At 45.2% G+C, this 115,214-nt stretch overlaps 1 protein-coding gene across 5 annotated transcripts; it reads left to right on the top strand.

Annotated features, from left to right (window-relative positions):
• Positions 1 to 28,162: 28,162 nt before the first annotated feature.
• Positions 28,163 to 114,930, top strand: mcm9 (minichromosome maintenance 9 homologous recombination repair factor). Of its 5 annotated transcripts, none has more exons than XM_038799683.1 (15): positions 28,163 to 28,448; positions 35,887 to 36,027; positions 69,978 to 70,101; positions 71,375 to 71,689; positions 75,048 to 75,364; positions 78,026 to 78,107; positions 82,335 to 82,535; positions 90,902 to 91,027; positions 98,877 to 98,996; positions 101,078 to 101,252; positions 104,730 to 104,932; positions 105,711 to 105,914; positions 108,963 to 109,045; positions 109,524 to 109,669; positions 112,907 to 114,930. In XM_038799683.1, the coding sequence occupies exons 4-15, from the start codon at positions 71,380 to 71,382 to the stop codon at positions 114,411 to 114,413; spliced, it is 3,474 nt and encodes a 1,157-aa protein (XP_038655611.1). In that variant the 5' UTR covers positions 28,163 to 28,448; positions 35,887 to 36,027; positions 69,978 to 70,101; positions 71,375 to 71,379; the 3' UTR covers positions 114,414 to 114,930. The 5 variants fall into 5 exon arrangements, with proteins under 5 accessions (XP_038655611.1, XP_038655613.1, XP_038655610.1 ...); XM_038799684.1 differs by lacking the exons at positions 28,163 to 28,448; positions 35,887 to 36,027 and adding exons at positions 65,491 to 65,729; positions 69,375 to 69,451; XM_038799685.1 differs by lacking the exons at positions 28,163 to 28,448; positions 35,887 to 36,027 and adding an exon at positions 64,560 to 64,578.
• The last annotated feature ends 284 nt before the right edge of the window (positions 114,931 to 115,214 follow it).

Raw genomic sequence — 115,214 nt, 5'->3', positions numbered from 1 at the left:
CTCCAGGGTCCCAGGTTCGATTCCCGGCTGGGTCACTGTCTGTGCGGAGTCTGCACGTCCTCCCCCTGTGTGCGTGGGTTTCCTCCGGGTGCTCCGGTTTCCTCCCACAGTCCAAAGATGTGCGGGTTAGGTGGATTGGCCATGCTAAATTGCCCGTAGTGTAAGGTTAATGGGGGGATTGTTGGGTTACGGGTATACGGGTTACGTGGGTTTAAGTAGGGTGATCATTGCTCGGCACAACATCGAGGGCCGAAGGGCCTGTTCTGTGCTGTACTGTTCTATGTTCTATGACTGATGAATTTAACACAGCACATTAAACAGTTGTAGGATCATACCACTAGCAGTAATTTCTAGCCTTCAAGGAAGGTAGTTAAAGAACTAATTGTTTTTTAATTTCCATCAATGTCAATTGTACTTTTAATGATAACTTGAATATAAGGCATGAGAAACAGGAGCAGACGTAGGCCCTTCAGCTCCGGAATCCGCTCCACCTTTCAATAGGATGCTGGATGACCACCATAAATTTGCTCACTGTTATTCCTTTGGTTTTCCTTGGTATTCAAAGATCTGTTGATCTCTGTCTTGAATACATACTGAGCATCCAAAATCCTCTGGCGTAGAGAATGCCAACGGTTTACAAACCTCCGAGTGAAGAAGTTTAGTCTCGTCTCAGCGCTAAATGGTTTACCCCTTAATCTAAGACTGACCCCTAGTTCTAGACATCACAGCATCCACCCTGTTAAAGTCCATAAGAATTTTACAATGTTTCAGCGACATCACCTCTCATTCTTTCAAGATCGATGGAATGTTGGCCTCAATTACACAATTTCTCCTCACAGGACAGTCTCCTCATCCCAGGAATTAGTCTAGTAAAATGCGCTGAGATCAAGGTCTCTACACATTCCTCGAGGTGCGGTCTCGTCAAGCCCCTGTACAATTGCAGCAACATTTATTTACTCATATACTCTATAAATTGGCTGACAGCTAGTTTGTGATGCATAGCAAGGCCAACAGTCTGGCTACTAAATCCCTTACCAGCTGAGGTTATTCATGAAGGCCTGCTCTCTCAACCTTGCCCCTCACCTGAGGGGTGGTGATCCTCAGGGTAAATCAGCACCAGTCAGCTCTCCCCTCTCAAAGGGGAAAGCAGCAAATGGTCATCTTGGACTTTGATTACTTTACTTTACCTTTTATTCTGATTTTCTCACAAATCGATTCTAGCATTTTCCCTACCAATAGTGTCAGATTTACCACCTTATGGTTACCTATTTTCTCACCTTCCGTTCTTGAAAACAGGGGTTGTTTGTTACCTTAAAATCCACAAGGACCATTCAGGAGTCTAGGGAATTCTGGAAGATCAAAACCTATGCATTTAACATCTCTGTAACCACCATTTTTAAAACCCTAGGACGGGATTCTCTAATCCTGCAGCAGAGTGTCCACGCCGTCGTAAATGCAGTCGCATTTTACGAAGGTGTGAACAGGCCGAGCTGAGGACTAATTCTGGCCCCTACAGGGGGCCAGCACGGCAGAGTGGTTCAAGTCACTCCAGCTGCCGATCCCAGCGCAAACTGGGCGCCGTGGGATCCGCACATGCGCAGTGGCGCCGGTGCCAACACGTACATGCGCTGTGGCCTCCTTCAGTGCGCCGGCCCTAATGCAACATGGAGCAGGGGTACAGGGGCCGGCGCGTAGGGAAGGAGGCCTCAGCCAGAGAGACCGGCCTGCCAATCGGTGGGCACGATCGCGGGCCAGGCCACATTGGAGGCCCCCCCAGGTGTCGGACCCCCCTCCCCCGCCACAGGCCACCCCTGACCCTTCAACGCCGAGTTCATCCACACCTGTTCTCAGCCGGCGGGACTCGGCGTTTTCACGATGGCCGCTCGGCCCATCCTGCGATTTGCGCCGGTTGCGGGGATTCTCCAGCCCGGCCCCAGGCTGAGAGAATCCCGCCCCTAGTGTGTTTCAGGTCCAGGGGATTTGTCTTTTTCCAGTGCCATTTCCCATCTATTCCCATTTGGAAGAAAATGGGCTTATCAGTGATAGGCAACATGGTTTTGTGCAGGGAAGGTCATGTCTTACCAACTTAATAGAGTACTTTGAGGAAGTGACAAAGTTGATTGATGAGGGAAGGGCTGTAGATGTTGTGGTAGTCTGTGTAGAGGTATTACAGTACCTAGTAATGCTGGAACACCATTGGTAGATAATGTATTGGTCGAGCCTGTATGGTAGCTCCGCCCTGCAAGGCAGGGTATAAGAACCCATTCCGCCCCAGCAGCTTCCTTTCTGTACCTGAGCTGCTGGGGGAAAATCTAGCTTATTAAAGCCTTCAGTTGTACTACAACCTCGCTTTAGTAGTCATTGATTGTGCATCAATTTAATAAGCTAGATTTAAAGAATGGAGCTCTGAATCAAGCCGGAGTGTCTACAACTCAGCTCCCATGCAGTAAACGCGGCGGTGACTTTCAAGCACTGGCTAACGTGCTTCAACGGCTACCTCGGAACGGCAGGAACCACACCCACAAGAGAATAGAAACTGCAGATCCTGCACTCGAGGGTGAGCCCAGAAGTCTACACCCTCATCGAGGACGCGGACGACTTCGATGCCATGATGGAGTTGCTGAAAGGACATTACATTCGCCCTGTGAATCAGGTCTACGCCCGGCATCTACTAGCAATGAGGTGACAAATTCCTGGTGAGTCACTAGAAGAATTCTACCGTGCGCTCCTAGTGTTGGGGAGAAACTGCAACTGCTCGCAAGTTTCAGCAAACGACCACACTGAACTGTTGATTCGGGACGCTTCCGTTGCGGGTATGCTGTCATCTCAAATCTGCCAGCGGTTGCTGGAGAAAGAAACTCTAGGCCTCAAGGAGGCACAGGCCCTTGCCGGCTCCCTGGACATGGCCTCCCGAAACACCCGCGCCAATGCCCCCGACTGTGCGGCAGCCCCCTGGGCAGCGTGGAATCCCTCTGCAGCCGACTCAGAAGCAATGCCCCATACTTCCCCACAAGCTTGCGCTGCAAGACGGCCCAGCAACCCCGGAGGGCCCCGCTGCTATTTTTGCGGGCAAGCCAAACACCCCCGACAGCGCTGCCCAGCCCATTCGTCCACCTGTAAAGGGTGCGGCAAAAAGGGCCATTTTGTGGCGGTATGCCAGGCCCGGGCGGTCGCTGCGGTCTCCGGAAGTGAATGCGGACCGCCACTACAACCCTCTCCACGGGCCCCATGCGGCCAGTGAACGCCGCCATCTTCCTCCTCCAGGGCCACGTGTGGCCTCCGGGCACCGCCATCTTGTTCCGCGGACGCCACGTCGATGGATGGGCGCCGCCATTTTGTGCACCCACAGCCACATGCGACCAGTGGGCACCGCCATCTTGGATGGACTCCAAGGACCTCAGTGCAGATGACCACACACTGCCCGAACACCCAGCTGTTGCCACGATTAGCCTCGGTGACCCTGGACCAGTCTCGGCCTCGATCACTCTCAATTGCTACTACAATGGTGCTAATCAACGGACACGAGACGTCCTGCTTAATCGACTCTGGGAGCACGGAAAGCTTCATACATCTCGACACGGTAAGGCGCTGTTCTCTCCCCGTCCACCCAGTTAATCAAAAAATCTCCCTGGCCTCCGGTTTCCACTCAGTAGAGATAAAGGGGTTCTGTTTAGCAAATCCCACGGTCCAGGGAAGGGAGTTCAAAAATTACCGGCTCTTTGTCCTTCCCCACCTCTGCGCAGCCACACTCCTAGGGTTAGACTTCCAGTGCAACCTCCAAAGTTTAACTTTCTAATTCGGCGGCCCTATACCCCCTCTCACTCTCTGCAGCCTCGCGACCCTCAAGGTCGATCCGCCTTCCCTGTTTGCGAACCTCACCCCGGATTGCTAACCTGTCGCCACCAGGAGCAGACAGTACAGTGTCCAGGACCGGATCTTTATTAGGTCAGAGGTCCAGCAGCTACTGAGGGAAGGAGTCATTGAAGCTAGCAACAGTCCCTGGAGAGCTCAAGTAGTGGTGGTAAAGACCGGGGAGAAGAATAGGATGGTCATCGACTACAGTCAGACCATCAACAGGTTTACGCAGCTGGACGCATACCCTCTCCGCCGCATATCCGACCTGGTAAACAGGATCGCGCAATACAAGGTCTTCTCCACGGTGGACTTTAAGTCCGCCTACCACCAGCTCCCCATCCGCATGAGTGACCGCACGTACACTGCCTTCGAGGCAGATGGGCGGCTCTACGACTTTTTAAGGGTTCCTTTTGGTGTCACTAACGGGGTCTCGGTCTTCCAGCAAGAGATGGACCGAATGGTTGATCGATATGGTTTAGGGGCAACATTCCCGTATCTCGATAATGTCACCATCTGCAGCCACGACCAGCAGGACCACGACACCAACCTCTGAAAATTCCTCCAGACCGCGAAAATCCTTAATCTTACGTATAACAAGGATAAATGCGTGTTTAGCACCGACCGCCTAGCCATCCTCGGCTACGTAGTGCGAAATGGAGTTATAGGCCCTGACCCTGAACGCATGCGCCCCCTGATGGAGCTCCCCTTCCCTCACTGCTCCAAGGTCCTGAAGCGCTGCCTAGGTTTTTTTTCATACTACGCCCAGTGGGTCCCCAAATATGCAGACAAGGCCCGTCCTCTGATCCAATTCACAGTCTTTCCCCTGTCGATAGAGGCCGGCCAGGCCTTCAGCCGCACCAAAGCAGATATTGCAAAGGCCACAATGCACTCCATTGACGAGTCCCTCCCCTTACAGGTCGAGAGTGACGCGTCCGACGTAGCTCTGGCGGCCACCCTCAACCAAGCGGGCAGACCCATGGCCTTCTTCTCATGTACCCTCCATGCTTCCGAAATCCGCCACTCCTCAGTCGAAAAGGAGGCCCAGGCCATAGTAGAAGCTGTGCGACATTGGAGGCATTACCTGGCCAGCAGGAGATTCACTCTCCTCACTGACTAACGGTCGGTCGCCTTCATGTTTGATAATGCACATCGGAGCAAGATAAAAATCGATAAGATCTTGCGGTGGAGGATTGAACTCTCTACCTATAACTACGAGATCTTGTATCGTCCCGGGAAGCTAAACGAGCCTCCTGATGCCCTGTCCCGCGGCACATGTGCCAAAGCACATGTGGACTGCCTCCGAGCCCTCCACGAGGACCTCTGCCAGCTGGAGGGTCACTCACTTATTCCATTTTGTCAAGACCCGCAACCTGCCCTACTCCATCGAGGAGGTCAGGACAGCCACCAGGAATTGCCAAATCTGTGCGGAGTGCAAGCCGCACTTCTACCGGCCAGAGAAAGTGCACCTGATAAAGGCTTCCCGTCCCTTTGAACGCCTCAGCATGGACTTCAAAGATCCCCTCCCCTCCACGTACTTCCTGAACGTGATTGATGAGTACTCCCAATTCCCATTCGCCATCCCCTGCCCCGACATGACCGCAACCACTGTCATCAAAGCCCTCCATAGCATCTTTACACTGTTCGGGTTCCCCGCTTACATACATAGTGATAGGGGGTCCTTCTTTATGAGCAACGAACTGCGTCAATTCCTGCTCAGAAAAGGCATTGCCTCGAGCAGGATGACCAGTTACAACCCCAGGGGTAACGGAGAGGTAGAGAGGGAGAACAGAAGGGTCTGGAAGACCGTCCTACTGGCCCTATGGTCCAGACATCTCCCAGTCTCCCGCTGGCAGGAAGTCCTCCCAGATGCCCTCCACTCCATCCAGTCCCTGCTCTGCACCACGACCAACCAAACACCTCACAAACGTTTCCTTGTTTTCCCCAGGAAGTCGTCCACTGGGACCTCGCTCCCGGCCTGGCTGGCAGCCCCCGGACCCATCCTGCTCCGAAAACACGTGGGGGCGCACAAGTCGGACCCGTTGGTCGAGAGGGTCCATCTTCTCCACGCTAACCCCCAGTACGCCTACGTGGCGTACCCCGACTGCCGACAAGACATGGTCTCCCTACGAGACCTGGCGCCCGCGGGATACCCGCGCACACCCTCGCCACCAGTCCCACCCACCATCCCACCGGTGCACCTTACAGCTGCCCCCTTCCCAGGAGCATCAGTACTTCCGCCGGCCCCGTCTATGCCCCCCCGCCCACCGACGCACCCCACAGATGCTCCCTTCCCAGGTCAATCAGCTCCCCCACCAGCACCGTCTAGGGGTGTTGAAGCTGCCACAGAGATCGAAACCACGCTCCCCGAGTCACAGACGCCCGAACCTCCACCGGCCTCACCACTGAAGCTTCGACGATCACAGAGGACGACCAGGGCCCCCGATCGACTGATTGCTTCATTTTAACGTGTATATAGTTAATTGTAAAATTGTAAAATTGTAAATAGTTACGATAATAAGGCAAAATGCTGTATGGAGGCATTACTGTGCCTCCATAACCATAAATTCTACCATGTTGTAATACCAAGCCACCACCTCCACCGGACTCTTTTTTTTAACAGGGGGTGAATGTGGTAATCTGTGTAGAGGTATTATGGTACCTAGTAATGCTGGAACACCATTGGTAAATAATGTATGCTTTCTATTGGTCGAGCCTGTATGGTAGCCCCGCCCTGCAAGGCGGGGTATAAGAACCTGTGCCGCCCCAGCAGCTTCCTTTCTGTACCTGAGAGGCTGGGGGAAACATCTAGCTTATTAAAGCCTTCAGTTGTACTACAACCTCGCTTTAGTAGTCATTGATTGTGCATCAGATGTCATATACATGGACTTCAGTAAGGCATTTGATAAGTTTCTCCATGGTAGGCTGATGGAGAAAGTGAAGTCTCATGGGGTCCAGGGTGTACTAGCTAGATGGATAAAGAACGGGCTGGGCAACAGGAGACAGAGAGGAGTAGTGGAAGTGAGTTTCTCAAAATGGAGAACTGTGACCAGTGGTGTTCCACAGGAATCCGTGCTGGGACCAATGTTGTTTGTGATATACATAAATGATCTGGAGGAAGGTATAGGTGGTCTGATTAGCAAGTTTCCAGATGACATTAAGATTGGTGACGTAGAAGATAGTGCAGGGGACTGTCAGAGAATACAGCAGAATATAGATAGGTGGAGAGTTGGGCGGAGAAATGGCAGATGGAGTTCAATCCGGGCAAATGTGACATGATGCATTTTGGAAGATCCACTCAAGAGCAAACTATACAGTAAATAAAAAAGCCCTGGGAAAAAATTATGTACAGAGAGATCTGGGTGTTCAGGTCCATTGTACCCTGAAGGTGGTTGCGCAGGTCGATAGAGTGGTCAAGAAAGCATACGGCATGCTTTCATTCATCGGAAGGGGTATTGGGAGTACAAGAGTTGGCCGGTCATGTTACAGTTGTATAAGACTTTAGTTTGGCCACATTTAGAATACTGTGTACAGTTCTAGTCGCCACATTATCAAAAGGATGTGGATGCTTTGGAGAGGGTGCAGAGGAGGTTCACCAGGATGTTGCCTGTTATGGAGGGTGCTAGCTATGAAGAGAGGTTGAGTAGATTAGGATTATTTTCATTAGAAAGACGGAGGTTGAGGGGGGACCTCATTGAGGTCTGCAAAATCATGAGAGGTATAGACAGGATGGATAGCAAGAAACTTTTTCCTAGAGTGGGGGACTCAATTACTAGGCGTCACGAGTTTAAAGTGAGAGGGGAAAAGTTTAAGAGAGATATGCGTGGAAAGTTCTTTACGCTGTGGGTGGTGGGTGCCTGGAACGCATTGCCGGCGGAGGTGGTAGAGGCGGGCACAATAGCGTCATTTAAGATGTATCTAGACAGATACATGAATGGGCAGGGAGCAGAGGGATACAGATCCTTAGAAAATAGACGCCAGTTTTAGATAGAGGATTCTGGATCGGCGCGGGGTTGGAGGCCGAAGATCCTGTTCCTGTGCTGTAATTTTTCTTTGTTCTTTGTTCTTTGTTCATTTCTTCACGAATAACAATACCCTCCCTTTTTTCACGAGACCCTTGGGCTTCATTTTCCTGCCCCTGTCTGAATCAGAATGGAATTGGGTGGGACCCTATTCTGGGATTCCCAACTCAATTCCCATCATGTGGCAGGTTTAAGGACATGGGATAAAGGTTACAGCAAGCCTGCATACAGCAATCCCATCCTTGCCTATTCCATTTACGGCAAGGGCTCTTTAGGGCCTCACTATTTTCATGGAGCCATGTCTATTTGATGGGTGATGTCGTTCACAGCACCTCAGAGGAATCGTGAATCATGGGGAAACCTAGTCTGGAGTTAGCTACAGTTCGACAAATAAATTCAAAATATATTGCCATGTCATAATTGTCACAATAATTAAAGGTTGTACAATAACTTATGTATATTTAAATACAATGATTGATGCTAGAACTTTCTTCTTTTGTGTAGGTGACCAATAAATTTACCAAAATTGTGAAAGGGGCTGGTTTAGCACACTGGTCTAAATAGCTGGCTTTTAAAGCAGGCCAGCAGCACAGTTCAATTCCCATACCAGCCTCCCTGAACAGGTGCCGGAATGTGGTGACTAGGGGCTTTTCACAGTAACTTCATTTGAAGCCTACTTGTGACAATAAGCGATTTTCATTTTTTTCACTTCATTTCAAGTGTACATTAGAGTACTTTGCCAGTAGATAAAATTATCTTCTACATTTAATAGAATTGAGGTTCAGATTTTAATGTGTCAATTGGACCCTGAACTTTTATTTTTATATTAATTGACACCCTAGACATTTGTTAGGCTTTTAAATAGCTGAACAGATGGCTGACTTCTTTGAGTAGCAGACAAGCCATCGTTAGGGTCTTTGAAGTAGTGAAAGATATCATAATCTGTTGAAATACCTCATAGATTTTATTCTATTCAACGTTTGGAGGATTATGTGATTGAGTTGTACAATGTAATTTATTATGACTGCTTGGCTGTGATCCAAGTCTTACTAATGGATTGAGCTCAGCAGGGCATGACAATACAGCTGTCAAGGGGACTATGAACTTTGTTTTGATTGATAGTTTTCCAACCATTTAATTTAAGGGTCAGTGCTTGAGCTTAAGCTATTTACAATCTGATAATACAAAGTTAGATGCGAATGTAAGCTGTGAGGTGAATGCAAAGAGGCTACAAAAAGGATTTAAGGAGTATGTTCTCTTTCAAGTGGAGTTTGAATGAGGGGGTGGTGAGCTGTAAGGGATATGGTGCCGAACATTCATTAAAACATTGTGCCACCAGACAAAGGTAGGCCTTCTGAACTGACCACCTCTGCATGCTGCTACCCCATTGGGCAGCAACCCAACTCCAGCCAGTCCCCACCATGAAAATAATATGGATGGGCACTGCAGTCAGCAAGCAGGATCACAATGTCAGGAAATTGCCTGGCTTGTGATTACCATCTAAAAGCTGAAAATGGGAGGCAATGGTGTAGTGGTAATGTCACTGGACTAGTAACCCAGATCTAGGGACCCGGGTTTGAATCCCACCATGACAGATGTTGAAATTTGAATTCAGTAAAAATATGAAATTACTGAAACTGTTATTTATGCCATAAAAACCCATCTGGTTCACTAATGCCCTTTCGGGAAGGAGATCTGCCATCCTTACCTGAGCTGGCTTATATGTGACTCCATACTAACAGCATTGTGGTTGTCTCTTAAATATAATCTGAAATGGCTTAGCAAGCCATCAGGATGGGCAATATAAGCTGGCTAAGCCAGCCATGCCACATTGCATGAACAAATTTTAAAAAAAAATCTAGGTCTTGGTTCCTCATTCCAGAAATCCAATTTGGGAATAAGTGCCTTAAATGGTTGAGCTTTCATTCAAGGATTTGTGGGTGGTGCTGGTGGTTGGGAGAGGTGGTAACTGGAGTCAGGCCCAACATCCCCAGAAAACGTTCAGAGGCAGACACAGGTGTTGCCAGGTACCAAGATAGACCGGTTAAAAGGCCTGTCTCGATAAAAAAAGTAAAATCAGAAACAGGCTTCATGCCTTCACCCCTCAAATCCCCTCGCCCCCATAAAATCTTCATATCACATTCTTGCCACCTCATGCTCACCACCCACTCCCATGGCCCCTCACACCCTCCATGCCAATCAAGTGCCAACTTATACCAACCCATGTCCCCATATTCACCCTGTGGTCTTTTATAGCTCATATACCATTTTCAGGCCAATTCATGCATCCCACCCACCATCCTTTGCCCTTACATGCTTCATGCCAACTCACCCGGTGTCCATGATGGGTAGACCTAGACCTCAGGAGTCACAGTATGATTTAATAAAATACAGTTCAAACTATCTGAACTGGACAGAACTTGGGCAGCACGGTTGCCCAAGTGATTAGCCCTGGGCTTCACAGTGCCAGGGTCCCAGGTTCGATTCCCTGCTGGGTCACTGTCTGTGCAGAGTCTGCATGTACTGCCCCTGTCTGCATGGGCTTCCTCCGGGTGCACCGGTTTCCTCCCACAGTCCAAAGACCTGCAGGTTAGGTGGATTGGTCATGATAAATTGCCCTTAGTGACCTAAAAAGGTCAGGAGCACATTTTCCTCGTGTTTGCGTGGGTTTCACCCCACAACCCAAAGATGTGTAAGGTAGGTGGATTGAACACACTAAATTGCCCCTTAATTGGAAAAAAATTAATTGGGTACAGTAAATTAATATAAAAGAAATAGGTCAGGAAGGGTTATTGGGTTACGGGGATAGGGTGGAGGTGAGGGCTTAAGTGGGTCGATGCAGACTCGATGGGCCTAATGGCCTCCTTCTGCACTGTATGTTCAATGTTTTATCTAATACAGATGTGACTATATTAGAAACAAAATCAATCTCATTGAATAAAGCCCATTCAATACATTTAAATCCCTTCAAGTACTTAATACATTATTAAAATAATAATTTCCTCCAAGTGCAAAAAGGTACTTGGTCTCTTGCAAAGGCATACCTTAACTCTCCAAAAGGGTAACCTGACTCTCTAAAAGGTTAATTTATTTCTCCAAGTAACTCTATTCGGGTCAGATATTTTCCTCCAATGCCTAAAGTCATGATTGAGAAGTTTGGGTGACCAAATTTCCTCTGTTTTAACTATGTGAACAGCCGGTGCGCAAATATTTCCTGCTCCAGTCCCCCCACCCCTTCCGGCAAAATAGTGGTTGGCGGATTTGGGGATGGGTCTTCTGGATTTCAGGATTTCGCGCCATTTTGGCTGAGCCAAAGGAACCCTCCGACGTTATGAAAATTCAAGTTAACGTATTTATTTAATATTTGCCTCATGTTCGTATCCCACATTGTAATTTATCCTGTCTTTGTCTTGAAGGGATCCATGTTAACTCTTGCAAGTTTCTTCCTTTTTACATTCCTACAGAATGTTTTTCAATATGTTTGTGTGTTCCTGGCTAGTTTACTCATATTTTTTCTATGTCTTTGTCAATTCCTATGTTATGGTTTGCTGAATTTGAAAGTTCTTCTCGCCCTCAGGCTTACAACTCTTTTTGTCAATGTTATTAGCCTCTTTCTTTAATAAAAATACTGGACTGGATTCTCCATTCCTGAGACTAAGTGTTGATGTTGGGGTAGAATTTGTGGACTTTCACGACAGCAAAACTGGCGCTAAACCTGAACCGATCCAGCGATTGTGGAGGGGGTAACACCAGTGCCATGTGGCATACATTTGATTCTAATGTGGGGGTCGTGCTGGTGGTTGGGAGAGGTGGTAACTGGAGTCAGTCCCAACATCCCCAGAAAATGTTCAGAGGATTTGCCGGCTCCGTGATTGACATTCGGGAGGCTGACAAGCTGCAGCCGCATATACATATTACAATCTCCACACACACTCATCCCAGCCAACATGAGCTGGGCGCCCACACAGCTGGAGAGTCAGCTTGGGCCAGAGGGCACCTGGGGGGGTGGCCAGGCGGACGCCTTACATCTCATGGCCTGAAGTTCACAGTGAGCTGTCAGCAGCATGCGTAGCTGCATGGCTGCCTTTCCAGCTGCGGCAATGGTGTTCCATGCCCGTCCACCCCAACCCCACAGCCCACCTCCTGGCCACCCCCCCACTATTCCCTCAGCCCTGGCAGAGACCCAAGGCCAGCGACACAAATGTCAGCAAACTATGGCGATGTTGGACATTTTCCGTACCCCCTCTCTCTCCCTCAGCAGCCACGACGTTTGTTTCACGATTTTAAAAAGCACAAGTGAACTGTGTGGACGGGAACTCGGTCCATCGGAGGCGGAGAATCGCGAAGGCATCAACACAGAGAATACCAGGTCAGGATTGTGTCAGGCCAACTAATGAAATGCAAACGATGTTTGCTGTAGTGCGTTCCAGACTGCATTGGCGCTACTGTCGAGGTGATGGAGAATTGAGATTTGGTGTCAAATCGGCGGCCGCTGCAATTTTGACGTTGAAACCTATTCTCCGCCCAATCACCTTTCCTGATTTTGGCATCAGCCAACGGAGATTCCCGCCCACTATCTTTAACTCCTCTTGAATGTCATGGTTAGACTTCTTTTCCAATTAGGTTATCTTTCATTATATGCATGCTGCCACATGTAGGTGAAGGTGTAAAGGAATCAGCAGGAGTCAGTAGTCAATGAATAGCACTTGTCAGCCAGAAGCAAATTCTGGTTTCTCATTAAAACATTATGACTGCCAGGATATCAGGCACTGATCCACATGATCTATTGAGAATGATCACACACCAGCTGGATGTTGAAGGAGTGGAATCCCTTCCAGTACATCTAGAATTCTCATGATACTCCTGAAAAGTGACATATCTGCAGTCAGTGGCATGCTGCACAAGTGGGAATCCTTTCAAAACTCAAGTACTCTCTGCCTGTTTGCCTCCGACGAGAGACAATGAATTATAGTCAGCTCTTTCGTATACAGAGCCTCACAGACCATCGTGTCCTCCCCACACCCCACCCTATTTACACAACGGTAGATAACCAACTGGAAAATGTTGCAAACATCTGCTCCAGCCTGGAAAAAACCTGACTCATAAAGGTTCATGGTCATGGTCATAAACTTTCTGGGGTCAGAGAAGTTTTCCAATATTTGTGCAAATAGCAGGATCCTGCCCCCAGGACACTTAGGAGGCATTTGTAACCCCAACTGAAAGGCGTTTTTACTATGGAAAGGAAATTCTTCCCTCAGCTGTGGCAAACCTTTTGAATTCTCTACCCCAGAGGGCTGTGGAAGCTCAGTTCTGGAGCACATTCAAAGCAAAAATGATAGATTTCTGGATACCAATGACAGTGTTATGGGACTCGTGGGAAAAATGGGGTGAAGGGTAAATGATCAGCCATGATCTGCTTTGAATGGCAGAGCAGGCTCAATGGGCCAAATGGTCAACACCTGTTCCTACTTCCTCTGTTTCGATGTTTCTATGACAGACATTAACAATGTCACAAGAGACTGTTTAATTTGAAAGAAAGAAATTTTCAAATCTTCAGATCAGATTTTCAGCTAGACCTCCGCTTTGGGTTGGCTGTTACACCAGGGGCGGGATTCTAAAGGAATCGGCGGGGCGGGTAACTCCGGCGGGAAGGAGTGGCGTGAACCACTCTGGCGTCAGGCCACCCCAAAGGTGCAAAATCCTCCGCACCTTCAGGGTAAGGCCAGCCCCGGAGTGGTTCACGCTGGCCGGCAGGGAAGGGGCTTGGCGCCACGCCAACCGGCGCCGAAGAGCCTCCACCGGCCGGCGCGAGTTGGCGCATGCGCAGGAGTGCCAGCGTGTGCACAGGGGGGGGGATTCATCTCCGCATCAGCCATCGCGGAGGAATAGCAGCCGATGCGGAGGAATAGAGTGCCCCCACGGCGCAGGCCCGCCCGAGGATCGGTGGGCCAAATCGCAGGCCAGGCCCAGCGGGGGGTCAGAGAATCCCGCCCGAGATCTCACTCAGTATTAGTGAAAGCTGAGGCTAAATGAAGACCAGGGTGGAAGGAGACTACATTGAGCTTTGACAAAGAGTCATGAGACATGAAACGTTAGCTCTTTTCTCTCCCTGCAGATGCTGCCAGACTTGCTGAGATTTTCCAGCATTTTATCTTTCGTTTCAGATTCCAGCATCCGCAGAAATGTGCTTTTATCCAGGAGACAACATTCCCTGGCATCTGTTCTATGCGCCGGATGGATAGAGCTATGGGCGGCATGCTTGGCCATCCACTTTTCCACTGGTGCAACAGGTTTCACTGGGTTTTCCAACTTTATACAAATGAGTCCTTACTTTGATATTTGAATCAGATGCCAGAATTGTCAGAACATGAAATGAACACATCAAGCTGAAGAGATAAATTAATCATAAGAAATTAAAATAATTGATAATATCTCATGGCTAAGTGGGATTTCTCAATAATTTCGCAAATCATTTAATCCTTCCATATCTTTACATTCACTGTTTTTAGCTGCCTCCTCCATCAGCTTTACTAATGAACATTCAAATATATGCATAGACTGCTAGTGAATTTGTTATTCAATTTTATAAACAATAATGTAACCAAGCCAAATTAATTGCTGCAAATTTTTGACATTTTGACATGCACTCTGCAGACAACAAACCAAGCCTCATTGGTCAGGGGTACAGACAAGCTTTGCCAACCAGGCAGATAGTTACTGCCCTTCACAATTCCACTACGGCCATGAGGATATTTTGAAAATTCATTTACAGGATGTGGGCATCACTGGTTAGGTCAGCATTTATTACCCATCCCAAATTGCCACTGAAGGGGGTGGTGAACTGCCTTCTTGAACCACTGTGGTTTATGTGGTACGGCTACACCCACAGTGCTATTAGGGAGGGAATTCTAGGATTTTGACCCAGTGACAGTGAAGGAACAGTGATACATTTCTAAGTCAGGATGGGTGGTGTTATGTTCTTGCACAGAGACAGTTACTGAGTCGGAGTACTAAAGAACATCTAGTTCAAGACTAGTTAATTTTATTATAGCATAATAAACTGTGTGTAGGAAACTAATGCTATAAAACTGGCCCAGGAGACTTGTCGACCCTCAGGTTTTTCAAAATTGCAAATACATCCTTTGGGGAGGCCCGATGCCGGAGTGGTTGGCGCCACTCCGCTATGCCGGAACCCCCCCCCCCCCCCCCCCCCCCCGCCCCGCCGGGTAGGGGAGAATACCGCCCATGTTCTGAGGAAGGATGTAATTGCAATTTTGAAAAAGCTGAGGGTCGACAAGTCCCCTGCGCCAGATGGGATATATCCAAGGATTCTTTGGGAGGCAAGGGATGAGATTGCAGAGCCTTTGGTTTTGATCTTTGGGTCCTCACTGTCCACAGGGATAGTGCCTGAGGACTGGAGAGTGGTGAATGAATTCTCTGCACCTTTAGGGGCTAGGCCCGCGCCGGAGTGGCTCCCGCTCCGCCGACTGGCGCCAACAACCTTTGGCACCATGCCGACCGGCGTCGCGGCTGGCCGAAAGACCTTCGCCAGTCGGCGTGAGTCCGCGCATTCGCCGGAGCGTCAGCGTCCGCTGACGTCACCACCGGTGCATGCGCGGTGGAGGGAGTCTCTTCCGCCTCCCCCATGGTGGAGGCTGTGGCGGCAGCGGAAGAAAAAGAGTGACCCCACGGCACAGGCCCGCCCACTGATCGGTGGGCCCTGATCGTGGGCCAGGCCACCGTAGGGGCACCCCCTGAGGCCCGATCGCCCTGCGCCCCTCCCCCGGAACCCCAGTGCCCGCTCGTGCCACCTGCTCCTGCCAGCACCAGAGGTGGTTTAAACCACGGGAGAGGCCTGACAGCGGCATGACTTCGGCCCATCGCGGGCCGGAGAATCGCCGCGGGGGGCCCGCCGACCGGGGTGGCCTGCCGACCAGCGGGTTGTGATTCCTGCCCCCGCCGAATCCCGGGTGGCGGAGAATTCCGGCCACGGCGGGGGTGGGATTTACGAAGGCCCCGGGCGATTCCCCGACACTGTGGGGGGTCGGAGAATTCTGCCCATCTGCCTTCTCCAGCTCATCCTTAAAACATGGCCGCTCTCCTTGGTGAACACTGAAGAAAAGTATTCATTCAACACCTCTCCTATTTCTTCTGACTCCATGCACAAGTTCCCATTACTGTCCTTGACTGGCCCTACCCTCACCCTGGTCATTCTTTTATTTGTCACATAAGAGTAAAAAGCCTTGGGGTTTTCCTTGATCCGACCCGCCAAGGATTTCTCATGCCCCCTCCTAGCTCTCCTAAGCCCTTTTTTTTAGATCATTCCTTGCTACCTGTAACCCTCAAGCGACCCAACTGAACGTTGTTTTCTCATTCTTACATACTCTTCCTTTTTCCTCTTGACAAGACATTCAACCTCTTTTGTGAACCATGGTTCCCCCACACGGCCATTTCCTCCCCGCCTGACAGGGACATACCTATCAAAGACACGCAGTACTTGTTCCTTGAACAAGCTCCACTTTTCATTTGTGCCTTTCCCTGACAATTTCTGTTCCCATCTTATGCTCCCTAATTCTTGCCTAATTGCATCATAATTACCCCTCCCCCAATTATAAACCTTGCCCTGCCGTATGGCCCTATCCCTCTCCATTGCAAAATGAAAGACACCGAATTGTGGTCACTATCTCCAAAGTGCTCTCCCACAAACAAATCTAACTCTTGGCCCGGTTCATTACCCAGTACCAAATGCAACGTGGCCCCCCCCTCTTGTCGGCCATCCACATATTGTGTCAGGAAACCCTCCTGCACACACTGTACAAAAACTGCCCCATCCGAACTGTTCGACCCATAGAGGTTCCAATCAATGTTTGGAAAGTTAAAGTCACCCATGACAACTACCCTGGGACCTCCACACCTATCCATAATCTGTTTTGCAATTTCTTCCACCGCATCTGTATTACTATTTGGGGGCCTATAGAAAACTCCTAACAGTGTGACCGCTCCTTTTCTTTTTCTAACTTCGGCCCATATTACCTCAGTAGGCAGATCCCCTTCGAACTGCCTTTCTGCAGCCGTTAAACTATCCTTGATTAACAATGCTACTCCTCCACCTCTTTTGCCACCTTCCCTACTCTTACTGAAACATCTATACCCCGGAACTTCCAACAACCATTCCTGTCCCTGTTCTAACTGTCTCCGTAATGGCCACAACATCGTAGTCCCAAGTATCAATCCACGCTCCAAGTTCACCTACCTTATTCCGGATGCTCCTTGCATTGAAGTAGACACACTTCAACCCACCTTTCTGTCTCCTGCGACTTTGATACCCTCCTCAGTACCTCACTACTCTCAACACTGGCTTTTGGACTACAGCTCGTTTTCCCAGCCCCCTGACAAATTAGTTTAAACCCCCCCCCCGAAGAGCCTTCAATATCCACGGTCGATTTTCCCTCCTTCTACCGTCCTTCCTTTTTGTTGGTAGAAACCTTTGCTGAGCACTGTGAAAAATCACTTGGAAGGTTCTCCACTGTTCCTCAACTGTTTCACCATAAAGTCTTTCCTCCCAGTCTACCTTAGCTAGCTATTCTCTCATCCCTTTGTAATCTCCTTTGTTTAAGCACAAAACACTAGAGTTTAATTTTACCTGCTTACCCTCCATCTGTATTTTAAATTCCACCATATTGTGATCGCTCCTTCTGAGAGGATCCCTAACTAAGGAACCTTGGTGAGTTTCTGCAGCGCATCTTCCAAATGGTACACATGCTTGCCAGTGTTCATTGGTGCAGGTCAGAGTGAATGTTTGTGGACGGGGTGCCAATCAAGCGTGTTGCTTTTTCCTAGATGGTGCCAAGCTTCTTGAGTATTGTTGGAGATGCACTCACCGAGGCAAGCAGAGTATTCCATCACACTCCTGACTTGTGTCTTGTCTATGATGGACAGGCTTTGGGGAGTCAGGGGAGTCAGGAAGTGAGTTACTTGCCGCAGAATTCCGAGCCTTTGACCTGCTTTAAAACTATTGTATTAATATGGCTAGTCCAGTTCCGTTTCTGGTCAATTGTCACCCCAGGATGTTGATCGTGGGGGATTTGGCGATGATAATGCCGTTGAATATCAAGGGAAGATGGCTAGATTCTCTCTTGTTGGAGATGGTCATTTTCTGACACTTGTGTAGTGTGAATGTGACTTTCCACTTGTCAGACTAAGCCCGAACGTTGTCCAGGTCTTGCTGCATTTTGACATGGGCGCTTGAACTCCCTCAACTCAGCAGGCAGTATGACATGGAGGGCAGGAGCAGATGTCACCGAGACCTATTAATGAACGATGTTGTTAATTCCCCACATTGCTATGCACTTGGAAATATATTGCCATTCCTTCACTATCTCTGGGACAACATCTTGGAATACCCACCCTAACAGCACAGTGAATGCACCTATACTGCAAGGACTGCAGCAGTTCAAGAAGGCAACTCAACACCATCTTCTGAAGGGCAACTAGTGATAGGCAATAAATGCTGACCTAACCAACGATGCCCACATCCCGTAAATGAATTTAAAAATAATTCACAGCAGACAGCCTCCACCGCTATCCCCTCTCATTCTCCCACTACCAGTAGCATAATTTCCCCAGATTCGATAGCTCAGGAACCTGAACACATGCTCAAAGTTACTACATTCAGCTGGCCCACCTAAAGGGGGCCTTTCTCACAGTGAGCAAGAGGTGCTTTGGTTCCATCAGCTTATCAATAACACTTGTCTGCTGTCCTTCTTGCATACTGCCACAGGATTTCTGCCAGAAATAAGCACAGGTTTAGCCAAATGAATACAACACAGGAACAGGAAGTACGATGTGAACAGGCACAATTGATTGGTTTAACATCCAGAAAAACCTCGACAACAATCAATCTTGGCTGAAGTAACATTCACATCACACAAACGCCAGGGAATTATGGTGTCCAATAAGAACAAGTTTAAATGTGTCACCACCTGACATCCAACAGCATTACCATCACTGTATCCCGAACCATCAATTTCCTGGGAGTCATCTCTGACTGGAAACTTAACTGCAGCAGGCAAATAAATGCAGCATGCATATAATATGCATAGTTATAAGAGCAAGCAAGAGGCCAATGATGAATAACTCACTCCCTGACTCCCCAAAACCTGTCCACCATCTACAAGCCACAGTTAAATCAGGAGCGCAATGGAATACTATCCACTTGCTTGGAAGCTTCAACAACATCACTTCCCCAGATTCGATAGCTCAGGAACCAGAACAAATGCGCAAGATCACTACATCAAGCTGGCCCACCTCATGGGGGCATAGCTAACACAGAACAAAAGGTCCTTTGAAGCTCCATGCCATCCAATACATATCCGCTTGAATAGCACCCAATACACTGTCGTAATTGTTCCTTCCACCACTGGCACACCATGGCTGCAGAAGATATATGTTGCAAGATACATTGCAGCACTTGGTAAGGCTTTTTCGGCAGCACCTCCCAAACCCATGACACCAACCTCTAGGATTAAGGCAACAGGCACATGGGAAGATAGTCATCTACGAATTCGCTTTCAGCAGAAAAGGGGCTGAGACAGGGCAAAATGTTAAGGAGTTGGAAATAGGCAGCGTTACAGATGGAATGGATATGCGGTCAGAATTTCATCTCAGTGTCAAATAAGGCACCAAGATTGCAAATGGTCTCATGTAGCAAATGGATCAAGACTTCTTTGCATTCATATTGCACTTTTCATGACCACCAGATATCTCAAAGCATATTCAAGCCAATAAAGTACTGTTGAAGCATAGTAACCGTTGTAATTTAGGAAATGTGGTGGCTAATTTGAACTGAGCGATCTCCGATGGAGATGTGAACAAGATAATTAGATTTTTTTGTGATGTTGATTTGGGGATAAATATTGGCCAAAATAGCTACTCTTTGAAATAGTGTCAAAGCATCTTTTACATCTATCTGATACCTCATAGAGCAGATAACATGAGCAAGGAAATGTCTTGCTGATTTCCCCCAGTACTCTTCCATGTTGAGTACCATTTGGAGGAAGCACTGAGAGTGGCAAGCACACAGAATATACTCTGTTTTGATGACTTCAATGTCCATCAGCAAGAGTGGCTCGGTAGTGCTACCACAGAACAAGCTGGCTGGATCCTAAAGGATATGTATGCTGGACTGGGACTGCAGCAGGTGGTAAGAGAACCAACAAGAAGAAAAAAACGTACTTGACCTCATCCTCACCAATCTGCCTGCTGCAGATGCATCTGTCCAGACAGTATCGGTAGGGGTGACCACCACAGAATCACTGTGGAGACAAAGTCCCGTCTTTATATTGAGGATACTCTCCACTGTATTGTGAGGTACTACCTAAATGGGATAGACTTTGATCAGATCTAGCAGCTCAAGACTGGACATCCAGGAAACAAACAACGGCAAGGGAGATTGGTAGAGTATGGGTCGAGAGGGTTAGGTGGTGATGGACATGAAGCGGTTGAATCGGGCATTTGACACGTTTATAGGAGGCTGGATGAGTCGAAGCCCAAAATGAAGGAGGAAGGGATGAGATGGTTCCTGGATGGGTTAGAGTTTCCTTGGGTGGAAGAGGGGTGGGTTCAGGGCCTGGATTCCCCGATTGGGATAGCCCGATATCGTGAATGAATGTTGGCGTCAAACTGTTGGCAAAGGTGCTTGCATCACGGATTAAGGACTGTGTGTCGGAGATTGAAGGGGAGGACCAGATGGGTTTTATGAAGGGAAGGCAGTTGTCGGCGATTGTCCGGAGGTTACTTAACGTGGTAAATAACCTCCATTTAGTTTTCCCATTTAGGAAAATATCAAGTTCGCACTGCCGGTCAAAAGAGGGGTTCGCCTGGACGTGGAAACCATTCATCGATTTTTTTCAAGGAGAATTGAGGGGTCAGCAAGGAGGAGGGGTGGTAAGGGGGTTAAAATGGGGAAGGGGGGACATGGCAGGGTGTTGGTGTCAGGGGTGTTGGAGTGTTGTGGTTGTTTATTGGGTTGATGTTTGTTCTTCTGATATTCTGTATTCTGTGTATATATGTTAAATCTCTTGAATAAAAATATTTAAAAACTAAAGTAAAATCCCATGGGATACAGGTTAATGTGACGAATTAGATCCAAAGTTGGCTTAGTAACAGAAACAAAGGGTAATGGTCGATGGTTGCCCTTGCGAATGGAAAGCTGTTTCAAGTGGTGTTCCGTAGGGCTCAGTGTTGGAACTCCTGCTGTTTGTTTTATATATTTATAGATTTGGACTTGAATCTGAGGGGCACAATTAGGAAATTTGCAGACGACACAATTGGCCAAGTAGTGGATAGCGGAGAGGATAGCTGTGAGCTCCAAAATTAAATAGATGAATTGGCGGAGTGGACAGGAAAGTGACATACGGAGTTCAACTCTGAAAAGTGTGAGGTAATGCATTTAGGGAGGTTAAACAATAAAAGGGAATACACAATAAATGGGAATATGCTGAGAGGGACAAATGAAATGAAGGATCTTGGCGTGCAAGTGCATAGGTCCCTAAAGGTAACAGTACAGGTAGAGAAGGTTGTAAAGAAGGCATACGGAATGCTCTTCTTCATTGGCAGAGGTATAGAATACAAAAGTAGGGATATAATGTTGGAGTTGTATAAAACACTGGCGAGGCCACAACTGGAGTATTGCGTGCAGTTCTCATCACCACATTACAGGAAGGATGTAATTGCTGTGGAGAGAGTCAGAGAAGATTAAATTAAATGTTGTCAAGGCAGGAGAATTATAGCAAGGAGGAGAGATTGAAGAGGCTGGGGTTGTTTTCCTTGGAACAGGTAAAGCTGAGAGACAACATCATTGAGGAATACAAAACTGTGAGGGTAGAGATAGATTAGACAGGAGGAATCTGTTTCCCTTGAAATGAAAAAAAATGAAATGAAAATTGCTTATTTTCACGATTAGGCTTCAATGAAGTTACTGTGAAAAACCCCTAGTCGCCACATTCCGGCGCCTGTTCGGCGAGGCTGGTACGGGAATTGAACTGTGCTGCTGGCCTGCTTGGTCTGCTTTAAAAGCCAACGATTTAGCCCAGTGAGCTAAACCAGCCCCTTGAGCTAAACCAGCCCCTTAAAAGCCCCTAGTCGCCACATTCCGGTGCCTGTTCGGGGAGGCTGGTGCGGGAATTGAACCGTGCTGCTGGCCTGCCTTGGTCTGCTTTCAAAGCCAGTGATTTAGCTGTGTGCTAAACCAGACCCTTGCCAGAGAGTTCAAAAACCAGGGGTGCGATTCTCCGCTCCCACGTTGGGTGGGAGAATCGCGGGAGGGCCGCTCTGGCACCCCCGCGATTCTCCCACCCCCTCCAAAATGGCGTGTCGCGTTTTGCGACACGCCGCTCGGAGAATCGCGGGCCGCCGTTTTTCATGTCGGCCCGCGATTTTCTGACCCGGCTGGGCCGAGCAGCCTGCCGTTCCTGACCGGTTCACGCCGGCGGCAACCACACCTGGTCGCTGCTGGCGTGAACATGGCACCAATACCTGGTTTGTGGCTTGTGGGGGGCGGAGAGGGGAGTGAGCACCACGACCGTGCTCGGGAGGGGACTGGCCCGCGATCGGTGCCCACCGAACGTCGGGCCGGCGTCTCAAAGGGGCGCACTCTTTCCCCTCCGCCGCCCCGCAAGATCAAGCCGCCACATCTCGCGGGGCAGCGGAGGGGAAGACGGCAACCGCGCATGCGCGGATTTGAGTCGTCATCCGTCAGCTGGGGCATTCGCGGGTTGGAGCCGACCAAACTGCGCATGCGCGGCTGACGTCATTAAGTGCGCCGGCCGTGTCATTCTCGGCGCGCCGGGCCTTGACGCCAGCAACAAGGCCCCGTGGCCGTGATTTACGGCACGCCCCTCCTAGCCCCCCGGGGGGGGGGGGTAGAATAGGAGGCAAGGAGAGGCCTCCGACCCCGTCGTGAACCTCTCCGGGTTTCACGACGGCGTCGGGCCTTGCGGAGAATTCCGCCCCAGGGGTCATAGATTCAAGCTAAGTCGCAGAAGGATTAGATGGGTCATGAGGAAAAACTTATTTATACAGAGGATGGTAGGTGTTTGAAATGTGTTGCCTGATTTGGTTGTAGTGGCAGAGACCCTAAACTATTTTAAAAAGTACTTGCATCTACACCTTAGGTGCTGTAAGCTGCAGTGCTATGGGCCGTGTGCAGGAAGGACATCTGGGTGTTTTTGGATCAGCATGGACAAGATGGGCTGAATGGCCCCCTTCTGTGCTGTATCATTGCTATGTTCTATGTTTTAATGAAGAGTGCAGGAAGGCATGTCAGGAGCAACCCAGGCATACAAATATGAGGTGTCAACCTGGTGAAGCTACAACACAGGACCACTTGTGTGTCAAACAACATAAGCAGCAAGTAGTAGACTAGCTAAGCAATTCCACAACAGATGGATCAGCTTTGCCACATCCAGCCATGAATGGTGGTAGACAATTGAATAACTCATTTGAGGAGGAGGCTCTGCAAATATCCCTATCCTCAATGATGGAAGAGCCCAGCACATCTGTGCAAAAGACAAGGCTGAAGCATTCACAATAATATTCAGCCAGAAGTGTTGAGCTGATGATCCATCTCAGCCTACTCTGGAGGTCCCCAACATCACAGATGTTAGCCTTCACCCAATTAAATTGACTCCATCTGATATCAAGGAATGGCTGAAGGCAACTATGGTCTCTGACAATATTTCACAATAGTCCTGAAGACATGTATTCCAGAACTTGTTGCGCCCCTAGCCAAGCTGTTCCAGTACAGCTACAACACTGGTATCTACCCAGTGTTATGTTTTGGAGGTGTGTTACTAGGGAGCATGGAGGTTTAAAACAATGAAGCTTATTTACAGTGATCTCTTACATGGCTGTTCATCTCTCTCTGCTTCCTTCATTAGGATTTATTTGTTTTATTTAATTTTTTTAATTTTATAGTGTCCAATTCAGTTTTTCCAATTAAGGGGCAATTTAGCGTGGCCAATCCACCTACCCTGCACACCTTTTTGGTTGTGGGGGTGAAACCAATGCAAAGACGGGGAGAATGTGCAAACTCCACATGGACAGTGACTCAGAGCCGGGATCGAACCTGGGACCTTGGTGCCTTGAGGCAGCAGTGCTAATCACTGTGCCACCATGCTGCCCCTTCAGTAGGATTTATGATGTTAATTCCGGCGAATATATTGAAACAACAGAGCTTCGCTAGAGTTAATATGAATTAATGTAAATACATAACATTTCCTCCCCTCTTAAAGTGACTCTTCCCAACAAGTTCAAAACAAGTTTAACATGAACAATAGTCAATAAGTCAGATAGTCTGGAAGTCCCCGCTTTTGGAATGTTTGATGACGAACCCCTGGCATCTTCTTCACACTGGTGGTAACCTTTGCCATTTTGATCTTTGCACTAATGTCACCGGTGTCTGGTTTAATGTGGGGTGTTCCTATGACCGATCAGAAGGTGAGGCATTGCTTTCCTCAGCAGTGTCTGTTAGTGTTGGTGTTCTGGAAGGGTCAAGCCATGACATTTCAGGGTTGAGCCTGGATTTTCAGCAGGCTCAATTCCATTCTTCCAGCCAACAACTGATCATGTCTCCTCCAGATAACACCATCTCTGGTCTGGAATAGTATAAGTATAAGAGACAGGTCCAGTCTGTGCAAGGATTGCGGCAGAAACTAATTTCTCCCCTGTGGCAGAGTTCCTAGCCAAAGCTCCTTATCCTTGGTGGAATACCTTAAGCCTTGCCTTGCTTTCTCCTATGTCATTTGTACTTGCTGTTGTGCAATCTCTTTAGTTTTGGAGATTTAACATATTGAACATGGAACAAAGTTGTCTTTTCATCATTAATAGTGCAGGACAGGTTTTGGTCGTGGAACTTGTTAAGATGTTTGATTAGCAAATCTTGTTCCCTGGTTTCTCTCAAGGTAGGTTTCATTGTTTGGACGAAACGTTCTGCTAGTTCATTACTAGCAGGGTGGTACAGTGCAGACTTTATGGGCGCGATTCTCCGCACTCACGACGGGGCGGAGAATAGCGGGCGGCGCAAATTTTTACGGCGACGCTGGTCCGACGCCCTCCCACTATTCTCCCCCCCCCCCCCCCACGCCCGCCCCCCGACACGAATCGCTGCTCGTCATTTTTTTACGGCAAGCAGCGATTCTCCCCTGGCCGATGGGCCGATTTCCAAGGCCTTTACGGCCGTTTTCACGAATTTTAATACACCTGCTATACAAGTTCGTGAAAACGGCGGCAAAGTGCTGTTCTGCACAACCATGCCACTGATTGGCACGGCCGCACCATGGCCGTGCCAAGGGTGGCATGGGCCCGCGATCGGTGCCCACCGATAGCGGGCAGCGGGTCCGATTCCCGCGCACTCTTTCTCCCTCCGCCGCCCCGCAGGATAAGTCCACGGGGCGGCTGAGGGGCATTACGGACCGCGCATGCGAGGGTCTGATGCATATGCGCGGATTACGTCATCTGATCCGCGCATGCGCGGCTGACGTCATCATATGCGTCAGCCGTCGCTAACTTTGGCGTGCGGGCTTTGCGAAATTCGTTAAGCCCGCGATGCCGTAGTTCACGGGGCCGCGATGCTAGCCCCGACCGGGGAGCAGAATCGGGTCCCGGGAGGGGGCGCGGAGGCTGCCATGAAACACGGCCGTTTTCGCGGCAGCCTTCACGACTCTCCGCCTTTGCGGAGAATCGCGCCCATATATGTCAAATACCATTCTCTTGGAAGAAACTTACAAATTCTTCTGAGACAAATTGAGGTCTGTTGTCGCTTACCAGTTGTTCAGGGAATCCAAAATGACTGAACACTTCTAGCTTCTCAATAGTCTTCTCCAATGAGGTAGTTTTTATCACAGCGCCCTCTGATCACTTCGTGTGAGCATCGACTGTTACCAAGAATATATGACCTTCAAAAGATCCTGCAAAATCCACATCTAGACACTGTCAAACTTCTCCAGACTATTCCCATGGATGCAGCGGTGCTAAGGGTGGCAGGCATCTTACCTTCGCACAGGAGGAACAATTTCTAGATTTCTCTTCATTTTCAACGTCCAGTCCGGGCCACCAGAAATAACTTCTTGATATTTTCTTTGTGCGTACGATTCTGTAATGGTTCTCATGTAATTTCTCTAATACCCATTTCCTCAATGATGGCAGAATGATCACTCTAAGCCCCCATAGAAGACATCCTGACTGTACTGACAGCTCCAGTCTGCTGGAGTATTAGGGTTTCAGGTTAGGTGTAATTTTGAAGTCTTCCCTCGTAATACTACATTCATCACTTCTGAGAGTACTGTATTGCTCCGAATGTTTCTTCACTTGTGTTGTCTATTGTTCAAAGTAGAAGATATTCCCATTTGAGCAGTCTGGCAAACTATCTGGCAGTTGTTATCTTGAAAGTCCATCTGCATTACCGTGTAGATTTGACACCGTGTGGACTCGGTACTTAATGGTATAAGTATGTGCAGACAAAAGCAATGCCCATCTTTGCATTCTACTTGCAGCAAGTGATGGAATTTCCATGTGTAATCCAAAACTGATAGTTAATGGATGATGGTTCACCAACAATGTGAACTTTCTCCCGTTCAAGAATTGATTGAATTTTGTTACTAAAATTTATCCCGAATGCTTCCCTTTCAATCTGGGCAGAGCTACTTTCAGCTTTACTCAAAGTTTGAGAAGCAAAAGCAATGGTTCTTCCTTCACCTGATGGCATGATGTGAGAGAGCACTGATCCTACACCATAAGGAGATCATCTGTAAGGGTAACGTAGGATCAAAGTATGTAAGAACTTCAGATTTATGTAACCATTCTTTGGCTTTCATGAAAGTGTTACTGCATTGATCCAGCCATTTCCACTTCTTGTTCTGGCATAAGAGGTTATGCAATAGTTTCAGAATTATTGCAAAGTTTGGGACAAATCTTCTATAGTAGTTCAACAATCTCAGGAAGGATTAATATTCTGAAGTGCTGGCGCCTGTCATGGGCTGAAATATTGGGCTTCTGCCAATCCTGTAATCAAGCCATCGATGTGAGGTAGTGGGTACTGTTCAACACATAACACTGGATTTATGGTGACCTTGAAGTCCCCACAAATCCTTATGGATCTATATTTCTTGATGACTGGAACTATTGGTGTGGTCCATTCACTGACGCTGACAGGTTCCAAAACTCTGGACTTCACAAATCACTTTGGTCTAATAGCATGTGGATCAGACCTTGCCTTTAAGCATTTTGCTTGGATTCCTTATTTTATTTTCAGTCTAATTCTAATATTTTTCATGCTCCCTGCTTCACCATCGATCAAAACAGTGTGATTCTTTAAAATTTTCACGAGGCCGGATTCTCCATTGGTCATCATGTTGACTTTGTTCATCGAACCATCTCCAGTCAGGTTCGACCCATCAACGCTGGATAGTTCCCCTTTACTACATGTAGAGACAAATCTGCTGTTTTCCCATTCAGTTGCATAGCGGCCCTTCAGTGAAATCACTTCTCCTGTATATCTAGTTTTTTTTTACTAATTATGGCTTTGAATCTAGCAATTCAGCATCTTGGGCACAATAGAACAAAACATTGTAACAATAGTCACAGTTGTTTTTAATAGAGCACTTCTGAAGTAGTTATAAAGTGTTTATGTTCATCTATATGTTGCATTATTCATAAACAGCATTTACATTTCTTTCTAAAAATACAGGCCTGAATATGCTAATATTCTGGCCAGATTTGACTTTACAATGGTTTTAAATAGTGTATGGAACATATTTTAATTAGTGTGTAGATTAACACATGATTTATTATTCTCGGTTTACCAAAGAAATTGATCTAATCAGTGACATAATTAATGTCATTGCAAGTGCCTCTAGTTTTGAAAATAAATCCAATTCAGCAACAGAATGATTTACTCAATTGTCTAGCTACAATCTGTTTACAAATGATGCACTTGCATGTCTACATCACGTAGTATTTCTTTTTTAATTGGTAGATAAAACATAGCATACATCATTTCCAAATTAATTTTTCAAATAAAGCACTACATCAAGTTAGTAGAAAATTAAACGAGAATGTGCAGAGGCTGTTATGGAAAAGAGTAAAATAGAGAATTGCTTGCATCCTGTGTGTCATTGGCTGGTATCATAGCAACAGCAGTATCAGGATAACATTAGACACATCAAGCTGCCTTCAGCATCAAGTAACCTTATTGAGTCAACAAATAGAGATCACGCAATGCTAAAATAACAAGATGCGCTCGAATCCTCCTGACAACAGTTCAAAATCTCATGACTAGGGAAATTTGTCTAGCACCTATTGTACTTCTGAATTATTTATTTTTGCCCACCTAACATAGGAAACCTGCCGTACTTGATCAATCTCTGACTCAGCTCTCCGAGGCAAAGGACTCTGACACACACGGGCAATGCTGAAAGGGTTACATCTTATTTTATGCAGCTTTAACAGATATTTTTCTCAATTTCACTAACCTGGTCCATGGTCTGTGAGCCCCAGGGTCAACCCAAGCTTTTCTAGGTAAGTGGAAATGATTCTATTTTTGTCTACAAGTGCTCCCATTTTGGGCAATCATTTGAGTGACACCATTCTCTTCAAAGTTCAATCAACATTCTTTTGTTTTATTCTGGATGAAGTGATTTGGATGCACATATCAAAGGTTAAACCTTTACAGTGGACTGCATAGAATGAGATCCAAAGGCTTTTATAATAGGATACTCTATTTATTTGCACCAAAGATTACATGTATTAAAATTTGGCATTCTGACATTTACAATCCTCAAATAAATGTATCTGTCTTCAGCAAGATTATTTATAAAAATATTATAACATTTCATTATAAGGGAATTATTGATTACAGGGAGGATTACCTCGGCACTGTGTAACAATATCATAAATCCATTATTTATAAACAGGATTCTGATTTTGTTGTGCACAGAGAAAGCCAACAATGTCTCTGAAACCATGTTGAATAACCTGCCATTCAATATGTGTTGTAAAAATTTACCATAATGTAATTGATAGCAATAGGAGTATATTTATATTTGGGTATCTCACAGTCAATAGAATCATAGAATCCCTACGGTGCAAAAGGAGACCATTTAGCCCATCGAGTCTGCACCAACCCTCTGAAAGAGTACCCTACCCATTCCCCACCCCCACCCCGCCCCCATCCCATCCCCGTAACCCCATCTAAGCTCTGGACATGAAGGAAAAATTTAGCATGGCCAGTCAGCATAAGGGACAGGCTATTTCGGACGGGAGAGGAGAAACGTCTTCACTCAGAGGGTGGTGAACCTGGAAGTCTCTGAATATGTTTAAGAAGGAAATAGATTGATTTCTAGACTTTAAAGGCATGGGAGCTGGCGGCGCGGGCGGGCTCCGGGGATCTTGGGGGGGTCATGGGGGGGATCTGGCACCAGAAGGTGCCCCCATGGTGGCCTGGCCAGCGGTCGGGCCCACTGATCCGTGGGTGGGCCTGAGCCGTGGGGGCACTCTATTCCTACGCGCAGGCCGTGTAAGCCTCCGCGAAGGTGAAACCCCCCTGCGCATGCGTGGGGGTGACGTCAGCAGACGCTGATGCTCCCGCGCATGCGTGGACCCTCGCCATTTCTGCCCGCCCCGCCGATTCCCGGAGAATCCCGCCCCCCCATATCCAATGGTCTCATGCCATTCAGCTACCTCCCCAGAAAGTGCTCACGCTGGTGCTGATTAGTACTCCTTTTGAAAAATGTGAACCTGGTGGAAGGGCTTCATGAGGGGAGCCAAGATTGTGAGCAGCCATCTTTGCTCACAAGCAAATAGCCGGTGGTGCTGGGCTTGCCACCTCAGTGCTTGATGGGGAGTGTAGGACCCTCAGCTGGGGGTGGGGGACCCTCTGCAGGGATGGGCCGCCATCGGGGAGGGTGGGGGATGCACTGGGAGGGACAAGTGCCCGTGGGTACACCTTGCCTACCCCTGGATTGTTTACCCATTCTGGGGGCAACTGTTGTCCCTACGCTTGTGCCCCAATGACCAGCCATAACCGTGACCGATTGCCGAGGCCTCTGGCTGCACGGCTGAAGGCTATTGCTAATAGGGACTAGGCAATCATGGTTAAGTGAGCACTTCACAGATGCCAGGTAGATTTCCATGGGTGGGAGTCATTGTCTAGCATCCAAATCACATCTTGATGCCTGGACACTATGCTTGAACACTGCAGGAGGCAACACCACACACGCAACATGTGAACACCCGGGGGATTGGACACAGCTCCAGGGACCTGTCCATGGCCGGAGGGTGGGTGAGCGCCGCGGGGAGGGGCGTGGATGCTTGGAGAGATATGCAAAGGGTCCAGGGGAACAGGACATCCCTCTTGGCCTCCACTGTATCCAGGATATTCCCCAGGTCAGCATCTTCAAATCTTGGGGCCGGTCTCCTCGGCTCTATTGTTGCGAGCTGGCTGGGATTGGATGAGCAAGTACAACCGACGTGCTGCTTGATCTTGTTAGCGAGAGCTGGCAAGAACTGGGCCTTTTGAAAAACTTGAGGATAGACAAGTCCCCCGGGCCTGACGGAATATATCCAAGGATTCTATGGGAAGCAAGAGATGAAATTGCAGAGCCATTGGCAATAATCTTTTCGTCCTCACTGTCAACAGGGGTGGTACCAGGAGATTGGAGAGTGGCAAATGTCGTGCCCCTGTTCAAAAAAGGGAATAGGGATAACCCTGGGAATTACAGGCCAGTTAGTCTTACTTCGGTGGTAGGCAAAGTAATGGAAAGGGTACTGAGGGATAGGATTTCTGAGCATCTGGAAAGACACTGCTTGATTAGGGATAGTCAGCACGGATTTGTGAGGGGTAGGTCTTGCCTTACAAGTCTTATTGAATTCATTGAGGAGGTGACCAAGCATATGGATGAAGGTAAAGCAGTGGATGTAGTGTACATGGATTTTAGTAAGGCATTTGATCAGGCTCCCCATGGTAGGCTTATGCAGAAAGTAAGGAGGCATGGGATAGTGGGACATTTGGCCAGTTGGATAACGAACTGGCTAACTAATAGAAGTCAGAGAGTGGTGGTGGGTGGCAAATATTCAGCCTGGAGCCCAGTTATCAGTGGCGTACTGCAGGGATCAGTTCTGGGTTCTCTGCTGTTTGTGATTTTCATTAATGACTTGGATGAGGGAGTTGAAGGGTGGGTCAGTAAATTTGCAGACGATACGAAGATTGGTGGAGTTGTCGATTGTGAGGAGGGCTGTTGTCGGCTGCAAAGAGACATAGATAGGATGTAGAGCTGGGTTGAGAAGTGGCAGATGGAGTTTAACCCTGAAAAGTGTGAGGTTGTCCATTTTGGAAGGACAAATATGAATGCGAATACAGGGTTAACGGTAGGGTTCTTGGCAATGTGGAGGAGCAGAGAGATCTTGGGGTCTATGTTCATAGATCTTTGAAAGTTGCCACTCAAGTGGATAGAGCTGTGAATAAGGCCTATGGCGTGCTAGCGTTCATTAGCAGAGGGATTGAATTTAAGAGCTGTGAGGTGATGTGCAGCTGTACAAAACCTAGGTAAGGTCACATTTGGAGTACTGTGTGCAGATCTGGTCACCTTATTTTAGGAAAGATGTGGAAGCTTTGGAAAAGGTGCAAAGATTTACCAGGATGTTGCCTGGAATGGAGAGTAGGTCTGACGAGGAAAGGTTGAGGGTGCTAGGCCTTTTCTCATTAGAACGGAGAAGGATGAGGGGCGATTTGATAGAGGTTTATAAGATGATTAGGGGAATAGATAGAGTAGACAGTCAGAGACTTTTTCCCCGGGTGCAACAAACCATTACAAGGGGACATAAATTTAAGGTGAATGCTGGAAGATATAGGGGGGATATCAGAAGTAGGTCTTTTACCCAGAGAGTAGTGGGGCATGGAATGCACTGCCTGTGGAAGTAGTTGGGTCGGAAACATTAGGGACCTTCAAGCGGCTATTGGATAGGTACATGGATTACGGTAGAATAATGGAGTGTAGATTAATTTGTTCTTAAGGGCAGCACGGTAGCATTGTGGATAGCACAATTGCTTCACAGCTCCAGGGTCCCAGGCTCGATTCCGGCTTGGGTCACTCTCTGTGCGGAGTCTGCACATCCTCCCCGTGTGTGCGTGGGTTTCCTCCGGGTGCTCCGGTTTCCTCCCACAGCCCAAAGATGTGCAGGTTAGGTGGATTGGCCATGATAAATTGCCCTTTGTGTCCAAAATTGCCCTTAGTGTTGGGTGGGGTTACTGGGTTATGGGGATAGGGTGGAGGTGTTGACCTTGGGTAGGGTGCTCTTTCCAAGAACCGGTGCAGACTCGATGGACCGAGTGGCCTCCTTCTGCACTGTAAATTCTATGATAATCTATGATTAATCTAGGACAAAGGTTCGGCACAATGTCGTGGGCCGAAAGGCCTGTTCTGTGCTGTATTTTTCTATGTTCTATGTTCTAAGCATGGTCCCGGCCAATCAGCTGGCGAGCCTTCATTGCGGTCAGTGGCCCGTGAGGCCTCATTAATTGGACCAATTAACATTGAATTGAGTTGCCGGACTCGCAGTGCTGAGCGTTGGGAAACTCGCGACAATTCCCACTCGCTGCCGCACTCAGAAATGTTTCTGGAGAATTGGGCCCCTGGACTGTTTATCAGTGACACTTAAGAACAGGAGGCAAAGTCCATCAGTAATGCTTCCACTGAATCCTGCTGATTCAATGGGAGTACCGTCAAATAGACTCTAATGTCCTTCTTGAAGCCAGATCCATTAGCATTCAGGCAAAGCTCCTGCAAAATCAACTTTGATAGACTAAACATTGTATCTGGATGGCAAAAAGCATCTTCCCCATCAGGTCCTGTTTTCTAAAATTTCAAATGGCCAACGTTCCAGTGGAAGGCAAAGAAAATGCTTCAAAGACACTCTGGATCTCTTCTTAAAGTGTGACAGTATTGACTTTAATGACTGAGAGGAGCTTCAATCAATTGTTCAGAATGATGGCAACATGATGGCAGAGTCACAGCATCTTAATGGCAGAGCAGAAGAGGTGGAAAGAAAAGAAAGCCAATCTTGAACCCACTACCTTGAGAGACATTCTGGCATTTGAGGGATGACAATTGGCCAGCTTAGCCAATCGCAGAAATTCACAAACCTTAATTGATGTCATCCTTGCATGGAGGGTCATTCAAAAATTATTGATGTCTGCTTATCCTGTTAAAGCCACCACTTGCAAAGATTTTCTTGTTAATCAAATACATTAATGTCCATTTTCTTTGACAAGCCAGTCGCAACTAGTAAACAACTAAAAATAGTCAAATACGATGTCAGAGCTACCAATTAACCACTGAAAAGACACATGATGTCTTTAACAGAAATCATAGAATCATAGAATACTTATCGCACAGAAGAAAGCCATTCAGTTAATTGTGTCTGTGCTGGCTCACTGCAAGTGCAACTCACGTGGTGCCGTTCCTCTGTTATTTCTCCATTGACATGCAATTTCTTACTCTTCAGATAATTGTCCATTTTTTTTTTAAAAGTCTTAATTGAATCTTCCTCCGCCATGCTCCAGATCCTAACCACTTGCTACACATTCTTCCTCATGTCACCATTGCTTCTCCTGCCAATCACTTTATATCTGCTCCCTCTGATTTTTGATCCTTCTGTCAATGGGAACAGTTTCTCCCGATCTACTCTGTCCAGATATCATGACCGGGATTCTCGGAGCCTCCACGCCAAAATGGCGCTCGGCATGGGGGCGGAGAATGGGGCCTCAGACCCCATTCAGAACCTCCGGCGACCAGAGAATCAGTGCCAGTCGCACGGCTGCGGTCGACGCGGTGTTGGTCGGGGGCCGTTGAAAGTGGCTCCCGTGGCGATTCTCCGTGACCGACTGGCCGAGTTCCTGTCGCCGTGGTTCACATATAGTTCCATCCGGCGGTAGCTCGGCGTAGCGGCTGCGATGGCCGTCCAGTTGGGAGACAAGGGGGATCAGTCTCCGGTGGGGGGGCGGGGGGGAGACAAGGGCGATCGGGGGGTAGGCCTATCTTCTTCTATGCCAGCCCACTGTGTGGCTCCACCATGTTTGCAGCGCTGGCACACAAGCGCCGTACGGCAGCTGGTGCAGCGCGAAGCACTCCAGCGCCGTGCCGGCTCCCTGTGGGCTACAGAATCGCTGGGCCAAAGGGCCTGTTGACGCCGGCGTGAAACACTCCGGTGTTTAAGACGGCATCAACACTTAGCCACGTTTTTAGATAATCCCGACCCATGATTTCAAATATCTCCATCAAATATTGTCTTCTCCCAAGAGAACAGCTCCAGCTTCTCCAATCCATCCAGGTACCTGATGTTCATCATCTCAGTGAACTTTTTTTAAAACTCTTTTTAATGTCTTCACATCCTTCCTAAAGTAGGATGCCCAGAACTGACACAATACTAGTGTTGAGGCTGGACAAGTGTTTTATAGTTTTATCATAGCTTCCTTAATTTTATACTCTGTGTTTTATAACTATTACTTATAAAGTCCAGGATTCTGTCGACCTTAATAACTACATTCTCAACCTGCCCTGCCGCCTTCAATGATTTGTGCCTGTATACCCCAGGTTCCTCTGCTCCTACACCATCTTTAGAATTGTAACCTATATATATTGTACTTATTTATGTCTTTTGTCATTATTGCTACCAAAACAAATAACTTCACACTTCCCTGCATTAAATTTTTATTGGTATTTTCCAGTTTTTACAGAGTAACGTCTCAAGTGTGTCAGATATTTACAAATAAAGTCATTTCTTATTTACACAGCTTTTTACATGTGGTTTGCCCCGGCTCCCTCCTCCAACCTCCCCCCTTCCTTTGTTGGTGACTTAGTAGCCCTCTTAGTTATGCCTTTTGCCTTTGGCACGGCACACTGTATTCTGTTTCTTTCTGCTGAGGTCATTAGTTTTTTGTCATTGGTGGTGGTGGTGGGGGGGGGGGGGGGGGGAGAGGGGGAAAGAGAGCTGCGTGGCCCCTCCCCTCCTCTCCTTTTACCCCCTGTTTTCCACACTGTGGCCCCCTTGTGTTCCCTTCTCCCCTTCCCATCCTCTGCCTCTTTCTCTTGTCTTCCTCCCTTCCTTCCCCCTCCTCTTTCCCAAGTTGCTGTTGGCCTCGAAAAGGTCTTGGAACAGGCTGATGAATGGGCCCCACGCTTTGAGGAAGCCCGCCCATTCCACTTGCCTGTTTATGTTCTCTGCAAGTATTTCACTGTTCTCCTCACCATTCACCATACTTCAAAGTTTTGTGCTATACCAAAGGAATCTAGAAGAAACAACCAGACTATATAAGGGCTCTTCTGAACAAATAATTGTTTTTTTTTTACAAAATGTCATGGCTATTTTACTACTCCTCAATGTGTATTCTACTATACAATTAAAGGAAGAAAGACTTGCCTCTATATATACCTTTAATAACCTCAGGACATCTCAAAGTTCTTAATGGCCAATTAAGTACTTTTTGGAGTATATTCAATGTCAGAAATGTGGTAGCTCGATTGCACACAAACAGCTTCCATAAACAGTGATTTGACAGTGTTTAGATAATCTGTTTTAATAACGTTGGCTAACAAATTTTAAAATGACCATGACACCAGAGGAAAAACATTGTCATGCAATCTTTAATACCTACCTGCCGTGGAAAAATAGGGCCTTGCTTTGATATCTCAGCTGAAAGGCAGTATTCCCTTCTTATTGTGCTGCAGGGTGAGCTTTATTTTGCATTCAAGTCTCTGGAGTGGGACCTGGTGATTCAGAGACGAGGGTTCTATCCACTGAACTACAGTCGAGCAAAAATATAATCAAAGCTTTTTTACATGTCGAAATGTGATGATTAGGAGAGCAGAGGTCTCTTATTATGTCTTGTGCAACTGTCTTTCCGATCCTTTTACAGCCTGTGCATTATTAATACATTAATTACCATTTTCTTTTCTTTCAGATCAAGCTGTTAAGTGGATCGATCATGATTGCAACAGGAGGTCTCCTGGGTATTTCGGCCAGGACAAATGATTCCTTCCAACCTAGTGAGCGGCCAAATAAACACAGAAGGAAAGTGTTCAACAAAAGGAAGAATGACTTGGTAATGGTGAAAGCCAAATTGGAGTTGTGTTCTATTTCAGGATTGATTACCGCCTTTGGTATCTTGGTGATGTTAGGAGGGATTGCCATGGTAGTAATAGGCTACTGGCCCATGACCTACAAGGGTCCTGAAACAAATGTAGTGTCTCGCAACACCACCAGCAATTGTACAACAGCAGCAGACACCACATCTTTGGAGATTGTGTCTGAATTTGTAGCCAGCTATATACATTCTGATAAGCTGAAGATCTTAGGACCACTGGTGCTGGGAATTGGTATATTTCTCTTTATCTGTGCGAATGCAGTTCTTCATGAAAACAGAGACAAGAAAACTAAGGTGATTAATATGCAAGATATTTATTCCACAGTGATAGATATTCACAGAATAAAGAAAAAGGAATCTGGTCCTTTTAATGGATTTGTGAATTATGTACAGTGCAAAAGCATTGACAGTCTCAAGTTTCCAGCAGTAATATTTGCTAAAAGTTCCTCTCAGACACCGGCTGCGGATGGCATTAAAAAAGTTTGATCCAATAAAAAGCCCAAGAGGAAAGTAACAATTATTTTGTAAACCAGCAGAAACTTGACCCAAAGAACAAAACCTAATCTGTTCAGTATCTCCAGAGACAGCATCAGTGCCACTGAAAGAAAATAATGTGTGGACTAAATGGCACCAAATCACCTGCTGCTTCTTGCGTTGATGCACTCATACTCCCCATAATTGAAACAAATAATTGCATTCACACTGAGGGAGATGTCAGATCAGCCAAAGATGATAATGAAACACAGATGTAAAAAAAAATGAGCAAATTCAACAAGAATTGCACTATAATGTATCTTATCTGTATTTCCCTGAGTGCTGTGGTCTCCTTCATTTGGATCTGCAACTTCACCTCCTCCACTTCCTCTCCACCACATCCAGCCTCTTCTCTTCCGCTCCTCCACCTCCACCTCCTCAGCAACACCAAGATTGGCCATGCAGGCATCTTGTGGATCCAGGCACCTGTGGTCTCAGCCAAATCCCTCCCTAGTTCGTGGGTTTTTGTGTACGGTTCAACATGTGGAAATTTTCTATATATTGTCATGTTACCTTTGCTGTAATTTCACTGTGCGCAAAAGAAAATCAGAGAAAAAAATTAATGAACATGCATATAATGGATTTTCATAGTATTTTTCTCAGATTGCAGATTAAACACCAGCCGCATTTTCAAAGAAGTGAGGCTGATGAATGTTCAGCTGCCCAAAACTCACATTTAAATCAGACGGATAGGGACACATTGGAAACCCAGTGTGGCCCAACCGGGGCACGGAGCATGCTCGACTTCAGCCCGTCTCCAGTTGTAAACCAAACCGGACATAGCTTAAGTTCGGCTGACAAACTTTGAGCCAAAATGCTTTCTGACTGGTTTCTGGCTGGCTTCTGGTTGCTCCGGTTGACCTCAGGTACACATCAGTTATTCCAGCTGCGATATACTACAATTACAGCTGTTTTCTTCCATGTGCAATACCCTGGTTCAGCCTCAACTGGAGTATTGTGTCTTCAGAGAAAAGATGCAGAAAAGATTTGGTGGAATGATTCCAGGGAGGAAGGATTTCAGTTATGAGAATAGATTGGTGAAGCTGTGGCTGCTTTCTTTAGAGAAGAAAAGGCTGAGAGGAGATTGAGTGAGGCTTTCTAACAAGACAATTAAAAAAAAAATCCAAATAAAAGGCAATTTAGCATGGCCAATTCACCTACCCAGCACATCTTTGGGTTGTGTGGGCGAGACACACGCAGACACGGGGAGAATATGCAAATTTCACATGGACAGTGACGGGGTCAGGATCGAACCTGGGTCCTCGAACCATGAGGCAACAGTGCTAACCACTGCACCACCGAGCCATCCCTAAGCTTTTCAAATCATGAGATGTCTGGACAGAGTGGAGAGGAAGAGATTGCTCCCATTGGCAGAAGGATTGAGAAACAGCAAGAACCAATTTAAGGTGATGAGTGAACCAGAGACAATGCAGCAAAAGGTTTTTTATGGCGCTAAATAGTGAGGGTCAGGAATGCACTACTATGTGAGTGTGCTGGAGGTAGATTCAAACCTGGCTATCAAAAGAAAATTGGATAATTATCTGAAGAGAAAAAAATGCAGGGTCATTGTGAAAGGGCACGAGAGTGGGACTGACTGAGTCGCTCTTATACAGAGCTGGCATGGACTTGACAGGCCAAATGGCCTCTTTCTGATTTCTTACTCTTCTATGATTCAATGGTTCTAGTTCAAAAGAATAACATTGTGGATTCTGAAACTATGAAATAAAAATAATAAATTCTGAAAATAGTCAGCAGGTAGATCTGTAGAGAGAGAAACAGAGTTAATAACATTGAAGTCAATGACATTTCATCAGAACCGGGAAAAATTAAGAACGTAATTGATTTAAACCAGTAAAAGGTGGAGTGTAGGAAAAAGAACAAAAGGGAAAGTATATGATAGGATAAAAGGCAGGAGCGATTAAATGACAAAAGGGTTAATGGTGCAAGGTCAAAGAGACTAGTAATGGAACAAGTAATGAAACAAAAGATGTGTTGTGAGGAAGAGCAAATGGCAGAATCATAAACTGCTGTCAGAAAGCAAAATCAAGGGAAAAACAAGACAGTAAAACTAAAACTGGCATAGGAAAGGAAAACAAAGTGGGGATATAATTATGGCCTGAAATTGTTGAACTCGGTGCATCCAGAAGGCTGGGAAGTGCCTAATCAAAAGATGAGGTGTTGTTACTCGAATTTGTATTGAGCTTCACTGGAACACTGCAGGAGGCCAAGGTCAGAGAGGTGAGAATGGGAGCAATGTGGAGAATTAAAATGACAGGCCACCAAAAGCTCAGGGTCTTCCTTGTGGACTTAAAAGGGGTGTTCTGCAATGCAGTTGTCCAATCTGCGTTTGATATTCTCAGTGTAGAGCAGACCACACTGTGAGTAGTGAAAACAGTAAAACACATGTAAATATATAAATCACTGGAAGGAATGTTTAAGATCTTTGGATGGTGAAGAGGTGCTAAAATGGAAGATGTTCCATGCTTGCATGAAAAGGTGCTGTGGAAAATTAAGGGGTTTCGGGAATGATTAATAATTGGACCGGGGTGTTATGGAGGGAATGGTCCATTTGAAATGAGGAAAGGGAATGGTGAGGAAGATGGGTTTGGTGGAGGTGTCATGCTGGAGTTGACAGAAATGGCAGAGGATGATTCATTGAATATGGAAGCTGGTGGGGTGGAAAGTCAGGGCAAGGGAAACTGTATAACAGTTCTGGGAGGAACGTGTGAAGGGGTGAGAAGAGAAATACGTGAAATAATAGAACGGACATGGTGAAGGGACTTGGCCAATCACAGTGGGGGCTGGAAGGGTATATGCTTGGTTGAGGACAATGGGAGACATATCAGAAGGGTGGCAATGTGGCACAGTGGTTAGCACTGCTGCCTCACAGCACCAGGGATCCGGGTTCGATCCTGGCCTTGGTTGACTGTCTGTCTTGAGTTTGCACATTCTTCCCAAGCCTGCGTGGGTTTCCTCCGGCTGCTCCGGTTTTAACTCACAAGTCCCGAAAGACGTGCTGTTAGGTAATTTGACATTCTTAAATTTCCCCTTAGTGTACAGAAGGTTAGCGGGGGTGACTGGGTTATGGGGAAAGGGTGAGGATGTGCTCTTTCTGAGGGTTGGTGCAGACTTGATGAACTGAATGGCCTCCATCTGCACTGTAGTAATTCTATAATTAGATGTGCTTGGCTGGAAGTTTTTAAGCTTCTTTAAAAGCAAAATACCGTGGATGCTGGAAATGCCAGTTTGTTAGTGCTGTTGGGAGGGGTTTAAACTAATTCAGCAGGGGGAGAGACACAGACTGTTGGCAGAATAGGGACAGAGCATAATACAGTAAAGCTATCAAGTCAGAGGGAGTACAGCTGTGTTAAGAGGCTGGATGGCCTCTACTTTAATGCCAGGGGTATTACAGGTGAAACGGAATTGACATGTGGAATTGTGATAGCGTAGCCATCATATAGACGTGATTGAGGGAGGGGGGAGGGGCAGGACTGGAGGCTCAACATTCCGAGATATGGGGCTGTATTATTCAGCCGCACCTGCCGCAAGATCGCCACGGACGGGACGGGGACCGTGTAAAGGTCCGCTGACCTCGGGTGGGAATTTCCGATCGCTGGGCAGGCTCAGCCAAAAAACCTGCCCCCCAGAATCTTCAGGTGAGACAGGGGATAGGGTAAAAGAGGAGAAGCATTGCATTATTAGTTAAGGAGGTAATTACTCCAGGAAGGAGAGATGATGGACGCGAATCAGCTGAAAACATTCCACGTCCAGTTTCAGGCTTGTTTGGCAGAGAGTTTCTCGGTGGCCGCAGTGCCAAGATTAGCACCGCTATTTATCCACTTTTCCCAGGGTAGAGGGGTCAATTACTAGGGGGAATAGGTTTAAGGTGCGAGGGGCAAGGTTTAGAGGAGATGTACGAGGCACGTTTTTTTACACAGAGGGTAGTGGGTGTCTGGAACTCGCTGCTGGAGGAGGTGGTGGAAGCAGGGACGACAGTGACATTTAAGGGGCATCTTGACAAGTACATGAATAGGATGGGAATAGAGGGATACGGTGCCTGGAAGTGGAGAAGATTTTAGTTTGGACGGGCAGCATGGTCGGCGCTGGCTTGGAGGGCGGTAGGGCCTGTTCCTGTGCTGTACTTTTCTTTCTTCTTTGTACTGCCCTGCTCTGTCCCGACCACCCAGGGAGGGGGGCTCTAATGGCCTGCGAGAACCCACCCTCCCCTCCCCTAATTTGGGGCTCCCCCTGATTCACCCATTATGCCCGGTTCCGCACTGGGCGAAATGCAGTGGCTGAATCTTGCCCGATATCTTGGAGGGGGCATCGAATGAATCTTTGTGGGTAGAGCTTAGGAATAAAAAGGGGGCAGCTACATTGCTTGGCATCTTTTATAGACTCACAGATTCAGGAGCAAATATGTGCACAATATATGGTACAATTTAAGCTTGTTATAGACAAAGAAATAAACAATTTGCTAAATAATGTTTTGGATTGGGAGAAAGCAGATTTTAGTACAATAAAACAGGATCTGGTCACGGTAGACTGGGAACAGTTACTTGTGGGGAAATCGACAGAAGAGCAGTGGGGGTGGGGCATTCAGATAGGAAATGTGGAGGGCACGGGGCCAATATGTTCCCCGTAGGTGAACGGAAGGCGTAACAAGCCCAGAGAACCATGGATTACCAGTGACATTAAAGATATGATGAGAAGGACAAGAGCAGCAAATCAGTAGAGGCATTAGTGGAGTATAGAAAGTGCACTGAGGAGCTTAAGAAAGCAATTAGGAGAAAAGAAGCAATTTGAGAAAGTTCTGGCTGGCAAAAATAGGGAAAATCCCAAGATATTCTCTAAGTATATCAAGGGGAAGAGGATAACCAGGAAACAATTGGACCTGTTCGGGCCCAATCTGTGGGTGGAGCCAGAAGACATCCACCTTCACCCAAGAGAATGAGGATATAGGTGTGGAACTCGGGGAGAGAAACTGTGAGGTTCTTGAGCAAATTGACATAGGAAATGATAAAAGATTTGAGGTGCTGGCAGATTTAAAAGTCAGCAAGTTTCCAGTTCCAAATGAATTATGTCCCAGGCTGCTGTGGGAAGTGAGGGAGGAGATTACAGGGGCTCTGACCCAAATTTCTAATTCCTTTCCGGCCGTGGGGAGCTGCCAGAGAATTGGAAAACAGCTAATGTGGTCCCACTATTTAAGAAAAGCCAGGGAACTACAGACCAGTGAGTCTCACATCAGTGGCAGGGAAACTACTGGAGAAAATTCTGAAGGAGAGAATCTATCTCCACTTGGAGAGGCAAGGTTTGATCAGGAATAGTCAGCATGGCTTTGTCAGAGGGAGGTCGTTGCCTAACAAATTTGATTGAATTTTTTGAGAAGGTGACAATGGCCGGGATTCTCCCCTACCCAGCGGGGGGGGGGGTCCCGGCATTGTGGAGTGGCGAGAACCACTCCGGCGTCGGGCCTCCCCAAAGGTGCGGAGAATTCCGCACTTTAGGGGCTAGGCCCGCGCCGGAGTGGTTTCCGCTCCGTCGGCTGGCGCAAATGGCCTTTGACGCCCCGCCAGCCGGAGACGAAAGGCCTTCGCCGGCTGGCGGAAGTGCGCGCATGCGCTGGAGTCAGCGGCTGCTGACATCATCCCGGCGCATGCGCGGGGGAGGGGGTCTCTTCCACCTCCGCCATGGTGGAGACCATGGCGGAGGCGGAAGAAAAAGAGTGCCCCCACGGCACAGGCCCGCCCGCCGATCGGTGGGCCCCGATCGCAGGCCAGGCCACCGTGGGGGCACTCCCCGGGGGCCAGATCGCCCCGCGCCCCCCCAGGACCCTGTTGCCCACCCGCACTGCCAATCACGCCGGCACCAGATGTGCTTTGATTCCCGCTGGCGGGAAAGGCCTGTCAGCGGCGGGACTTCGGCCCATCGTGGGTCGGAGAATCGCCGCGGGGGGCCCGCCGTCCTGCGCGGCGTGATTCCCGCCCCCGCCGATTCTTGGGTGGCGGAGAATTCAGGCCACGGCGGGGGCGGGATTGACACCGGCCCCGGGCGATTCTCCGACCCTGCGGGGATCGGAGAATTCCACCCCAGGTGTGTAAATGAGAGCAGTGCAGTTGATGTAGTTTACATGGATTTCAGCAAAGCTTTGACAAGGTCCCACATGAGAGACTTATGGAATAGAGGATAACTTGATAAGGGGGATTCAAAATTGGCTTAGTTACAGGAGACAGAAGGTGAGGTGGAGAGGATGTTTTCACTTGTAGGAAAAACTAGAAGCAGTGGACACAATAAAGGGACGACCTTTTAAAACAGAAGAAAGGGAATTTCTTCAGCCAGAGGGTGGTGATACTGTGGAACTCTTTACTGCAGAAGGCTGTGGAGGACAAGTCACCAAGTGTCTTTAAGACAGAGGTAGATAGGCTTTTGATCAATAAGGGGATCAGGGGTTATGGGGAGAAGGCAGGAGAATGGGGATGAGAAAAATATCAGCCATGATTGAATGGCGGAGCAGACCGATGGGCCTAGTGGCCTAACTTTGCTCCAATGTCTTATGGTCGTATGTCAGAAGGTTGCTTTAGTGACTGGACGCCAATGTCTCGTACCACAGGGATCTGTGTTGGGTTCCCTATGATTTGTCAGATGACTATGTGGGGGTAGGATCAATAAATTTGCAGATGACTCAAAGATTTGCCGGGTGGTTAACAGTGAGGTTGACTGTCTTGGGTTATAGGGAGAGAAAGACGGGATGGTCAAATGGGTAGATAAGTGGCAGATGGAATTTAACTCTGAAATGTGGGAGGTGATGCACTTTGGAAGGAGTAATTTGACAAGGAAGTTTTCAATGAACTGCATGACACTATGTAGTTCTGAGGAACAAAGGGACCTTAGCGTGTTTGTCCATAGATCTCTGAAGGGAGAAAGTTAATAGGGCGTAAAAGGCTTATGGGACACTTGCTTTTATCAATCGAGGCATAGATTACAAAAGCAGGGAGGTTATGCTGTAGTTATACAGATGTTTGGTGAGGCCACAGCTGGAGTACTGTGTGCAATGCTGATCGCCACATTAGAGGAAGGATGTGATTGCACTGAAGGGGGTTGCACAGGCGATTCATCTGGATGTTGCCTGGGATGGAACATTTAAGTTATGAAGCGAGGTTGAATAGATTTGGGTTGTTTTTGTTGGAGCAGAGAAGATTGAGACGCGACCTGATTGAGGTGCACAAGATTATGAGGGGGCATGGACAGCTGTTCTCCTTCTTTGAAGCGTCACTCTCGAGGGGACACAAGTTCAAAGTGAGAGGCAGGAAGTTTTGGAGGGGATGTGAGGGAAACTTTTTTTGCCCAGAGGGTGGTAACAGTCTGGAATGCACTGCCCGGGAGGGTGGCAGAAGCAGCTTTCCTCTCAAGTCCTTTAAAAAGTACTCGGGTGAGCACTTGGCACATCATAACATTCAAGGCAGCGGGCCAAGTGCTGGGACATGGGATTAGATGGGCAGGTCAGGTGGTTTTCACGTGTCGGGGCAGGGTTGGTGAGCCGAAGGGCCTCTTCTGCACTGCGAGATTCTGGAAATCTGAAATTAAAAACAGAAAATTCTGGAAAAGCTCAGCAGATCTGGCAGCTTCTGTGGAGAGAGAAAGAGAGTTAGTATTCCAGCTCTGAAGAAGGGCTTGAAACGTTAACTCTGTTACATGGGAACATAGGAGCAGGAGTAGGCCACTCAGCCCCTGCTGCCAGCTCTGCCATTCAATGAGATCATGGCTAATCTGTGGCCTAACTCCACATACCTGCCTTTTCCCTACATCTCCTAATACCTATGCTTAACAAAAATGTTTCTATCTCAGATTTAAAATGAACAACTGATTTAGCATCAATTGCCATTTATGGGAGTGAGTTCCAAACCGCGACCACCCTTTGTGTGTAGAAGTGCTTCCTAACATCTCTCCTGAATAGTCTGGCCATAATTTTTAGACTTTGCCCCCTGGTTTTAGAATCTCCAGTGGAAACAGCTGATCTTATTATTATTTATTTACCTTATCACCTCCTGTTCATTTCCTCTCTTCGCAGATGCTACCAAACCTGCTGAGGTTTTCCAGCATTTTCTGTATTTATTTAAACTTCCTCAGTAGCTGTCAAGTGCGAAAATAGGGTTGACATTGTTCATTCAGGAAATCAGTAGGAAAGGGCTCAATTTAATTTGGTCAGTCGGAGTGGGAAGCATGGTGGCTGGGCCCACTTCATTGCGGAGAGGCCTATTGTCTGGACAACCTCCCCTGATTAAGCTGGAGGTGGAAGGGGCTGAAGCAGGATTCCCAACTGCATGTGGCAGTGTCAGTGTCAATTAGGCGCATTATTGAGCCAATTGACATCTGTTACCCCTGAACCTTCTGCAATGCAGTGGTATGGGAGGGATTTAACGGGAGCTGTGTGGCTTTGCTGTGCCCTCACAAGGCTGCCCAGCAAACCTTATTGGGACTGTCAATAACCACCTGGGTAGATTCCTCATTACCAGGCACCCTGTGCCTGATCAATGGACACAGTATCAGAAATGTGTGGGCAGCTGAAAACCACCTCTCTGCCTTTGCACCCAACACCTCTTCCACTCCATCTTGTGAGCGCTATTCCACGAGCCCCATACCACCCTCACACACCGTTGGCGTGGTGTCGCTCCTCAATTGCGGGGCAGGTCCAGCAGCTGCCACCTAACTGCCTGCAGGGTATTTGACCCCTTCAGGCTTCCCCCATGGGACTGATGGGGGTTATCCGCCAGTTCGCCAACACGTGGGTGAGTCCCCTGTCAGACGGGCTAATTCCAGCCCAAAAAGTTTGAATATCTCTAATTAGGATCATTAGCTGTTCTAAGTTTGTGAACTTTCCCAATTTGGCTGTACACATCCTGTTGTAATATCAGGCCCTACAAATGGGAAGAAGGAACAAACAGAGGAACGTTTAAACTTCCTACAAAATTCTGGCAGTTCTTCCTCAGTCACTAAGTTCTAAAATCATTGCTAGAAGTTTAATTTTAAAATTTTAAATACGTAAGATGGTACAAAATATACTTTGTGCTGTGATGTAACCAATTTTGAACTGCAATATTATTTAGCCCACTGTTTTATTTTGACCTTTTAATTCGGTGTATTAATTTTAAAACATATTGAATACAATGATAGCTTTCCAAATGTTTTAAATTGCTGCTTATTCTCGCGTTTTGTTCATTGTTAGTTTCTGGAAGATACAAATTAATGATCAAATATTTATCTTTGATAAAGTAGGCTTCCAGTTACAGGGATGTGCTGGAAAGTTGCACATCAGGTGTCTCTCCTCCCACAAACCTTAAAAATAGGCTCTTTTTGCCCGAAAAATGTCTGCTAACACTGAAAACATCCCCACACCACGACCACAACAAAACTATTCGGGAAAAATGCCCGACAGCAGCCACTCCAGAGGACATGTGGAAACGAGGAGCGGAAAAAGTCTGGAGAAGCGAACAACCGAGCTGGCCAACAAACGAGGCAACAAAATCCGGGCCTTGCCAGAGCGAGAGTGACTGGCCTGCCGCACAAGAAGCTCCCCCACACCAGGGGATGGGGATGTTTCTCTCAAGAGAATAGAAGGAACATTGAGAAGAGACAAAGTCGGACATCCAAGCTGCGGTGAAGGGTTGCCGAAGCTATGGCGACCATGCAGGTGGCCCTGGACAAGGCGGAAAGGCGACTGGAAGCCCAGAAGGAAACGATCAAGGAGCTGGAAAAGGCTGCATCAGACCAAGGCGACTGGATCATCAATGTGGAGAAGGAGGTTGCAAGGCTGTTCGCGACTCAGGGGAATTTGATAGAGAAAATCAAGGACTAGGAGAACCGGCCGAGGCATCAAAACCTGCAAATCAATGGCTTACCAGAGGGTATCAAAGGCAGGAACCCCACGGACTATGTGGTCCAAATGCTAGGCAACCTGATGGGAAGGGATAGCTTCCCCAACCCACCAGAAATCGACAGAGCGCACTAGTCACTTTTCCCAAAGTCCAAAACTGGGAAACAGCCGAGGGTGATAGTTGCCACGATGCACCGGTACCAGGACCGGGAACGAATCCTGCGCTGGGCCAGTAAATCCAAAAAACTGTAACTGGGAAGGTCACTGGTTAGATTAATCAGGACATTGGAGCTGACCTGGCCAAGTGGCGGGGTGAATTTAATAGGGTGAAGGCCGCGCTGTACAGAAACGGCGTAAGGTTTGAGGATTCTGTACCCAGCCAAGCTCTGGGTCACGTTCCAAGGCAAGGAGCACTTCTTCACGGCCCCTGCGGACACTGAGAAGTTTGTCTCGAAGGATGGTCGAGAGAAGCAACAACAGGCACAGTGGTGAAGAGCCCACAGGAAGAGACTCTTCATGCTTAATGTTTACTTTTCACATTATGTACTTCCAACTGTGAACCATCACCATTTCGGCCACTTTGCATGATTGCACTGCCTCATTCTGGGGATGAGAGAGGAAAGAGAGGGAGGTAGGAATGAGTGCAGCAAAATGTAGGAGAAGGTGAGGGGAATGGCGAACAAGAAGTCCAGGGATTGAGCAATGGGAGAACACACAACGAGCCCTGGGAGGGGGGGCCACCACACTAGTGAAGTAGCTAGCACTGGGAAGCATGCAAGAGAGAGAATCCATGGCGCATCTCCCACAAGGGGAAAGCTCCTGGTGAGGGTGGGGGGCAGACAGCGGGAATAGATGGACAACTAAGGGAAGAAACAGCAGGAGGGAGAAGAGGGGCAGCTACAGGGTAGGGGTGGCAAGAAGACTGCAGGGTGGAGGGGGGGTGAAGAAAACACCAGAAGGAGGAGACAGGTAAAGAAAGGCTGAGGGAATTAGGCTGGCTACAACAGGCCACACGTGGCGACTTGGAATAAAATGGCGCTGCAAACAATCACTTTGTAGGGTCCCTGAACAAGGGGAAACCCTGAGTGCAGGGGCACACAGTTGACGGTCATATTGTGTGCTCCCTGGACAAAGGAGCCTGACCTCATAGGGAGAACAGTGACCGTGGCCATTTTGGAACCCCCAAACAAAGGGTAACCCTGGAGTGCAGAGGCGCGACCACCAGGTAAGTATTGTTGATCCTACAGGAGCGTGGGGACAAAACACCCCATCAGGATAGTCACCTAGAACTTCAGGGGACTTAATGGCCCAGTGAAGAGATTCAGAGTCTTCGCCCATCTGAAAAGTTTCAAAGCTTACATAGTCTTCCTGCAAGAGACGCACCTGAGAGAGAAGAACGGTGCCAAGGCGGCCCGGCCAACCACGCCCACATTGCTGATCTTGCCCCAGACTTATTGGGTTTCGGACAGCCTTCTTCGAGGCCAATCCGAAGTGGTGGGGCTGAAGATGTAGCCTTTGCCCAAGAGTGACAGTCTTCTGGGTATCAGAACAGCCAGATCTCTTCATGGGGATGGGGGCCGACGCCCTTGCCTTTGCCCACCGGAGAATCCTGCTAGGCTGGTGACAGCAGCACCACCCAAAGCTGCAGACTGGCTTTCTGGCCTATCGGAATTTCTCCAAATGGAGAAAATTAAATTCGCTATCCGAGGGTCGGAGGAGGGCTTCCACAAAACGTGGGAGCCATTCACTCGGTTGTTCTGAGACCTGTTTGTAGCCAACAACGGAGAAGCCAAGGAACAGGAGTGTGTAGCCATGATCCAGCAAGGAAGGGGAGGGGGGGGGGAGTGGGAGGGGTGGCAGGGAGGCATGGAACCCAACCAAAGAAGCATGAGAAGCAATATCACACCAACACAACAGGAGCAGATGAGTGAAGAAGGCAAAATAAATGACCAAATGGACAGGGTTGGGGGGATGGGGGTCAGGGGAAACAGCCAGAACCAAAAAGCTAATGGGGATCGAAAAACAGGAAATCGTAACCATCACTGTAAATAATACAAAAAAAAGGACAATGTATGTATGTAAATAATTAAAACCGACCAATATGCAAATGTGTTTCTTTATCCTCTGTCTCCTACTGTTTACCTCTGCTTATCCTTGTTTTGTATACTACAAAACCTCAATAAAAACATTAAAAAAAGAGAGAAAGTAATTTTATTGTAATGCACTTGCCTCCATGTGCAGTCAATGATAACCATTCATAACAATAAAGATTTGGGGGAAATAATTTCCAGTAAATTTCCAAGTGATGAAAAGGGCCTTTGTTTCCTGCCTCCCTGTCCTGATCAGATTATTGTGATGTCTTGAGGTACGATGGTGGTGGGGAAGTTTCTTCAGGCAAAGGTCAAGGCTGGCGTATGTAGTGATCTCTATATGTGCATGTACACACGGGGTTAATGTGTAATCAGTAGCACCACATGATCACTAGAGGGCCGGACCAACAGGGGTATAAAAGGCAACTACATTGGGTCTCTCTCTCTCTTGGGTGCACTGTGACCAGGGCAATAGCAGACTAGTTCAGATGGCTAGTGGAGTTACGTATAGTTTCTGTAGTTAGATCTTATTAACCTTATCACTCATAGCAAAGTTAACGTAAAGAACTTATGCAATTATTGTTATAGTTACTCAATAAACCTTTTGTTACTACTGGACGAGTTTGAATCTTCTTCATCGAGATTCAGAAGATCTCAACAATAACCAAGGTTGGAGTCATACATGTTACCTACCACACAGGTAACAAGACATGGTACCAAGCGAGTGGCTTTAACAGAACTAGTTAGATTAGGTTAGACAAAAAGAGAAGAAAATTCAGACTGGACATTCGATTGTGGAAGACTTCGCAACAAATGGATCCTCGTGACTAACTATGGGCCTCATTGGACCTCTAGGGCAGCTGGAAACAACCAGTAATTTAAGTTATAACTAGAAAAGATTTGAACAGATATTCCAAATATTTATCGCAGCTAATGATTTAAGCACGGTCTCTGACGCAACAAAAATAGCACTACTACTCTCAATAGGAGGACACGAAGCTAGAGAAATCTATAATTGCTTTAATTACTTAGAAGATGAAGACAACACCAAAAGAGAAGTAATACTCAAATAATTTGATGAACACTGTAAGAGTCACTCTGGTGAGCTACTGGAAAGATTTAACTTTTGTCATAAATGCCAGAGGAACGGAGGGCCCATCACTGATTTTATTACAAATCTCAAGTTAATACCACAAGGCTGTAATTATGCTGATTTCAGAGACACTGTGATAATGAATCAATTAATTTTTGGACTATTTGATAAAAATTTGAGTGAAGAACTATCATAAGATAAGTATTTAACTCTAAAAATCGCTGTACAAAAATTCCTTGCTTATGAACAAAAACAAAATCAATACTTTGAGTCTCTACAAACACATAATCATTATCTAGAAAACAAAATTGGTAAAAATGGCACGAACACTTACCATGAGGCAGAGGCAGGATCTCAGTCCATGCAACAGCACTTTTTGATTGGCAGCCATCTTGAGCGTGTGCGTTCCGGCCAGTACGCACCTGCGCACTTCTCAAAAAGAAGGAAAATGGCAAACTACACTTGCGTGCATGCGCGACAAGCCGCGCATGTGCAGTTGCGAAAAGAGCGCACATTAAAGGAAACTCGAGTTGCGCATGCGCATTCAATTCCTACACATGATGTCATGACGCCATGCCGTCAGAGAACCCGGACCACGTCCACTTAAAAGGGACATGCACGAAAATGAACAAAAAGAAATTTAAAGCTGCAAAACCCAATTTTCTTACCTCAAAAGACAGAGCAATGCCCGAACTTACACCAGCAGTTGAAAATAACTTTCATAACACCCTGGAACAAGCAGTCTGCACCACCCAAAGTGAAGAGCACAATGACAAATCCGAAACCAAAGAAGATGATTTGTTCATTGAACATGAAGAGAACGATAACAACTCCGAAACAAAAAGCGATGATTTGTCTATCAAACAATACACACAATACTGCGACATGGCTGAGTTATTCGGATATGCTGATCACAGCATCAGCAACACGGTTGAAAAGCTCAAAACGACTCTTCTCATGATGAATCCAATACCATGGTGCCATGGCAGATCGTCGATACATTGGATGACAGCAATACCCAAGAAAAGACGACGCTACACTGAGAGCACAGAATGACTCAGTTGAGAGAGCACAGATTGACTCTGCAGCGAGAACACTGCATGACTCCACAAAGAGAGCGATGAAAGACTCAACAGAGAGAGCGATGAAGGACTCCACAGAGCGAGCGATGAAGGACTCCACAGAGCGAGCGATGAAGGACTCCACAGAGCAAGCGATGAAAGACTCCACAGAAAGAGCGACGCAAGCCACCACAGATAGCTCAGTGACAGACTCAAAAATGGAAGCAAGCAAACACTCCATAGCGAAGGCCATGCATGAACAAGACTATGAAAGTCTACCAAGCTCACGTGAACAACAAAAAGACTATGACAGTCTACCCAGTTTATTTGAGCCACCAGAACCCAGCTCATTTAACCTACAAGAAGACAGTCTTCCCAGCTTATTTGAGCCACCAGAAGAAGACTATGAAAGTCTACCCAGCTCAGTTAACCAACAAGAAGACACTGAATGTCTACACACTGTATATGAGACAAGTGACCAAGAAATCACAATTCCCATACAGGATGTGCAGGATCACAGCGAGACTGACAGATCTCAGCTTGTCTGTACAGAATCACTCAACAATCAGAGAGAGGAGGGCTACTCATCAGTCCAGAGAGACCACGTCAAATGAAATCATGAAGATTTTGACTCCAGAAGAGGAGCACCAAGAGCCACAAGAGAATGAAATCATGAAGATTTTGACTCCAGCAGAGGAGCACCAAGACCCACAAGAGAATGAAATCGTGCAGATTTTGACTCCAGAAGAGGAGCACTAAGTCCAACAAGAAAATGAAATTGTGAAGATTTTGACTCCAGAAGAGGAGCACCAAGAAACCAAAGCTAATTCAAATGAACTAGAAATAACTTCAGAAGAGGAGCACAAAGAAATTAATGATAATTCAAGTGAACCAGAAATGACTCGAGAAGAGGATTACCAAGTAAGCAAAGAAGAGGAATCAAATCCACCACAAATGACTGATGTCACCAACATCAATGCAACATCAGATAATTCTCACAAATCTCAAGAAGAAATGCTCAATGTAACAGATACCACAAAGGACACTGACACCAATAACTGTGACAATTACTCAAATCATCCACACGGAACACTCATTGAGCGCAACAAGAACACCAAAAACCGCAAGAAGCACAGCAGAAACAAGAAAAATAATAGCAACAACAAAAACAACATGCAGCGCAACCAGAACAATAAAAACAACAAGAAGCATAACAGAAACAACAAGCATGACAAGAAAAACAACAAGAACAGCAAAAACAACAAAAATAGAAACAACAAGCATGACAAAAACAACAAAAAGAACTACAACAACAAGAACGACAATGAAAACAGCCACGACAGAAATGACAATGAAACAACGACCTGCACAACATGGTACAACTCTGCACATGAAGGATAGTGCCACAGCGCACTGCAAAACAATGGCAAGAGTACAAACATGTCATGGCATGGCAATAAATCTCACGAATTCACATTTGCTCCACAACAAACAAAGAAACCAGCTTTCAAGAAAGATGACATACAGAATCAATACCACAACACAGGAAAAGGTCCAGGTCAGACAACAAAGATGTAACACAGAACCGCTACCGCAAGCAGAGAAAAAAAAGCATAAATCAGACAACAAAGTGATTCGACCATTCAAATACCTCATTGATAACTTCTTGGTTACTTAAACACAGGAACACTGATGACATTCACAAAGAAATAACAACCTCAACATCACCACTTCAACAACAGAAGAAGAAAGCAAATCGACCGCACAAACTCATAAAGTATGGACTCACAATTTTTTTTTAAATTAAGAACTGACTCATAAATATTAATTGGCTTTGTATGATTATCAAGATCATCACAACTTGTACATAACATCATTTGTCCACCTATTTCACGCAAGCGAAAAAACCTAAGAGGCTAAATGTATTAACATTTGACGGACTAACTCATTGATTTTATGTAATGCATTTGCAAACTGCATCCATTATGTTTGTTCAATTTTCTTTCCAACAAACAGAAAATATGTAACATGAAAAAAGGGGGATGTAGTGATCTCTATATATGCATGTACACAAGGGGTTAATGTGTAATCAGTAGCACCACATGAGGGCCGGACCAACAGGGGTATAAAAGGCAACCACATTAGGTCTCTCTCTCTTGGGTGCACTGTGACCAGGGCAATAGCAGACTAGTTCAGATGGCTAGTGGAGTTACATATAGTTACCGTAGTTAGATCTTATTAACCTTATCAATAGCATCGAAGTTAAAGTAAATAACTCATGCAATTATTGTTATAGTTACTCAATAAACCTTTTGTTACTACTGGATGAGTTTGTGTCTTCTTCATCGAGATTTGGAAGACCTCATCACTAACCAAGGTTTGAGTAGCACATGTTATCTACCACACAGGTAACAAGACAGCGTACAGGTATGTTATGGGTAGAGTTCTGACAACAGCTGTTGTTATTCTGACTGATTTGCAAATAGGTTTGCAAATATTGATCTTTTCACACAATGTGGCAAGTTAACAATGATGCTGACCAGGAACTAAAAAGGAGTCCTGCATCAACTGATTTCTTTCAGATATTTGCTGCCACTAATCGTGATTCTCCGGCCTCCTTGCACTCTCGCTTGAGCAAACCAAGGCTGGAGAACAGCCGGAGATGCCGAAAACCAGAACCGCGCCGGACGCCAAACAGTTTGCGATGCAACCGGCCCACTCCTGTAGACAAAATCGGGATCTCCATGGCGAGAAACCAATTACCACCATGTCCATTTCCATACAATTAACGAGAGCCACCTCATATCCAAAATCAATCAGCGGCCTCCCCAGGAAGTGCTCACACTGGCATCCATTAGTACTCTTTTTGAAAAACGTGAACCTTGGGGAAGGGCTTCTGTGGTGGGCCGAGGAGGGGAGTAGCCATCTTTGCTCACAGGCAAAGAGCCAGGGGTGCTGAGCTTGCTGCCCCTGTGTTCAGCATGGGGTGGAGGACCCGAGGCTGGAGGGGTTATCCTCCACAGGAATGGCACCCATGTGTGGGGCAGACGGAGGGAGGTGCACAGTGGGTAACCGCACGCGGCTCCACCATGCCAACTGTGTGCAACTGTTCCGGGGTCAACCCTTGTCTTTACCCGTGAACCCCACCGACCACGTTTAACCCCAACTAAGTGCTGAGTCCTCTGCCAAAGACTATTGATAATAGGGAATTGGCAATCGTGAGCACTTCACACAACCCCATAGGATTCCCATGAGTGGGCAGGCCATGCAGCATGTGGGAGGCATTGCCTAGTATCCCAATCAAACTATAATGCCTGGACATTGCACCTGAGAACTGCTGGAGGGTGGGTTTGTGCAATGGGGAGGGGACCAATGCCTGGTCCAGGTGAAGTTATGTGCGGGTACCTGGGATACAGGGTCTGGGATTCGTTGAGGGAGGCCCGCTGCAGCTGGGAAGGCATGTGCAGGGCGCTCTGCGATGGCGGAGGCGGAGGGGAGGAGGTGGGTGATCAGTGGGGGAATGGAGGGTCCTGGAGTGGGAGCCACCACTGATTGTCAGTCTAACACCCTCCCCCGGATCAGCAGAGGCAGGAATACGAGCCCGGGATGAACCGAAGGTTCAGCCAGAGGCTGCATGACAGGCGGCATCGATGAGGGTCCGGCAAGCCAAGAGGGCGAGGGAGGCCCTTATACTTGCCCACTTCACATGCCCATTTAGCATAGTCCATAGTCGCTACCTTACCCACCACCACCCCCATTTCCCACCCTCCGAGGGGATGGGTCACATCATTCCAGGTTCTGGGATTGTGTCGGCACCATCGGAGGGTCACGGTTGAGGGCCGGGGGGGGGGGTGATAATAATCTGGAGAGTGCAGAGCGCCAGTGTTCCTCATTCTATATCATAGTCTGACCCCTGCCTGTCTGCTGAGTGCTCGCTCACACCCATCACCTGAACATGGTGTGTCCGGGGAGTGGAGGATGCCTGGAGAAATGGGCCACGGGTTCGGAGGTCAGCCGGCATTGAGGAAGAAAGTCACAGAGGCGTCATACTGCTTGTGGGCAAGGGTTTTGAATGCGTCACAGACGACTAACAATGCCCCACTCTCCCGATGGTGCCATCCCACTCTCCCCACCACCCCCTTCTGCCCTCTCCCACCCCTTCTCCTCCCTCAGTGATCCTCAACATGCTTAGCCTTCCTTGCTCTTCTGCTCCGTCTAGGTGTGCCTAGGATACACAATCGGAGGTGCAGGCAGCCAGCTGCTTACCACGTCCTGTGGCCTGCGATGCCCCTGGTAGGTGTCCTCTGGGGCCGGAGAACTTCAGTGTACTTGTCAACGGCACATGCATGTCGGCATGTGTACTGTCCTGTGTACTGACCTCGAGGAGCGGCCTCATCAAAGGGATGGAACCTGCGGGAGCTGGTGGCCACCATCTACACTCCGTGGGAAGGGTTCGGGTTGACACCCAGCGCCCTCTTCTCCCGCTCTGTGCCAGTAGGATCCTGGGGTTCACTTTGGGACGGAGGGGCATCTGATTTGAACCCCGCCTGCCGCTGCGTCATCTGGCTCTGGCAGCCATGGCGGCTCTCCGATGTCTGCACCATGGTGTCAAGGCCCTCGGCGATGCCCCCTAGTGACTGGGCCATGCTCTGCAGCGTGTACGCAATGCCTACCTGTGGCTGGGACAAGCTTCGCAGCGCCTCGGCCATTCCCATCTGAGAGTGGGACATATCCCACAGAAACTCATCGGCGAATTGGCTGGTGAGCCTTCATTTGTGGTGTAAAGCTCGTGGAGCCTTGTAAAGTGGACCAATTAACATTGAATAGCGCTGCCGGCCTCACCAGGCCAAGCACTGGGAAGCGCGCGGCAGTTCCGCTCGCTACCACACTTAGAAATCTTTCCGGAGAACCGCACCCTAAATTTAGTATGAAATTGCGAAAAGGTTCCACAAGAGAGACAGAGAATTCTGTTAAAACTTATTTTGTTCAAAAATCTGAACATTAAAATGCGATTGCATAAGAGGAGGGGAGTGGACTGGTGAGGCAGTTGCTTTTTTGGTTGAGTTTAGGAAAGGATGGAGGGTTCGGCCATTTTGGACGGGCCCAGGTTAGCGAGGGGATGGCTGGTTGGCGGGGCCAGGCTTCGGTGAGGATGGCAGACTTTAGCAGAGGGGCAGGTCAGAAACCCTTGGTGAGGATTGTAATGTGGAACATGTGCGGGTTAAATGGTCCAACTACACGGTCTTGGGTATTTGAGGGCAGATGTGGTTTTCCAGCGGGAGACACACATGCGAGTGAAGGATCAGATGCGGTTAAGGAAGGGATGGATGGAGCAGACATTTCATGCTAGGTTTGACTCTTAGTTGAGGGGGGTTGCGATCCTGTTCAGTAAAAAGATGGCATTTGTGGGATTCAGGGAGGTGCAAGGCCAGGAGATAGGTTTGTGATGGTGCGTGGGGTTTTAGTGCGGCATCGATGGTTTTAGTGAATATATATACATACACCCAACTCGGACAGTGCAGATTTTATTAAGAAGCTGTTAATGCCCATCCCGGACTTGGATTCCCATCAGTTGATCTTGGTGGCAATTTTAATTGTATATTGGACCTAAGGGTGGATAGATCAAGTCCCAAGTCAATGGCTAGGTTGGGGATGGCAAAGGAGATTGGAATATAGAATCATAGAATTTACATTGCAGAAGGAGGCCATTTGGGCCATCGAGTCTGCACTGGCCCTTGGAAAGAGTACCCTACTTAAGCCCATGCCTCCACCCTATCCCCGTAACCCAGTAACCTCACCTAACCTTTTAGACACTAACCTTTTGGACACTAAGGGGCACTTTAGCGTGGCCAATCCACCTATTCTTCACATCGGGGAAAGCATTGGGGTCGAATTGTTTCCCAGTTGAATTTTATAACTAGTTTTTGGCGGAGTTGGCACCTCATCTATTGTAAGTTTAATGAATCCTTGGTGAAGGGGGAGTTGCCAGCCATGCTGGCACAGGCTTCTATCTCTTTGATGCCAAAGAAGGATAAGGATCTGACGGAGTGTGGGGCTTATAGACCCAGCTTGTTATTGAATATGGGCGTGAAGATATTGGCCAAGTTGTTGGTGAGGCGGTTGGAGGGGTGTGTGCCACATGTGGTCTCGGAGGATCAGATAGTTTGTTCAGGGGCAACAGTTGTCGAGTAATATCAGATTACTCAATGTGGTTTTACCCTGTTGAGGAGTAGGGTGCCGGAGGTGATCGTGTCAATGCATGCGGAGAAGGCTTTTGATCGGGTTGAATGACAATACTTTGGGGATTGTTAAGACGTTTGGGTTTTGGGCCGACGTTTATTGTTTGAGTATGGTTATTATATGCATCTTCCACAGCGAGTGAGAGGACTAACGCAATGAACTTGGGGTATTTCAGGTTGCATCAGTGGACAAGGCCGTTGTCTCCACTGTTTGTCGCATTAGATATTGAGCATTCGGAGATAGGGCTCAGAGCTTCATACATGTGGCAGGGGATTGTGAAGGGGCTAGAGAGCATAGGGTGTCGTATGCTGATCCCTTGTTGTCCGTTGTGAATCCACTGGAGAGTATGGGGAGAATTATGGACTTGTTGCCAAATTCGGGGCATTTTCTGGGTATAAATTGAATGTGAGAAAAAGTGAGGTCTTCCTCGGTGAATACCCAGGGGAGAAGTGTGAACCTTGCTGCCTTGCCAGTCAAGGTCGTTAGGATAAGGTTTCAGTATTTGTGGATTCGGGTGACTCATTACTGGGCAACTATGCATAAATGAAATCTGACTGGTCTGGTAGAGGGGGTCAAAGGAGTTTGAAGATGTGGAATGCCCTGCCGCTATCATTGTCAGGGAGGATACAGACCGTGAAAATGAACATGTTGTCAAGATTTTTATTTATCTTTCAATCTCTTCCAATATTTCTACTGGCGGCGTTTTTCCGCACGGATAAATTGACTTCTGAATTTGTTTGGGCAGGCAAGATGCCAAGGATGAGTCGGGCCCTTCTGCAGAGGGGAAGGCGGGTGGGGGTTTGGCACGGGAGGGTCAGAATGGGTGCAGGTGGAGGAGGCATCTTGCAGGGGGATGGGTTTGAGGGCCCTGGCAATGGCTCTGCTTTCGTTTTCTCTGGGAAGATACACTAGCATTCCCTTTGTAGTGTCATCGATCAAAATTTGGAACCAGTTGAGGAAGCATTTTAAGCCAGGAAAATAGTGCCAATATTGGCCCAATATGTGGGAACCACAGGTTCATAGCTGGATGGATGGATACGATGTATGAGAGGTGGTGTGGTAAAGGGATAGTGCGGGTAAGTTTGTGGGGTAGGAAGAATTGTGGGAGAAATTAGAATTGCCGAGGGGAAGTGAGTTTAGATATTTGCAGGTGTGCGACTTCGCACGGAAGGAGTTACCCTTGATTCCTCAGTTACCGGAGGATACGTTGTTGGAAAAGTCATTGGGTCTGGATGGGTGTGGGGAGGGGGGATCGGGGATATTTATGGGTGGTTGTCAGGGAAGGGGAAGGCGCTAGCAGAAAGGATTAAGCAGAAGTGGGAGGAACAGCTGGGGCTTGAGCTGGGGTGGGAAGCCTGGAATGGGTTCAAGGTGATTTTTCCCAGGAGTGGTGGATGTATGTGGGCGGTGTGAGAAGGGGCCAGTGAACCACACTTATACATTCTGTGTGTGTGCAAAGCTAGAGGATTTCCATGAGGCGGTGTTCGAGACTCTGTTGGGGTAGTGGGGGTCAGAATGTGCAGATTCGTGGCCACGCATGTGCACGGCAACGGCCTGCAGCGCCCGTACCGTACAGCATGGCACCGGCCGGGCACAGACCCTGCCTGCCAAAAATTGCCCCCCTGTAACACTCCTAGCCACCCCCGACCACACCCCCCACCAGTTCCCGCCCCCCCCCCCCCCCCCAGCCCCTGCCGAAGTCCCTCCTGCCAGCAAACGGCTCCCCCCCCCCCCCCCCCCCCCCCGCCCGACTGTGGCAGGACTGGAGACAATCCGCAGCCGGCACGTGAGGTCCCCGAAAGCTGTGTGGACACGCGCCCCACCCCGTCGGGGACTCAGCCCATCGGGGGCAGAGCATCAGGGGAGGGCCTCAGGTGACGACGTGGAGGAGAACGCTGTTTTTGAGGGGGCAATTCCCTGCCCCCGATTCCAGCGTAAAAGTGGATTCTCCGTATAATCAATTCTCCGCGATTTCGGCGTTGGTGATTGAAGAATTCAGCCCGAGGTTCATTCAGATGAACTATATTAAAGTAAGGAGCTTAGATGTTGCAGAGTGTCAATTAGCCTGATAGGAATAATTTGATTTAGAACTTCATCCACCAGGTGGCGATAGATATAAGTTTCTCATTTTCCTTACAAATAGCAATATGAATATAAGAAATCCCAGGAACCAAGCTTTACAGGGAGTAAGGAAGACACGGCTACCCCTCTGGGCTTTAGTGCAAGGTGCAGATTGTCTGGCCTACTGCCAGTGCGATCAGTTCTGGGGTGCTGTGAAAATGAAAGTACAGAAAATTAGTCTCTTTGACAAGTAAGCTTAGCATTTAGTGGTTGAATGAACAGCCAAACTATACCACAGTGGCCACTTAAAAGATTAATATTGTTGAGGTTTGGCTGACATCGCTGGAACTTGCAAACTGGGCTGCAGTTAAATGTCGAAATGCTGGTCTGGCAGTGAGGAAAATCAATCATCCCTTCCCCATATGCACAGAAATACCAACTTACCTTCCTTTCTCTCCGCCACTCCACTCCGCCACTTCTAACGCTCTCTACTCTTCTCAGGCTTTTTCCCAGGGTAGAGGGGTCAATTACTAGGGGGCATAGGTTTAGAGGAGATGTAGGAGGCAAGTTTTTTTACACAGAGGGTAGTGGGTGCCTGGAACTCGCTGCCGGAGGAGGTGGTGGAAGCAGGGACGATAGTGACATTAAGGGGCATCTTGACAAATACACAAATAGATGGAAATAGAGGGATGTGGACCCAGGAAGTGTAGAAGATTTTAGTTTAGACGGACAGCATGGTTGGCACGGGCTTGGAAGGTCAAAGGGCCTGTTCCTGTGCTGTACTTTTCTTTATTCTTTGTTCTATGCCTGTCCCCCTTCTTTCTGAAATTTCACCTCCTTTTCTCTCCTTCTACCCTACTCCCATTTCCTCATCACTCCTGTTTCCCTCAAATCCTCTCCTCCACTCTCCAACCCATACTCCTCTATTCCTAGATTGTTCTCTCACCTCTCCCTCAACTTGTCCCTCTAGTTCGCTCACATCATTCTCTTCCGTCCTCTCTTATTTCCCTCATTCCCTGCCATCTTCTTTTGTTTCCATTCCCATCTTTCTCCCTTTCGCCTCCTTTCTTCCTTCCCTCCCTTTTTCACTCCCTTAATCCAAACCTGCCTCTGAGTCAGAAGGTTGCGATCAAGATCCACTCCAAAGGCAAGAGCTAAACTGGCAGTCCGGTGCAATCTAGTGCAACCCATCATCGGCACCCATCAGTGTGCCAAGCCTCCTTTGACAGCAGTTTCAAACTCATTACTTCCACCACTTACAAGGACAAGGGCAGCACATGCATGAAAACACCATTACTTGCATGTTACTCTTCAACAGACTCCAGATATGGAACCATATTATTAATGTTATTGGCCTCAAGCAGTTGAGGCCAAAACCCTGTTTTTAAGAAGCAGTTAGACGTAGCACTGGGGTGAAAGGGACCAAAGGATATGGGGGAGGGGGCGGAAAGCAGGATCAGGCTATTGAGTTGGATGATCAGAATGAATGACGGAGCAGGCTCAAAGGGCAGAATGGCCTCCTCCTTCTCCGATTTTCTATGTTTCTATTACTTCACCATTGTTGGGTTGAATATCTGAAATGGCTTTCCTTACAGCATCATGGGTGCAGCTGCACCAGATGGACTGCAGCACTTCTCAAAGGTGGCTTGGCTCACCACTCCCTTCTCGAGGCTAATTACCAATGGGAAATGAGCGTTGGCCTTGCCAGCAAGGCTCACAACAACAACACAGCACTCTTAACATAGTGAAACATTCCAGGCTGCTTCATGTGAGTATTATAAAACAAAGTGTGACAGGAAACCATACAAGGATATACGAGGCCAGATAACCACAAGTTTGGTCAGAGGTAGCTATTACTGAGTGTCATCAAGGATGAAAATGAGGTGGAGAGACAGAGAGGGCCACAGAAGGAACTCCAGAGCTTGGGGTCTTGGCAACTGAAGGCAAGGCAGCTGTTGGTAGAGCAGTTATGATTTGAGGAACAAGCACAGATATATTAGAGTGTTGTGGGATCTTACAGACAAAGGGGCAAGGCCATCATTACATAGAATCATAGAATTTACAGTGCAGAAGGAGGCCATTCGGCCCATCGAGTCTGCACGGCCCTTGGAAAGAACACCCTACCCAAGCCCACAGCTCCACCCTATCCCCATAACCCAGTAACCCCCCCAACCTTTTTGGACACTAAGGGCAATTAGCATGGCCAATCCACCTAACTTGCACATCTTTGAACTGTGGGAGGAAACCGGAGCACCCGGAGGAAACTCACGCAGACACGGGGAGAACGTGCAGACTCCGTCCGCACAGACAGTAATAATAATAATCGCTTATTGTCACAAGTAGGCTTCAATGAAGTTACTGTGAAAAGCCCTCAGTCGCCACATTCCGGCGCCTGTTCGGGGAGGCTGGTATGGGAATTGAACTTGCGCTGCTGCCTTGTTCTGCATTACAATCCAGCTATTTAGACCAGTGTGCTCAACCAACCCCTAGTAACCGAAGTCGGGAATTGAAGCTTGCACCCTGGAGTTGTGAAGCAACTGTGCTAACCACTATGCTACCGTGCTGCCCATGAACTTTAAAAACAAGGTGAGAATTCAAGAGAAAGGGAGTGCTGCCCACAAGTGCTGTTTTTCTAATGAGTCCCAACGGATCTTGTTGCACTGCTTTGAAATGCAGAGGAGCTCTCTCCAGTTTCTCATCAATATTCATAATTGTTGTGTTGCTTGTGGAAGCTTGCTAGTTGAAAATTAGCTACTGTATTTTCTACATTACAACATTGACTACATTAGTTTATTTGCCATAATGAATGGTACATTCTGAGGATAAAGGTGCTTTGAAAATGCAAATTCTTTTTCTGTCGAACCAACTCGCTGAATTTTTTTACAAAAAATTTGATTGATCTTTGAGGTGACTAGGTGTGCAGGTGAGGGCAGTATAGCTGATGTAATCTACATGGAATTCAGGAAGGCTTTGACAAGGTCCTGAATGGGACACTAGTCAAGAAGTCCATGGGATCCAGGGCAATTTGGCAAATTGGATCCAAAATTGGCTCAGTGGCAGGAAGAAGAGGGTGATGGTTAAAGGTTATTTTTGAAACTGGAAGCCTGTGTCCAGTGGTGTACCACAGGAATTGGTGCTGGGTCCCTTGCTGTTTGTGCTGTACGTTAATGATCAAGATCGGAATGTGGGTGGTATGATCAGTAAATTTTCAGATGACACAAACATTTGTGAGATGTCAAAGAGGAAAGCCTTGGATTACAGAGCGATGTAGATGGGCAGAACAGTGGCAAATGGAATTTAACCCTGAAAAGTATGAGGTAATGCATTTATGAGGACTAACAAGGCAAGGAAATATACAATGAAGGGCAGAACACTAGGAAGTGTTCTGTGGCCTGGGGCAAGGAAAGAGAGGATATAAGATAACCTTCTCCCTGTGCTGGAGAAGGGGAAAGCATGCTCTGTGCTGGTGTGACATTCTGGTGTATTGTTACGCTATCCTCGAGCGACTTTCCACTGATGAGTCTACTGCTGGAAGCTACGGGGGTGGGGGGGGGGGGGGGGGGGGGGCAATGGGGAGAAAGAGAGCAGATCAATTTGAATGCTGGTGACTTCATTGTACTGTTGACTGTTTCATGTTTAAAGGGTATTTGGTTTTCTTTGTATCAGTGCACTGTTGTATTTTTGTGTTTGCACCAATATTTTGCAGCAAAGAGGTGCGGTGTGATGCCTTTGGTTAAATGTTGGTTAATGGTTTGTGTGATGTATGGACTGTGGAACATAGAACATACAGTGCAGAAGGAGGCCACTCGGCCGGCCTGTACCGACTCACCCAAGCCCTCACCTCCACCCGAGCCCGCAAACCACCAACCCCTCGCAACCCTCTTTTGGTCACTAAGGGCAATTTATCATGGCCAGTCTACCTAACCTTCACGTCTTTGGATTGTAGGAGGAAACCGGTGCACCTGGAGGAAACCCATGCAGACAGGGGGAGAACGTGCAGCCTCCGCAGACAGTGACCCAGCGGGGAATTGAACCTGGGACCCTGGCGCTTGTTTCACTTTTTTGTGCATCAGCAACTGTGTGGTGCTCACCAGACTGTGTCCGAGACGTCTGTCCACTATGCTGTCTACTGAGGTTGTACCTCTGCATTGGTGGAGAGTGGGATAATAGCTGTGGCGTGTCAATGGTGGTCTCCTCAGAGCTCTCCTTCGAGGTGGTCTCTTGGGTGGCAGGGTGGGTGGGTGTGGGGGGGGGGGGGGTGGGGGGGGACTCCGGATGGCCTGGTCCCATGAGATGGAGATCCTGCGAGACAATGGATATGTTGTCAGTGAGAGGGAAGGATCATTTTGTCTGGCATGAACAGCTCACTTGAGACAGGTAATCTGGGTGAAGGGGCAGTGGATCCTCATCACTGCGCCGCAGACCAACCTCGCTGACTGTTCTCTCCTCGAAGAACCCCGCAATTTCCAGGGCCTGTCCCTCATAGGGGTGAGAACTCGAATCTCTGGTTCTCCGCTCCCATCGTCGTCCTTTCCTGCTTATTATCGGCAATCTTCTCCTGCAGGGACAACGAGAGGGTATTGTGAGCCGCATGCTTGATGGGTCAGCAGGGGGCAGTATATCAGGTGGCATGTGTGAGCATGACACCTGGACATGAAGTTTATGCTGGTGGGTTCTGAGGAACAGGCATGAAGATTGGCTGTGGGGAGGGTGCAAGGTGTCAGCCAGTGATCTGTCGGCAGGGGGTGAGGAGGTGAGGTCGGGAATTTGAGGGTGGCAGGTGGCTGATGTCAGTAGAGGGGTGGTAACTTACCCTGACAGCTCGGTGGAGGTCTTTGGTCTTCTTCCGACATTGTACGGCCTCCTGGTCATGCAGCCCGCACTTAGTCATTGCCACTGTCTCCTTGGCGGTATTGGTGTCCCTGCTGCTGATTCTCCGAACACCACCGGGGAACAGGGGGCGCAAACCTCCGCAAATGCAGAGAGTCGTGAAGGCTGCCGTGAAACTGGCCGTGTTTCACGGCAGCCTCCGCGCCCCCTCCCGGGACCCGATTCTGCTCCCCGGTCGAGGCTAGCAGCGGGGCCCCGTGAACCTCGGCATCGCAGGCTTAGCGGGGCGGCGGAGGAACAAAGAGTGCGCGGGGTTCGGACCCGCTGCCCACCGATCGTGGCCCATGCCACCCTTGGCATGGCCGTGGTGCGACCGTGCCAATCGGTGGCATGGTTCTCCAGAACGGCACTTTGCGGCCGTTTTCACAAACTGTGAGAGCAGGTGTGTTGGAGTGCGTGAAAACGGCTGTAAAGGCCTGGGAAATCGGCCCATCGGATATGGGAGAATCGCTGCTCGCCGTAAAAAACGGCGAGCAGCGATTCATGTCGTGGGGCGGCCGTGGGGGGGGGGGGGGGGGGGAGAATAGCGGGAGGTCGGGAAAACTGTCGGGAAGGCCCTCCCGCTATTCTCCGACCCGTCGTGGGGGGCGGAGAATCGCGCCCAGGCTGTCCCTTCTCTCATCATTAGTGTTGAGAAGCCTGATCAGATTGGCATCCCCAAAGTGAGGGGTAGGTCTGCGCGCTGATATGCTTGTGTTGGCTGGGCATGATTGGTGAAGGAGCGTTTAAAAGCAGCTCCTTCTGGTTAGCGGCGAGCCACTGAGGCTCGAGTTTGGCTAATCCAAACAGTGAGACCGCACCCTTTGAGAAATAAACGCGCCCAAAGCGACACTTATGCATTTTCCCGTTAAATCGCACCCTATATATGACTTTCTAAAATCAAGTTGTAACACAAAAATGCACTTTTAATTTTTAAATGCAAATTTCTTGCAGCAAAACAATCGGAATTCGCAATTGTTTAAATTGTGTTTCTTTTTTTACGTGAAACTGAAAAATATATGAGAGCGCGCTGAAATGTAACCGCTGGGAACGTACCACTGAACTGTAGGGGGGAAATTGCGTGTTTCAATTCCTTGTATTTAATACCACTGCATAGTATCCACTGTCCGATACTGTCACACCAGTGAACTGTAATTAACTGATATTTCACTTAAATCGGAATGATTAAAGAGGGGGCGGAGAGGTAAGAGGAGGCAGGGAATCGCCGACTGTTGCCCCTGTCTCTCTCCGTGGTGAAGTGGCTGGCGGGAGATGTGAATGAAGAGTGGGTGACTGGGTGATCGCTCCAGGTAATGTCTGTGAAATCTTAATATTCATCAAAACTGTTACTGCGGACTGTTGCCATCAAGGTCTATGATCCCTGTGCTCGCCTTATTGTGATGTCACGGGAGCTCCCCTTTATTGTGATGTCACGGGAGCTCCCCTTTATTGTGATGTCACGGGAGCTCCTCTTTATTGTGATGTCAGGGGAACCCCTTTATACTGTGATGTCACGGGAACCCCCTTATTGTGATATCATGGGAGCCACCCCCCCTCCCCCCTTATTGTGATGCCACTTAGTGTCACGAGCCCTGGATTCCCTTCTTTGTGATGTCACGGGGAAGCCAGCTCGCGGCTCCTGCAGTTCACTTCCTCGGTGTCATTTCTGGAACCAGCAGCGGGTGGCGACCTCAGCACAGTCTGTGTGGAGGAAACGGCCGCGAGCCGCAATCATCGTTTTCATCAGAGCGGCGTGTTATTATTTCATATAGTAAACTAGGACTCGCGTCACAATTACTGGACACCGAAAACGATACGAGTCCAATGGCAAAGCAACCGAAGTAAGTCGAAATTGCACACGGAAGTGTGAATATTGCTGCAAGTAAAGGGACTCAACCGTTTAGGAAACTATATGGGGTAAAACAACAATTTTCACTTCTGTAGCACCTTCAGGTATAATATCCTATCCGCGCTGCTTTCTGGAGGAAAGTGAAGAAGATAGCAATGAATAAAAGGAATGTGTAGAGAGATCGAAGTCATTATCAAAATTTTAACCAAAACCTGGGTTTTTGAGAAAGCTTTTAAAAGTGGGGCCTGATTTGGAGAGAGGTAGAGGGTTTCAGGAGTTGCTGAGACATGAATATTGTGAAGGGAAGGGATATATAGAAAGAGGACCTAGTTGGAAGAATGATGGTATGGGGGAGATGTAAGGCAGGAGGAGGTTGTAATGTTCATACAAACTGTGAACAACGATTGGGTAGAACTGTGGGATATTTGTTACTGATCCATACAACTATTATATATAAGGAATCAAGACTAAATGTCTTCAGGTGACGTAAGGTTAAGAGTCAGGGATAACTGAATCAGGCATCACAGATCCAATTTTATTCCCGTTTAGTCATTAATTCTGACCTTATTTTTATATTTCTGCTTTATATTCTTATTTCCACATTTATATGAAAACTTGTTACACCATAATTGCCCCCCCCCCCCCCCCCCCCCCAAAAATGTTGGCATTACAGTTCCTCCACTGGAGGGAAGTGTAAGTACACTAGGAACATAGGAGCAGGAGTCGGCCATTTGGCCCCTTGAGCCTGCACTTGCCATTTAACTAGATCAGAGCTGATCTTATACTTGAGCACCATCTTCTTGAACTATCCCTGCATCCTTTGACATCTAGAAATCTATAGACAACTCTCTGGCATAGAGAATTCCAAAAAGATTCACCACCCTCTGACTGAAGAAATTCCTTCTCATCTCAATCCTATGGCCTACCTCTTAGTCTGAGACCTGTGAACCTGTAAGAATTTTGTACACTTCAATGAGGTCATCTCTCATTCTTCTAAACTCTAGAGAATACAGGCTCTGTCTCCTCGGTATATTCTTGTAGGACAATCCTGCCATCACAGGAAATAGAACATAGAACGATACAGCGCAGTACAGGCCCTTCGGCCTTCGATGTTGCACCGACATGGAAAAAATCTAAAGGCCATCTAACCTACACTATGCCCTTATCATCCATATGCTTATCCAAATAGTCTGGTGAACCGTTGTTGTACTCCACCTGGCAAGTATATCCTTCCTTGGGTAAGGAGACCAAACTGCATACTTCAGGTGCAGTCTCACCAAGGTCTATATAATTGCAGGAAGACGTCTTACTCCTGTACTCCAATCTCTTTGCAATAAATATCACCATATAATTTGCTTTCCTCATTATTTGTTGCACCTGCATGTTAGTTTTTAGTGTCTTGTGAACAAGGACACTGTTGGGACTCTTATTTTACCTTCTAATAAGGGTTGGTAGTCCGGTTGGTTGGAGGTGTCAAAAATACGACTTTATTGCTAATTACTCACTCCAATACATTTGAATAAGAACTGAATCAAAACATAGAAACAAGATACCAAACAATATATAAAAAGGTCAAGCACATGGCATAAAATAAATCACGTTAACACAAACAAACAGATAGATGATTCAAGAATTCAGGAACAAAAACCCCGACCACGAGGTCTTAGTTTTAAGGGAATACTTATCCCTGGTTTAACTCCTCATTTACTTTCATTGATTTCTGATTCTCAGCTATGACCTCCTGGTTTGTTCAAATGACTGTCTGTTACTTAGAGGATGATTTGTTAATCAAACATTGGACATTACTTAAGATTGACTGGTGCCTATCAAAACTAGCTCAGCATCTGCGTGCGCAGTTTTAGGAAAATTACTGGATAGGTTTCCCATGCTTCGCTATGTTACACAGCTCGGCGAAGGCCTTGCTGTAACTGATTAGTTGATTAGAACGAGAACAATACATTCTTAGTGCTGAATAGATTGGAATACAATGGTTAATTAATTATGTGAAACAATGACTGGATGCCCACAGTCAAAATATTTTTAATAATTTAACTCAGCTACTTGCATTCAACGAGCACCTATATGAATAAATCAATACTCTATCGGACACCCAGAACATCAACGCTTCCAAATCTCTCCCCATTTAACAAATACTCTGCATTTCTGTTTTTCTGACTAAAGTGGAGGATGCCACATTTTTCCACATTATATTCCACCTGCCATGCTCTTACTTAATTAGCCTGTTGAAATCCCTTTGAAGTCTCTTTGTATCCAACTCGCAATCCCTATTCTAACCAAGTTTTGTATCATCTGCAAACTTGGAAATATTGTCTCCACATCCACAGCGCAGATTGTGAATAGCTGAGACCCAAGCACCATTCCTTACAGTATCCCACTTGCCACCTGAGAACAATCCATTTATCTCTACTCTGTGCTTTCTGTCCGTTAACCAAATTGCAATCTATGTCAGTATATTGCCCCCCAATCCCATGTGCTTTAATTTTGCCTACTAATCTCTTGTAGGACCTTATCGAAAGCTTTCTAAAAATCCAAATACACCACATCTGCTGTTACCTATTCTGCCAGTAGCATCAGGTTTGTCAAACATATCGCTTCTTGGCCTTTTAGATAAGATGAGCATGGGATCAGATGTAATGCCTGGATCTGGTATGTCTCTCTTGTGGAGACCATGAATTGTATTCATTTTGAATTGGTTTTTGGAGCAGGCAAGGAGTGAGATTAGGGATTTGCCCCGTCTACGTTCTGAGCTCTGGATTTGTAACTCTGAAAAAGTAATAAAAACAAGGTTTGTCAAACATGATTTCACTGTGCTGGCTCCTTTCCTGTTAATAAACACAGAATTACAGATTTGGAAGGTAAAACCTCTTGATGTGTTCTCCCATGATGCAGCAAAAAGGGTTGCCCCAGTTCAGAGTATCTAATTGTAGGAGGGATGTCATTCTCTGGCAAGAACACAGGAGAGGTTCACTAGAATGATACCAGAGATGACAGATTATATTTATTTGCTCACCCATCAGTTTATTCTCTGCAAAGATACAATAAAACCCAACTTCCTGGATATCTCTCCAAAACTTTGAATTCCTGACACTTGGAATAATATTTTTTTTGAGAAATAAGGGGCTGGATTCTCCGATCTTGCTGCCATGTCTGCAGAATCCATCTGGACTTACGACCAGAAAATCGGCGCCGCCCCCGCACCGATCCTCTGTCCGGTGGGGGGCTAGCAGTTTCACATAATATATAATATAGATTAGCATTTCCCTACTACTGATATCAGGCTACTAGGTCTGTAGTTCCTTGTTTTTATTTTATCCCTCCTTTCTTAAATAGTGGGCACAGTAAGAAGTCTTACACCACCAGGTTAAAGTCCAACAGGTTTGATTCAAACACGAGCTTTCAGAGCGCAGCTCCTTCCTCAGGTGTTGTAAGACTTCTTACTGTGCTCACCCCAGTCCAACGCCGGCATCTCCACATCTTAAATAGTGGGGCTACCGTCCAACCAGGTAATAGGGTTTTTGCATTATAAATATTTATAAAGGATTCAACTCAATTCTTGGAGTGAGATCTATATTTCAAGGTCACGCATGGTTTATACTCCAGTGGACATTTTTTCCAGCAGTTAACTGAATGGTTTGCTCGGTCACTTCAGAGGACATTAGAGGATTGGATTTGTTTACCGTCACGAGTACCAAGGTACAGTGAAAAGTATTTTTCTGCATGCAGCTCAAACAGATCATTTAGTACATGAAAAGAAAAAAAAATACATAATAGGGCAACACAAGGTACACAATGTACAGTGGCATCGGATGAAGCACACAGGAGTGTAGTATTAATCAGGTCAGTCCATAAGAGGGTCATTTAGGAGGGGTGTTTGATTATGCTGGTCGCTTTCCCAAGGCAGTGGGAGGTGTTAGAATCAATGGATGGGAGGCGGGTTTGTGTGATGGACTGGGCGGTGCTCACGACTCTCTGAAGTTTCTTGCGGTCTTGGGCCGAGCAGTTGCCATACCAGGCTGTGATGTAGCCAGATAGGATGCTTTCTGTGGATTATGAATCAATCCCGTATTGAAGTCATACGTATACAAGACTGGATAAGGGTGTCGTGCTCCCTTTAGGGCATTAGTCAACCCTGTTCGATTTTTATAAATCTGGAAACTGTGTGACCATTTTTTCTGGTACTCAGTCCTTAAATAATCAGATGTGGTAAATGTACTTTCAGAATGTGCCACTGTAGTTTTGCGTGCTCAAGGCTTTGTGGTTGCGGTTCCAGTACTGTAACCATTACAACCTGCCTGCTAGACACTGGCCTTTCATCTTTGGACTTGGATTCGATTGCTGATCAGGTAAGATTCTTTTGAAATCAGTTTGGTAAGTAGTAGGAATGGTAAAAAGAATGCTTCATGATCCATCTTGTGTATGGATTAACTCATGATTATTCTTGTGAAATAACAATTTTGATTGATCTTTAACTTTTGCTCTTTTTTGTTAATGCCGCATTGAACTTCCGGGTCCAACACCTGTATTAATGAGGGAGGGAATTTGCTGAGTTAAATCACTGTAGCTGCAGCACTTCCCACTGTGAACGATGCACTTAAAAAAAGTTCTGTGTATATGCTTTATCAATCAGCTAAGCCTTTAATATTTGAAAAATATTTGCTGCCTTGTTAGTTTTAAAATTGTTTTTGACTGAATTGTTTTCATTTGGACCTGTATTGTGACCTGAGTGGTCTAAGATTACATTCTCTACCTGGTCTCACGCTCGATAGAAAATAATGAACTGACGCTGAATTGATTCCAGATATACATGAATCAATAGGCAGAGTGTGCAGTTTAACTGCTTTTTTAAACAGAGTGCTACTGCTTAGCAACATAGTCACATTAGAGGAATGTAGCAGTTACGAATTGCTTTGTGTATTTGAATGATCGCATCTTAATTTTTCTAGATGTAATATCATGGTGGGATTGTGAGCTACCCCAAATATATTGCAATTCACTTTAGCCCATCTGCTGGGGATCAAGAATTTTGCTACTATATTTGGAAGGGTAATTACTAAATGTATTTATGACACCGTGTGATCAAATTCAATATGAATGTGATGAAGTGGGTTGAAAAATGTATTGACAGTTGAAGACTATATATCTCCATTATGCTACATGTAGCTCCAGTGATGGTTTTTCAAAATCTCTTTTTGTTTAAAAGCAAATGTTACTTTTGCATACATTAAAGCAAAATATTGTGAATGCTGGAGACCTGAACAAAATAAAACGCTTGGAAAAACTCAGCAGGTCTGGCAGCATCTGTGGAGAGAGAAACAGTTAACATAAAGGTTCTGAAGAAGAGGCATATTGGACGCGAAACGTTAACTCTGTTTCTCATGTTTCGATTCCAATATGACTATTCTTTGGAACCTTTCTGGAGGACTCAATGTTAACTGCGTTTCTCTCTTACACAGATGCTGCCAGACCTGCTGAGTTTTTCAGCACTTTATTGCTTTTATTGCTACGTTTACAGTATTGGTGCCCAAAAGCACTGGTTTACCCTGGTGCTGTGACGACTTTTGCTGCCCAGAGTTAGGTAAACAATATTTCACACTTACCTTTCCGTTTTCCAAACAGGAAGAATGCATCTGAATCCAGAGCACGTTGCCTTAATTGGGCAAGTATTTGAATCTTACGTTGTGGAGCTCCACAAAAATGATATCATTCATATTCTGCAAGAGCCAGACAATGGTGCTCACCATCCAGTCATTGTGAATGCACTGACACTGTTTGAAATCAGCATGGAGATTGGTGAATACTTAAATGCATTTCCTAATGAACTGTTTCCAATATTTGACAATGCACTGCACAGAGCAGCCATGACAATCCTGCAGTCATATCCAGAACCACATCATTTGGTGATGAAACAAAACCTTCACGTGAGGATTTCAGGTCAGATTGAATACTGAACTTTAACATCATTTGCGAACTGAAATTTATCGTAGTGTGATCATTATTTGAATTTTCATATTCAATTTCTTGTGTTTATTGTGGACGGGAAGGAGACTTAGGGCAGTAATTAATGGGGGCAACTGAGATCTTGCTAACTGTCTGGTTAGTGAGTGAGGGCTCAACATTGCCTCTTTTCGGGGTGGCCTGCCAAATTGGGCAGTGGCGAGCCTTTTTGCAAGTGACCTCAGAAGGGTTTACCTTTTGGTATACTGTGAGTCCCCTGCCTGCCACTTAGCGAATACAGGCACGGACGTAACTGGGGAAGAAGCAGGATTCCCAACAACCCACTAACCTCCTGTCCAATGAAATGGCCCCTGCCACCAAACACTACAGACAGGAAAGTGTTAAAGTCATCCCAGAAGCCTGCCAAACATGCTTCAAATGTAGGGCCTGCTTCATAGAAATATTCTGTAGCAGGTTGAAAAAAAGGATGTGTGTCAGAGTGTGTTGTTGGTGTCTGTGTGTTGTTGGTCTCTTTTCAGTTAGTTTTGTTTCTTTGTTTATTTTGCACTGGCTCAAAATTGTACCAAGTTGTAGCAAGTGGCTCTGAGTAGAGCTCTACGTCTCAAAACTCATTAACACGTTGTTAGAAAAAAGGGATTCATATTGTATTGGTAAACATTGGAAATAAGGTATAGTTTTAAGAGTGTTTAATTTGATATTTCTGTGCCTGGAAGGGTAAAGCCTATAGTTTATGCTGGACAAAGTTTTTTAAATATGTGGGGTTTGGCTAAGTTCCGACTGTGTTTCTATTGTGCTTAGAGAGGGCTACGGCATGAAGAATAGATAGTAGTTGCAGTCGTTGCTTAGCAACCAGAGCTTGTAAGGATAGAAAAGCTTTTAGATTTTAGTTTTAGCTGCATATATTGTAGTTGGAGATGGGACATTGGGGAGTGAAATCTCGCAACTTTGCCAGGAGCAGCTGGACTGGACAGGGAAGTTGCAAGGATTCCTTAGGCTTCCTAAGGAACAAGATACAGTCCAGAAAATCCAGACACTAACTTAGGTTCAGAACAGAGTTTGTGCATTTGACCACAGTCATCTTGTGTGCTTAAAAGGGACTTTTTGTGTTAATGAGACCATTGTAGTGTCATGTGAGAGTATCTTTAAGAAATGGGTGTTTAGAATTAGAATTAGAACAGTACAGCACAGAACAGGCCCTTCGGCCCTCAATGTTGTGCTGAGCAATGATCACCCTACTCAAGGCCGCGTATCCACCCGATACCAGTAACCCAACAACCCCATTAACTTTATTATTTTTTAGGACACTAAGGGCAATTTAGCCTGGCCAATCCACCTAACCCGCACATCTTTGGACTGCAGTGCTACTGCAGTGATGTCAGAGTGGGTGGAGCTGGGCTGTCTGTCAGCTTTTTACTTTTATTTTAGACTGCTGACCGTCCATCTAGGTCACTCGTCGTTCAGGGAAGGAAGTCAGCAATCCTTGCCTGGTCTACATGCGACTCGGGACCTATATCAATGTGGTTGACTCTTAACTACCCTTTGAAGATGGTATGGCAAGTCAGTCAGTTCAAAGGCAATTAGGGATAGGCAATAAATGCTGGTACAGCCAACACGCCCTCATCCCATGAATGAATTTTTTAAAAAAATGAGTTTGCTGCAGTTTTGTTTTCAGTGTGAAGCCAGACCAAGCAGGTGTACTGATGTTCTCTCTGTCATCAAAAGATTATCTCTTGATCATTTGGTGAATTCAGAATCATAAATGTTCTCAGTAGTGAATATAAACCTAATGTGCTTCTGTTGAAAGGTGTTTCTTCTGTCTTCTGGATGTTGTTTGGGAAGTTATTAAGGATTACTTAGTGTTGTATTCTTTGGGGGTTGTATTTGAATTTAATGGTTGCTAAGATGTTCACTGTATGTTTTAAAAAGGTTAACTTGAGTTCATAGAATAAACATTGTTTTGCTTTGAAAAATACTTTTCCATTTCTGATGTATCACACCTGTAGAATAGGCCGTGTGCTCCCCATACCACAATCTATTAAAAGTTGTGGGTCAAGTGAACTCCATGATACACTTTGGGGTTCTCTAAACCCTGGCCTATAACAGTAGCTTAAGATGTGCTATTAATTCATGTTTATTCTAAAACCAGTGTATAATCGTTCAAATAACAGGGGATTAAAGGAGTATTATATTATTATAATCCAGTTTTTCATGTGTAATTTTTTTTCCTTGTTAAAACTAATTATAATAATCTTTATTGTCACAAGTAGGCTTACATTAACACTGCGGTGAAGTTACTGTGAAAAGCCCTGAGTCGCCACATTCCGGCACCTGTTCGGGTACACTGAGGGAGAAGTTATGGTGTTTTGAGCCAGGGTCCCATTCCAGGGTCTTCCCATCCAATTATAACAATAACTGGGATTATCCCAACACATTCAGGTGTTAAACAGGCACCTACATGTCCTATATGACAGGCAGAGTGCATGAAAATAGAAGTATGCTCCACCCCAAATGGGTACAGGTTTCTGTACAGTGTTCAGGCCCTGTACCAGGAACCGAAACATGGAAAGGCAGTGACATAGTGGTATTGTCACCATTAATCCAGTGACCCAGAGTAATGCTCGAGGGATGCGAGTTCAAATCCCATCACGGCAGATGGTAAAAGGTTAATTTCATAAAAATCTAGAATTTAGAAGTATAATGATGACCACAAAACCATTGCCAATTGTTGTAAACGCCCATCTAGTTCACTCGTCGTTTAGGGAAGGAAGTCAGCCATCCTTACCTGGCCTACATGCGACTCGGGACCTATATCAACGTGGTTGACTCCTAACTACCCTTTGAAGATGGTATAGTAAGTCAGTCAGTTCAAAGGCAATTAGGGATAGGCAATAAATTCTGGTACAGCCAACACGCCCTCATCCCATGAATGAATTTTTTTAAAAATTAGTTATTTTGCATATGCAAATGGAGGTCCTGCTTGCTTTCACAAAAGGACATGAAAGATGTTGTGGTGTTAGCCAAAGAACAGCTGGAGATTTCTGCTATTCTGCCTAATATTTATTCCTTAAATAATATAACATTAAAAGAAATTTGGCCATCTCATTGATTTTTGCAAGACGAAATTGACTGGTACGTTTTCCTGTATTCTAGCAGTCACTACAGTTCTTCAAACTAGCTCACAAAATTGGTTGTGATGCCCCAAGGTCAAGAAAGACTTGATGTAAAAGGAATCGTTTTCTTTAAAGCAAATGGCAAAGGGTTGTCAGTACGGATGAATTTCTAATTTCATGTTTTAGGTGAAGCATTGATTGTAACTTGTTTCTTTATTTGTTAGGCTTGCCACTTTGTCCTGAATTGACAAGGGATCGTATTCCAAAAACTAGAGATGTAAGTCACTTCCTTTCGATTGTTGGGACAGTCATACGTACCGGAATGGTGAAGGTGCTGGAGTTTGACCACGAGTACATGTGTAACAAATGCCGACACATCTTCACAGTGACTGCAGACTTTGAACAGCATTACACCATCTGCCGCCCTACATCCTGCCTTAATCCAGAAGGTTGCAACTCAGTGAAATTTACATGCCTTTCTGGGTCTTCGTCCTCTCCTGCGAGTTGTAGAGACTACCAAGAAATCAAAATTCAGGAACAGGTGATGAATAAAAACACTTTTCATTGCCTTTAATATTAATTCTGAGTTAACAAATATTTTGGTCAGTGAGATGCAGTATAATATTTGTAATTGTGGTTCACAGTGCCTTTTTAAAACTTGAATTTGAAAGCAAATGCTCATAACCTTTGGAGTTGAGTCAGATGTAAATTCAAATTCTTTACATTGGGCTGGATTTCCATTGAGTCAGGGTAACTGGAGCCATTTAACAATGGCCAGGGGACCCGATTCCAGGATTGATTTGGATACGATTAAGAAGTGCTTGAAGGCACACACAGTAGTACACAGGTATGCTACGCCCAGGTTTCCATCTTCGTTTCATGGATGGTAATTCATTGCCAGAGTCCTTGCAATTTTCTGACACGTACAGCTTGCAAAAAGCATCATTCATCTCCCGGCTGGGTCAATTTGGCCCTTGGGTCTCAAGCCTCTGCCGTCCTCTGAGAAAGATTTGTGACTACAGAAGATAGAAGAATGTAAGAAGAGAAAAATAAATAACTCAAACTAATTCACCTATTTTGTTTGCAGTTGTGTTGAGTACTTGGCATTACTTCATGTCAATTGTTAACAAAATTAGCCCAGACGACAGAGTAAGGGTCTGGGACCTGTGTGAATGGGGCAAGCAATAGTAACCAATCAGATCGAAGATGCATTACTGGGCCATGCAGTATGGGTTAGAATATTCAATTCAATGTTAAATCATGTACAGAAAGTGAAATAAAGGGAAAGAAAGGGATTAACGGAGAGAGAGAGAAATATGCAAAGAAAAAGCAAAAACATTTGAATTATTTCTTTAAAAATCTCCAATAATAATTAAAATGTGATGGAGTAATTCTTAACAATTATCATTATCAGAGCTTATTTGGCAGCACTGTGATGAAATCAGCTGCACCTGAGACGACACGTTTTTCCCTGGAGCATTTGAGAATTGTAAATTGAAATGAAATGAAAATCGCTTATTGTCACAAGTAGACTTCAAATGAAGTTACTGTGAAAAGCCCCTAGTCGCCACATTCCGGCGCCTGTTCGGGGAGGCTGGTACGGGATTCCCATGCAGAATTCCATATATGTTCTTGGCAAGACACCAGGATAGTGTAAATTCTCTGATGGAACAGCATCTCGGACAGCAAAGTACTGAGTTCCAATTTATCTGTGTATGTACGGATGCTGGCAGTTGTGGGAAGAATATGAGGTAATATCAAACTTGTACATTACCTGTATAGAAAAGATATAAAAACACCGTAAAATTGTTGCATATATTTACTATGACTAAACTGGACTGAATTAATACAATTATAATAATAATAGCTTATTGTCACAAGTATGCTTCAATGAAGTTACTGTGAAAAGCCCCTAGTTGCCACATTCCGGCAACTGTTCGGGGAGGCCCATATGGGAATTGAACCCGCGTTGCTGGCATTGTTCTGCATTACAAGCCAGCTATTAAGCCCACTGTGCTAAACCAGCCCCTGGTTTACATTTTGTCTGAGCAATTGTGTCAAATTAAAACAAACTAAACATTCAAATTAATGCTGAATTAAGAATTTATGTATCCACTATCACTCCAATTTACGCGATGCATCATAAGAGTTTGGGTTTGGGCAGCACAGTACCACAAGTGATTAGCCCTGTGGCTTCACAGCGCCAGGGTCCCAGATTCGATTCCCTGCTGGGTCACGGTCTGTGTGGAGTCTGCACGTTCTCCCTGTGTCTGCGTGGGTTTAATCCGGGTGCTCCGGTTTCCTCCCACAGTCCAAAGTCGTGCAGGATAGGTGGATTGGCCATGATATAATTGCCCCGCGTGACCAAAAACGGTTATGAGGGGTTATTGGGTTACGGGACTAGGGTGCAAGTGGGTCGGTGCAGACTTGATGGGCCGAATGGTATGTTCTTTTTTTTTAAAAGAGCTGGGATTCTCTGTTGCGAGTCCATCCCGTTGCTGCTACTAGCGAGGATGGAGAATTTGACACTCAGCCAAATCTCCAATTCATTGCAGCGGACTGGAGAATCCTGCCCAAGGTCTCTGCATTCACACCTGTGAGCCAAAATGTTATTTTTAAAGCAGATAAACAAAGCTGATTTTCTAGTATTGAGGAAATGCCACTTTGTCTGTGACACATTCTTTTATGTAAGACATTATGCAATTGGTCTGTTCAGCCGATACATCCCAGAATATTACTTAAAGATGGGCAGCGTGTTGTTCTCCCTATATTATCGTCTGCAATCTTGCCTGAACCAGATCACAAATACGAAACACATTCATCAAAATGTATAAGCGTGTAAAATGTATATATGTGTAATTATAAAGAATTTGGGCTGTTTAGACAAAAGCTAAGAGGTCTTGTGAGTAACTCAACAGAATCTTCATAGTTCGGATGTGTTGTTATGTTGAGGTAGATAATCAAAGACTGTTTAAATAATAAGGCATAAGTTTAAGATAATTGCAAAATAATTAAAAAAAATAATGTTGAATTCTTGCCACAGCTTGTGAAGCTGAATCATAAGTTATTTTTAAACAAAATAGTAGTCTGAAATAGGGATGTGTTAATATGTATGTGAAATGAACAGGAGAGCAAAATTAGACATGTATTCAGGACTGCTGTTTGCATTATTCTTTACATACCTGTCTTGGTTTGATATTAGGTTCAGAGGCTGTCTGTGGGAAGCATACCTCGATCTTTGTTGATTGTACTGGAAGATGACCTAGTGGACACTTGCAAATCTGGTAAGTGTTACTGCATAGGTTGCATGCAACAGTCAGGAGCCAATCTGTGACTAATGAAATCATACCAATCCCTCTCCAGTCTCCATAGATGCAGCCTGAAAATGTTCCTTGATTAAAACCTAAAATCATTTCAATAATGTGCTATAATTTTGTTCAAAACAGTTCAATAGTTTGCATCTATAATTTCCTCCAATGTCAGGCTATTCTAATTTTACAAAAAGTAAAATCCTTAAAATCATTATTTTTATGTAGTTCCCAAAAACAACATTATAAACTGGGCCTGATGTATTTCACAAGAATGTGTTTTAAATTAGAAGAGGGAGAATTTTTGTCAAACGTTGTTCAGTATTAACGCAGAAAGAAGCATGAATAGTAAGTGGCTTATACATTTTGATGAATGTGTTTCCTATTTGTGATTTGGTTGAGGCAAGATTGCAGATGATAATATAGGGAGAACAACACCCTGCCCATCTTTAAGTAATATTCTGGGATGTATCGGCTGAACAGACCGATTGCATAATGTCTTCGCTAAAAGAATGCACCTCAGGCAAAGTGGCATTTCCTCAGTATTGGAACATCAGCTTTGTTTATCTGCTTTAGTCCAGCAGTGGGATTTGAATTCATAACGTTTTGGCTCACAGGTGTGAATGCAGAGACCTTGGGCAGGATTCTCCAGTCCGCTGCAATGAATTGGAGATTTCTCCGTCCTCGCTAGCAGTAGTAGTGGGATGGACTCACAACAGAGAATCCCAGCTCTTAAGATGCATTGCGTAAATTGGAGTGATAGTGGATACATAAATTCTTAATGCAGCCTTAATTTGAATATTTAGCTTGTTTTAATTTGACACGCTTGCTCGGATAAAATGTAATTTCTTGAATCTTTTATTAGTTGTGAGAATTTTGGAAGCACAGAAATAACAAACTATAGGTGCTCAAAATCTGTAAGATTTGCAATGCTATTGAAGGTATTACATATTACCCTACCCCTGTAACTCAGTAACCCCAGTAACCCACCCAACCCAACCTATTCGGACACTAAGGGCAATTTATCACGGCTAACCTGCACATCTCTGGACTGTGGGAGGAAACCGGAGCATCCGGAGGGAATCCATGCAGACACGAGGAGTACATGCAAACTCCACACAGATAGTGTCCCAAGTTGGGAATCGAAGCTGGGACACTGGAGCTGTGAAGAACCTATGCTAACCACTGTGCTGCCATACCGTGCAACTCGTTATGATAATATCAATGTTCATCTAAACAAGTAGAGACCATAAGGAATAATAAACCAGCATGTAGAAGCTGTTGAAATTCTTCAAATGTTATGCAGTTGATAATTATATCTTTAAAATCATTTCAGAAGGCTGTGAGTGAGATTTTAAGATGATTGTTGTCTTGAAATTAATGACACATTGGTCAGCTGGATTGAAAAGCATGCAGAAAATGAAAGAGGACATGTATGAATAGTTCTATCAGAGAGGTGGAGTGACTTTTGAACTCCACAGGATTCTGTTATGTCTCTTCTGTTCAGCCTATTCATGAATAATATAGGAGGAGCATCTTTGTAATGTAAGATCTGCACATGGTGGCTAATTTACAAGCAAAACACATTGCAAGATTTTGTAGTGATTTGAGTTAATTGAAAAGATGAGTTATGAACTAGAAGACTTGCTTTGATCTGAACAGATGTAAGGCAGTAAATGCTGGAATAAAATATTGTGAAATATGTACATAGTTAATTAGTCTGAAATATTTTTGCTGAATTTTATATAAATACAACATGCGAAAATATTACTGGTATATAAGCACTATACTGAACAGACAATTCCATTTATCCATTATAAATTTTAAAACGTGCATTTTCTGCATATTTCAGGGGCTATGGGGTGAGAGGTGGGTTAATGGGATTAGTTTTGGATTGCGCTAGGAAAATGCTATACAATGGACCAAATGGCCACTTCAAGGACTGTTAACTGCAGATTATTAAAATAGTTTGTTTATATTACTGGGACAGAAAATAACCATCTGTCAAATACTTACAAAAGGCAAATAATGCTTGTCGGAATAATAATAGCGAAATAAATCGGGAAGAGTATCCCAAATGCAGGAGAAAGACTAAGGCTGAGATAAGGAACCAGCCTCCCCGGACAGGCGCCGGAATATGGCGACTAGGGGCTTTTCACAGTAACTTCATTGAAGCCTACTCGTGACAATAAGCGATTTTCATTTTTTCATTTTTCATTTTATTTTTCTCAGGAAGGCTAACAGGAACCATGAGGAAAAGATGGCAGGCTGCGCTAAAACAAATAGTAAAATATTCTTCAAACATTTTAATATCAAAAGATTAGTGAAGGATAGAGTGGGACCCATAGGGACAGGTAGGGTATGCTGCTCACGAAAGCAGAGGTTATAGCAGAGGTAATAATTGAGTACTTTACTTTTGTCTTTACCATATTAGAAGATGGTGACAATGGCCCAGTTGAAAATGTGGGTGTTGAGCAACTGAGCAGTATAGTGATAGATGAAGAAGAGGTGCCAACTAGGCTGACAGCACTCCAGGTAGAGAAGTCGCCAGGCTCGGGTGGGGTGCATCCTAGAATAAAGGATCCTAGAGGTAAAGGAGAAAATTGTGGAGCCAGAAATATTTCCAGGCCTAAGTGAACACAGGATTAGTCCTGGGGGACTAGAGGATTGTAAATGCAACACCTTTTAAGAAAGGGGCAAAGGATAACGCAGGAAACTACAGGTACATCAGCGTGACATCCATAGTGGGAAAACGTATGGAGGCCGTGATATGGAATGAGATAATATGTACTTTTTAGAGAAAAATAAGTTAATATTAAACAGTCAACATGGTTTTGTCAAGTGCGGGTCATGTCTGACAAATTTTATTGAGTTCTTTGATGAGGTGACACAGGCGGTGGATGACGGTAGTGCTATGGATGGTGTACATTTGGACTTTCAGAAAGCAATTGATACGATGCCACACAGCAGATTAGAAAATTAGCAAATTAGTAGTGTTTGGGATTGATGGGTCCTTGGCAGCATGGATTACAGGTTGGCTAAGAGATAGGAAACAGACAGTAGGTATAGATGGGTATTTCTCAGACTGGAAACAAGTTGAAAGTGGTGTTCCCCAGGGCTCAGTGTTGGGCCGCTTGCTTTTTCTGATTTATACAAATGATTTAGAGATAGGTGTTGAGGGCAAATCTCTAAATTTGCAGATGATACTATACAAGGGAGAATAGTGAATTATGAGGATGACGCTGAGCGACTTCATAGGGGCATTGACAAGTTGGCCAAATGGGCAGATACCTGGGAGATAAATTTCAATGCAGAGAAATGTGAGGTAATGCATTATGGAAGAAAAAACATGGGGGGACAATATTGACTTAATGGTACAACTGTGAGAGGAGCAAAGGGAACTCGGTGTTCAAGTGCATTATTCTCTGAAGGTGGCCAGGCAAGTTGAAACAGTTAAGAAGGCTTATAGGATCCTTGGGTTTATAAATAGGTACAGAGTATAAAAGCAAGTAAGTGAAGCTACATCTCTACAAATCACTGGTCAGAACACATTTGGAACCTTGTGTTCAGTTCTGTGCACCTTATTTATGGAAGGATATTAAAGTCCTTGAGCGAGTGAAGAGGAGATTTAGGGGATTTTCACAGTGCTTCATTACAGTGTTAATGTAAGACTACTTGTGGCACTAACAAAAATTATTATTTTACTTGAATTATACCAGGAATGAGGAATTTTAGAAACATGTAAAGATTGGAGAAATTGAGCTTGTTCTCCTTGGAGCAGAGAAGATTAAGAGGTGACCTTATTGAGGTGTTCAAAATACTGAACAATGTTGACAGGTAAAGAAGGATATTCAGCTTCCACTAGTTGGTATATCCGTGACTAGGGGGTCACAATTTCAAGGTGGTCAGCAAGAGAGCTAGGAGTGAGATGAGGAAAAATGTCTTTACTCATAAGTCGTTAGGATTCAGAATGCACTGCCTGGGAGAGTGGTCGAGGCAGATTCCATAGGAGGTTTCAAAAGAGAGCTGGATATATATTTGAAAGTGATTAATTTAGAGGGCTATAGGGTGGGGCTGGGAAATGGGACTAGCTGGGTAGCTGTTTCGGGATCCAGTGCATCACGATGGGCCGAATGACCACCTTCTGTGTTGTAAAATTCTACAATTCTATAAATAATGTGTTTGATTTTGTTTTTAACCTAGGTGACGATATTACTGTTTATGGTGTGGTTATGCAGAGGTGGAAACCTCTCAGTCAGGACTCCCGTTGTGACCTGGAACTTGTCCTGAAAGCCAATAACCTTGAGGTGAACAACGAACAGCCGACTGGAGTTATTATTGATGAGGATGTCCGGAAAGAATTTGAAAACTTCTGGGAGAACTACAAAGATGACCCACTAGCAGGTTCAGCAGAATGTTTTGCGTAAATAATTGTCTAAACTGACTCAGTAGCTTCTTCGAGTCTTCCATCGCACAGTGGTAAAGTTCCAATATATGGTTTGTAGACAAATTTTAACTAGATTAAGCAAAGCTGTGCAGTGGTTGACTAATTTTTTTGAAGAAAAATGTAGGCTATTAACATGGAAGAATGACTATGAAAGGCATAGAATGGAACAGCTAATTCAGTTGATCTTAAGAAAATTGGAATTTTTGCCAGAATTCTTAAAAAGAAAAGTCACTGCATTAGAGTATAGTCATTGCCTCGATAGATTATTGTTGTGCTGGGCTGGCTAAATTAAGACAATCACGTGTCATGAATGAGTTGGTAGTGTTGCAAACAGGTCAACAGTTGTCAGCTGTTCAATTGTTATACCTGGTATATGAACCCTTTTGCAAAAATTCCACTAAAAGGTGAGCTGTAAATTTCCAGGCTGAAAGAGCTTCTATCTCTTAATTTCTTACCAAATCTTCCAAAAATAACAATTTAAATTGTTAAAATTCAGGAGAGAGTGGTGCATCCGTGTGGATTCAGGCTGAGTCTCCAGTGTAGAAATATGCAAGGAGCTTTCCCTCACTCAGATTTGCTGACTGTCATACGGAATATTGTAGGATTGCATATGGAGTCACCACCATTTAGCGGTGTTGGAAGGCAAGTCATCCATCTTCCTATTCATGGCACAAACCCCAACAATCTACTACTCTTAATTGGAAAACCACTAGTTCTCACTCCAGAAAGGAGGAAGACAGAAAGCCGGAAACTAGGGTGGCATTCTCCCGTTTTCAGACGAAGCGCAGTGGCAGGCGGCTCCGGTGGTAACTATCCCGCCGTCCACAATGGCAGGATCCCGTGCCAGATTCAGCAATTGGAATCTCGTTAATAATCCACTGACGAGTTCCTCTCTGACTCGGCTGGTGGGCAGTCAGCTGATTCATCTGTCCACCTATCCTCAGGCGGGTTTGAAGGTCGTGGTGACAAATTTAGAGACAGGTCCAGCACACTCTTATCACTCTCCCCAGCCCACCTGTCTTCACCAATCCACCGCAATGTCCGGAACCCAGATCCAAGGCTAGTGTTCTCGAGAAGAAGGCAGCACCTTCTTTTAGTGCCTGGGCCTTTGGAGCCCGTATTCAGGCCACCTACAAGTCCTCTACCCTAGGGGTGGCTCAAAGAAGCTCTAACCTCTCTGGCCTTGGAGGCCGTTCCTGTCCAGTGCAGGAAGAGGATTAATGATCTCATCTGCACAGCCAAGGTAACTCTTCTCTCGGCTCCCTCCACTATCAAACCCCCAGCACGTCCTCTTGTAAAGGGTGTTGATCAACTCCTCAATGCACCAATTTGAACGTGAGACCTATGAAAGAAGTTGGGCAGCGAGCTTTGGCAATTTGGATTACATTGTCCTCATGGTACCTTACCCAAGGACTCTAACACACATATTGAGGTTAGCAGCTTTCCATTACACAGGTGTTACATCTGGAGTCTTGTGGGGTGAGAACTTGTGACTGTGAAATGTCGCACAGATCCTTAAGCTGCTTCCTGGAAAGACAGCGGCAAAGAAATTGGGTGCAGTCATCACCTTCAGGGTGGGCTGTGGCAACCAGGGTGATCAGGATAGGGAACAGGCGGGCAGCATGGTGGCCTAGTGGTTAGCACAACCGCCTCACGGCGCTGAGGTCCCAGGTTCGATCCCGGCTCTGGGTCACTGTCCGTGTGGAGTTTACACATTCTCCCCGTGTCTGCGTGGGTTTCGCCCCCACAACCCAAAAATGTGCAGAGTAGGTGGATTGGCCATGCTAAATTGCCCCTTAATTGGAAAAAATAAATGGGTAATCTAAATTTATAAAAAAAAAGGATAGGGAACAGGCTGGGTGGCAGAGGAGTGGGCTGGATGACTCCCCACGAATTGGCATGTCATGCAGTGGTGGATATCCAGCTCACGACAATGCCATCCATGACCTCAAAATGATTGCACTCTAACCCAATGGCACTTGTGGTGTTGAGGTGGCGCAGGTGTGTGGTGGTCTCCTGTCTGAAGTGGTGCAGGTGTGCGGTGGTCTCCTGTCTGAGGTGGCGCAGGTGTGCGGTGGTCTCCTGTCTGAAGTGGTGCAGGTGTGCGGTGGTCTCCTGTCTGAGGTGGCGCAGGTGTGTGGTGGTCTCCTGTCTGAAGATGCGCAGGTGTGCGGTGATCTCCTGTCTGAGGTGGCGCAGGTGTGCGGTGATCTCCTGTCCCCCTCCATCCCGCAGTCCTAGTCGCCTTGTGGAAATATCCTCAGTGTCCTTTCACGCTGCACAAATAGGGTTCGTCTATGAGCTGCTGCTGCACACCCTTTAGTTCCTTGCCCTCGCCCATCGGCTGGACATGATGGCTTTGTGTGCCTTGTTGATGTCTTGCGGCGGAGGTCCCCACTGGAGGTTTCTCTATGCTGGAGTCTTCCACCTTAAACTTGGGGAACTGGAGTGGAGGGTGTTGCACGCAGTAGTCCCATACAACTGTAGACTGCATCAGTTCACGGACTCCAAATATGCCTGCGTTTGTTTTTAGGTCTTCTGGAGTCCATGGACCATGCGTATCTAGGTTGTTATAGACTGCACCCCCTTTTTAGTTTTTTGACAAATCTTTTGTTACAATTTTCTTTGCACTTCAGCCCTATGCTCCTGACCTACGGGCACCCGGTGTGGAGAAGGGCGGGGAGAGAGGAGGATCTCCTTGTGAACCTGCTCCTGGGGCTGGTCACACTTGCCATTATCAGGTCCAGGCAGCGGGTGACTGAGGTCATCCGACCAAACTGTCTGCCCCTCTACTGCAACTATATTCTTGGCTGGGTATCCCTGAAGAGGGAGCATGCGGTGTCCACGGACACCATTGAGGCCTTGTGTGCCCGCTGGTCGGTGCAGGCACTGGATGCTTTATTGACCCTTTTTAATCGCATTTTAGTTTGATGTTTTAAATTTCATTAGTGATTTGTTTTTCTTTAAGGCAGTATCCTTTTATGGAGCTACACCTTTTAATTTTTTTCCTCAGTTTATTTTAGTGTATTTGGCTTCCATCAAAATAGTTGGAATCCGTTTGGCCACGATGAATATCCTGTAACTCCTCTTCACTGATGAGATGTCGGAATTGATGGTGTAGCTGTGCTCCTTTCACTAAAGCCTTCACTCTGCAAAGCTGCATTCCTGCCTTATACTCTGGAGCTTTTCAACATTTGGCGTGAGCCTATTGAGTTGTGCCTATCCCATTAAAAGCTCAAAATTAGAAATCGAGCTTGCTCTTCCTGGAAAATGAGCTTTGAGTCCTGTGTAACTGATCTGGACCCTGTCCACTGTAGAAGCACCAAGAAGAAGCCCCAGAGGCCAGTTTAGCAGTCCTCCTACATTTCATTATGCTCCTCCTTGAAAGAAACAATCTTATTTTGGATTTTGGGAAGACTCCATTTTACCTGAACATTGAGATGGTGGTGCAGCAACTTTATCACAAGGTGGAGTTCAACCCGACCACCCTCACGATGCGCATGTTGAGATCCACTAATACTGCATTCCCCCCCCCCCCATTTTGGGGGCTGTGTGCACAGTCACTAAAGCTCCCTTCCACTGCATATCTGTTCCCTAATGACAAGTTGCAGACGCCCACTGTGACCATCGTCACCATATCTTCTGCAGCCCTGTAGACAGCCCACCATGCCCAGGGACATCAACTATAGGACAGCCCTGCACAGTGAACCACACAGCATTTGGCCCTCCTTTCAGCTGGGATACACCAGGTGTCAAATGATTGCTTCAGCTGCATCCCCGCTGTTTTTCTGCACTGTCTCTTTTCTCTGACTTGGGTCCACATAACCCCTAGACTGCCTGTCATCTGCGACTCCTTTCCATTTTACAGCAGGAATGTCTGCACTGTCCGACTCCTGGTTGCCGGCCTTGAACTTAAAACAGGAGCCTTGACCGAATTCCCATTTCGAAAGAGGTTAATGGCCTACAGTAACCATAACAAAGCACACCAGCTCCAACCTGTTAAATGTTTGTGCGTACCATCCCACCTGCATACATCCCCTTCTCGTATTATATGTGCAAACCCTTAGACCCCCTTATTTGTCTGCACATCATGCATCCTTATCGGGGTCCAGCTTCCCTCTCCATAGTCTTCCCTCTACCTTCCAATGTGCGTCTCCTCCATCCATCTCCTTGCCCCTCTGTCTGCCATCTTGAGCCCTGCCCTTTTCCTACCGCCTCCTTGCATAGCCCTCCTTCCACATTGCCCCCCCCCCCCCCCCCCCCCCCCCCCCAATCCCTTTAGCCCCAAGTGCTTTTCTACTTCCATCTCTTGGAAGGTAGAGGAAAGACTGCCTGTCAATCGGAAAAAGACCCATTTATTCCAGCTCTTTGCTTCCTGTCTGCTAACCAGCTTTCTATCCATCTCAAGATGCTACCCACAATCCCATGTTAACTTTACACAGTAATCTGCTACATGAGACCTTGCCTTCTGAAAGTCTAAATAAACCACATCCACCGGTTCTCCCAAGTCAACTATATTAGTTACATCTTCCAGGAGATTTGTCAAGCATTTGCCAACCCTTTTGTAAGTCCATGCTGACTTTGTCTGATTATACCATTGATTTCCAAATGCTATGCTATGAAATCCTGGATAATGGACTCTAGCAATTTCCCGTCCTACCGATGTTCGGCTCACTAGTCTATAGTTCCCTGTATTCTCTCTACCTCCCTATTTTTTGACACCGACATGATTTCCCTCTGGCGATAGATTGGAAGGCCTGACAGGATTCCGGCGGACACATGTTTTAATGATCATTCATAAGATGAAATAGCGTTTGGATCACCTGCCAGCAGGAAGAAAGACCTGCCATAAACCCGCCATTGGGAGAATTGCAACAGGATTTTACACCAGTGGGTTTCTGACTTTTTGGCTCCCACCTGATTAACTGTGCCGTCCACCACCATTCCCGCCATCGGCGGGTTGGGAGAATTCCTTCCTGTAGATCAGTTAACCTAACATCTGTCATAGGGAAAATACTAGTATCTCTAATTAAGGAGGTAACGGCAGGATATTTAAATCATAATATCATCAGGGCTCATGGTTCTGCGAAAGGAAAAATGTGTTTGACAAATTTATTCGAGTTCTTTGAGGAAGTAAGGTGAATCTGTGAATGTGGTGCATTTGGATTTCCAAAAGTTGTTTGATAAGGTGCCGCATCAAACTTTACTGCATAAAATATGAGCTAATTGCATAGGGATTTGGATGGACAAAGGATTGATTAGCCAACAAGAAGTAGAAAGTAAGGATAAATGGACCATTTTCGATTGGCAAGGTGTGAAAAGTGGAGTGCCACAGGGATCAGTGTTGGGGCCTCAACTTTTTACATTATATCAATGACTTGAGTGAAGAGACTGAATGAATGGTAGCTAAATTTACTGATAGTAAGGCAACAAAGTAAGTTGTCAAGGTGATTTGGAGTCTAGAGAGGGATTTCATAGATTATAGAATCCCTACAGTGCTGAAGGAAACCATTCAGCCCATTGAATCTGCACCAACCCTCCAAAAGAGCACCCTACCTAGGTCCACGTGCCTGCTCTATCCATGTAACCCTACTTAACCTGCACATCTTTGGACTGTAAGAGTGAACCGGAGCACCCGGATGAAACCCACGCAGACACGGGCAAGTTGCAAATGCCACACAGGTAGTCACCCAAGGCCTGAATTGAACCCTTGTCCCTGGTTAAGTGTGTGCAAAAATTTAGCAGATGGAGTATAATGTGGGAAATGAGAGGTTATCCACTTTGGCGGGAAGAATAGAAAAGCAGAATATGATTTGAATGGAGAGAGATTGCAGGGTGTCCTGGTACATGAATCACAAAGAGTTAGTATGCAGGTACAGCAGGTGATTAGGAAGGCAAATGGAATGTTGTTTATTGCAAGAAGAATGAAAGATAAAAGTAGAGAAATGTTGCTGCAGCCATATCGGGCCTCCAGTACACTACACCTGGAATATTGCGTAGAATGTTGGTCTCCTTCAGAAAAATCATAATCACATTAGAAGCTGTTCAGAGAAGTTCACGAGACTGATTACTGAGATGAAGGGATTATCTTTTGAGGAAATTGTTAGTAATGCCCACATCCCACAAATGGAAGAATAAAGAAAATTAAAGGTTGAAAAGGCTGGATTTGTACTCATTGGGCTTTAGAAGAATGAGAGATAACCGTATTGAAACATATAAGATTTGAAGAGGAGGCGACAGGATGGAAGCTGGGAGAATGTTTCCCCTGATGGGGGAGTTTAGAACTAGAGAACACTGTTTAAAAATTAGGGATCTCCTATTTAATTTAAGACTGAGATGAGGAGAAGTATTGACTCTTGGAGGATAGCCTATGGAATTCTCTTCCCCGCAAAACAATGGAAGCTGGGTCATTGAATATATTAAAAGCTGAGCTAGACATATTTTTGACCAACTATGGAACTCATGGGGGTGGGGGGGTTGCACAGGAAAGTGGGGTTGAGGCCAAAACACGATCAAGCAAGACCTTACTGAAGGCACAGCAAGCCTGAAGGGCCGAATGGCATACTTTCACTCCTTATTCATGTGTTCTTGTAGACCGTTCTCAATCAGTTCAGGGTTATGTAGATTCAGGTCAGGTTGTCGTTCGGTGGGACTGTCCTTAATTTGTGAGGTAGGGAGTATGTTCCAGTCGGGGCTACAATGTTTCAGATGTGTGCGTGGTGTTTGTTTTGGGTCCTGTGTGTCAGTGGGAGTGGTTTGTTAGCAGTCAGCCGGTGGTATTCCTCGAGTTGGCTGTTTTCTCTGCTGGGCACCAGGAGGTGTAATGTGTGCAATTTGTGATGAAGTGATGCTTCAGTTGTACACATGCAGTCTGGAGTACTCCAATCTGCTTTAGGCACCACTCCGCCGGAATTATATATATATTTTTAAATTTTTCCAATTAATGGGCGATTCAGCAAGGCCAAACCACTTACCCTGCACATCTTTTTGGATTGTGGGGTTGAGACCCACGCAGACACTGGGAGAATGTGCAAAAGCCACACGGACAACAGCTGGGATCGAACCTGGGGCCTTGGCGCCGTGAGGCAACTGTATTAACCACTGCACCACCATGCCACCCTCTCAGGAATGATATATTGGCCTTGAAGGAGGTACAGCATCAAGTCATAGACTGATATCAGGGCACAAAGACTAAAACTATGAAGAATTTTGGGAAACTCTGTGTGATTCCACCAATGCTGCCTGACCTGCTGAATATTTCCAGCATTTTCTGTTTTTATTTCATGAACTTTACCTTTCTTATCTTCAGTTTAAAATTATTTATATTAAGTATGGGGATTAACCTATGGCTCTGACAGATTCAGTGGAGTTGAGATAAAATCAACCATGAAACTAATTGAATGGCCGAAGAAAGTTAACCAGCTGAATGACCTACTCCTGGTCCCATGTTCCTCTAGACGGACAGATGAGAAAACACTTGTTTGAGCGAGATACCAAAGAGCTACTGCAGTCGCTACCATAACCTAGCAAGCTTTATGGTTGTGCAGGAGATAACTGGGGAAGCTGAATGAAAACATGCTCAAACTTGGTAAATTTTGAAGAGAAAATATTTGAAAATAGAATAAGCTGACTACATCTAGCTATAAGTTTGAATTCCTTACTTTGTGCTTCTGTGATCTGAGGTTCATGGTCTGTAACTCCATGTGAAGTGTTACCTTCCAGAGAATCCTCTCCTTAGTCATTTCTGTCATTGAACACAGGGTTAACTTGGGTATCTTTAAGTACTACCAGCAGAGGCTAAGTCAACTATGTGAATCAAATATGGTATACTTTTATTAGATGGAATCCAGTGTCTTTAAAATTGAACCATATATGTTCAGATATCACTCACTGCCACAAAGTCAGTACTTTAACACGTAGCATTCACATTTAATCTAATTTTTAAAATGAAGCTATTAAAGTTTATAAAGTGATGTATACTTTTTTTTTACTATACTATCGTATAACTGAACTTCTTGATAACGGTGCCATAATTCCTAAAGACTCATGTGTAGTATACGTATGGCAGGATTCCATTAATAGCTGGACTAGTTCAGAGTCAAAAAATAGATGGCCCAATTGGGAATGGATGAAACAATTGCTTAAAATCACGGTCCAACCTTTACGCAAGGTGTAGAACTGGGTGTTAGTGGCATATAATGCTGGCACTGATTTTCTGTGTTAGATTGTGTGTATGTAGAAATGTGTTTGTTTTATTTGATGCTAAATAATGATCTTGCTGCTTTCTTTCATCATAGATGTTCTTCATATTTTTATTTTCTAGGGAGAAATGAAATCCTGGCCAGCCTTTGTCCACAGGTATTTGGAATGTATGTGGTTAAACTAGCTGTTGCCATGGTGCTGGCAGGTGGAGTTCAAAGAATTGATGGAGCAGGCACAAAGGTTAGAGGTTAGTACTACAGCAATAGCAATTAAATCTTAATGAATCTAAATTATTTTGTAGCACTCATTTTTCATACAAATCCAGACTGGAGGATATGTTTCTTTAAAAACTATTTCTATTAATTGATATTTATTCTATCTAATCTATTTAATAGTTTCAATGCAACCCTTGAAACAAAAATCGCACAATCTGGTTGAGGAAGTCATTCAGGGTATTCAACAACAGAAAAAAATCACACCCTCTCCCTCTGGTTGTTCCATAAATGATTTTAATGTTTAATTCCTGGTATTGATCATTTAGTCAATTGTGATTTCCTAAATCAACTCAAAATTTTGGGTATCACTGTTTAGAATTTCAGTGTCATTGTCCTACTGCTGTAATTTGATTTGAAGTAATGCTTCAGATTAATTTTGCATTTTATGACCTTGTTTACAATTGTAAGATGACCTCTTTGTGTCTCTCTCTCTCTTTCAAGGATGATGAGTCCTACTTTGGATCATCTATAATTCTATTGTGGTTAAATGGGTCTGTATTGTTCTTGTCGGGTGGCCTGATTTATATTACAAAAAAACTTGTAGCTAAAGCAATGAATGATTTATTAACATTAACTGTGGGTAAACTATATACAAAACAACAGATGAATAACAGTGAGATGAAGCACAATCAACCTCTCTCCAATTTCCTCCAGACAGTCTGAGGGATCACCTGACTCTAACATTCACTAGTGAGACTCCAAGTGGTCAGGCGGTGAATTACAACCAAGATATAATCACATTCCCTTTCCTTTGAAGGAATAAATTAATATATTATCATCAGTATATTTACATGTGATATCATGAGCCTGTGTCCAACAGTATTATCATTATTTTATAAAGTGTTTAACAAATATATTTTAATATATATTTATATATGTTTATTTATATATAATATATATTCTCTCTATACACACAAGAACAGTAAGCATAGTATGTACAAATAGTCCAAATCTACAAATTGAGTCGATCGGGTTTTCTTCTGACTCTGGTTGATCTTCTCAAAGTTTGATCTTGCTGCTGAGAACTTGTCGATTCAATGTTCTCCATGACATTCTCATGCTCAGGAACTGCTGAACTATCTGACACTGCAGCTGATGTTGATTCTGACGTAGATTCGTCATCCATCACGTTGTTGTGAAAGTTTTCTCTGGTTTTCCAGAGTGCGCGATAATTTCTCCTTAAAACCAACCCATCGTCTGTCAGTACATTGTAGGAACGAGGTGCTACTTCTTCAAGTACAATGGCTTTTCTCAACGAATTGCCTGAATCTTCTCCTTTCACAATGTCATCACTACTCAGAGGTGGTATAAAGTTCGAGATACTCTATCATATAACTGCTTTTGTTTTGCTTTAATGTTTTGCATTTCCTGCAGTACTACTGTATGCGCCTCCTTTGCCAAGTATGGAAGGTTGCCAAGTACGCAACCTTCTATCCATGAGTAACTCTGCTGGCGATCTACCATGTGACAATGGTGACGCTCTGTAACTCAATATTGCGAGATATGGATCAGATTGGCTGTCCATTGCTTTCTGCAATAATTGTTTAACAATATGTACACATTTTTCGGCTTTTCCATTGGCTTGAGGATAAAACAGACTTGACGTGACGTGATTGAAATCATACGTGACTGTGAAGTGTCGCCACTCTTTACAGCTAAAACAAGGACTGTTGTCAGTCACGACAACTTGCGGAATTCTTTGTCTAGCAAAAAAGGACTTGGTATGCAGAATTCCACTTCTTGCCGTTATTCTTGACAGGTGAAGCCATTTCCCGATAGTTTGAAAATAGTCTAGGTGAAAGAGATCAATAGCTACTTTGTGCCATGGTGCCGTAGGTAAATCAGATATGTGTATAGGTTCTCTTATTTGCTTACAACAATCCGTCTGGCATGTGCCACAACAACTGACCATTCTGTCAATATCCTGGTTTATACCTGGGCAGTAAACAGAGTCACGCGCTCTGCTTTTACATTTTTCAATCCCTAGGTGTAGCTTGTGTATGCTCTTTAGTAACTCCTTGCAAAGAGATTGAGGTATTTTTATAGTGTTCAAACAAAGTACCACACCATTAATGATACTGAGTTCAGATCTTGTATTGTAGAACTCCATACATTGAATTCTGGGCCAGTCTGAATTGATGTTCCTCATCACCTCTTGGAGAGTTTGATCCTTCTTGGTCTCTTCTTGGATCCCATGTAGTTTCGTATCTGATTCTGGTAGTAGTGTGGAATTAAGATTTACATGCAGATCTACATCTTCAGCAATTTCCCTACTAATACTTTGTATCGCTGCTCTTTATATATTTGCCTGCCGTGTAGATGAGATTAAAGTCATAGCGTTGTAACTTCATCATCCTCTGAATGCGCGGAGAAATCTGGTTGAGATTTTTTTTGATGTTTAAAGGAAGATGATCTGTCTCAACTGTGAAAATTGGAAGCCCATAGACGTAGTCGTGGAATTTCTCCAAGCCTGCAACTAAACCTAGGCATTCTTTTTCGATTTGAGCATACCTTTACTCTGTTGTCGTCATGGATCGTGATGCATACACGACTGGTTTCCAATCGTCATGCTCGCGTTTCAGGAGAACTGCTCCCAGACCATCTTTGGACACATCTGTTGACACTGTAATCTGCTTAGATGGGTCAAAAAATGTGGGAACTGGCGTGGTGGTTAGTGAAGTCTTGAGCTTCTTCCACTCTTGCTTAAGTTGCTCAGTCCAAGTGAAATCCGTTGTTTTGTGCAGGAGATCACATCGATGTGTTGTTTTTGCTGACTGGTTTGAACAATAGAACATTACAGCACAGTACAGGCACTTCGGCCCTCGATGTTGCGCCGACCTGTGAAACCAATCTCGAGTCCATCTACAATATTCCATTATCATCCATACGTTTATCCAATGACCATTTAAATGCCCTTAATGTTGGCGAGTCCACTACTGTTGCAGGCAGTGCATTCCACACCCCAACTACTCTCTTGAGTAAAGAACCTACCTCTGACATCTGTCCTATATCTATCTCCCCTCAATTTAAAGCTATATTCCCTCGTGCGAGCCATCACCATCTGAGGAAAAAGGCTCTCGCTGTCCACCCTATCTAATCCTCTGATCATCTTGTATGCCACTATTAAGTCACCTCTTAACCTTCTTCTCTCTAACGAAAACAGCCTCAAGTCCCTCAGCCTTTCCTCATAAGATCTTCCCTCCATTCCAGGCAACATCCTGGGAAATCTCCTCTGCACCCTTTCCAATGCTTCCACATCCTTCCTATAATGCGGCGACCAGAACTGCATGCAATACTCCAAATGCAGCCGCACCAGAGTTTTGTACAGCTGCAACATGATCTCATGGCTCCAAAACTCAATCCCTCTACCATTAAAAGCTAACACACCGTACACCTTCTTAACAACCCTATCAACCTAGGTGGCAATTTTCAGAGATCTATGTACATGGACATCGAGATCTCTCTGCTCATCCACACTACCAAGAATCTTACCATTAGCCCAGCACTCTCTATTCCTGTTACTCCTTCCAAAATGAATCACCTCTCACTTTTCTGCATAAAACTCCATTTGCCACTTCTCAGCCCAGCTCTGCAGCTTATCTGTGTCCCACTGTAACCTGCAACATCCTTCCGCACTGTTCACAACTCCACCGACTTTAGTGTCATCTGCAAATTTACTCACCCATCCTTCTACGCCCTCTTCCAGGTCATTTATAAAAATAACAAACAGCAGCGGCCCCAAAACAGATCCTTGTGGTACACCACGAGTAACTGAACTCCAGGCTGAACATTTCCCATCAACCACCACCCTCTGTCTTCTTACACCTAGCCAATTTCTGATCCAAACCGCTAAATCACCCTCAATCTCATGCCTCTGTATTTTCTGCTCAATTTGTAGATGTGGACTATTTGTACATACTATGCTTACTGTTCTTGTGTGTATAGAGAGAATATATGAATAGATATATCCATATACACCACATCAACTGCTTTACCCTCGTCCACCTGTTTGGTCACCCTCCCAACGAAGTCAATAAGGTTTGTGAGGCACCACCTACCCTTCACAAAACTGTGTTGACTATCCCTATCTCTTATAATCCTTTCCAAGACTTTGCCCACAGTAGAAGTACGGCTCACTGGTCTACCGGGGTTGTCTCTACTCCCCTTCTCGAACAAGGGGACAACATTTGCTATCCTCCAGTCTTCTGGCACTATTCCTGTAGACAAAGATGACTTAAAGATCAAAGCCGAAGGCTCAGCAATCTCCTCTCTAGCTTCCCAGAGAATCCATGGATAAATACCATCCGGCCCAGGGGACTTATCTATTTTTACACTTTCCAGAATTGCTAACACCGCCTCCTTATGAACCTCAAGCCCTTCTAGTCTAGTAGCCTGTATCTCAGTATTTTCCTCAACAACATTGTCTTTTTCCTGTGTGAATACTGTCGAAAAATATTCATTTAGCACCTCTTCTATCTACTCGGACTCCACACACAGCTTCCCACTACTGTCCTTTAACTGGCCCTACTCTTACCCTAGTCATTCTTTATTCCTGACATACCTATAGAAAGCTTTAGCGTTTTCCTTGATCCTACCTGCTAAGCACTTCTCATGTCCCCTCCTGGCTCTTCTTAGCTCTCTCTTTAGGTCCTTCCTGGCTAACATGTAACTCTCAGGCACCCTAACTGAACCTTCACATCTCATCTTTACATAAACTAATTTGGAATGAGTTTGGAATGAATTTCCCTATAAAATTGATCATACCCATCACACTTAAGATGGCTTTCTTATCGTGTGGTTTTGCCATGTTGAGAATTGCATGGATTCGTCAGGTTCAATGCCATGCGATGAGAGTTTGTCATCTAGGAATGCGACCTCAGTTACTTCAAATTAGCACTTTTGCTTGTTGAGCTTCAGCCCATTTCTCCTGACTGTCTTTAGAACTTTAAGCAACCTCGTATTCTGCTCTTCTATGGTTGAGCCCCAAACAACGATATCCTTCTTGTACACACATACACCTTTGATGCCTTTGGTTATGTGCTCCATGGCACAGTGAAAAAAATTTGGTGTTGAAATTATGCTAAACGGCATTCTCAAAGCAATGGCGTCTTGAAAGTGCAGTATTTTGTACATTGTTCCTCCAGCTTTAGTTGCCAGAAACCCTGAGATGCGGCAAGTTTCGTAAAGAACTGTGCACCAGCCATCTCAGATGTGATTTCCTCATGCTTTGGTATTTGGTAATGCTCTCTTTTAATAGTCTCGTTAAGATGTTTAGAATCTATGCATATGCGAATATCGCTATTCTTTTTCTTTACACAAACTATGGAGTTTACCCAGTCGGTAGGTTCTCCTATCTTTCTGATTACTTTTAATTTTGTCATTCTAACTAGCTCCTTTTTAGAGGTGACCCCAAAAAGGCGCACATACTCTTATTGGTGCCTTGGTTTTGCATCCTCTTTGAGTTGTATCTTGTAGGTGAATGATAGAATACCAAAACCTGTGAACACATCACTGAATAAGTGATAATGTTCTCAGAATCATTGTTGTGTTGAACCAATCCATTGTGGATGCTGTGTACCATCTGCACTAGATGTAATTCTTCACAGGACTGATCACCTAATAATGAATCCAAGCCCTCAGATACAATATAGAATGGGACTGAATAAACTGTGTTCTTCACCACCACACTTTGTTCACAAGCACCATAACATTTAATGCTTGAACCATTATAATATTTTCTTCTAATCGGCTGAATTTTTAGATTTAAAAAAAAAATCATCATGCTGATTAAATTGGCTTTAGCACAGGTGTCTAACTTCAAGTAGTAGCAGCCACTTGTCCTCATCAACCGCATTTATTTTAAATGGAGTATCAGTTTGCATTTTTTTAAGCTGGAGAATTTTCTGATGTCTCCTAATAATTATTCTGTTATTAGTCCCACAACAATGATGTTTCATCACTGGAGACTGAGTCTTCCACTGTGCTGACTGATCTGGGGTTCAGCTTAGAGTAACAATTCTGAGCAAAGTGATTTTTTTCCTTTGCATCTAGAACAATACTTGCCAAATGCTGCACCCTGCCTTAATTTGTGCCTTTGACCACATCTTTTACACAAAATACTTCATCCTGTAACCTGTTTGTTGGTGTGCGAGAAGCTGCAGGAACTTTCCTGCCTTTTTTTGGAAGTTTCCCGCTTTTTTGGACGAAGGGCAAACCACTTAAAAAGTGCTTACCTATTTCGGACAGATGAAAAAAAATTTATCTCGAGTGTTGCGGGTCTTTGGGACTCTCTTCCTGAAAAGGTCGCGGGAGCAGAGTGCTTGAATGTTTTTAAGGCAAAGTTATATAGATTCTTAATGGGCAAGAGCGTGAAAGGTTAGTGAGGATAGGCAGCAACGTGAAGTTCAAGTTACAATTAGATCAGCCGTGATATTTTTGAATGGCAAAACACACTCGAGGAGCCAAGTGACATACTTTTGCTCCTAATTTGTATGTTCATGTGGGCCTGGACATAGGAGAATAGGTTGGCAGGGACGATATAGGTGGCCAATGGGGTGGTGTAAGTGGTATATGATATGGTCTGGGTTGGGAATGGGGAGTGAGAGCTGGAGGGCTGTTTTATGTTTCCCTGGTTTTTTTATTAGACCTTGAATTCTGTGCCGGTGCACGGTGCATGTCGTTCACGCGCCCCCAACCTCACTGCCAGCCTACCTCCGCACATGCATTCTCTTCATTCGTTCTGGGGTGCCGGGTCATCTGACCTGACTCCCAGGGAACCATGTCACCCCGGAATGAAAACCCAACCTTCTAGGCCACTTTCTCCCAGGCCACAATGTTCCGATTCTGCAGTCTTGCCCCGGAAACGAAAATCCGAGCCTTCATTTAGCAATCCATCACTACATCACTCTTCACCGAAATACTTAATCAATACATATACTTCTATGAGAAAGAAAAAGAGGTGAATATTCTTTTCTTTTATAAATGTAAAGTACCCAATTCATTTCTATTTTCAATGAAGGGGTAATTTAGCGTGGCCAATCTGCCTCCTGCACATCTTTGGGTTGTGGGGGTGGGATCCATGCAGACACGGGGAGAATGTGAAAACTCCACACTGACGGTTACCTGGGGCCGGGATCGAACCCGGGTCCTCGGTGCTGTGAGGCAGCAGTGCTAAACACTGTGCCATCGTGTCAGGCAAGAGGTGAATATTCAAGTCTTGCATCGGCTTATTCAAAAAATAAGAGATGATCTCCCAAACGTAGAATCCGGTGAAGAAACAAAGCAAATTAACAAACCCTTTCACAACACAGGAGCGTCTGCCTCTGGATCGAATCGCCTGAAGCACATGGATCAGTTAAGAAGTCCTTTTCTTACAGCTTAGTACCACACAAATTATAAAGATTCCAGAAAACATGCTGAAATATAAATAATGAGATTTGTGAATCGATAGTTTTGAATATGATTCTGAACTATCCACATTGGTACAGGGCAACATTTTGAGGATTTGTGCACCAAAAATGATTACATTTAATACAAGTGGCGATTCTACAATCTGGCACTCGCACAGAAAGGAGTGGTATCTGCATATTTTTGCTTCTTTTTTGTTTGAAAATCACGGGCAATCCCTGATTTTTTACATGTGTTTTCCACGATTGTCATTTCCTCCTGGAGACTGTGATCACAGACCCATTGCTGTGAATGCTGTGTTCCACCTTTGGCTGCTTCAATGAATGATGCTCGATTTCCTGGGACACTTTTGATTGTGTATAATTAATTAATTAAGCAATATGTGTTCATTAATATATGTCCTTTGTTTCACAGGGGAGCCCCATCTCTTATTGGTAGGGGACCCAGGTACTGGAAAATCTCAATTTCTTAAATATGCGGCAAAAATTGTGCCTCGTTCAGTACTAACAGCTGGAATTGGATCTACCAGTGCAGGCAAGTGAAATATTTAGATACTGTACAATTAAAAAATTGTAACGCATAACAGATTTTGAAATTCATGAAATTATTAAGAAGTATATATGGTACATTCAACAATCACTTTTGTATTATTTTGTTTGGAATTTTGCTTTAAGTGCTTATTTTATCTTAGAATGCCTACAGTGCAGAAGGAGGCCACGTGGCCCATCGAGTCTGCACCGACCCTCCAAGAGCACCCTACCCAGGCCCACTTACCCGCCCTATCCCTATAACCCCACCTAACCTGCACATCTTTGGACTGTGGGAGGAAACCAGAGCACCCGGAGGAAACTCGCGCAGACATGGGGAGAAGGTGCAAACTCCACACGAATAGTCACCCAAGGTCAGAATTGAACCTGGAGCTGTGAGGCAGCAGTGTCACCACTGTGCCACCCATAGCCTGACTGATTATGATTTACTGTGTAGCATAGAGAAAACTAATCTTAATAATTATAAAAGGGAAAATTGAATAATGTAATAAAACAGTACTCCAGTAAAGGAGTTGATTGAGAAAATTACATACAGAGAGAATTATCTTTCAGGGGCTGGTGTAGGACTTTCCATATGAGTGACCAGAGTTTGGTACTATTCCCACCTCTTACAGCAAGCATTGTTGCTACGCATTTTGCCATCTATCCAGTTCCGGTACAACACTGGCATCTACCCGGTAATGTGAAATATTACCCAGGTATTTCCTGTACACAAAAAGCAGGACAAATCCAACCTGGCCAATTACTGCCCGATTTGTCTACATTCAATCATCAGTAAAGTGATGGAAGGAGTCATCAGCGGTACTATCAAGCGCCACTCATTTAGCAATGACCTGCTCACTGACACTCAGTTTGGGTACCCGCCAGGGTCACTCAGTTCCTGACCTCATTAGAGCCTTGGTTCAAACATAGACAGCAGAGCTGAATACCAGAGGTGAGGTGAGAGTGACTGCCTGTGACATCAAGACAACATTTGATCAAGGAGCCCTAGCAAAGCTGGAGTTAATGGGAATCAGGGGGGAAACTTTCCATTGGTTGGAGTTATATCTAACACAAAGGAAGATGATTGTGGTGGCTGGATGTCAGTCATCTCAGTCCCGGGACATTACTACAGGAGTTTGTCAGGGTAGTGTTCTAGGCCCAACCATCTGGGTCAAAATCCTGGAACTCCCTCCCTAATAGCACAGTAGGTGTACCTACACCTCCGGGACTGCAGCAGTTCAAGAAGGCAGCTCACCACCACCTTCTGAAGGGCAACTGGAGATGGGCAACAAAAACTAGCGAAGCCTACATCCTATAGAAAATGAATTTTTAAAAAATGCATTGGATGGGTTTTTAAAAATCGTGATGTGGAAAAAAAAAAGAAACTTCATAATGCCATTGGTACTTTGCACAGAAAATACATAATCTGATTTAATTTGTATTGATGGTTTGTCATACCTTTCTTCTCTCAATGATGCCTTGCACAGTAGCAGTAGTTGAGGAAAGATGAGAAAGGCCAAAGATAGAAATTGCCCTTTGTGGAAAAACTGGTTAGGTTATCTGAACTGCTTGGTTGAGTTGTTTTCCTGTAATTTATTTATTACACATTAACAAAGTCCAAACCACTTAATGAGCATCTGTTTCTGCCCAGCATTTCCAGCACATTTAATACACTGAAAGTAGCGACTTTGTAATTGAAATAATGGTAATTAGTTGGTGTCATAATCACCATTTAAATTAACAGTTAAGTTTAATAGCAACAGCTTTGAAGTACATGCCATCAAGATTGACACATATTGTTCTTGATGTCTGATGGATCAAAAGTCTCAAGCGCACTAACAACATGGTGGGGTATGTTTGTTGCATAGCCTGCAGTCATTTGAGAAGACAACTCATTCCACCCTCAAAGGAGCAACAAGATACGGGTAATAAGTGCTGGCCTTGCTGGTGCTGTCCACACCTGGAGAAGGAATGAATTTTTAAAATGGTGATGGGAAATGTACAATAGTTGGCTTTCACTTCCTGTGAGAATCACCACTTGACATCAGTATGTATATATTGTTTTCCTTCCTCTGTTCCCTGTAGGTTTGACTGTGACTGCAGTAAAGGACTCCGGTGAATGGAACTTGGAGGCAGGAGCACTGGTTCTAGCAGATGGAGGGCTGTGCTGTATTGACGAGTTTAATAGTATTAAAGAACATGATAAAAGTAGCATCCATGAGGCAATGGAGCAACAGACTATAAGTGTGGCAAAGGCAGGGTAAGGTATTCATTCCTATCTCTTGAGCTTGCTAGCTGCAACGATCAAAGTACATTTGCTTTCAGACCTCTCTCCAAAATCTTCAAATATCTGTGCAATCAGCCTATCTGACAGCGGATAAAGTGATCAATTCAATTTTGGCTACAAACCATTTAGAGAACAAGCCAAATATTTGGAATAGAAATAAGAATATTCTGAAGGCCATTGTGGGATCAATGTTTGATCCAAATAACCATGATCTTGGATAAAAGGTGGAATGTTGTTAAAAAGTTACCTTATTTTTTTTCCCAGATGTTGTATTGGCAGTTGTGCCATGTGACCCGTTTACTGTGCAACTTTGTTTTAATATAATGATCTTTATTAGTGTTACAAGTAGGCTTACATTAACACTGCAATTAAGTTACTGTGAAAAGCCCCTAGTCGCCGCATTGTGGCGCCTGTTTGGGTACACTGAGGGAGAATTCAGAATGTCCAAATCACCTAACAGGATGTCTTTCGGGACTTGTGGGAGGAAACTGGAGCACCTGGACGAAACCCACACAGACACGGGGAGAAAGTGCAAATTCCGCACAAACAGTGACCCAAGCTGGGAATCTAACTCGGGTTCCTGGCGCTGTGAAGCAACAGTGCTAACCACTGTGTTGAATATTACTGCAGCTCCTCAACTGGCACCGTGACTGCTCAACAAACTTTATTTGCAAGGCTCCAAAAGTGTATTTCTGAGCTACAGCTGTTGGGCATCTGGAAGTGATGCTCCGTGGCTATAATACTGAACTAGCAACTCCGAGGTTGAGGATTTAAATCTCATCATGGCAAATTGAAATTGAATTCAATTAATGGTTGATGCTTTGTAGGTGAGCTGCCAGCTCATCATAAAAATCCAATTCCACAATATGTAGTCGACTCTAAATACTCTCAGAGCAACTGGGCGTACACAATAAATGCAGCCTTGCTTTTATCTCCTACATCCTGTAAACAAATAGAAAAAGAGCCCTTTCCCTTCTACCTGTCTAACTCAGCTCCATTTCCTTCCCTCTGGTCATATGAAATACCTTTTAAGACTGGGAATCTTGGAAGCACTGCATCTATAGTTTGATTGGGCAGACAATTAATTGCAGTGGAGATGAAACTCTTCCCCAAACTTCCATATCCAACTTCTTGCCCATCTTCTAAGGGCGGATGAATTGGCCCCTTGTATAACGTGACACTGGCAAGACTAAACCCATTGTCCCACCCCCTAGGGTCCTACCAGAAATGCTGCACTTAATGCCCTTGCTGGCTGCTCTCTGGTTGAATATGATTTTGGACAATTTCAGGACCCAACTTAAACCTGAGCTGCACTTTAAACCCTACATCGTCTCTGTCCCCTCTTTACCTTCACCCTAACTGTTCAAAAATAGATGCTCTCGTCACATCCAGGCATAGGTTTTCCAACATTATACATGTTGGTTTCCCAAGTTTCAATGTATCCAGCATTTTCATCGCCAAGTGTGGGTCTTCCATGCTCATCACTCCAGTTCCCAGAAATCTTTGGTTTCCAGTTCTTCATTTACAAATCCTTCTATAACTTCATTCAAAGCTACTATTGCAGTCTGTTCCAGCTCTACCTCCCTGCTTAGATACTTTGCTTTTTGGATTCTGGGCTACCATGTTTTTGCCGTTTCCCCCTTTCCACCATCACTAGCACTGTATTTGATCACAACAACCTACAGATCTCTTCTTAAACCTTTCCTTTTACTATATTCCTCTTCGCATTCAAAAATATCTTTTGAAACCCACTTCTTTCATTACATCTTTGGAGACTTTCCCTGATTCAGCCCTCCAGGTTTGACCGTGAAGGACCTTTGGGTAGTTCACTGCAACGTGCTGTAATTTTAGAATATTATGAATAAGTAACTTTCCTATGTTATAATGATCTGATATATCTTCGATAATACATTTCTTCCTTCTTGATCCTGCCCTGTAGTGTATACTGAGACATTGGGCTGGATTTCCATCTTTGTGCCAGGAGTAGGGAGATTTCCTGATGTTGTGGTCCCGCCTCCTACCCAGCCGTTCCTGATGGTGCTAATGTCATCGGGGAGGGGGAGGCAGGGACAGCCTTGAGTCGACCTCGAGACGGAGGCGGGCCAATGCCAATCGTGATCAAATACAGTTTAAAGGAAGGCCTTCCTCCATTTCCTGAGATATCAGCCTAGTTCTGGAGATCAGTGTGAGGTCCCTATAAACCTCACCCTTCTAACCCATAGCTCCTACCCCTTCACACCCTATGCCTCCTATCCTCCCTTGCCTCTACCCATCCTGTCATCATATATCCATGCACACCCCATGCCTCTTGCCCCCTTACCTTCATACCCTGATGCCACTTTACTCTATATCCTCATTAATCCCATGTCTCCTTTATGCTTGCCTCAACCCCTCCATGCTTCCTGATACCTACCGCTCTTTCAACTCATTCACCCAGTAGCTACTAAAACAGAACTCATGAGCCCTGTAATAAGCTTATATACTTGTCAAAATAAAGAGGCATTATTTGAATAGCCATTTCAAAGACCATTTTCCTCTGAGAAGCTCATAAATATGTCAAGATGACCAAGCTCACATTCCCCTTGATAGCTCTGTAAGTAAACCCCACAGAACAGAATCTGTTCATGGTTGAAAATCAGCCAAGCATTCATAACGACATTCGACTGAACAACTGTGTTAACCAACCCACTTAATCAGAATCCATTAGAGCCTTTGAAAACAGCCATGAACGCAGCCATCTGTCAAATTCATTAGCACTTTATCCAGTGAATAATATATTCTAATGTGTTGGATGATTTTCCCACTCTGGTGATCTTTCCCTTGTCAGAACTGACAACCTGGTAGTCATATTATTTAATCACCACATACATTTTAAAATCAAAACCTGATCATCGCTCACTGTAGTAAAAAGAGGCATAACATACGATGCAGCATTTCATAATGATGTGAGATAGGGAACATCTTTTGCACTTTCCATATGATTTTCTCTAAACCCTGGTTCAGCTCTGGTCCACAACACATTCATCCTGGTGTGGTTTATGTGGCCAACCAAAACCTACCCCCCTCCATCAAAATTGTTTAAGTTCAGAAATGCCCATTTCTGCCATGGTTCGACAATGTCAGTACAGCCCTGAGCAAGCTCCTGATTGGCCTCATCCAACGATGAGGAAAATTGTCAGTGCCCCGAATAGAGGCCGGAATCCTGGATTTGGGTCTCACCGACCATTTTTAAAGTCTGATGACAACATACAACTCATGTCAGATTGGGAAAACCAGCAGGCAAGATATAAATGAAAGAAGTGTGGCGGCAATTTTAACTGGTTTCAGTATAAGAACTCAGGATGTGAGTAACAATTAAGTGTAAACAGAATTTTTTCCGTATTCAATATTCTAACATAGTAGATTGATGCTACGATGCTAATATTATATCCATATTTTCTACACATTTAGTCTAGTGTGCAAGCTGAACACAAGAACCACTGTACTAGCAGCTACGAATCCAAAAGGCCAGTATGATCCTGATGAATCTATTACTGTAAATACGGCCCTTGCTAGCCCACTCCTGAGCAGATTTGATCTAGTATTGGTACTCCTGGATACCAAAAATGAAGAATGGGACAAAGTCATAGCTTCTTTCATTCTGGAAAACAAAGGTCTGCATTTAAGATCAAACATATCAATTATTCTTCCTTTTTTATGATTTATTTAATATGCTTTCAATGACATTTTAATAGTTTTAATAAATATTTGCAGGTTGCATAAAATAGTTTTATATTAGTTATAGAGCAATATATCTCTATTGATATAGGGTAAAGTGCCATCAGGGTATGGAGGATTCTTTAAAACAGAGATGAGGAGGAATTTCTTCAGCCAGAGGGTGGTGAATCTGTGGAACTCTTTGCCGCAGAATGTTGTGGAGTCCAATTCACTGAGTGTCAATGTGGTGAATCACAGTGTAATTCACACTGTTATTACATATAATGTACTATGTCTGTGTAAGCTCGGCACACGAGCAGTTGCACGGCTCTGCCCCTAGGGGGCGATGTACTGGGAGTGTACGGGAGTTTGTACTGGGCTCCACCCTTGGCTCCGCCCATGGCTCCTCCCACCAACTGGTTGTATAAAGCTTGGCAGTCTGAGCCTGCCTGCCAGTTCATCACGTCGCAGGCAGGGTTCGTTGTGAGATTATTAAAACCACTGTTCACTTCCAACCATGTGTCTTGTGAATTGATGGTCACATCAGTCTTTAAGACAGAGATAGATAAGTTCTTGATTAATAAGGGGATCAGAGGTTATGGGGATAAGGCAGGAGAATGGGGACGAGAAAATATCAGCCATGATTGAATGGCGGAGCAGAATTGATGGGTCAAGTGGCCTAATTCTGCTCCTCTGTCTTATGGTCTTATGTTGTATTTTCTTAAAATTATTTAGCCTGCCCAAGGATCTCTGAAAAATTGTGGAGCATGGAGAAAATGAAAATCTACTTCTGTCTCATCAAAACTTTGCAACCTAAAATTTCTGACGAAGCAGATAAAATCCTTGTGAAGTATTATCAAGTACAACGTCAAAGTGGGTTCCGAAATGCAGCAAGAACCACCATACGCATGCTCGAGAGCTTGGTCCGTTTAGCTGAAGGTAAGATTCTTTGGATTTTCAGTTTTTGTGGATATACACACAACTTTTCAGAATAGTTTTGAAATACATATTAATATAAATACAGCACATGGGGAAACTGACAGTAATCAGCCACACTTTGAAACGCTTGTGAGGTGCAGTCATTCCTCTGCATGAAAAGATGTTTGTAATCACTGGAAAAGACATAACTTTTTATGGTATTCTTGAAAACTGCTGAGTGCATAGCTTCACCATGAAACCCTGGTTATATCATAGAATCATCGTAGAATTTACAGTGCAGAAGGAGGCCATTCAGCCCATCAGGTCTGCACCGGCCCTTGAAAGAGCACCCTACTCAAGCCCGTACCTCCACCCTATCCCCGTAACGCAGTCGCCCCACCTAATATTCTGGAATACTAAGGGCAATTTAGCATGGCCAATCCACCTAACCTGCACATCTTTGGACTGGGGAGGAAACCAGAGCACCCGGAGGAAACCCACGCAGATGCGGGGAGAACGTGCTGACTCCGCACAGACAGTGACCCAAGTCAGGAATTGAACCTGGGACGCTGGAGCTGTGAAGAAACAGTGCGAACCACTGTGCTACCCATATAATGTAGATTAACAAGATCGTAGTTAAAACAAAGTTCATACAGCAACCTTTCTCCTCCCAGTGTGAAAGTTGAGGCAGTGTTTAATTCTATAAAATGCCGATAGGTCATTTGTTTGTTAAAGTTACCATTGGCTTGTAGTAAAGATACAATTATTGAATTGAGGCTTTAGCTCCTTGAATATTGTTTCTAATAATATCTTCTTTGGACATTATAGTTTGAAAAGATCACTGTTTAACAGACCATTGAAACTTCCTTGTGCAACTGCTCCTTCTGCCAGGTTCTGCTGTGACATGGTGACATGGTGCCATCTCCCCATTTAGCTGTCAAGAGCAAGGCTCTGTTGGGTCCCAATTGCATTTGCAAAATATTAATTTTATTTCTCAGTCACTCTCTGCAAAAGTGCCACACTTCCCATCTTACGCTGACTGCTGGGATATATAATAACTGCTGAGAGAATTTGGCCTGTACCACATTTTCCTGTGGAGCACAACATTTATTGGGGTTACAGGTCAATAAGTGCTGCAAAAGGAGACGTTTTGATGACCAAGAAGTGGGCTAATTGTTCACAATGCAACAAGATCCTTTTGGTTCTGTATTCTTGGAGATACTCCAAAGGAATGATGTTTGTTTCTGACGTGGTCACAGTGGATGAGGTAGTGAATGAGTTATTCCATAACGGGACATTTAAAGGCTACAGACCAAATGCTGGAACACTGGAGTAGAATAGTTGTTTGATGGCAATCAGACACGATGGGCCAAGGGGCCTCTTTCTGTGCTGTAAAACTCAATGGCTCTATATGAAGCTCGCACAAATCCTCAGCTGGACAATTTGTTTGGCTCTTTTGCTAGTACAAATCCTGATCATGATATTATTATTTAATGGTAGCACTTTTATCACGGAGATAAAAGGTCATAATCCATGCCCCATTCCAGAACTTCAATATATTGTTAGGCGAAGACTGCACTGTTAGATGTGGGGCAGGATTCTCTGATCCTGAGGCTAAGTCGATGGTGTCAACAAGCCCCTAGGTGCAGCGATCCTGAACCCTACAGGAGGCCAGCACCGCACTAGAGGGCCAGGCCTTGGCAGAGGCTCCCCGGAGTCAGACACCCCCCCCTCCCAACAGACCGCCTCCCTGCAGGATTGATGCCGAGGTCCTGCCGGGTAAGACCAGATGTGAACGCCGCCGGCGTGACTCGGGGGTTTTTTGGGTGGACACTCGGCCCCGGTGAGTGGAGAATCGTCAGACCAGCATCGTGCAATTCGTGCCCGGCCCGCCGATTCTCCGACCCGGCGTGGGCTGAGAGAATCCCGCCCGTGGTCTTTGAACTGACAGCCCACGTGTTAGCCTGATACATCACAACAAAAACTTGTATTCTGTGGAATGTGGCTGACCTTCTGACTCTCCAAAGCCTCTCCACAAATTGTAGTTTTGAGATTCAAATGGCTGGTTCAGCCGAGGTTCCTGTTAAAGGTCAACCCCCCTCACTCCCAGGAAATTGATAGTGAAGGATTTGGTGATGAAGGGAAGTTATTGAGATTGAGTTCTCTCATGTTGGAGTTGGTCATTGGAGGTCCTTGTGAGCGTTGAATGTACTTGCCGCTTGCCAGCCCAAGCCTGGATTTTGTCATAGGTCAGGCATGGCCTGTTTCACTTATCTGATGATTTACTTCACCATTATCGATGTAATGCATGAATCGCTGGCCACTGAAGCTGCCAGTGCTTCCACGAGGCCTGTTCAGAAAGCAACACTGAAAGAAGTAAGGTTATATAAAACTACCCTCACCTGTTCCGTATATTGCTGCTAAATTCCAGACAGCGGTCTCATATTTAGATTACATTGTTATCCGAGTCCTTTGCTGACAAGGCAGCAGTAATTTCACTCTTGGGTTACGTCCAAAGTGAGACTTATAATTGGTAAGAACTTATAGTTCTGAGAAATATTTCGCTACAAAATGGAGAAAAGTAAACATAAACAAATCTGAGATGGCACACAACTGAGATAAACTCCCTCAAATATGCTCATTATTTGTACATTTGATGAATTCTTAAAGGAGCGTTGAGGATAATTTGCATGGGTTCTCATTGTTGTGAAAGGCTCTATTTAAATAGGTCAAGCTGTTAATAATTTACATTTCAGTATAGCAAAACCGGCTGGAAGCTGCCAGGTTCCATCAAAAGATAATGACATTCTTTCAGGCTTTTTATATTTTTAATTCAAACAATAATGAGGGACGAGTCCTCTGTGCATTCAGATGCAGTTGAAATGTAAATTACAAACAGGTTTCTGAATTAATTACAGGTAGTAGGTGGAGAAAACCTCCCTCCACTGCATTTACAAATCAGAATTGCTTGCTGGTACATTTTAAGTGATGCAAGCTCAATTAGGTTGCACATATGTTATGGTCTGTTTTCTACCTCTTCGCTTTATTGCAAAAAAACCTATTTTTCAGCTCACTCGAGGCTGATGTTCAGAGATACAGTAACTGTTGAAGATGCCATCACGGTGATCTCTGTAATGGAGTCATCCATGCAGGTAGGCTTGTTACAAAGAATTAAAAACATCTTTCTGTAGAAAGGGGCATTAAAAAAAATGGTCACCTCGTGTACAGGATCCAATGTCGAAATTGGACACAATTGAAATTTGCAAACCAAATTAATTCCAGTGAAATAATATCAATAGAGAATTTCCTTTTGCATCTACTCTTTGTAATTTATAATTGATTTAAATTTTAATGAGATGTATGGAATGCTGGGTTCAGACCAAACTAATTGTTTTGATACACTGCAAGCTAGTGGGGGAGATTGAGTTAAACGGTGCGGTTTGTTCGCACCATAATGAGACAGGACAGATTTGAAGTGTCGCCTGTCCTTGTACAGTTTATATCAGCCAGTTTAGCCATGATCTGATTCAATGGTGGAGTAGGCGCGAAAGGATGAATTGCCTACTTCTAATACCTATGTACCTAATACAAGTTCATTTTGTTAAACGTTCTGATGCTTCTCATTTCCAGGGAGGTGCTCTACTTGGTGGTGTGAATGCATTGCACACTTCCTTTCCAGAAAACCCGAAAGAGCAATACAAAATGCAATGTGAGCTGCTGCTGGAAAGATTGGGTCTAAATGATATTCTCCATCAAGAGCTGCAGAGACTGGACAGGTGAAATGTCGGCCTCGGCCCACAGGAGGCTGAGAAGCATTACAAAGAGTTACTTTTATTTGTTTAGTTGATTTGATATTTAGTTATCTATTTAAAAATAAGAAAAGCTAACCAGTATCCCTTTAATAAACTTTGTCAGTGGATAAATTAACTATTAATCTATTGGGATCAACGGCTTTATCAGTGACCTAGTCGATAACAAAACATGATAAAAATGTTTCCAAAATTGAACTTGCTTTGGAACCCAAGAAATAAGTATCCAGATCTTGAATTTGCTTTACTTTTTTTTACACTTTGGTCCCTTCATAGAGTTAGACATAGAGGAGGGCAATTTTCAGCCCATGTTAGCCATCAGCGAAAAGGCAACGGGAGTGCAAAATGCAGCAAGTATCGAGAAACGCAATTGCGTTTACAAATTTCCCAGGTCCCTCACTGGTGTCCTAACAAGAATATTGCCAAGGAACGTTGAGAACAGCATCTTATTAACTAAGGGATTGTCCTAGAGTTGCAACTGGAAAGTGGATGGGAGTAGGTTGTTGCACGTTTTACTATGGGCGTAAAACGCGTTTATTGGGGTGTATTAACTTCCAAGTGCTTAACACCACTAGGCTCTGTCGTATGTATTTATTCAGCTTTAGGAGTCGCCAGTTGCCGTATAGACAACGTCACTAGTATTCCAAGGTCAAGTTCAAAGTAATAAAGACGATACACCAATTAGTAAGGTCCAAACGATAATATTTATTATACAGTAATAATAAATATTCATGCACACACTAAGAGACTAAGCTATGACTAAACTAAAGTAATCAGAATACTTATCTAACAAGAACAGGCAAGGTCAGGGAGCGAGGCCTTCGTCCTGGTCTTGGGCTGCAACCTTCAGCAAGCGTTCTGGTCACTGGGGGTTCTAGCGGGCTTAGTTCGCGTAGCGAGCGTCGTACTGGCACTTACGGTTCGGCGGCTGGTGCTCAACGGCTGGAGTCAGTGGATCTTCAAAGTCGTGGTCAGAGCCGGAGCACGGAAAAACAGACCGGACAACACGAGGTCCCTATCTTTTATAGGGGTTCCATTGTCCTTCCCTCTTCTTGGGCGGGCTCTACCTATTGGATCAATTTCTTATCGATACTGGATTAATTCCCCAATGCGAGGGGGTCTCCGTGATGGGGGGGGCGTTTCCTATGCCCTTTTGTTTGGAGGTTTCTGGTGCCTCGATGTCTGGGCCTTGATTAAAATGTGTCCATTCAGAATCAAATGTATCTATTGTGTGGGTGTTCAGGTCTGATTGCCTCATTAGCATGCAAAGCGTTTTGCCATTTGCACCTAGCTAAGGTCTTCTCACCTGAGCCCAAACTGGTTTCTGCTGCTGCAGAATGCAAAATGCTCTTTGCAGACTGCTGTTCTGGCTAAACTGTCTGTTTCCCAGCAGTCTTAGCGCTTGACCTATTTTTGTAGCTCAGCATCCATTTTAGGTGGCTACAAGGTGAAGATGCCAGGCTGCATAGGCTGAGGGGAGGAGGAGACCTCTGACAAGTGGTGGTTTCTAGTCTCGTGAGGACTGAAGGCCCTCACACAGGGGGGGGGGGGACGAGTGCAGTCAGAATCAACCCCCACACTCGGGCTGCACTTGCAAACTGGGGGCATGAGATGTCTGCAAGTTCAAGACCACTAGTTCTGAAGGCCAGGCTGTCGGGGATAAGTGTATGGGTGGCTGACTGTTCCAAGTTAGAAGGCTGCTTTAATCAGCAGCCCATGAGAAGTCGGGGAACAAAGGTGCCCTCGAAGGATGAAGTTGACTGAAAATCACAGTCTTCATATGCGTCAAGTGTGCGTTGCCTGACAAGGGAAAGCTAGTTGCGACATGTATTGAGGGTTCTCCCTTTTGTCTGCTGCTTCCACCTTGCCCTCTGCACATGTGCAGTCCTGCTCCTCGCCAGCCAGCTCAAGAGCTCTGTCCTGAAAGGATGTTGGGGTTTTCATTTCGGACATGATTCCCGCAGGCTGTGCTCGCTCATACCAGTTGTGCTCGAGTTTGGCCTGCAATGAGACAGTTGGGGAGAGTCCAGATGGGAGTCCTGCCAGGTTAGATGGTGATGAGGTCTGGCAAGCGGAAGAGGTGAGTGGGATCATGGAGGAGCAGATTATCTACTGGGGTGCGGGATGGAAACCATGGCACTCAGTATTGAGGCCACAGCCTCCCAAGCGCAGTTTTGTGACGTTGCTTGCTGGATGTCTGGCCGATCTTGGGTAGAGGATGTCACGCATCTGCTCGACACAATCCAGAGGTTTGGTGACGGCTCCCAATGTGAAATGTGGTGCTGACTTCCTGGCAGCCATCACCCTCCAACCTGGACATGGTACAAGTGCTGGGGAGGCATTTTAAAGGAATCTCCCACTTCAGAGATTAAATTTTCCCAGGGCCAGCGAATCAGCAGCAAGCTGTGAATCATGTGGGGAAAATAATAGCTGTTAACAAGGCTGAATATACGGTGAGTGTTCCCATTGACATCGGCAGGATCCTCCCCCGCCCAGTTTGGTGCCGGGACCGACACTTTGTAAAAATGTGGGAAAATTCTGCTCAGAATTTTTAAAGACAAAAACATGAAACTGAGTCTAGCAATGCACCAGCTTCTGCTCACCACAGAATGCCCTGAGTAAGTTGACTCTGACACTTTGATGAGGCCTGCAGCATTGACACCTGAGGATTCAGGTGTTGTATTCAATTGCAATAGTGCAGTTACACTGTGCTGCTTTTAACTGGTCAAAGTTCAGTTAGGTAAAACTGAGGGGGGGGAGGAGAAAGTTACCAAATATACTCTCTGTACTTCGGAATTTGAAGGATAATTTTAATCTTCAGTGGTAGAGTTAAACAACCGGCAGTAGATCGACCGCCTGTTACATTCCTCGCCTGAGTTTCCATAACATTCACCGGTGACTGGTGTACTTCTCAATTCTCCCAGCCTCTGAAAATTCCAATTAACCCTTTGGTGTTATTATGGACATTGCATCAACTATTTATACTAAAACTAGTTTTGTACCTGTTATATCGCCTGAGTAGTTTTTTTTTTAAATAGAGGCTTTACATTACATTTAATCGGCGGGGGGGGGGGGGGGGGGGGGGGGGGGGGGGCGGTCAGGAAGGAATGTCCTTGTTCTTGATTAGGTATTAATATGTGAATGCAGTTATAATTTTATTACATCTGTGAATGTATTTTATGACACACTAATGTTTTCTTTAAGGGTTCTCAATGAAAAAGGCCATGAGCTACCTCCTGTGTGTACAAACTCAAGTGACAAATCCAATCAGTTTTCTGATTCTGCTCTTTCTTCAAAAAGTGATGATGTGAAGCCCAGTGCCGTTCAAGATGTTGATCAAATTGACAATGGTCTGACCTGGTTTGTTAATTTTCAAAGTGAAAGTGATGAAATGCAGCCAAAAGGAGGTGAAGTTGGACAGAACAAATCCATCACAAATGTGGTGCCTTCAGAGAATTCTAATCAAAGCCTTTTTCCTGAATTAAATGCCAATCCACCACCGATAAGTAATACGGAGGGAATTGCACCAAATGTAAACACATCTAGCAGGAGTTTACGATCTGAAAGCTCTTGTGGTCCAGTTCATTTGAATCCTGCTGGTCCAGATATCGAGGATTCTGAAATTGATAAAACCACTTGCAAGAACTACTTAAAAAGACCAGCAAAGACTGGGATTTGTGCTTCTTCAAACACATCTAGTTCTGCTATAACAGTGCGGGTGTCAAAAAAACTTCATGCTTCCCGGGTTTCACAAAGTGTAATGTGCAAAAGTGACAAAACCTTTGGCACCAGTCACCAAACCAAGTTAAGTGAAACTACTGCACTTTCTAATGTGGCTAACTCTTGTTCAGATGTCATCTGTACCCTAAATAGTGGCAGTTCAAACCAACGCCTTCCATGTGGCCTGCAGGCTGCAGCAAATAAGTCAATTAATCTATTTGCGCCAGAGAATGCCGTGGAGGAAAGTGACACTGCTCCTCCTGATTCAGAAACTAATGTGAATTCTCACCATCTACTGACCAAACTGAAAAGTTTTGCATTCCAACCAAAGCAGAAGTTAAGACATTCAGTTGCAGGTAATTCTGCTTCTGACTCTTTGATGCTGCATTCTGACACTACTGAAGGTGGAGAATTAAATACCAAATCGATGTATGCTCCTGAACAGCCAACACGAGCCAGAACTCCTGGGAAGAAACTCCAAACAGTACAGGCCTGTACCCCTAAAAGTAGATTCCCACAGAAAATGAAAAGCAAAGGGCCACCTGCTGTAGACTGCAGTGGAACGGAACTTTCCTTCGAATTATGTAACACTTTGAATACCACACACGAGGTTCAAAAATTAACAGTGCCTGAATCAAAATACTCACATTCTGCAGAGCCCAAAACAGACCAACAAACTAGCCAAGGTTCAGCTGTGACAAGCCAGATGAAAGTGGCCTCCAGCACATTGGCAAAACTTGCTAGTTTCTCTTTTAGTCCACCTGAGGGGAAAACTGAAAAGAACACAACTGAAAATGTAACTGTTGTGGCACGAAATCCAGATACTGACTCTGCAGCATCATCTAGAAAAAGGAAGACGTTCGGATTTCCATCAGCTGGTACTATGACCAGCGTTATGAGCAAGTACCTCTTCTCCACTGATGAGTTGGAAGATGATTGTATTCTGGATTTTGACTGGGATGAAGATGCAAGGAAAAAACCTAGAGCATAATTGATGTCTATCAGCAGTGCACCCCAACAGTTTTCTTTTAAATATATGCCTTTTCTTTCCACCTTTGTGATTTAACCCATCTGAGTGAAATCCAATGTTTGGAGAAATTATTGTTAAACATTCTGGACCTAACTATGGTGACGTGGATACATTTTATAAATATACCCTCCTGACTGAAAATTTTGTTTATGCATATACATAATTGCTTTGTGCTCCCAATGTACAAATTCAAAGTTACAGCACATATTGTAACATTTCTAAATGTCAAAAAAGATGCAAAGGAAATGAACTGAATTGATTCAACCCATCTGAAATTTACTGATAGCAGTTGAATATTAGATTACTGCGAGACAACGGTTGCAAATACAATGTTACAAGCAAGCTAATTTTGAAAACTTTTATTTTCCCAATATCAGTCAGTCGCATTCAGTGAATTATAAGTCATTATGTAACTGCATTTTTTTGCTGAAAAATTATACCTGAAATAAACATCTTTTTGCCGTTTGGTGATGGGAAAGAAATCCATTTTTTGATTTTATTTATTATTGCCACGTATTAGTATACAGTGAAAAGTATTGTTTCATGCATGCTGTACAAACAATGCATACCGTACATAGGGAAGGAAGGGGAGACTTCAGAATATAATGTTACAGTTATAATGAAGTTTTAGAAGCATAGAACAAGAGTAAAAGATAGAATTAAAGGTATGCCGGGCACAGCTTGCAAGAAGTCGCCTCCCTCCGGCGCCATCTTTCTTCTTAGTCAAATATTCTATTAAAAGGACACTTAATTCTTGGATGA

Source organism: Scyliorhinus canicula, chromosome 6 (assembly GCF_902713615.1).
Source record: "Scyliorhinus canicula chromosome 6, sScyCan1.1, whole genome shotgun sequence".
Taxonomy (NCBI): Eukaryota; Metazoa; Chordata; class Chondrichthyes; order Carcharhiniformes; family Scyliorhinidae; genus Scyliorhinus; species Scyliorhinus canicula.
Note: the sequence above shows the minus strand (reverse complement) of the source record. Positions and strands in the feature narration are given on the sequence as shown.

Excerpts from the sequence above, each read along its gene's own strand:
- mcm9 (XM_038799683.1), top strand. The coding sequence starts at position 71,380 with ATGCATCTGAATCCAGAGCACGTTGCCTTAATTGGGCAAGTATTTGAA. Across the intron at positions 78,108-82,334 it reads AGTGGACACTTGCAAATCTG|GTGACGATATTACTGTTTAT; the intron begins GTAAGTGTTACT and ends TTTTTAACCTAG. Across the intron at positions 105,915-108,962 it reads CTTGGTCCGTTTAGCTGAAG|CTCACTCGAGGCTGATGTTC; the intron begins GTAAGATTCTTT and ends CCTATTTTTCAG.